At 34.6% G+C, this 130898-nt stretch overlaps 8 protein-coding genes and 4 long non-coding RNA genes across 16 annotated transcripts; 4 read left to right on the top strand and 8 right to left on the bottom strand.

Annotated features, from left to right (window-relative positions):
• The first annotated feature begins 20570 nt into the window (after window positions 1-20570).
• Window positions 20571-26498, top strand: LOC142629350 (uncharacterized). The gene is made up of 5 exons (XM_075803322.1): window positions 20571-20805; window positions 22264-23809; window positions 24894-25004; window positions 25235-25384; window positions 26027-26498. Exons 2-5 carry the CDS (start codon window positions 22274-22276, stop codon window positions 26156-26158), a joined length of 1929 nt encoding a protein of 642 aa, XP_075659437.1. The 5' UTR covers window positions 20571-20805; window positions 22264-22273; the 3' UTR covers window positions 26159-26498.
• A 1633-nt stretch (window positions 26499-28131) lies between these two features.
• Window positions 28132-34708, top strand: LOC142627761 (uncharacterized). The gene is made up of 3 exons (XR_012842935.1): window positions 28132-28389; window positions 32967-33037; window positions 34639-34708. It is a non-coding gene; the product is annotated as an uncharacterized LOC142627761 (long non-coding RNA).
• On the bottom strand, window positions 28640-51923 carry LOC142627759 (cytochrome P450 CYP749A22-like). Of its 3 annotated transcripts, none has more exons than XM_075801636.1 (5): window positions 51548-51923; window positions 51023-51249; window positions 50361-50593; window positions 49885-50263; window positions 28640-29385 (listed from the first exon to the last, which is right to left on the bottom strand). In XM_075801636.1, the coding sequence occupies exons 1-5, from the start codon at window positions 51828-51830 to the stop codon at window positions 28957-28959; spliced, it is 1551 nt and encodes a 516-aa protein (XP_075657751.1). In that variant the 5' UTR covers window positions 51831-51923; the 3' UTR covers window positions 28640-28956. The 3 variants fall into 3 exon arrangements, with proteins under 3 accessions (XP_075657751.1, XP_075657749.1, XP_075657750.1); XM_075801634.1 differs by lacking the exons at window positions 49885-50263; window positions 50361-50593; window positions 51023-51249; window positions 51548-51923 and adding exons at window positions 29487-29865; window positions 29960-30192; window positions 30710-30936; window positions 31136-31437 and having other exon boundaries at window positions 28731-29385; XM_075801635.1 differs by lacking the exon at window positions 28640-29385 and adding an exon at window positions 49134-49783.
• Window positions 51924-62383: 10460 nt separating this feature from the next.
• Window positions 62384-63079, top strand: LOC142629263 (uncharacterized). Its single transcript, XM_075803214.1, has one exon. It carries the CDS (start codon window positions 62384-62386, stop codon window positions 63077-63079), a length of 696 nt encoding a protein of 231 aa, XP_075659329.1.
• Window positions 63080-64829: 1750 nt separating this feature from the next.
• LOC142627760 (cytochrome P450 CYP749A22-like) lies at window positions 64830-67726 on the bottom strand. Its single transcript, XM_075801637.1, has 5 exons — window positions 67336-67726; window positions 66804-67027; window positions 66188-66420; window positions 65712-66090; window positions 64830-65609 (listed from the first exon to the last, which is right to left on the bottom strand). The coding sequence occupies exons 1-5, from the start codon at window positions 67616-67618 to the stop codon at window positions 65181-65183; spliced, it is 1548 nt and encodes a 515-aa protein (XP_075657752.1). The 5' UTR covers window positions 67619-67726; the 3' UTR covers window positions 64830-65180.
• Window positions 67727-80958: 13232 nt separating this feature from the next.
• LOC142628161 (cytochrome P450 CYP749A22-like) lies at window positions 80959-83936 on the bottom strand. The gene is made up of 5 exons (XM_075802186.1): window positions 83539-83936; window positions 83231-83454; window positions 82462-82694; window positions 81866-82244; window positions 80959-81759 (listed from the first exon to the last, which is right to left on the bottom strand). The coding sequence occupies exons 1-5, from the start codon at window positions 83819-83821 to the stop codon at window positions 81331-81333; spliced, it is 1548 nt and encodes a 515-aa protein (XP_075658301.1). The 5' UTR covers window positions 83822-83936; the 3' UTR covers window positions 80959-81330.
• Window positions 83937-87071: 3135 nt separating this feature from the next.
• On the bottom strand, window positions 87072-90384 carry LOC142629918 (uncharacterized). Of its 2 annotated transcripts, XR_012843154.1 has the most exons (8): window positions 89286-90384; window positions 89022-89187; window positions 88654-88895; window positions 88331-88552; window positions 88099-88191; window positions 87896-88007; window positions 87390-87783; window positions 87072-87251 (listed from the first exon to the last, which is right to left on the bottom strand). It is a non-coding gene; the product is annotated as an uncharacterized LOC142629918 (long non-coding RNA). The 2 variants fall into 2 exon arrangements; XR_012843155.1 differs by lacking the exon at window positions 87896-88007.
• Window positions 90385-92089: 1705 nt separating this feature from the next.
• On the bottom strand, window positions 92090-93409 carry LOC142629262 (uncharacterized). The gene is made up of 2 exons (XM_075803213.1): window positions 92425-93409; window positions 92090-92319 (listed from the first exon to the last, which is right to left on the bottom strand). Exons 1-2 carry the CDS (start codon window positions 93407-93409, stop codon window positions 92090-92092), a joined length of 1215 nt encoding a protein of 404 aa, XP_075659328.1.
• A 426-nt stretch (window positions 93410-93835) lies between these two features.
• On the bottom strand, window positions 93836-98666 carry LOC142626855 (uncharacterized). The gene is made up of 3 exons (XR_012842677.1): window positions 97586-98666; window positions 94277-94291; window positions 93836-94154 (listed from the first exon to the last, which is right to left on the bottom strand). It is a non-coding gene; the product is annotated as an uncharacterized LOC142626855 (long non-coding RNA).
• Window positions 98667-107758: 9092 nt separating this feature from the next.
• Window positions 107759-110470, bottom strand: LOC142628160 (cytochrome P450 CYP749A22-like). The gene is made up of 5 exons (XM_075802185.1): window positions 110066-110470; window positions 109768-109991; window positions 109088-109320; window positions 108490-108868; window positions 107759-108383 (listed from the first exon to the last, which is right to left on the bottom strand). Exons 1-5 carry the CDS (start codon window positions 110346-110348, stop codon window positions 107955-107957), a joined length of 1548 nt encoding a protein of 515 aa, XP_075658300.1. The 5' UTR covers window positions 110349-110470; the 3' UTR covers window positions 107759-107954.
• A 6030-nt stretch (window positions 110471-116500) lies between these two features.
• On the top strand, window positions 116501-121167 carry LOC142626774 (uncharacterized). 2 transcript variants are annotated; one of them, XR_012842659.1, is made up of 4 exons: window positions 116501-116880; window positions 118096-118223; window positions 118675-118730; window positions 119129-121167. It is a non-coding gene; the product is annotated as an uncharacterized LOC142626774 (long non-coding RNA). The 2 variants fall into 2 exon arrangements; XR_012842660.1 differs by lacking the exon at window positions 118096-118223.
• Window positions 121168-121877: 710 nt separating this feature from the next.
• LOC142627088 (cytochrome P450 CYP749A22-like) lies at window positions 121878-124635 on the bottom strand. The gene is made up of 5 exons (XM_075800880.1): window positions 124282-124635; window positions 123974-124197; window positions 123228-123460; window positions 122639-123017; window positions 121878-122532 (listed from the first exon to the last, which is right to left on the bottom strand). The coding sequence occupies exons 1-5, from the start codon at window positions 124562-124564 to the stop codon at window positions 122104-122106; spliced, it is 1548 nt and encodes a 515-aa protein (XP_075656995.1). The 5' UTR covers window positions 124565-124635; the 3' UTR covers window positions 121878-122103.
• Between the last annotated feature and the right edge of the window lie 6263 nt (window positions 124636-130898).

The following is a 130898-nucleotide window of genomic DNA, read 5'->3' as shown; positions in this document are numbered from 1 at the left end:
ACTCGCCTGAAAAAAAAAAAATTTCATATCACTATTGTATACATATCGGTATGCTAATGTAGTATTCAAGACTAGGTTGAAGGGTTCAATTTCGCAGAGAACCATATGTCATTTTCATCAACGTCAAGAGATAGAGATTATAAAAGCTCTTAACAAAGGGTTGTTTTTTCTCCCTTTCTATTTCTTTTTGTATAAAATTGTCATGAATTTAGATGCATGACTAACTTGCTGAACTTATATAACTCAATAAACATAAATAATCCCAAAATAAATCAAAACTCCAAAGAAACAATACTCTTAAAAACCTCTTACAAAAAAAAAAAAAAAAAAATCTAAACTCCACAAATTGGAAATAATCTCCACTATATAAAACATGAATTACAAAATAAAGGTAACTAAAATTCTATAAATCTTGAAGAAATACTGAAGTAGCTTACAACTTCCACGCTTTACCTCGCACCTTACAAAGCGATCCAAAGGATCTATATTCCTAACTACACTTTAATCTGAAAATAGTAATTGATGAGGTGAGACACACATCTAATAAGTAATTATACAGAATACACAACGGAATAGAGTCAAGCAAAGCTCGAGTATTTTGATTTTTTTTTTTCACAAACTCATTCAATGAAATCAAAAATAATTATTCCAAAACATATAACGAATCACTTAATACATATGGAATCACATCTTAAAATCATTAAAATCATTAGAAAACACATACATATAATTGATCAGAGCACAGTGTTATATATGCACATCACATATCCTCACATACAATCCTGTGAGTAGATACCAACATCTAACCCCTGCTGGTGAGGGATCAACATATATTCTCAGATACAATTCTGTGAACGGATTTACACATATATCTAATCAATTCTAAAAACACTTAATTTGAGTCATATATCACAAAACAAAATATATACAAAATAGAATAATTTTCTAACTAGCTATTAACAATTATTCCAACAATAAAGGCATATCGAATATCTCAATATTAAATTGATACATAAATCAAAGGATGCTTGACTCCCTTAAGGAACAAATAGGAATTAAGGAATTTATACAAATATAATACAATTCTTGAGTAAATCTGAAATTTCAATTTGCTAAAAGAAACATTTTAAATACCATTTGGAGAATAGGAATATGACTTTGAAATCACTTGGTTTTAACAAATTAAAGAACAAGGACCTTTTTAGAGAACTTACTTTGAAACTCAATTATTTTCGGAAAATGATTTAATTTAAAAATCATCTTTTAAATGAGATTTGGATATTTTAAACGTTATTTAAAATTTGAAGTATCTCTTTAAAATATTATTTAATAGTCGAAATTTCTCTTTTAATGTTACAAAAATACTTTTGACAAACTTAGAAAATATAAGTTTGAAATACAAAACTTTTGAAACTTTTAACTTCTAAGAACCTAAGAGACAAAACTTGTGCATATTATGCATAATTACTTACAACACTTGAATCACTCTGAAAGTCTAGTTGAAACACTCTCCAAATAGTCTCAAAATACTCTTAAATATGACCTATAATCAATAATAGAAATATACTTAATATCTTCTAAAAAATATAAAGCTTATAGAACTATTCAAATTGACTCGCTAGGATTATACTTTGCTGAACTAATAACACTTTCAGCACTAAATTAACGTTTTTCTAATCAATGGTATTCTAATCAATGATACATCCTTGCATTAATCGAAACTTATTTTACCAAGAGGAATGCAATAGCTAACACTTTAGGATTTAATATATAATCCCCAATGCAAATGGTGGGCCAAAACCAATATGATATTGTTCATGGATTTACATTCATTGAACTTACGGATTAATATGAGAATTTTGGTATGAAAATATCACATTTGTCCTTATCCTTTTTAAAGAAATTGTAGCCGTGTCACTTGAACCCTTAAATGGTTTATTGTGTAGGAAATAGTCAACACCTAGGCAATGACTATGGAAGTTATCAATACACCATCAGGGAACCTAGACTTTGACAAAGTTAACTAGTGGCACATGGGTGGGGTCGGTGCAAATTCTCTAGCAAATCATGTGTGGGGTCGGTTACAATTTCTCTGGTAAATCATGATTAACCTTACGGTATAGATCATAGCCCAACAATTCTTATAGCCATACAAAAATGATGCAAGCCTTATTCATGGACTTAATAGTTTCGGCTTTTGTTCTAGGGTCCGAACAATGGCAACTTAAGATTCCAGAATTATTGAAACAGTGTAAATCGTAATCTAAGAAATTACCAATTCCACAATCTACACATCACTAAAGTTTTCCATGATAAAATTCTAACTCCTTAATTCTTTGTTTCTAACGGTGAGAAATCATACATTGAACAATTGGATTGCCTCTTCACTTGTATGTTCTTTAAACTCCAAGGAAAAACCTCTTAGCCTCTTTGATAAAACCTTGACTATCTCTTCCTCTACCTTGTAGTTTGTATTAGAGATGTGGACTTATTGGGGTAGTGGGCTGCAGTTATTAATAAAAATAATACTTATGGCCCAACAATTATATTTAAAAGAAAACTTAATAATAACCTCAAATAAAAGTATATGGGGTATTACAAAAATATTGCATGCAAATGGTTTTCTTGATATGCTTTTTTGTGGTGTACCAACTTTCTCTATGTGGTACCGATTCAATAGGCACATAGAATCATGCTTAATAATTTACTCAAGAATATTAATGTGATAACAAATCTGATTGATGTTACTTTAACAACAAATCATTTCCATCACATTGGAATACATTACATATCATAGATTATGGTTTTACATCACTTTATTATTATAATTATTATTAATTTTTGGAGTTATGTTTACTGATTATGGTTTGGCATTTGGTCCACTTTGGTCCATTTTAGTCCTCTTCGATCCATTTTAGTTAAATTCGATTTGATTTGGTCTATTCGGTCCACTTTGATTCACTTTGGTTCATGTTAGTTTATTCAGTCCACTTTGGTGTATTTACTTATGAATAAACAAATAGACCAAATAGACCAAAATATTTACTTAAGCCCATTCAATATTTTAGTCTATTTGGTCCATTCAATATTAACCCAACAATATCGTCACCCTAGTCCCTAAGTTTAGTCCCTATGTAATTATATATGATAAGTATTGATTATCATGATAATCTCTTTAAGAGAATGAGAAATTTGAAACTTAATAATTTTGTACCAAAAAAAAATTAGAAAAATATAATACAAAATAATAATTGTTAGAAGAATATAGACCCCTTCAAAAAAGAATAATAAAAAAAAACACCAAATATATGTAAGTGCACAATTGCACCTGGACCCAAAGACAATCACAGGTTCAGGCCCAATGAGCCTTAAACAATAAAATTTGTAGAGTGTGGGCTTGAAACCTAGGTTAGAAGTACTAGGAGCTCGATAACAGACTTTTATAAACAAATACAAGTAAATAACGAACAATAATTGCAATGAATCTCCTCGGACTCGAGCCGAGGACCACTTCTTTTGTATTTCTCTTTCTTCCTTAAAGATTACAATTTCTTCACTTCTCTCTTAGCTACCGCCCCTCATTCTTTGGCCTTTACCTCCCTTTTGTACTTCCTTACTTGATACTTTTTGGATAGTGACTAGAAGTTTTCACCTCACTGCTCAGGGGTCACCTCCCCATTAATGCAGTCAGGGAGGTAGGTGCAGAGCCTTTAATGCGGAGGTGGCAGCCTTTACCCTTGATATTTTCTTTAATACTAGTGCATTTAGAAGATTCAGGATGTCCCCTTTTAACCACTAGTCTTTCCAGAGTTGTGCCTTGACCTTTATAATGAAATCTTGAGTTCTCCAGGATCTGTCCAAGGTGAAACTCTCCCTCGGCTGCATCCTCGGACCCTCGACGCATGGGCCAACTCATAGAGTTTAATCCTGAAGCAGGTCGGCCCTCCATGTTACAGCCCAAAGGCCCATATGCCCACTTGGGTCCTTTTACTCCCCACAATAGCCCCTCAAAACTCTATTTTTTTCATCATCCGAGGAGAAAAATAGGGTTTTGATCCAACGAACACTTCCTCCACACTTTCTGCAAATAACCACACGTGTGAAAATCGTTTCGCGTTCCGGAGGGTGACACTTGGCGGTTTTATTTTCAAAAACGCGCGCATTTATTATTTGTAAGTTATACCTTGTCCCCCACGTTCAACGGTGAGATGAGCATCCAACGGTCCTTATCATCCCATGAAAATTTGGGCGGGACAAATATAATTTCGAGGCCGCTTCTCGCACGTCGTGACGCTTCGGGAATCTGCGCCTTCATTTATTTCTCCAGAGACTAATCCCATCAAAACATCAGCAATCACCTTTTGTCTACACAACTCCGTGGAAACTCGCACAACTTCAAGTCTGTAAGTTCTTATTCCTTTTTTTCTCTTAACCCTTTCTCCTCGGACCCTGTCCTCGGCCCTCCTTCTAATCATTCCCCCTTTTAGATTTTAGCCTTTCGTTCATATTTGATGGGAAAGTTCAAGTGTCTAGTTGATACCGCCGCTGGAATGGAAGGCTTCAGAGCCAAGTATCACATTCCCGGCGATGTAGGTTTAAAATATTGCCCGGCAAAAGCCGTGGCTGGCTCTAGAAAGGAGGGAGAGGTTATCATCCCAATGATAGCCTTTGTAGAGGGTGGGATGACCCTCCCAATGAAGCCTGTAACTAGCGAGTACCTTCGCAACCACCGATTATGTCCCGATCAGTGCCTCCCAAACGTTTTTAGAGTTTTCGGTAGCATCGATGCTCTAAACGAGCAAATGGGCCTAAACCTCACCTGGCACGATGTCGTCTTTCTGTACGAGTCCCATAAACTCTCCAACGTAGGCTACTACATTAAATCCCGTTCCAGCGTCGTTAGGCTAATCTCCTGTCTGCCCAAATCCAACAAAGGCATGAAGGATGACTACCTGATCGTCTCTGGGAACTGGCACGACGGCCTCCACTACCCAGTTGAGTGGGGAGATCCAGGTGCGACACCTTAGGATTAACCCCCCCACCGCACAACTTCCTCTAACACTCATAAAAATGCGTATTCACATGTATTCATGTTTATTCTAAGTTTATTATATGTTGTGTGAATCTGACCATGTTCGTTTGCTTTGGTGTCTTTCTTTGCAGATAAGCAACACGTGCGCCCACGCTTAAGCCACTACAACGTTGCAGATCTCAACCGAGTACTGCGCTCTGAAGTGTTTGTCAGCGAGGACCTACAACTTAGGGCTGCTCATCTGATTCTGGGGTACAATCCCATTTCCTCGGACTTCCAGGAGATAGAAAACGCCATAGTCGCGGGTGACCGAAGGCGAAAGAAGATAAACGTAGCCCGGCCCCATTTTTTGGACGACCACGATTTCCCTGAAGCCCCCCACACCGTTTTGTACACACAGCCCATAGCGGCAATTCCCCTCGCCGTGCACTCCCAGGGCATTGCTGTCCCAGAGGAGCAAGTGTCTTCTTCTAACACGCTAGACGAGGAGATAGAACAATTCCAACTTGAAGACACCGAAAGACCTCGAGGGAACCAGTTCGTCGTACTATCTGACAAGGAAGAAGAAGCCACTGAGGCCTCTGGAATTGCAGGGTTAGTCGTTGCCCGACCAGAGGACGAATCCGAGGAGGATATGGACAGGATGAAGGGTCTCCTAACCACGAGAGCTACAAAGGTTGCTGAGAGAAAGACGGGGGGGTCTCAAGCTCTTTCATCTTTGCCACCTCCCCCTCCTCCAGCTGAGCCAAAACTTCTAGCCGAGGATCCCAAAAAGAAGAGAAAGGGGGAGGCCGAGGAGACAAGCGGCAAGGAACCAAAGAAATCGCGACAACAACCGCCACCCGTTCAGCAGCAGAGGCTGGATAAAGGCAAAGGCAAGGCCCGCTCAGTTGAAAGCGGGGAGATCAGGGACGTGGCCGAAGTGCGCCGAGCACTGGCCACCTGGTCCCCTGACTTAAGGCTGGACGGCGCACCTATCTCCTGCCAGTCCAGTATCAGGGCGACCCAGCAAGGTCATGCCCATCACTTGGCAGAAGTGTTGGAACGCCCTTTTCTGCTGCCGAAAGATATGGAGACTTTGGAGAGGATGAGCCAACCTCAATTATTCCTGTCTCTAAAAAGGGATCTAGCCCTGGTAAGTTTAACTTTTTAGGAAGATTACATTTTTAACAGCATTGGATTATTCATCAGTGTCCTATTATACCTAATTTCCTCATACTTTATTGCAGGCCGTTCAGGAAGTCTTTATGGCCGAGAAGTTTATAGAAGATACTAGGAAGAAGGCCAGAACAGAGCTTGAAATTCGGATGGAGACTGAGAAGTCCTTAGGCACGGCCATTGCTGAAAATGAGAAGCTTATCTCTGAGGTGGCTGAGCTGAAAAGAGAGAGGAATGGGGCCGAGGCAAACCTGAAGACCATGAAGACCCAGATAGAAGGGCAGCGCAAGCTCCTTCATGAAAAAGATGATGAGCTCTCCCGAGTCCAAAGGGAACGCTCGGATTTGAAAAAGGAACTTGCGCTGATGAAGGAAGAAGCCGGCGCATTTCAACGTTCTTTAGAAGCTGCCAAACAGGCGAGTTACGAGGAAGGGGTAGCTGCCACCGAGGAGCAGCTGACAGAGGCTTTCACGGCCTTGTGCCGGGAGTACTGTCAGAAAGTTTGGGGGGAGGCTCTAAACAGAGCAGGAGTTCCTCTAGCCTCGGAGCTGAGGAAGTCCGAGAATGTTTGGCTTCCCCTGGAGATATAGGAGATTGAAGAGGCTCCTGCTGCTACTCCTACCCCTGAAACAACTCTTCCTGCTCTTCCTCCCATGGTCCCAAAGCTAATTCCAGATCCTACAGAACCTTTAGGTTCCAATAAAGAAAAGGAAGGAGGCGGGGATGTCGAGAAGGGCCTGAGCCAAACCATAGAATCCAATGTCCCTCCAACGAAGGCAGCAGACAAAGGAAAGCAAGTTCTGTCTCCTTTTGAGTTGGAGCTGAAAGAGACCGAGGCAACCAGCACTTCTCAGCAAGATCCTCCTCCAAAAGCTTAGGACCTAGTTTAGGACTTCTCTTTCTCTGTATTCAGACTTAATATGTAATGTATATCTAAATGAATAATGAAGAACAATTTTGTTTGATTTTCACTCGTGTTGTATCTGTTTTTACTTTATTCTTTTTGTACTTGTCACAAAAGTTCCCCATTAGTACATAGCTAAAAACTTAACAGCAGATGATATGGTTGAGATATTTTAAACAATGCCTTGGTTAAAAAAAAAGAGACCTCATATAACGATTAAACTCTTATAATGTGTGGTATTGTTTTTAGTAGGGCGTAAGATCCAAGGACCATTCCTTACATAAATTTGCTTAACGCTTAAAGATATAGAACTTAAGATCCGAGTTAATGACCAGTAAAGCACTAATTTCCAGACGCAATAAGAAATGTTAATTTCCTATTTGATCAAGTTTGTGATCAAGTTTGTGATCCGAGGACAAGACTTAACCAATCTCCTATTTGATTCTTAAGATCAGTAACTTTAAATGTTAATTTTCTCAAAGTAGGAGGTCCGAGGATCCGGCATAACTAAGGTTCTGTTTAACAAATGACAAGATATGAATTTCCACAAGGTTTGTGGTCCGAGGACTGCACTTAACCAAGTTTCTGTTTGATTCTCAAGATCAGTAACTTCAAATCTTAATTTTCCCAAAGTAGGAGGTCCGAGGACCCGGCATAACTAAGGTTCTGTTTAACAAATGACAAGATATCGATTTCCACAAGGTTTGTGGTCCGAGGACTGCACTTAACCAAGTTTCTGTTTGATTCTCAAGATCAGTAACTTCAAATGTTAATTTTCCCAAAGTAGGAGGTCCGAGGACCCGGCATAACTAAGGTTCTGTTTAACAAATGACAAGATATCAATTTTCACAAGGTTTGTGGTCCGAGGACTGCACTTAACCAAGTTTCTGTTTGATTCTCAAGATCAGTAACTTCAAATGTTAATTTTCCTAAAGTAGGAGGTCCGAGGACCCGGCATAACTAAGGTTCTGTTTAACAAATGACAAGATATCAATTTCCACAAGGTTTGTGGTCCGAGGACTGCACTTAACCAAGTTTCTGTTTGATTCTCAAGATCAGTAACTTCAAATGTTAATTTTCCCAAAGTAGGAGGTCCGAGGACCCGGCATAACTAAGGTTCTGTTTAACAAATGGCAAGATATCAATTTCCACAAGGTTTGTGGTTCAAGGACTGCACTTAACCAAGTTTCTGTTTGATTCTTAAGAATAGTAGCTGCAAGCGTCAGAGGTACTCATAACTTTGAAATATTAACTGACAAAAGCACATTTTATTAATAATAATACCTTCTAAGATTATTTACATTCCATGGGCGTGGTACAATTCTTTCGTCTAGGTCAGCTAGCCGATATGACCCTATGCCTGCTACTGAAACAATGCGATAGGGGCCTTCCCAGTTGGGTCCCAGCTTACCCCAGGCTGGGTTTTTAGAAGTGCCTACAACTTTCCTCAGTACAAGATCACCAGGTGCAAGTGGTCTTAGCTTCGCGTGGGCGTCATATCCCCGTTTTAGCTTCTGTTGATAATAAGCCATTTGGACCATAGCTGCCTCGTGTCGTTCCTCGAGTAAATCAAGACCTTTCTCCAGGAGTCCATTGTTATTCTCCGGGCTAAAAGAACTTGTCTTTAGGGTGGGAAAACCAGATTCCAGAGGTATCACCGCCTCGGCTCCATATGTCATAGAGAATGGCGTTTCTCCCGTGGACCTACGCGGGGTGGTCCGATACGTCCACAGAACATGAGGGAGTTCTTCTACCCATCTGCCTTTCGCATCGTCCAACCTTTTCTTAAGCCCACTGACTATGACCTTGTTAACGGCCTCGGCTTGCCCATTTCCCTAAGGATAAGCTGGGGTGGAGTACCTATTTATGATACTCATGTCACCACAATATTGCCTAAAGGCCTTGCTGTCAAATTAAAATCCATTGTCTGAGACAAGTGTATGTGGTATACCGAATCTAGTGACAATATGTTTCTAGATAAATTTCTTGGAATCAACATTTCTGATATTTGGTAGGGCTCGGCCTCAACCCATTTAGTGAAATAGTCTGTTCCCACAACAAGCCATCTTTTGTTTCCGGCAGCTCTCGGAAATGGCCCCACTATATCCAGTCCCCATTGGGCAAAAGGCCAAGGACTGGAAAGAGGGTTAAGAACCCCACCAGGCTGATGAATATTAGGGGCGAACCTCTGGCATTGATCACATTTTCTGGCATAGTCCTGAGCCTCTCTCTGCATATTGGGCCACCAATAACCCTGAGTCAGAGCTCTGTGGGCTAAGGATCTTCCCCCAGTGTGGCTGCCACAAATCCCTTCATGCAGTTCTTCCAGGAGTGCTTCCGTTGATTCAGGGTGCACACACAACAAGTACGGTCCTGAGAAGGATCGTTTGTACAGTTTCTGGTCCTCGGACAACCAGAAACGTGACGCCTTACGACGTATCTTATCTGCTTCAGATTTGTCCTCAGGAAGGATATCATTCCTAAGAAAAGATATGACCGGGTGGATCCAACTAGGTCCAGGCCTTATTAGATGGATGTGAGCCGCATTCACGGGGGTAAGCGTTGGCTTTAGTAAATCCTCTACAAGAATAATCCGGGGCAAATCCTGAGCCGAAGACGTTGCCAACGTGGCCAAAGAGTCTGCATGGGTGTTTCCACTCCTAGAGATGTGAGCTAAGGCAAAGGAATCAAATTCAGCTTGCTGACGTTTGACCTGGGCCAAATATTCCTGCATTCTGGGGTCTCTAGCCTCCATGGTCCCCATGACTTGGCCGACCACTAACTGAGAGTCCGAGAACACATGGATTTCCCTTCCACCCATCCTACGTACCATCTGCATGCCTACCAAGACTGCTTCATACTCGGCCTCATTGTTAGTAGCCGAGAAGGCCAATCTTAAAGATTTTTCGAAGACAATTCCTTCAGGGGACATTAGAACAAGTTCAACACCAGACCCTCTCTGATTAGCAGCCCCATCCACATACACTTTCCAAGCCGAGGGCATTGCGGCCGTGATCACTCCAACTGATTTTCCATCCATGTGTGCTTCTTTTAGAGTTTCTTCTAGCAATGGTTCAGTAAACTCTGCCACCAAGTCAGCGAGGACCTGACCCTTCACCGAGGTGCGAGGCTTGTATTTAACGTCAAAAGCCCCCAGGATGGTCCCCCACTTTGCTATCTTGCCTGAGTAGTCGGCACTACGTAGCATTGCCTTGAGGGGTAATTGGGTCAGGACAACCACGGTGTGAGACTGGAAATAATGGGGAAGTTTGCGCGTGGCATGGACTACAGCCAGAAGCGCTTTTTCCAAGGGCAAATAGCGTACCTCGGCCTCATTCAAAGACTTACTAACGTAGTAGACCGGTCTTTGAACCCCGCTATCATTCTTTATAAGGACCAGGCTGACCGCGTGGACGGCCACTGCTAGATAAGCATACAAAATCTCATGTGCCTCCGGACGAGACAGAATGGGTGGCCGAGAAAGATATTGCTTGAGCTGTTGAAAAGCTAACTCGCAGTCCTCGGTCCATTGAAACCCTTTCCACTTGTTCAACAACTGGAAGAAAGGACGACATCGGTCAGCTGACCGAGATATAAACCTGTTCAAGGCGGCAATCATTCCGGTTAATTTCTGGATTTCTTTTGGGTTCCGAGGAGGCTGCAAGTCCTGAATGGCCTTGACCTGCGCTGGGTTTACCTCTATGCCTCTATGAGTAATCATATATCCCAAAAACTTTCCGGATCCCACGCCAAAAGAGCACTTTGAGGTGTTAAGGCGCAGTTTGTACTTTCTTAGCACCTGGAAGGTGTCGGCTAGATCTTTCACGTGTGAGGGTATTGTTTTGCTCTTAACCACCATATCATCCACATATACTTCAACGGTCTTCCCCAGTTGCTTTTCGAACATTCTAGTCATCATCCTTTGGTAGGTAGCCCCAGCATTTTTCAACCCAAATGGCATAACTTTATAATGATAGTTCCCGGTTGGAGTAATGAAAGCAGTCTTCTCTTGGTCCTCCAACGCTAAGGGAATCTGATGGTAACCTTGGAAGGCGTCCAGAAAACTCATCCTAGGATGTCCGACGGTAGCATCCACCAGTTGATCAATACGAGGCATCGGGAACGAATCCTTGGGGCAGGCCTTGTTCAGATCAGTAAAGTCCACACATACCCTCCACGTTCCATTCTTCTTTTTAACAACGACTGTATGGGCCAACCATTCGGGGTAGAAAACTTCTTTGATAGCCCCAGCCCTTTTGAGTTTAAGCACCTCTTCCTTCACAGCCTCGGAATGTTCTCTGGAAGAACGCCGATGTGGCTGTCTTCTCGGAACAATAGCTGGGTTGACATTTAAATGATGACAAATGAAGTTCGGATCGACGCCCGGAGCTTCGTAAGGATCCCACGCAAAAACATCAATATTGTCCTTCAGAAATTCTAACAATTCGATCTTCTCTTGGTGTGGCAAAAGTATGCCGACCTGGAAGAACCTCTCTGAGCCGTTGGCTACTGGAAATTTCTCTAACTCCTTACAATGTGTCTCCTCTCCTGTCACCATTCCAGATGAATCAGGAGCTGTTAACTGCTATAAGTCTTTGGTGATTAAAACCGAAGGCTCGGCTTCTGTCTGATGCAGTACTGCAGCCGATATGCACTGCTTGGCTACCGTTTGGCTGCCGAGGATTTCCTCAACACATTTCTCCGAGGGGAATTTAACTTTAACATGTAAGGTAGAGGAGACAGCTCCAAGCGCGTGCAGCCAAGGCCTGGCGAGGATGGCTGTATATGGAGAGTACGCGTCAACCACAATGAAATCCACCTCAACCGTTTCTGAGCCGGATTGAACGGGCAAACGGATCTGTCCCTTCGGCACAACGGCTCTCCCTTCAAAGCTTATAAGCGGTGAATCATAAGGAGTAAGATCTTCCAACTTCAACCTTAACCCCTTAAATAGATCAGGGTACATGATATCCGCACCGCTGCCCTGATCTATCATCACCCTCCTCACATCATAATTCCCTATCCTAAGCGTAACTACAAGGGCATCGTCATGGGACTGGATAGTCCCTACCTTATCCTCGCCGGAGAATCCTAAGATGGGCAAAGTGCCCTTCAACCTCTTCGGCCTGCTACCCGCATCCTCGGCCTGAGAATGGGAAACCGCTATCACCCTAGTGGGACCTGAGCCGGTCCTACCAGGTGCAGCGAAGATAACATTGATTGTTCCCAATGCCGGCCGAGACGAATTGTTCCTCTGATTTGTTTGAGTCGGACTGGCTGCCCTGCCCAGTAGGTTGACACAAGTGCTGCTTCAGTTTTCCTTCACTGACAAGCTGCTCCAAATGGTTCCAAAGGGTCCGACAGTTCTCGGTAGTGTGGCCCACATCCTGATGGTACTGACAAAAGAGGTTCTGATTCCTCTTCGCAGGGTCCCCTGACATCTTACCAGGCCATTTGAAGAAGGGCTCCTTACGAACTTTCTCCAACAACTGATGCACTGGTTCCCGGAACACAGTGCTCACGGCCTGAGGTGCTGCCGAACCGGACTGCCCAACGTAATCTCTCCTCGGCCTGTTATTGTGGTACCTGTCCGACCTGAAATCCCTTCTCTCATGCGGGATAACCTTCTCCTTTCCCTTTCCTTGCTGTTGGTCTTCTTCCACTCTCTTGTACTCGTCAATACGGTCCATGAGGTGACATACACTGCGGACGGGCTTTTTAGTCAAAGACTTCCTCAGGTCGTGATCAGTAGGAAGGCCTACCTTAAAGGTATTAAGCGCCACCTCATCAAAGTCGCCATCTATTTCATTAAACATCTCCCAGTAACGGTCGGAGTATGCTTTCAACGTCTCCCCTTCCCTCATGGTCATGGATAACAGCGAGTCCAATGGCCGAGGTACTCTGTTACACGTAATGAACCGCGAAGCGAACGCTCTAGTAAGCTCCCCAAACGAACCTATAGACCCTGATTTAAGGCCGTTGAACCACCTCATAGCAACAGGTCCCAGGCTAGAGGGGAAAACTTTACACATCAGGGTCGCATTGTGAGAGTGCACCGCCATCCTCTGGTTAAAGTGACTCACGTGCTCCACCGGATCAGTCCGGCCATTGTAGATGGTAAAAGTGGGCTGGGTAAACCTTCTGGGAAGCCTTCCTTTCTCAATCCTCTGTGTAAACGGAGATTTAGAGAGTTGGTGCAACGCCCTACTCATAGTATCGTTGCCTAAGCCCCTAGAACAAAGCTTCTTACGTTTGCGGGTTGGCTGGTCGTCCTCCTCACCGGAGGACGTTGCACTGGTGGGGGAGCGCGACCTTGAGCTGTAGCCACCTCCCCTATCCTCCTCTGAGGAAGAATTAGACGAGGATGGTGAAAACCTACATTTAGCACGGCGTAACTTCCTCTTCAAATGATTGATTTCCCTCTGCATGGACTTAGAACCCTCCTCGTGGGTAGTGCTACCCCCACCATAAGTATGACTAGCCCCTGGGTATTCTGTGTGGACGCTTCCCTCACGATCCCTTCGACGCTCAAGACGCTCGAAAAGATCCTCCGGCTGTGATCCCTGTGACTCTGCATGGTGAGAACCCAAGCCAGCCATAGTATTCCCACTCCTTCTAGACTAGACTCCCCACAGACGGCGCCAATTGTAAGTGCACAATTGCACCTGGACCCAAAGACAATCACGGGTTCAGGCCCAATGAGCCTTAAACAATAAAATTTGTAGAGTGTGGGCTTGAAACCTAGGTTAGAAGTACTGGGAGCTCGATAACAGACTTTTATAAACAAATACAGGTAAATAACGAACAATAATTGCAATGAATCTCCTTGGACTCGAGCCGAGGACCACTTCTTTTGTATTTCTCTTTCTTCCTTAAAGATTACAATTTCTTCACTTCTCTCTTAGCTACCGCCCCCCATTCTTTGGCCTTTACCCCCCTTTTATACTTCCTTCCTTGATACTTTTTGGATAGTGACTAGAAGTTTCCACCTCACTGCTCAGGGGTCACCTCCCCATTAATGCGGCCAGGGAGGTAGGTGCAGAGCCTTTAATGCGGAGGTGGCAGCCTTTACCCTTGATATTTTCTTTAATACTAGTGCATCTAGAAGATTCAGGATGTCCCCTTTTAACCACTAGTCTTTCCAGAGTTGTGCCTTGACCTTTATAATGAAATCTTGAGTTCTCCAGGATCTGTCCGAGGTGAAACTCTCCCTCGGCTGCATCCTCGGACCCTCGACGCATGGGCCAACTCATAGAGTTTAATCCTGAAGCAGGTCGGCCCTCCATGTTACAGCCCAAAGGCCCATATGCCCACTTGGGTCCTTTTACTCCCCACAATATATATTTGTAAAAATAGAGAGATAAAAATTACTTTTTAGAAGTTGTTTAATTTTTAGGGAAAACAAATTACCTGCAACAAAATTTTGAGAATAAACTATACGTTATATATTATTGTTTTTACAACTTTGTTGAGCCACATCATCCACCAATTTTTAACATTCTCTCTCTCTTTTTTTAAACTATTTTTTTTCTTATTAATTTCCCAACTTAATGTTATATTTTCTCCAACTTTTCCCCTTCCTTTTACATTTTCATCTCCCCACTACTATCTATCTCGTTAATTATCTCTTTTCCTCTTTCCCTTTATCTTTCTTTATTTTTGGCTTTTCTTATTCTCCTCCTCTTGCTATAAATTTACAATTCTCTATTTCATTCTATACATAGTTTTTCCACACACATAGGGTTATTTCTCTCTCTTTCTCTCTCTCCAAATTTTTTTCTTCATTTTTGGTGGATTTTTTTAAATTTTTTTTCTTGCATCTCTACTTTAAGTTGATGACTTTTTGTATTATTTGGAACTCTACTTTTGGTTGATGTGATTAAGTTGTGTTTTTAAGTTGTTATCATTTTTTATCTTCTTAGATGTAATCCTATTGCATTAATTTGGTGTTTATTACAATATTTTTTTTATTTTTACTTTTTTCTTCTCATATTATTTTCTATATATTTCTTATTATTCTCTCACATTCTCTCTTGAAAAATGATTATTCTCTTTGTCTTTCTCTTCATTTTTTTATTCTTTCTTGAAACTATACTTTATATCGATGAATCATCGTGATTTTTAAAACTCTATTTCAGGTTCATATGTTTTGATGTTGTATTTTTAGTTCCTCATTACAAGTAGTCTCTCTCTCTCTCTCTCTCTCTCTCTCTCTCTCTCAGTTTTGGTTTATTTTTGTTTGAGTTAATACTTGATTATTTTGGAAGTAAGATTTTGAATTTATATCAAAACACAGTCTTGGCTATGCTAATAATAGATTGGCATTTGGTCCATTTCGGTCCACTTCATCAATTCGGTTCGGTTTAGTCTACTTTAGTCCACTTTGATCAATTTTGGTCCAATTCGGTCTACTTCGGTCCACTTCAGTTCAATTAAGTCCATTAGGTCTATTTTGGTCAATTCGGTCTTGTTCGGTCCATTCTGTCCAGTTTGGTCCAGTTCACTTAGGTTTTTTTGCTCCAATTAGGTCTATTCATTCCAATTTTTTCCATACGGTCCACTTAGGTCTATTTGGTCCAGTTTGGTCTATTTAGTCCACTTAGGTATATTCTGTCCATTTGGTCTATTCGGTTCATTTCAGATTTACTTCGGTCTATTTTGGTGTACGTCTACTTAAGTATGGCAAAATACAAGTTTGGGTTGAGAGTACTATTGATTATTTAAGTAATATTAATTGTAATTATATGATAAGTTTTGGTTATTATAGAAATCTCCTTAAAAGAATGAGAATTTGAATAATAATTTTGAAACTTAAAAATTTTAATTGTACCAAAAGAGATTAGGAAAATATAATGCATAATAACAATAGTTAGAAGAATATAGACAATTTCATAAAAGAATAATATCAATCAAAAACATCAAAAATTATATATTTGTAAAATAGAGTGATGTAAATTACTTTTTGAAATTGTTTAATTTTGAATAAGAAAAAAATATCTAAAATAAAATTTAGAGAATAAATTATACATATTTTGTGTAAGTTTATTATAAATTTTGATTATCATAATAATCTCTTTTAATATAATCAAGAATTTGAATAATTTATTTAAATAAAATTATACGTACACACACGCACACACACATATATGTACATATATTTGGTGGAAGGTATAATCAACCTCATACATTTCATTTAAAAGTAATGATGTTAAAACAAACGAGTAACTGCTCTAAAGATTAGATTTGTATATTCATAGCCTTAAGGCTTAGACAAACTTTCACTTAAATTTAACAAAACTAGAGTGGACTAAAATGTTATGTTAATGTAGGTCAACAAAAGTGTAGTAATAATAAATGCTAAGTTTAAGATTTTAGCTATTATGAGTTTGAGATCTAAATTCTTTAAAAATAAATTTGGATTTAGAATTGGTACTCTCAACCTAAACATGTCTTCTTCTTCTTCTTCTTCTTCTTCTTTTTTTTTTTTTTTTTTTTTTTTTTTTTTTTTTTTTTTTTTTCTATATGTAAATGCACAAAAATGATTGTGTATATATGCCAATTTTTGTCAACGTAAAACCTATCTCCTTGGTGTATTTTCTTTCTAAAAGCCAAATAGAATCCAATGGCAGAATTTTCTCCCTATTAAGACTCATATTTTATTGAATTTAATAGCTCTATTTAGTAAGCTTCTATTTTCTCTCTTTCTTACTCTATTCTCACAATTCAATCTTTTAATATAATCACCAAATCAAAATCAACCAAATCGCTATATTCATTGTTTAATCCCTGTATTAATGGATTCTTAAATTCTGATCACATTTCATTAATAGGGTAATTGATTAGTGTTTGAAATTATTTTATGTAATGGGATGGGATTGTAATTATGGGTCACTCGGATTGAAATAATTCTTTTGGAATTTTTTGCAATGTGTCTCCAAGTCACTTGATATGCGGTTTTCGTGCCTATTAAAAATTAGAGTGTTTGGATATTTTTTAAAAGTAGTAAAATTGAAGTAAATGTGTTCAATAGATTAATACTTTATAAATGTGTAATAGACTAATACTCATTGCTTGATTTATAACAATTTCTATGATTTTGATAGTATATATTTCTCACCTCTGGTTTTCAAAACCAAATATCTAATAAAAATAACACTTTTAAATTGTCTCTACTTATAGGAATTGAAAATTAAAAAGTAAAACCGTGAGAAGCATGGGTCAACAACTATCATATACAAAAGTAAAGACCTCATCCGAAAGAGTATGAGATTTTACTATATGGCGCATTCTATGACATTCTATATTTTTGCCTTGTTAAAATTTAGTATTTATGTCAAAGTATTAATTCATTGACAAATACATTAATTTTCAAATTCACGATATGCAAAAATATGGCATAGTTGTAACTAAAAGCCTTGTTAGTTTCTTTAAAACATTCTCCTCTCTCCTCATGTGTGTGTATTAAAAATATTTAGTATTCTAAAAAAAAAAAATCTCTAACCAAAAAGAGCTAAACTTCCCTTTTTAGATTAAATTCATTGGAGGGGATCAAGTGATAGTGTCTATTTTGCCATTTTGGTGTCCTAGGTCTATAGTTCAAAATGGCAAAATAGATGCTTTTACTATGGGCTATCGCTTGAACCCCTCTATATAGATATATATTAAATTCATTGAAACTTGTTAGGTTTTATACATTTTCAATTTTGTATGAGATAAATTATGGATTTTATACATCGTATTTTTAATTATTAGTATATTTAAATAATTTCATAGTTGAATCTTGAGCATCCTATTTGGAACACTAGTATCAGCGGAGAAATAACCTTTTTCTTTTTAAATATTGAATTCAACAATATATTAATGTTAGGTTGTTTTGTCCAATATTAACGTTTAAGTGTTTAACTTTGAAACACATTGAAAGAAAAACTAAGATATTATTTCTAAGGATTCTCTTGAAAATATGAACTCTATATTTCAATAAGCATAAATTATTCTGTAAAATAAAATTGTATTAATCTCCATTTTTGCATATTTATGTACTAGTTTGGTACTGGTTAACAAAATTTTCTTTTCACAAATTTTATTCTTTTCGAAAATCACTTTATCATTAAATTTTATTAATATCTTTTATTGAACTGGTTGTTGAACCAATAAACCATTATATAATTAGTTCATTGATGGTTCTGTAACTTCGGTTGTAAAACTATGCCATGAACAATTAACCTATATATCAAACAAACGAACCCCACACTTAAAATCCAAAACACCTACCATCGTCATGGTCGGAACACCCCATAGAGTCTAACATGGATTGGCCAAATACCTTATGACTAATTTTAGGGCATTACCAAATTTATTAGATAATTATTATAAATTAATATATCACTTTTTTGGTAGTGAAATTGACATTACCCTTAACATTTAATTTCCACGAACACAGCACAAAAATACACTTAAATTGACTAGTAACTACCACACCCTTTACCACGCACCACCACCAAAAACATATGGTAAAGGTTGAGAATGAGAATTGATGAATCCATGGTTGGTCATAGCATGGGCACAGTTTGATTGGTGGGGTGTGAACCTAGGTTTGGTGATTAGCGTGTGAGATTATTTTTTTTTTGATTAGTGTGTGAGATTGAAGAGGGTGTTTAGCTCGAGTTTAGTCAAAGTTTGAATATTCATGATTTTTTTTTTCCATTAGTAAAACTTCGCTTGATTAATGATTTTGCCAAGTGATGGGGGTGTGAACATAAGTTTAATTGGTGATTAGTGTGTGATATTGAAGAAGGTGCACCGGGTTTAGTCAAAGTTTGAATTTCATGATTTTGCCATTAGTAAAACTAGGTTTGATTAATGATTTTGCTATTACGATTTTTGATTAACAAAGGAATACTATAAAACAATTAAAATCATATTTTTAGGGAGGACTTTTTTATTTTTTTTATTTTTATGGAAGTATGAATAGAAGCAAAGTACTGAACACAAGATTGATACATATTCATTTTAAGACATGTGTTAGTATTACGTCTACTGCAATACTCAAAGTGTATAGGAGAGAAGTCAAACCCTTCTTTAAATTACAATTTCCAGGAAAATTGAAGATACTTACATGTTACTTTCCCAATAACTTCATAGTTGACAAGGTCATATTTAATTTATTGAAAAACTAGGCGAGTATTGTAATTTGTAGGCAATTTAGTGTAAAAATGAAATCAAACTTTTATGTGTATTTGGTCAAAGAAAAATATGATCCTCCTGAATCTTCTCTCCCCAACTCCCAAAGCATCAAGACTAGTCTAGACTAGAGACGTAGCTTATTTTGCATTCTAAACCTAGCTAGGGGACTAGGGTGACAATATTGTTGGGTTAGTAAGCAAATCACAGACCAGTAATTAATAAACAAATCTGAATGTAATGATTATACTAATCTACATCTCATAGCTCGTGGAACTCGTTAGTTAATGCTCAACAACCCTGAACCCACGTATCACACTTTCCTAATCTCAAGCTTATTACTCATACCACTTACCCACCACTCTTCTGCTCTTTCTTCCTTTTACTAATCATTGAAACCGTTATTTACTCCTTTTTTTTTTCAGTTGTAATTATTACAATTTTTTTTTTTGAATTGATATTACAATTCTTTTTTATAATTAATTACTATCTTTATTTTAAAATCAAATAAAATTAGTAAATAATATATTTTTAATTTTAAAAAATAAAATAAAGAGTATATTAGTGAAGTATTAAAAGGATTATGTTTGTTTTTAGCTTAGTGTAAAATAATACTACATTTTGAATGCTTGGAAGTGCTTAAAAATTCCCAATGACAAGAGCAATTGGGATGACCAAAGTATTGATGGACAATATTGGTAGTATTTGTAGTGAGAAGGTGATAAATTATAAAACCAAGGGTTTTTCATGAATCACTTTACAATTTTCCACCATTTTGGTATAATTTTTCATTAATGATGGAAAATGTTAACTAACCAAAATTTTAAATTGCACCAAATATATATATATAAAAGAGAGAAATATTTATGTTAAAAAAAAGTATGAACCATTTATTATAGAGTGAATCTATTTTTTGAGAAAAAAAATTATTAAATTTTTTAGTGTTCATTAAAATATTATACCTTTATTATTATAAAACATTTAAGGTGTGTCTGGATGCTGTTAATTTGTTGAAAATTTATTGCTAAAAACAGTTTAACAAAATATTTTTTATACAACAAAAACACTATTCACAGGTTTTGTGCAACTTGATTAGTCCATAAACAGTACCATGAGACCAGTCAAATGCAAATGTAAACGCTTAAGAAGTCGCACACTTAGTTCCAAAAAAAAAAAAAAAAAAAAAATTTAGTAGTAAAAAAAAAAAAAAGAGTAAAAAAACAAAATTGTGGGTGAGAAAATAGATTCTCTTTCTCTGTCTGTCTAGGTTTCCGGTTTCCCTTTTGGATTTTTGGTACCAAACTGAAAAACTACCGAATTTTTTTTCAATTTTCAAAACCCTCCAATTCCCCATCTCACACTCACAAACACATACACGCCACTTGCCTTGTTACCTCCTCTCTCTTTCTCTTCTCTCTCTAAAAAGGCTATCTCTCTCTCTCTCTCTCTCTCTCTTTGTGTAACCAAATTCGAGGAGCGAGGGTTGGTTTTTTTCTTTCTTCTTTCTCATAATCTAAATTATCTTCAAGAGGTAAGCTTCAATTCACTTCTTACAAATTTGGGATTTTTTTTTGTTGTTGTTGTTGTTGCTTGCTTATTGCTTTTGTATTCAATTTTTGTGCTTTATTCGGAATTGCTGCAAAAAATTATTAGGGTTTCGATTGTCTCTGAGAAATTCGCAAAGCTTTCAATTTTCGTTTGTTTGTTTCAATTGGAATGTCAGTTTTAGGGTTTTAGATTAAGGTATGTACCAAGCTTTGAAGCTGAAAATCAATAGCTTTTGCAGTTTTTTTTTTTTAGAATTCAATTATGGACATAAAGATGCTTTTTTTTTTTTTTTTGGGATTTAATATCAGAGTTAAGGTGTTCATTTCTTTTTCTTTTTTGGGAAAAAAGTATATTTTGTGGAAAGTGTTAAGAATATTCATGTGGGTCTTAGTTGTAATGCTGTTCTTTGTTCTTAGTCTAGTTTTTGTTTGATTATGGCATATATTGTTGAGTCTTTTGTATTGTTCTGCTTGCTTTTTCACCTGATATTGTGGAAATCCACTATGGTTTAGGCAATGAGTTGTCCGCACGAGTTGTAGATGAATATTGTGTGTCTATTTTCGCATCCAGATTTGTTGGGCCTTATGCGTGCGCATGCACACGTGCACTTAGACTAGATTTAAATTATGCATAGTGTAATTGATGTAGCCTTGACACAAAACCAGTAGCTAGCAACAGTAGCTAAGCCAGCAACCCTAGTCCTCTGGTAACTAATTAGTTAGTTAGTTAGATGATTATTTAAGCATTGGCCAATAAGATTTAGACACTTTTCAATCATCTAGAAGGCTGCCAATGCCAAACAATTAATATAAGTTCCAGATTGTAGTTACTTTGCAATCAGTTTTGATATATGACTGAAAATGAGCCTTGAGAGCTTTTCTTTGAGAACTTTGTGTTCTCTGCAGAGGTGTCTAACCGCCTATCAATTTGTTCTAAGCAACTATTATCCCATTGAGTTCTAAATCATATCACAGCCCATCATATTTCCCTGAATCGGTAACTCTTTGTTAATGTTACATCACATCAATAACTATAGATTGGAGTAGTATTTAGGTAATACCATAAATGGATTGTGCATTCTCTTTGGATTTATGATGCACAACATTTCATATTAATTGACACAACATTTCATATTAATTGAATGTCATTTACTATCCAATCTGTATACTTATTTATTTATTTTAAATGTTATGTGAATATGTTATAGATGAGATATTTCTTAATCTCTCATTTGATATTTTGTAAGCATAAATGGTATGGGTAGACAACATAATCCAATGGTGGTTTTGTGAAAGTGATCATCAATGAAAAATTTTAAAATTGACAAACAGATTTCAGGTGCAAACCTAAATTCATATATGTATAGATTATGGACATGATGTTTGTTGGTTGTGGAGTAATGATATCTTTAATACTCATACCCTGCATATATTTTTTCCAGGAAAAAATAAATGAGTGGAAAAGGAGTATTAAGAGGTCATTCTCAAGCCGAAACTTCTTATGGGAAGAAAAGATCTAAAAGTGGCGAGACTAAAGGAAATCTTGATGATGATGATGATGATGTTGTTCTCATTGATGTTGACAGTGACTTATCTAGTAATGTTATTATCATTGATGTTCCCAAGCATGTACGGCAAAGTTTAAAATGTTCCAGTGCAAATAGAAAAGGTGCAAAATTTCCACATCAGGGTGTTATCAGCATTGATGATGATGAAAGTGATGTTATGGACCGTCCTGGGATTGGTGAAAAAGGTTGTGGGGAGTTGGATAGTGATGCCACCTCAAGCAAGAGATCTTTTCCTTCTTCTAATCGTATGCAGAACTCTGTAGATGTAGATGGCGATGAATGTTGCTTTGTCCATGAAAAAAGATCTTCATTCAAGTTGTCAAAGTGCAACCAAGCGTACTCAGGGAAAGCTCCCAGTAGAAATTGTTATGGCTTAGGATCTGAGTCTGAGAGTGCTTCATCTGATAGTGATTGTTCTGAGTGTGAGCTTATGGAAGGTTCTTTCGGAAAGCTTCATGAACAGTGGAAAAAAGCTTCCTTGAAGAGAAAACATGATCGCAACGGTCAATCTGGGTTAGATGATCAGACTAGTTTCTCTGGTTCCCATGCTGGTATCCATACAGATTTTGAAGAAGAAAATAAGACAGAAAAGAAACCAGCGGTCCCTGTTTGTTCAAGTTCGAGCAGCCAAGATCATGAAAAAGAATTTTTATCTGCTTTCTTTGCAAGTGGTGATGGATATGTGGGGGGTACTTCTTTCGATCCTGGGATGGAAAGCCCTTGTATGAAATCTGATCAGAGAGTTCACCAGGCATTTGCAGAAGATCCTCCTTTTAGCTATGAGTGGCAGAGGCCCTATCATTTTAATGGTGGTGGCAGTGGCTTTTGCAATGGAGAACAAAGTCAACAAACACCTCCATCATCAACTGCTCAAGAACAGGATGATACACAATCTAAATATGCAAGGCCCAATCAAAAAGGTGAAATGCGTGCTGATCTTGACAGAGTTGTACCAAGGAGCAAAGTTGATGAGTCTCCTCAGGCACCTTCTAGTTGCAACACTTCTGTTGAAACTCATGTTAATCATGGCAGAACTGTGTCAAACCAGGCTGGTTGCAATGGAGATCAGGTTAATGGTGTTCGCAACGGTCTTTGCAACACCCTTGAAGAATCTTTCTTTTGCAGTTTCCCTTCAGAAGGAAAATCAGAGGTCAGTAACAAAAAAGCATTTTCTGAAGAAAGGGAAAAGGCAGATTCTGAGCAAACATTATTGTCGAACACTCACTGTGATGAAACACAAGTAGTGGAAGGAAATGAGACATATGATTTAAGAAATCCAATAGTTTCTCAAGATGGAGATGTTACTCCTGTGGTTGAAAAAAATATAATTAATGAACGAGAAAAGATGAAGGCAACAGATGAATACAAGCGAGCAATAGAAGAAGAATGGGCATCCAGGCAGCGACAGTTACAAATTCAGGTTTGGCATGTACATTAATATCTGGGGTTGTTGGTTTTCAGTGGTGTCTATTCTCTCCCATGCCATATTTACCTCTTGCAATTGTATTGTCTTATGTACTTGTGTGACTGCAAAATTCTTGTTTTCCCAAGTCAGGCTCACATTTTCTTATTCTGTCAACTGAGTATGCTCTAATGTGTATGAATATATGATTAATTCCAGGAATTCTATACAAAAAGCTCATGCTTAGTAGAAGCACATTGGCAGCTACCTTTTCTTTTCCCCGTATAATACATTTCATACACAGGTCAAATATATTAATTTGCACACTTTATCTGCCTTCACATTATTCTTGACCATCTCACTAACATGTGGCAATGTCAAGTGTATGATTGATGATATCATTTAACGATTTTATAAGATTCGATTATGTAAGTATATTAAGTTGATTAAGAATATGTATAATGGGGCTGTAACTAGTGTGAGAACAAGTGGAGGCATCGTAGAGATGTGTTGCTTAATACTATAGGTTTGCATCAAGGATCAACCTTAAGTGTGTATCTCATTGTAGTAGTGATGGATGAGCTCATTAAATCGATTCAAGAGGAAGCCACATGGTGTATGCCTTTTGGAGGTGACATAGTTTTAGCGTATCAAACTAGACATGTATTTAATGTCAAGTTAGAAATTTGGCTACACACTTTAGAATCTATAGGCTTTTGGTTAAGTAGGATTAAAACAGGCTACATGGAATGTCAGTTTAATAAAAGTAGAAACAAATGTTTGTTAAACAAACATGGTATGTAAGCTTAATAAAAGTAGAAACAAAAATATTCAAAAAATGTCAATTTTTTTTTTATTATCCTCTCCTTTTAAATTTGGTGTGTCAGTATGTCCTTGTTGCATCATATCCATGTTTATGTCCTCTATGCGTCATAGCCTATTGCTATTTTTCCCCATATGCTATGCAGGAATTTGTTGCATATGTTGTATTAATTGTGTAGCAAAGATATAATACACTGAATGTTGACGTGAACGGATGTTGTTAAATGTTCTTAATAAACAATTTTATTATCTGGGTTTAAATATGTTTGGTCTTCTACAGGCAGAAGAGGCACAGAGGTTGCGTAAAAGAAGAAAAGCTGAAAGGCGTTTATTGGACATGCAGAGGAGGCAAAAGCAACGGGTGGAAGAAGTGAGAGAGACTCAAAAGAAGGTTTGAATTCAAAATTAGGATTTGTTATATCGTCATTTTGTGTGGCTATTTTTCCTTAGTCATCTTCGGTTAAGCTCTGCCTCCACTTTTGCATTTTTTTTTTTATTTTGTTTTGCTATATTTTCTGTTTTACATAATTCTCAACTTTAGCAAGACATGACTTACAGTTTCCAAGATTAATCTTAACTAATTATGTTTTTCCCCCATCTGTTAAATGATGTCAAATCCAGGATGAAGAAAATATGAACCTGAAAGAGCAACTTCGAGTTGAAATAAGGAAGGAACTCAATAAATTGGAAATGACTTGTATTGATATGGCCTCATTGCTTCGTGGCTTAGGAATACAAGTTGAAGGTGGTTTGTATCCCATGTCACCAGAGGTTAGTTGCCTACATATACATAATGACATATGCATAAATAGATACATCGAGACATTTATACATATGAAAATACATACAACAGCAATCAAGCCTAAGTCCCAATTTTTTTTTGGGGGTTGTATAGGAATCCTCAACAAACACACATATGAACATGCATAAATATGCCTTAGTTCTCAATTCTTATTAACATGGTGCAAGTGAAGTCTTTCATACAATTTAATGGATTTACACATTTTATGGAGCCTTTTTGTGTGTGTGTGAGGATGGGGGTGGGGGTGGGTAGGTATTAGAAGTGCAATATGTTGCTTCTAGGTGTAGGTGGAGATGAATTGTTGGTAAATTATGACCATATATTGTATGTTGCAAAAGGTAATTGGAGTGTTGGGCTAGATTGATCCTCTTTTAGTACTGTAGGAGTTGTGTGATTTGTTTCTGTTTTTTGTTTTTATAACCATCAGAGGCTAAACCCGCTACATTACTCCAAATAGAGTTCTTTGCATCAGAATTATGTTGGTTTGGTTAAATTCTCATGGTACAAACCCACAGGGAAATTGGCTATGACACACCTCTTATCTATAACCTTTTCCTGTCTAGTTTTTTTATTTTTAATCATTTTCTGATGAAGAGTAATGGTCATTTCAGGTGCATGCAGCTTATAAACGAGCTTTGTTAAGATTTCACCCAGACCGGGCATCAAAAACTGACATTCGCCAGCAGGTTGAAGCTGAAGAAAAATTTAAGCTTATTTCTCGCATGAAGGAAAAATTTTTGTGACTTCATGTTTCTGAATGCTAACGGAAGGGTTTTAAATTCTTTTTTAGAAATTAATCAATGGTAGTTATTGTAGTCTTTTGTGGTGCTTGTGTCTCATAGTTTCTGATTTCATTTATATTGTATCTGATGGCATTTTTTCCCTGAGCCAGCTCTTACCGGGTTATATTTGTAAAGTTCACATTCTCTCTTCTTGGTCAAGGAAATTATTGTTTGAGGGTTGTCTAGCTAAGAACGTTGTTGACACCTCTTGGTGTATATAACTGAAATGTCTAAGATTTAAATCTCTCTTTATATTATTAAAAAAAAAATGTTTGTTTCTCCTTGAGGTTGGAAGTGAAAATGGGTATATTTGGCATATATGTGAACTGTGACATTGTGCAGGTATGGTGACATTTCTGTCTCGCGTGAGTATTTCTCACCCCAAAAAGGAAACGTGGTACTCATGATCCCACTTTGTCTCATCTTGTATCTTGTAAGTGGAATAGACAAATCGGGTGGGTGTGAACTGTTTTCTGGTACTACTAACCTTAATTGTGGTTTGGAAGTAATGGAGTTAGTTTTACTTTTATTTATTTTCATTCTTTGGATTAGAGTTTTGTTAGGGATATAACCAATTTTACCCTATAAACTTTGCAAAATTTATTTATTTTAGATAATTTTGTTATATCAAATGGGGTGGGGGAAGGGGGGGGGGGTGTTGTGGGGATTTGAACTTTGGTTCTTCTCATAAAGGAGCCGTTAATGTTGCTGCGCTGGATGGCTCTTGACTTAGTCCTACAAACTAATGAGTTTTTCATCACAAAAAGGTGATCCAAATATTAGTTTATTATGGTTTTTAAATAGCATGAATTATATTCGTTGTTACATTAATTTGTAAGCTTTTTGAGATTAATTTGTAAGCTTTTTGAGTTAAAATTGGTGGCAGGTTTAGCATTTTCCTTTGAATTGATTTCACTCTTGTTCGTTTGAATTTCTAGGAGGGAGGGAGGAATTTTAATTTACTAATTTTTTGGGATGGTCTGTTGACTCTAACCATAGGTCATTGAGGTGTATTATTTGTTTTTTCTCTAGTTAAATGATAAGAGAATTCCGAAATCCATTAACTCAATCATAATGGGTTGAATCATATACTCTACTAACAAGTAACAAGTTCATGATATGGGTGAAGTATGATAAATAACCACATTGATGCGTAAAATTTTAAGCACAAGACAAGAAAAGTAGCTAAGAAATTTAGTTATATACTATTGAAGTGGTACTATTAACAATAATTGTCATGACAGCATCGAATCGATTTAAAATTTTTCTTTATACTAAAAGGAAAAAAAAAAAAAATCATGTTTAAATTATAATAATATAATGTTTAAATTTCTTATATAAATGGAAAAGTTTTATAACCAGGGAAAAGATAGAAAGGTACAAACAGAAAAACAACAGAAAAGAAGCAACAAAAAAGAAATGAAAGAAATGACAAAAGAGACAGAGGACCACAATCTTTTCCCAAGGCATCCACCAGACAAAAGCAATTTACTTCTAGGCCTGCTGTGTGGATTAATTTAGGCATTGCTGCAACTATTTCTCCTCTTTCATTTCAGATTAATAGAGCCAAAATAGCCGTATGTTTTTTACCCCATTTTAGCATCATCACTAAATTTATATTGCCAAGTTTCACCCCAAGCTTCTTTTTTTCCCCCTCCACCTATATTTGAAAGAGCTATCAAATTCATCTCAAAGGCTTTTGAAACTTTGAGTGGGGAATTCTTGAAATTTGATCAGCCCCTTGCCCCGTGGATATTATTCCTCAATTTCCAAATAAAATCAAACACACTTTATAGCTCTTTGATTTCCTCATACATTGTTAGGACTAACCAGATTAGCAACTGTCAGGCATGGCCTTATGGGCAGAATGGAGTGGAGTGGGAATGGAGCAAAGGTGCTTACCACTGTTGTAACCTTATTTTCTCATATAACCTTATTTTCTCATATAATGGATTATTAGTCACGCGCTCCAGTGGACATAGCCTGCTTAGGCACATTACTGAGCCACGTAAATTCTCTGCATTTATTAATATCTTCTCTCTTCTTTAATCTTTGTGTAAACAGATTATTTCACTACAGGTTTGAAGACTTCTAACCAGACATCATTTTCGCATCCATATACTACACAGAAGCAAGCTCCTTCTCTCGACAGATGCAAGGCACTAAGAATACCTTTCCACACCCAGGACCTGGTACCACATCTTCTTCTCTACTCCCAATAACAATTCACTCCATATTTGCAACATTAGCTGGGGGTCAGTACTCGGTAGAAAAAATGTGTTCACTGTGCTTATTCTTCTTATGTTAGATATTACGTTTTGGTATATCATGATCTTAATTAATGCAAACTTCCGTATGCGTTGGCCTACTTACTCTGATCATCTAATCAAGATCAAGAAAGGATCAAATTAAATTAGAATTAAGCACACATAAGACAACAGATACGACCAAATGGTCCAGTATATATCATATCTTTGAGGTATTTGGAAGCCCTCCATATGCATTTAAGTTACACCAACTAATGATCAACATGTTAATCCTCAAATTGGTCACCCTGGACTTCGATGTTTTCATTAATTTTAGTAGTTCAAAGTTCATTCACTTTTTGTGTAACTCATCAGTTTTAACCTACTCTTCCAAGCAACCAAATTGAAAGCTCAGCAACAGCTAGAATAAAATAAAAACAAGGTACACACATGAATGCATTAATGTATGGATGTACTGTGTACGAGTGCACATATTATTGCCAGTTCTATTCTTCACAGTGAGTGTAGCAGCACTTGAAGTCCATGTTGTGGGCGAACGGTAAGAACCTGCACTGGTGAGTGGACATAGGCTGGGGATAGGGTGAAGGCATAGCGTTGTAGAATCATAGAAAGAGCAATCTTTGTTTCAGTGGTAGCAAAGCTAAAGCCCACGCAGTTTCGGGGTCCCATTCCAAATGGCAAAAAAGCAGCAATGTTGTTGTTAGTAGCTTTGGACACACCTTCTGAGAATCTCTCTGGTTTGAAAAGATGCACATCCTCTCCCCATACTTGAGGGTCATGGTGAACTGCAATATTTGAGATGAGCAACACCAGTTCAGCTGGAAGAGTGAGCTTCCCAAGTCTAGTTTTCCTTTTAACTTTTCTTGCTATTAAAGGTATAGGTGGATATAACCTTAAAGACTCGTTGATGATCATGCCCATCTGCATGGGAAAAAATGTCAAAAATTTAGAATTTGCAATTGAGCTGGATATGTGGTATGTTATTTACGTAAGTAATTAATTTGAGTTTGAGATGGTCTTACAGTCTTGAGCTTTGTGATACCATCTGGATTTGGATTTTGGTGGCCAAATAAATTGAGAACCTCCTTTCTTGCTTCCTCTTGCCAATCAGTGTGGATCGCTAGAAGTAATACAGTCCACGCTAGCAAAGAATTAGTGGTTTCTTGTCCAGCAAAGTAAAATGTCTTGCACTCATCCACTAGATCTTGTATTGACATCTTTGGGCTAGAATTGGCATCATGATAAGCCATTACAAGTAATTGAAGAAAATCATTCCCAAAGCTGCCAACCTCTTCAGTCATTACCTTCTCTTCTTTTTTCTTAATTATCTCTAATATAGAGTTGAATATTTCTTTTTCAAGCCGCTCTGATTCAATTTCATCGCTGGTTTTATAAAATTTACTGTAAAAATAGACAAGAAATCAATTCACTAAGAATATATAATGGGGCCTAGTTCTTTGTTTCTCAATTGTTGGTTTAATGTAAAGGGCTTTACCTGATGCCAGTAAACTTGAGTTTATGAATATTTCTGGACGTTAACAAAGTCAATTTCATCAACATCTGAAAAATGTTCTCCCCTTCTAAGTAACTGCTCCCGAAAGCTGTCCTAGAGATCACTTCTGATGACAATAGCCTAAATTCTTCAAATACCTCAATCTCTTTGCCTTCATGATGTTCCCACCTTTCTAGCATCACCTCTACACTAGTGATCATTGCTGGAATCATATTCTACATACAAAAGTGAACCCCTTGTAACAATTCAGACTAATTTCCAAGATTTTATATATATGTTTTCTTGTATATAATTTATTAATAAGCTTATTATTAAAGTGGACCAAAGAAAGAAAGAACAAGAAAGGTTCTTGGCTTGAATCAATGATATGTGATATGCGTTGATTCAAGCCACTAAGGGGTTCTTAAACATGTGCAAAATGTGAAACATATCTTAACATTGTGTTATGTTCCTCTTAAGATGATCGATTGAACAAGTTTTTCAATGTCAATAATAACTAGTAACACTTTGAGTTCATTTAAAAACAGCTTATTTAGTTGAAATTAAATTTTTTTTTTTGTTGTTTTTTTTACTAAAAGTAATATAGATAAAAGTAAAAGTTAATTGAAGTAATAATGTGAACCATAAATAGTACTAAAGAGCATAAAAAAACTCATAAATAATAGCAAAAATAAGTTAAATAAAAAAATAATAACTTCAAACTCTAATTCCAAACGCAACCTAAGAGCTTACTTTCAGGCTCTCTCCATGGAAGGCAGAATTGGCCAGTTTTCGCATCTTTGCCCATTTTTCACCTTCAGATTTCACAAGCCCATCTCCTAAGAGCTTCTTTACAAAACTTATAGTCGTCTTTGGCTTCGGGAACGCGTTGTCTCTATTATTCAGTATCTCTTTGATAAGCTCTGGTTCTGTTAGGACCATTTGAGCTTCAGGACCGTCCCATTGAAGAAAATTCTTCCCTGGACCAAACCAAGAAAATATAAAATGACCAAATTTAGTAAAATTCAGCTAAAACATAGTTGAAAATATATAGCCTTTATGCTGTGTATTGTGCCTCTGATACTAATAGTAATATGTACTTAAAAAGAGACAGATTTTCATATACTCATAATGAAAATCCTAATTCAACTACTAATTTGCATAAATTTTTTTGGTTACCATATTTGTTGACCCATGAGTGAATATGAGGCTCAATTTTGGAAAGTATGTCATGTGATAAATCCATGGACCTGCTCATGGCTTCTATTTTCATGTTCATAATTTCCTTGGTGCTTCCATTGAAGGACCTGTAGGAAGGACCTTTGATTCCCTGTGAACCCATTAGATACTGCATGCGAATTGGAGTCCAACATAGTTTGAGAAGGACCCTGATGAGAGCTAAGAGAAAGTATAGACACAGAGAACTTGAAACACAGATTACAAGGATTCCAATAGCACCCATTTTTCTTTTTTTCCTCCTCAATGAAACTTTGTGGATATTTATGGCAAATGCTGACAATTACTGTGCAGTTCAAATAGTGTGGGTCCCGCTTAATATACAAATTGAATAAAGGAGAGAAGTAGTGAGACACGGCAGGCAAGAAGAATTGTAGTTCTTTGAACAAAATTGCGTAACACATTTCTCTTTGATTTAAGTTTGTTTGGATTGGTTTCGATTTTGGTATTCAAATTAAGTTTTTCTTTTCGCTTTTCAGTTTGAAATTTTGATCAGGCTTTGATATTTCCTTAATCTAGGTCCTATAAAGAATAAGATGATGAATTCCAAGAGTAGTCATGAGTCAGTTGAATTATATTCTCACGGGTGTTTTCCTATTTGAATTTCTTAAAATTTAACTTTTACCCTCCTGTAGAATTGTCTAGGGTTTTCCCACTATAAAAAAAAAAAAAAAAAGACTCAAACCAAACATTTGAAGGATAGATGGGTTTATTCTCTTTCTTTGGATGTTTTGTATCAAATTATCATCTATGTATTTTGGTTTGGGTAACATTAGGGATTTTCGCTTTTGGGTAACTTTAGGGATTTTCGCTCTTGCTGCTTTTAAATTTGACACTTTACAGTGTAGGATAATGTTTAATTTTTAATTTTTTCTAAGTGGAATTATGGTTTCCTGGATTATTAGCTATGTTTTTGAATTAGGGATTTTTGCTCTTGATTTAAATAGTTAACTTTCACCTTTGCTGCTTTTAAAATCTGAGAGTTTATGGTCTCTGTATTTTGGTTTGGGTAACATTAGGGATTTCCATTCCTGATTTTAATAGTCATCGTTCACCTTTGTTGCCTTTTAAATTTCACAGTTTACAGTGTAAGGATATTTTAAGAGTTTATTTAGAGTGAAATTATGGTTTCCTGGATTATTTGCTGTGTTTTTTAAATAGAAATAAACAAATAATTAACCACGAATACTGTGTTATTGAATATTAAGGGATAATTCCGAAATATGGTTGTATGGTTTACACTTTAATTTGTAGATTCAGATTTTGTTGAATTGTTGAACTACCTTTTGTATGGAAACACGCTTTCACATATTTACAATATCCATACCATTTACAATATTTTCTTTAGCTTCTTCTGTTGTCTCTCTCTCATCTTTCTCTCCTGTATTGTGACAAAGGTTCTAATAGATGGCTTTAGCAAGCTTGGTTTAGAAGGAATGCTTATACTTAATTTTTATAAGGTGAAGTTGTGACTAACTTATATCTGCTGCTTGAGGTACATGGTGCTTTGTATGGAGCTAACTTACTAAAAGCAAGGCATTGAATTTGTGAAGGAGTTTTTAGAGTAAAGTTCAAAACTTAGTTTTTAACTAAGATCCTTGCAAGATTTTTCTTTGAGAGTGCTCTTGAAATTCCAATGTCTCTTTAGTTTCACAAATTTACATAATTTATGGTAATTTTTGATGGATCAAACCTTTCTTTTGTAGTCTCTCTTTCATCTTTCTCTCCTGTAATTTGAAAAAAATTCTGACCCTATCATTTTGTTGAAATATAGGTTTGCTTAGTTCTTTGCCAAGCACAACACTTGGGTAATTTACAAGAAGAGTTGCTGGAACAAATTGATAGGTAAGGACAACCTGATTTTCTCTTTGTCTATCTCATACTTTGTATTAGATTTTGTCCATTAGTGCATTTGTGTTTGAATTGGCTTTGATTTGCATATTTTAGCCAGCTTTCTCTTCAAAAAAATAAATATTTGCATTCAATTGATTCTTATACTGTATTCAACTAACCTGTCAAACTGGTATGTTCTCTTTTAAAAATAATTGTCACCAACCATATTGGGTTTTTTTGATTTGTTCTAACTGCATAAGCTGCTTGCGATTCTCTTTCATTAGTTTATAGCATTAAAAGCTCCACAACAGAAGATTTATCTGTATGGGAACAAAAGAAGAAAAATCAAATGAGTATTCCAAAAATAAAAAAATCAATTCTACTCTTCTTTCTTTTTCTTATTAAAGATACATAATTAGTCATAGCATGAAAGATTTAATATAGTTCCTAGAGCTGTGTATCAGTGTATGCTTCTATGAAAACCTTTCATTTTATACATTGGAATTTGACATTACTGTGTTGTTTTCATTTCGGTGTGATGACAAAGTGAGAGGGAGTGTGAATTTGAGCTACCATGGGTAAAGGGTTTTTTATTTTTTATTTTGTTTCCCCTTTCTTTCTTAAATCTGGGTATGAAATATGATTTGATTTTTTTGTCTCTCTAAATCTGTCTTTCACGATTTAATTTACAATAAGTCTATTAAATTATATTTGCTTTTGTTATGTTTTATAGATTACTACAATTAAAAAAAAACTTGGGATTTCACTATAAAGAAACGGAATGCTTACTAGGTTTCCCATGACTTATTCTCCAACAGGTATAAGTATGTCCCAAATGGGTATTGTTGCGTTTTGCTGTTTGAGTGAAATAATTAATTATTGAATTTGTGTATTTTTTTATACATATTCTGGAGTATTTTCATAAAGAGAAATGATATGTCTACAACATTTTTATAACATTTTTACAACAAATCCTAAGTGGCAGGATGTTACTGGTTGTTATTGTTGGGGCAAAAAAGTAATCTTAGTGTTAGGTTCAAATTTGAACCAATAACAACTAACCACCTATGATTTGTTGTAAAAATGTTGTGGACGTAGCACCTCTTTTTCATAAAACCCAATTTATGGATATGTAAATTTAAATGCTATTTAAGAAGAATAGAAACTAGTTTGTTCCTCTTAATATTCCTCAAGTTTCCTTTTTTCTTTTTTGGTGCTTGATCAGTATTTTTCCCCCTAAAACAGAATTAAATTCTTTCTTTCATAAGAGACACCTAGCGATTTGTTACTGATTTTTGTGGTTGGTTGGAGTACTTGGTAGACCCCATTTGAATTTTTTTTTTTATTAATATGCTTAATTAGTTCTTTTTCCCCCCCTATTTTTTTACACAACTTATTGTATGTCGTCATTTTTGTTAATCCCCCCTATCCTGTATATAATCTGAAAAGAGCAGAAAGTTCTTGATATAACAAGTTCAATGGTCCAGAAACATGGTGCTTACCTATCTTCTTGCCTATTTTTTTTTTTTTTTTTCCTTTACCTCCTTGCTTATTATCATTGAAATCTGGTTCTTTCTTATGCTGATAATCTCTTCTATTTTCCTGTATTGCAGGGACAAGTAAATTAGGAACAATGGGCATTTTGTTCTTTGAAACTTATTTCTCTGCATCTTGCCATCCTATATCTATGGTAAGCTTTTTGTAGCAGGCATTATTCTTTTGATGGACAATTTCTACTTGAGCATAATTTGGTTTTAATGCTCATTTGAGAAATTTTTTAATTTGCAAATTCTATTAAATAGCATACTTGCTGCAAGTATTTTGATCTCTGCTAATTTCTATGTTTTGTGTCATACTATTTTCAATCTTAATGCAATTTTCAATCTTAGGTTGTTTAAGTTAGACTAATAGAACCACAAAAATGCAAGAGTTAGGGAGAGAAAAAAGAAGTAGCTGCTTTGTTTTTGGAAGGGATTGTGTTATTTTTTAGCCTGTTTTGGGTTAAATTTTTGGGCTTTTTAGGTATGAGAGCTACTTATGGGACAATCAATAATGGTATTGGTGTGGTGTTGATGGGTATGATGAGGTCTGAAATGAAGCTGAAGTGCATTGTCCCAGTTGTTATGGCTAGAATGCTTGGCTATGCACATTTTGATTGGTATGCCAATTGATGTAATTGGTGAGGCTGGTGTTAGGAATGTTTATAGATTTTTTTTTTTTTTTTTTGTATTTTTAATTTTATTCAAGTATACTGAATTGTGCATTCAGTTTTTGGGTGGGCTTGCCATTTGGGGTTGGTTTTTAAAGTTAATTGTTGCTAATGCTTCAGTTTCAAACCACCTATTAATTCATTTGCTTAGTTACATCTTGATTCAATTTGCATAAGTAGTTTACATTTGTTCTAGAGTTCACTTTTGGCGTTGACTCCACTAATTCTAAGTTCTGACTCTGTCCATTGCGTTTGGATCTAGCATGCAGTTAACAATTTGAAGTTTTTTTTACTTAGATGAACTTGGCTCATTGGTGTGGTAAGCTTGAGATATTAACATGGGAAACCAACAAAGTAATTGTCATTGGAAATTGAAGAGTGAAAAAACAAATTGTTTTCAATGTGCTGTGAGTTAAGGCTATGTTTTATCTCTATAAACCCAAAACTTATCATTTAAAAAAAAAATCACCCCAACATAAAAGGGCTTTAGGCTGTGGTTAATTTTCTTTGGGTTGGTGCCTGTGTGTTTTCAACGACATATGATGCTCACTATGTGCTTGGTATTTTGTTTCTAGATGGACACCATTGTAACATATGATTTATATTTTTTAAATTCTATAAAAGATAATTGGAGTTGATTTTGAATGGAGTGATATTGCATTTTATAGATAGCATTCCTGAAAGTAGGACAAATGAGGGGCTGTACAACATGCCGTTGACGAATTTTGAATTTTAATGTATTGTTAGATAGCTGGGGTCATTATTAAACTTTGTAAAAAAAAATTTTCTTGACCAATTAATTATTTCTAAGTAACATGGTAATCTAAATGGACTCAAGCATCCATAGTTGATGCCAAAATTTTAGGACTCAAGCTTGGTTGTTGTTGTTAAGTGTATCTAATACCTTAACGTGAGTATGGGATGTGTACTGATTTCAGAAAAGGAATGTCTCTGGTTCAAGATTTTCTTTGACTATATTATGTATGAGTACGTGAATATCTTACTATTATTCGTGCATAAAGATGCATATATATATATGTGCAACCATGACTGTGCCTACAAAAGGTATAGTTGCTTTAAAATTGGCAGAACTAAATCTGTACTCAAAATGTTTGAAGTAAAAAATAGGTAAAGTTTGTTCAACAGTTCAGTTTAACATTAGCTCTGCAGAGTGCATATTTTTCTACAATTACTGTGGAGATTGCATGAACCTGGATCTTCCATGTAAGTGGACTTTACATCATGTGTGTCCCCTGTAATTAATGGTCCATGTCAGGTAGCAAAACTTATTGCAGCTGATAATGTCTCTGTTCTGCAAAATTTAATGGTATGACTCAAGTACTTTGGTGGACTACTGCTTAGACATAACCTGAACTGGACCTAAAACTCAATAACAGAAAAGATTCTCTTTGGTTTTATTTTACAAAATGGTGAGCCTGGCAGATTAACCCATTTTCCAAATATTCAGAGGTTGAGAAAGTAATTATTTTAGTTAAGGGATGTTATTCTCCACGTCTTTCTTATGTCTTTTGAAAAGGTAGTTATATGGAGTGGCTTAGGTGTATCTTTTGTTCTTTTAGGTGGTTGATGAACTGGGATGATGTTCCATTTCATTTCTTATCATTCTAATGATTTTTTCTGTCCTTAATTTTATTAATTTCTTTCTTCTCTTTATTGGCATGGTCCCTGAAGTTAGGATCTTATGTTTTATCAGGTTGAATGCTTCTTCGCAGAACTATCAGATATTGATATATGGAGAACCTGAAGGCAGATGTCTTTCATTTATTAGAAATTGAAATTTTTACATTTATTAGATATATGAGATGTTAAGGATTGGAATTCTATTTTAATTTTAATTTAATTTAATTGATATTTTACATTTACTAATGTAATATTTCCTATGAAGAATAGGAATTCGTAAGATTGAAATCCTATTGTACAATTAAAGAGAAAGAAGCAAAGAATTGTTTAAATCTTCATACGCAAAGATATAGTCTGGAAGGCACAGAGAGACAGGTTGCATACCCATTACCCCATAATCGATAAAGTTATTGTTTTGGTTATTGTCTTCTTTTTCTTTTTCGTTTTCAAATCTGGGGATTGAAATTGAATATGATTTAGGTTTGAATTTTTTGGTTGGATTGGTTTAGATTCAGATTTAGTTATTTGAGTTAGATTTGGTTTTGACTGATTGTTTATGAAATTCATTGCAATTAGTATTTGTTTTTTTTTTGAAAATTGAGATTGCTATGTTTTTTATATTGAAAGCACGGATCAGCTTTGCAATGCCTAAGATAGTAAATATATAGCCAATTTTGTCTTTATTATGTAACGTATATCACACAAATAAAGGTGGGTGTTCTTCTAGGAAAAAAAGGTTAATAGTATTGCATTTCGATTGCCTTTTTTTTGAGACATTGTTTGCCTATTTTAAAAGGCATAAGCTCTTATATTACATTACTATTTGTTGAAACATGTTGCTTATATTGTAGTTGTCTTTCTCTAATTTTTACGTAGGATAGACCAAGGTTATACAATGGTTGATTGCAAAACGGAATTTATTGCTTCATATAATAGAAATTAGGTTATTTATTTGCGCAAAAACAAAGGACGAGCCGTTCCTTCTGGAGCTTATCAGGCATGTGTATATCTGTCAGTTTTTTCTAAGATTGGTGGATGAATGATATTTGCCTAGATGTATTTTTCCAGATTATTTTGATACTTGGCTATTGTGGTTATAGTCCAAATAGTGCAATTGGTAGAGCAAAGACCAGGCATTATTAAAAACTGCTTGGGTTTAAAAAGGGCTGGTGCTTATGGTTATCCCCTAGCATTGAACTTTGTCATAAATTGAGGGAAAAAAATCAATAATCTAGAATGTTAAAGTTAATTTTGAGTTAGATGATTTTGATTATTCCAAAATGTGGTTTATTATGTCACAACAACGCAAGCAATGCCTTTAGACAAGTTGTCGTTTCTCAATGTTGATGAGCTTGAGCTTTTACAATAGTATGTTGATCTTGATATTCATATTAAAGCTAATAAGGACAATGTAATCGTTACTATCATGTAAGCTTCTTGAAGATCAATAACTATATTCTTTCAAACCACAACCTTCAAAAAAACCTTGAACCAAATCTGCACTGGTTATAACTTATAAGATTTCAAATATTATTTTTTCTAAATCATGTGTTGATGCCAAGTTTGTCATTTTCAAAACAAGTGTCTTTTTTTTTTCATGCCCTATGTTTACTCCCATAATCAAAGAAGTGTATAAACGGAATTTTGAGTTCTTTGAATTGTGTGTCCTAATTAAGAGATACTTTAGTTCACAAGTATTTCCTGTTGAGATTATTTATATACACATTGATTTTTAAGTTTATAATGTTTACATACTAGGTTTAATTCTTTAGTGCATGTATGAATTTAGTTAGTTTGAAAGTAATTGACTAATATTAGCTGATTACTGGCAATGCTAAAAATAATTTCAAAGAATTCTAGATTGGGTTCCCCTTTAGAACAATTGTCATTGGTGGCAAATTAGTTGATGATGTCTCTCATCTCCTTAAATTAGATTCAGTACAGACGGAGTGGGGAAGCGAGGGAAAGTCTATTTGTTTTTTATTTATTATTGTTTTAATTTTTTGGTTTCCTCCTTTCTATTTGGTGTGTGTTTTTTTTTATATATTAAAAAAAAAAAGTAGCATTAGAACTGTGTAATTATTGTTGCATGAAAATATGTGATTTTATTTAGGCTGTATTTTTATTTGCAAGTATGTAGAGTTGAATGCAAGAAATTCCAACAAATTGCTTTGTAATATATACGCACCACAAAATTAAGTTTAGTCCCTTGCAAAAAATGGTTTCTTGCAGCTATTATTTTATTTTGTGTATGTTTGCCGAAATTATTATTATTTTTTTAAAATTTAGTTGAGGACATTGTAATATATAACTTTAGATTTTGTGAGAATTGTTCCATATTTTTCATCAAAAATCTTATTACTGGTTTTGTTTATTTATTGATTGATTGGTTCTAACTCTGTCCATTGTAATTAACAATTTGAAGTTGTTTTACTTAAATGAGCTTGGATCACACAAGTATTGGTGTGATAAGCTTCACATATTAGCGTGGAAACCAAAAGAGCAATTGTCACTGGAGAATGAAGAGTAAAAAAAACAGAATGTTTTCAAAGTATGTGCCGTGAATTAAGGTTATGTTTTGTCTCTATAAACCCAAGGCTTATTAAAAGAAAAAAAAAAAACCAACATAAAAAACCTTTAGTTTGTGGTTAGTTTGCTTGATATATATCTATATATATATATATATATATATATATATATATATATCATGTACTTAATATTTTGTTTCTAGATGAAAACTATTGTAACATATGAAGGGAATGATATTTTGTATTGTATTTTATAGATAGAATTATTGCAAGTATAGGACAAATAAGGGGTTGTACAACATGCATTTGACGAATTTTATGTTGTGTTGATTGTTTTCTATTACATAAAATGATTCTGCGCATTGCGTAGGTTAAACGCTAGTATATATAATAGGTGAAACAGAGAGAAACTTTAATTACAATTTTAAATTAGAATCCTAATTTTACACCATATTTCAAGATTCATATAGTTTAATTTGTCAAAATTAAAGTGAATCAATTATAATTCGGATGTTTTTTTTTTCACCTGCATATTTCAAGGTTCAAATGCCACTTTAATAACTATTGACAGTCTGCAGTTCAAATAGTGTGGGGCCCGCATAATATAAAAATGGAATAAATGGGAGAAATGGTGAGACACGGCGGTTAAGAAGAATTTTCTTCTTGGAACGAAATTAAAGAAGACACGGCTGTAGGCTGGCAAGTGGCAAGGGGCATTTTTCTGCTTTAAACAAAATTGACCTCTCAAAGTCTTAACACATTTTTGTCCGTTTGTCCGTTTTACTTTTTATTTATCAAATCTTATTTTATCATCTATTTTAACTCACTCTATTAATATCAAACTTAATTTCTTTCTCGTTACCAATATTAAAGAGAAGAAAAGATGAAAAATTGTCAAAGGAATTATTAAAAAGATAACATTATTGTATTTTTTTTTATTCATAGTTATTTTTAAGAAATAAATTAAAATCAATATGATGTTAATTCTTGTTTTTGATACATGTATATTGTAGCACTAATGGATGAGAATATAGTTACAAGTGAGACTTAATATTTTGCTCCAAAAGATTATTTTGACTTAAATGAACCATTTTAAGAATGTATTATAATTTGTTCTTCAAAAAAAGAAGGTATTATAATTTTATTTTATTAGTGATTTACATTTTATTTATAATAGAATATGGTGTTTATTTTTTAAACTCTTGTTTTAATATAGGACCAAAATTAATATGATGTTAATTTTTATTTCTAATACATGTATATTATAGCACTAATGGATGAGAATGTAGTTACAAGTGAGACTCACTTCTTCATTCTAAAAAATTGTTTTGACTTAAATGAACCACTTCAAGAATGTATTATAATTTTATTTATTTGTAAATTCACATTCCATTTATTATAGAATATGATGTTTATATTTTAAACTCTTGTTTTAATAGAGCACCAATGGATGATAATGTAAACACAAGTGAGATTCATCAATTTGTTCTAGTGAATTTTTTTGACTTAAATAAATTGTCTCAAGGAATTATTATTTTCATTTTATTTGTAATATGTAATTCATATTATATGATGTTGATTTTTTTTATAAAAATTTTTGTTTTAATATAGCACAAGTTGATGATGATTTGATTGCAAGTGAAATTCATGGAAGTGTTTCAAAGAATTGTGTTGAATTTCCAAATGATGGAAAAAATAATAATACTTATGGAGAAGAAATACTTGATTGGAATGAATGTCCAATAGATGAAATGGGTTATTAAACAATATGAAGATATAAGTTCAATAGAAAATGAGTTGGAGCCTTTTGTTGGTCAATGTTTTCCTAGTGAAGAAGAAGCTTTCATTTTCTATAAAAATTATGCAAATTGATAAAATTTTACAATTCGAAAATGTTGTATTGAGAAAAAAAAAAGGAGAAATAGTAAGATGTGATTTCCTTTGTTATTGACAAGGTAAACAACCATTAAAAATAGTGGATCCATCTAAGGAACAATGAAATAGGAAGTCTTTAAAATGTGAATGTTAAGCTCATCTAAGTATCATTTTATGAAAGACATTTGATATTTTTCATCGAGAATGGCACGTCACTAAGTTTGTTATAGATCATAATCAGGATTTTTTCTCCTCTTTGGAAGTGCGATTTCTTCAAGCCAATCAAGTTATCACTATAGATGATGAAAAACACGTTTTCTTATTGAAAGAAGATGGACTCTCAGTTAGAGAGGTAATGAGTGTTATGGAACTTGAGAGGCATTTGAAACATGGACAACTTCCATTTTTTTCAAAGGGATATTCATAATCTTTATGTGAAAATGAGAAGGAAGAATGCAAAGAATGATGCCATGGATCTCCTACAATTTTGCAAAGTTGCTAAAGAAGATAACTCTAGGTTTCAATATGCATTTACAATTGATGAAGAAAATAGGTTGGAGCATAATTTTTTATCACCTACTAATTGTTTTGATTGGTACCAAAAATAGGGAGATGTAATTTTTTTTTTTTATACTATTTATAAGGTGAATGCTTATGATATGCCTTTTGGTATTTTTGTTAGTGTCAATAATCATGGAAAGACAATTATCTTTGGTTGTGCACTTCTTCAAAATGAAATAACAAGTGTCTTTCGATGGTTAATGAATGTACATTCTTTGTCTTATAAATTTTTACAAATATTTTTAAAATTTAATTTGATTAATTAGTAGAATAATAACGTTTATCCTTTGAAATATTTTCATTCTTTAGTAAATTTGTATTTAATTAGCAGACTTTTACATGCTTAATGAAGAATCAACCCAAGGAAATTTTGATGGACCAAAATCCATGGATTACAGAGGCAATATCAAAAGAATTGCCGGCTACAAAACATGTTTTTTGTATATGGCATATTACTGCTAAATTTAGCAGTTGGTTTACATCAATTCTTCCTAATCAATATTCAAATTGGTGCATGGACTTCTATAAGTTAGAGTCATGTGAAGAGTTTGACAATCAATGGCTTCAAGTTATGACAAAATATGACATGCTCTCTAACAAACATGTAATTGGTTTATATCAAATTAAGCACTTTTGGGCACCATGTTACCTTTGTGGGCATTTTTTTGGAGGAATGACAACAACCGAAAGATTGGAAAGTATAAATGCATTTATTAAACGGTTTGTTAGTTCTCACAGAAACTTAATCCAACTCATCAAACAAACCGTTTTGTTTGTTAATATTTGTAGTCTTCATGTGTCATACAAAAGTTTTTAAATTATTTTACTATTTGGAGTTTTTGGTTGATCTTGGCATTGAAGATATTGAGCAAACATAATCACATGATATGATGTTGGAGACATATGAAGGTTCTTCTTTAAGATCAATGTCACCATTAGAAGACTAAGCACATAATGTTTTGACGCCCTATGCTTTCAAGATTTTTCAAGAGGAGTTTGGGAGAGCAACACAATATTTGGTGCTTCAAGAAAACAGTATTGAATTTTTGCTACAATATTATAAAAATGAAACTAGTCAAAGGCACTTATTATGGGATGGTAAGATGACTAATTGTAGTTGCAAGAATTTTGAATTTTGGGGTATATTTTGACGTCACATACTAGTGTATTCTTCCATAAAGATTGCTACCAAATTCCATCATTGTATTTACCACCACGTTGGTGTTGTGAAGCATCATTAAGTAAAAGAAATTGCTAGTATTGGATGATGAAAATTTAGTGGAGAAGGAAAATATGGTTGATGCTAATGTTAATGATATGATTGATGGAAATTACTTCATAAATTGTCCTCTGCTCTCAAAGACAAAAGGTCACCCGAAGCTAAAAAGAATGAAAGGTGGAAGAGAATTAGGAAAGAAAAAGAAGTCTTGTGGCCTTTGCAAGCATGTTAGCCATAACATCCCAACATATCTGGAGAAAGATAATTGTCTTTCCTCAAATGGTGAGAAAAAAAGAAAAAGAAAAATGTACCTTAAGTGAAATGGGATTGAATCCATATTTTGTTTGAAATGTTAGGCATAAACTCTTGAGCTTGTAAAAGAAAAAAGCTATGACAATATTGTGTTTGTTAATTTTGACAATATTATGTCATTGGACTAAAATGCTTCTTCATGACAATATAGTGCCTTTGTTAATTTTGACACTTCTCTTGTCTTGTCTTTTTTTTTTTTTTGTTGGTTTTATATTTCCAATTTAACAATATTATGCCAGTGAATATTCACATTATCATTTTCAATATTATGTCATTGTACTAAAATGCTTCTTCCTACTTTTATTTATTTATTTATGAATTTACCTAAATTTTTATAAGGGATTCAATTTAAGACTTGAGATCCCTCTACTACGCTTGTGAATTTATGTTCTTTTATTCTTCCTTATTTTTTTGGTTACAAATCTTCGTCTTCTTTTTTCATTTTTTAATTTCTTGTTGAATCTTCCTCTCTTTTTCTCATTGGTTTTCAGGATTAGGTGTTCAAAATTTTATTTTAAAGGGTTCAAAAAAATATTTTAAAATTTATATTTAGTTTTTACTTTTTCTTTAGGGCAAGAGGTTCATTTGAACCAAGGTTTTGAATTCTATCCAGGATTAGCTATTGGAACGGGAAATTACTAAATTGGTCTATATTGGTGCATCGTTTTAGAATAATAATAATAATAATAATAATAATAATAATAATAGAAGGTTATTACTTTCTTTTTTGGCTCAAATAAAGTTATTTACTTATTGAACTAAAATTTTAAAATGATTATCTAATGATTTATTTATTTAAAAGAAAAATTCTAATGAGTGGTAGTTTTGTAAATAAGAAAGAATGTGGCATTATTTGTAAAGAAAGCATATTCCTAGAAATTTCCTACGTCATTTCCCATGTAAATATCATCCCTTTTTTTTACTCTCTCTCTCTCTCTCTCTCTCTCTCTCTCTCTCTCTCTCTCTCTCTCTCTCTCTCTCTCTCTCTCTCTCTCTCTCTCTCTCTCTCTCTCTCTCTCTCAGAAACTTATCTAGTACCCTTCTCATCCTTTTTCCAAAGAAAAATAAACAAAGCAGATGAATGCTTTGTTTATTTTGCTTTAAAATTCTTTCAGAATAATATTTTCAACAATTTATCATGTTTGTTTCATTGTAAAATTTGATCAAATTTAAAAATATTTTCCATTGACTGTTATCATTTTTGTAAAATTTTCTATAATGTTTTATGAAAAAAGAAACTTGGTAAAATATTTTACAAAAAAAATATAGTAGCTTTCTGCCCCTTTCCCTCCTCCCCCATATGGCGGCTAGGTTGCCGCTTTAGAGGTTGGAGCAACCAATGGCGCTTGAGAGGCACAAGTTTTGGTGGTTTGTGCTTGAAAAGTTTTATACTATACCAAACACTTAAAAAAATTGAAAATATATTCTAGAAAATTAAACAAAGTGGAATTGTAGGCCCATGGATTTCAATATATACTGGTGACTTGACCCCCCCTCCTTCTAGTCTATTCTAAAACTATTATGATATTTTTACTTAATTAAGCCATTAACGTTCTAATGTCAATTCTGGTTAGCTCAACTAATATAGTCTCTTGTAGTCGAATAAAAAAATTTGGAGTTTAAACCTTGGCTACACCAAAAATCAATGTATTTGATAATAAAGAGAAATCATTTTGGAGTTGACCACATAAGTTAAAATTCTATAATAAGGCCATTAATCAATTTCTTCATATTAACTTGGTACCATGATGGCTCTAGTTGGAGCATGGCTTGAATGACATGTTGGTAAAAGTAGGAGCTAGTTCAATACAATTTGAGATTTATGATGATAGCTTTAATGACATCTCTTTTGTATATAATTAGTAAATTTGCATTATGGAAAATTACAAACTTTATTTATTGTATTTGGGTATTGTTAGAATCTTAGGGCCTTTTTGGTTTTTTTTTCATCACTCTTCACTCTTCACTCAATTTTGGTCACTCATCATTACTCACTCATCACTCATCGTTTAAAATTCCTTAATTTCCTTAACACCACCGTTTGGCACATATTTTCACTTTTCATCACTCAATTTTTTTTTTCTTTTTGTGGGACCCATACTTGAGCAATTGGTTAGAAACTGCTGTTACGCTACCTGCCTCACCCTCATTTCCTACCATTTTCTTCACTACTCATTTCATTTTGACACCACCACAGTCACAGTTTAACACAAAAACTCCATTCACAGTTTAACCAAAGACTCCATACACCACAGTTAACACAAAAACTCCATTCACAGTTTAACCAAAGACTCCATACACCATAGTCACAAAAACTCCATTCACAAAAACTCCATAAACCACCAAATAAAAAAAAAAACCTGTTGCTGTGGATGTTGTTTCCAATCGTTCACAAATCGAATTGTTTCCAATCACAAAAAAAAAAAATCTTGTTCCTAAACTCCATTCATAGATCGAATCGTTTCCAACGGAGATCCACCGTTGCTGTGGATGCCGATTTCGACGCTCCGCTAGATTGAAGAATGAGTACGATAGCAGCGATGAGGAGAACGAGCGCGTGGTGAAGCTTTTTGGAGTGTGATCGAAGATCGATGCCAATGATCTCTCGGCTTTTCTAGTAAATATATTGGTGAGTATGAGCTTTTCGGCGTTGGAACGGTGAAGGACAAAGAGAGATGGGTCGGTGTGGGTCAGCGTGTGAGTGATCGGTGGGAGAAGAACCAAAAAGAAAGAATAGATCATTGGCATGTGAGTGGTCGGTGAGTATGAGCTTTTTGCTCTGAAGAAGAACAGATAAAGAAGAAGAAAGAAAGAAAGAGAAGTGGAGAAGAAAGAAAAAAAGAAAAAGAAAAGAAAGAGAGAATGACCGGTGGGAGAGAGAAGGGAAAGTTGACATGACAAGACTAGTGGGACCTAGTATGTAGTTTTAATTACAGAAATGCCATTGAAAACAGAGTTATGGAAATTAAAAACACCTAAAATGTGTTTTCAGTTTCCATAACTCATCACTAAAAAATCAGAGTAATGAGTGATGGAAATAAAAACTAGAAACAAAATCCATACAGCCTTCTCAGTCATGGGTTTTACCATTTTTGAGTTATGAGTTATAGAAATAGAGTTAGGAGTTATGAAAACAGAAAATCCAAACAGCCCCTTATTTTCCATTTCATAATGTAGCTAATCCAATTCATCTAAGTAGGATTTTATCCAATTTAATTTTGGAAAAAATAAAATCCTTTTACAAAAACAACCATAACAAGTATTGCGAGTAGAATCTTGTGAGCGAAAGATTCTTGAGACAATTATTTTTATTTTTACTTATTTCATTATCTTCAAACTTTTTTTTTACTAGTTGCTAACTCATGCGATGCATGAAAACACTATTCACTTTGGAAAAATAAATCTAACAATGAGTAAATTGACATTCTAAAAAAAAAATTAATTGAAATTAATCCAAACAAATAATTAATGAACAAAAATATAGCTTTTAATAAGAAAACAAAAAATCACATGAACCTAAATAAAAAGCATTTAAGGTGAAGAATTAAAATCAACCTACTGAGATGCAAATACCAAAAACACCAAGACTTAAAATTTCAAAATTTATAGAATCTCCAAATTCTACTTCAGAACCAAACCAAATTCAACAAATTTATATATAACATACCAAATAAAAATTTATCTTTTCCTTAGCTGGAAGACATAGGTTGCATCTTTATCTGCCATGTACAAAATAAAAAAATAATTAGTAGAAATTTCAACTCAAAAACCAAACCCACGATTATCAACGTGAATCTCTTTTTTTCAACGTTAGTTTTTTTTTTTTTGAGTCTTATCATAATTTTTGTTTTTATATAAATTATTAACGTTTGAGTTTAAGTTTAAGTTTAAGTGAAACTTGTTAGAGAGATAGTGTTTCACTCATTGTTAAGTTTTGATTAAACAAAAATAATTTTATTTTAAAAAAATGATAATGATGAGTTTGAGTTTAAGTTGGACTTATTAGAGAGATAGAGTTTCACTCTGGTTAAATTTGAACTAAAAATAATAATTTTATTTAAATAAAATGATAATTTTATTTAAATATTGTGCTAAAGTGGAAAAAAGATAGAGTTTGACTTATTGTTAAGTTTTGATTAAACACAAATAATTTTATTTAAAAAAAAATGATAATGATGAGTTTGAGTTTAAGTTAGACTTATTAGAGAAATAGAGTTTTACTCATGCTTAAATTTGAACTAAAAATAATAATTTTATTTAAATAAAATAATAATTTTATTTAAATATTGTGTTGATGTAGAAAATTGTGAGAACTTCTGAGGTTTCGGTTTTATATATATGTATAGATTTGCTGTGAGATTTCGTCTAAATTTTCTATTATATATTTTTTATATTGCTAATGACAAAATTTTCAAGTGATCAATTGATTCTATCCTATTTGAGATTTAATTAATTTTTATATTATGTGATCAAGCCCAATTAGTGTTGAAGTCCGAACCTTTCTAATCCCAACTTTAACAAAAGAAATATGCTTCATTCTCAGACCTATTCCGATCTATCCTTAATCTTGATTCAGCCCATTCTGTGGCTCCATTTTCTGTCATCCTGTGGAGTTTTTGGCAGCGACCAAACAAAATTCTAGAGAATCAATGCTCATGGAATCTTGGTATTTTAGTGGCAAAAGCTAAGGAACTTTTAACAAGAAAGTTCCCAAGATCGTCCATAACAGAGGTCCTGTAGGTTGGTCTCCGCCTCCATTTCGTAGCTATAAGGCTAACTTTGGTGCAGCAATGTTTTTCTACTACTTTGCAGGCTGGTCTAGGAGTGGTGAGTCGTGATTATGATGGGAATATTGTTGAAGTTTATTCCTTCATGCTCTTGTGGAGTCTGTACTTGTGGTTCTATGGCTGCTCATGCATAATACCAAGAAGAGTGCACTATGAATTTCCTCATGAGTCTGAATCATACTTTTGCTTCAGTTAAGAGTTCAAATTCTGTTAATGGAACCTTTTCCCTCACTGAACACGGTATTTTCTCTTGTTACACAAGAAGAAAGGCAAAGAAGGGTTGGGTCTAACTCTATTGCTACTGAAACTACTGCTGCTCTTTTCTCCAAAGGTTCTAATGTTCCAAGCAAAGACAATTATTCTAACAAGCCTAATGCAAAGAAGGATAGGCCAATTTGTTCACATTGTGGTGTTATTGGACATGTAGTAGACAAGTGCTACAAGATCCACGGCTATCCTCCTGGATATAAGACCAAGGGAAAACGGTTATTCAGCAAACAAAGTTTCATTCACTCCAGCCAATTCTGCGGACTGTATGGAAGAGCTAACCATAGTGGTACTCGCTTCCATCTCAGTGTCAACGATTTATGTCCATGCTTGAATCTCATAACTTGGGATCACAGCAGCCCAACTTGGAGCCAACTCTTGGGACTCATCAAGCAGCCAAGTATGGGGGTCTGTAAATTTTACAGCAAACCAAATATAAACAGCTTTCTTCTATTGGCAAATTGACACACTATTCTGCTTATTCTTCTAATGTTATACATTACGTTTTGGTATATCATGATCTTAATTAATGCAAACTTCCGTATGCATTGGCTACTTAATCTGACCATCTAATCAAGATCAAGAAAGGATCAAATTTAATTAGAATTAAGCACACATAAGACAACAGTTATGACCAAATGGTCCAGTTCATATCATATCTTGAGGTATTCCATATGCATTTAATTTACACCAACTAATGATCAACATGTTAATCCTCAAATTGGCCACTCTGGACTTCGATGGTTTTATTAATTTTAGTAGTTCACTGTTCATTCACTTTTTGTGTAATTCATCAGTTTTCACTTACTCTTCCAGGCATCCAAATTGAAAGCTCAGCAACAGCTAGAATAAAAAAAAGGTACACACACGAATGCATTAATGTATGGATGTTCTGTGCACAAGTGCGCATATTATTGCCAGTTCTAGTCTTCACAGTGAGTGTAGCAGCACTTGAAGTCCATGTTGTGGGCGAAGGGTAAGAACCTGCAATGGTGAGTGGACATAGGCTGGGGATAGGGTGAAGGCATAGCGTTGTAGAATCATAGAAAGAGCAATCTTTGTTTCAGTGGTAGCAAAGCTAAAGCCCACACAGTTTCGGGGTCCCATTCCAAATGGCAAAAAAGCAGCAATGTTGTTGTTAGTAGCTTTGGACACACCTTCTGAGAATCTCTCTGGTTTGAAAAGATGCACATCCTCTCCCCATACTTGAGGGTCATGGTGAACTGCAATATTTGGGATGAGCAACACCAGTTCAGCTGGAAGAGTGAGCTTCCCAAGTCTAGTTTTCCTTTCAACTTTTCTTGCTATTAAAAGTATAGGTGGATATAACCTTAAAGACTCATTGATGATCATGCCCATCTGCATGGGAAAAAATGTCAAAAATTTAGAATTTGCAATTGAGCTGGATATGTGGTATGTTATTTACATAAGTAATTAATTTGAGTTTGAGATGGTCTTACAGTCTTGAGCTTCGTGATACCATCTGGATTTGGATTTTGGTGGCCAAATAAATTGAGAACCTCCTTTCTTGCTTCCTCTTGCCAATCAGTGTGGATCGCTAGAAGTAATACAGTCCACGTTAGCAAAGAATTAGTGGTTTCTTGTCCAGCAAAGTAAAATGTCTTGCACTCATCCACTAGATCTTGTATTGACATCTTTGGGCTAGAATTGGCATCATGATAAGCCATTACAAGTAATTGAAGAAAATCATTCCCAAAGCTGCCAACCTCTTCAGTCATTACCTTCTCTTCTTTTTTCTTAATTATCCCTAATATAGAGTTGAATATTTCTTTTTCAAGCCGCTCTGATTCAATTTCATCGCTGGTTTTATAAAATTTACTGTAAAAATAGACAAGAAATCAATTCACTAAAAATATATAATGGGGACTAGTTCTTTGTTTCTCAATTGTTGGTTTAACGTATAAGGACTTCTTACCTGATGCCAGGAAACTTGAGTTTATGAGTATTTCTGGATGCTAACAAAGTCAATTTCATCAACATCTGAAAAATGTTCTCCCCTTCTAAGTAACTGCTCCCAAAAGCTGTCCTAGAGATCACTTCTGATGACAATAGCCTAAATTCTTCAAATACCTCAATCTCTTTGCCTTCATGATGTTTCCACCTTTGTAGCATCACCTCCACACTAGTGATCATTGCTGGAATCATATTCTACACACAAAAGTGAACCCCTTGTAACAATTCAGACTAATTTCTAAGATTTTATATCTATGTTTTTTGTATATAATTTATTAATAAGCTTATTTTTCATTGAGTATTAAAGTGGACCAAACAAAGAAAGAACAAGAAAGGTTCTTGATTAGGCTTGAATCAATGATAATTGATATGCCTTGATTCAAGCCACTAAGTGGTTCTTAAACATGTGCAAAATGTGAAACATATCTTAACATTGTGTTTAGTTCCTCTTGAGATAATTGATTGAACAAGATTTTCAATGCCAATAATAAATAGTTTATTTAGCTGAAATTGAAAATATTTTGCTAAAATACCGTGAAATCCATAAATAGTACTAAAAAGTACCATGAAACTTATAAATAGTGGCAAAATTACTCTAATCCCAAACGCAACCTAAGAGCTTACTTTCAGGTTCTCTGCATTGAAGGCAGAATTGGCCAGTTTTCGCATCTTTGCCCATTTTTCACCCTCAGATGTCACAACCCCATCTCCTAAGATCTTCTTTATAAAACCTTCAGCCATCTTTGGCTTCGGGAACGCGTTGTCTCTATTATTCAGTATCTCTTTGATAAGCTCTGGTTCTGTTAGGACCAACTGAGCTTGAGGACCGTTCCATTGAAGAAAATTCTTCCCTGGACCAAACCAAAAAAAAGGCAAGAAAATATAAAATGACCAAATTTAGTAAAATTCAGCTAAAACATAGTTGAAAATATATATAGTCTTTATGCTGTGCATTGTGCCTCTGATACTAATAGTAATATGTACTCATAATACTCATAATATGTACTTAAATAAAGGGACAGATTTTCATATGCTCATAATAAAAATAAAAAAAATTTGACAAAGCCATTAGCCATACTTCAAATTGAGTAAGAAAAACAACACAAAATCCTAATTCAACTACTAATTTGCATAAATTCTTTTGGTTACCATATTTGTTGAGCCATGAGTGAATATGAGGCAGAATTTTGGACATTATGTCATGTGATAAATCCATAGGCCTGCTCATGGCTTCTTTTTTCATGTTTAAAATTTCCTTGGTGCTTCCATGGAAGGACTTGTAGGAAGGACCTTTGATTCCCTGTGAACCCATTAGATACTGCATGCGAATTGGAGTCCAACATAGTTTGAGAAGGACCCTGATGAGAGCTAAGAGAAAGTATAGACACACAGAGCTTGAAACACAGATTACTAGGATTCTAATAGCACCCATTTTTCTTTCTATCCTTTTCAACGAAACTTTGTGGATGATATTTAAGCTTCAAATAGTGTGGGTCCCGATTAATATAAAAATTGAATAAACGGCAGAAATAGGGCACGGCAGGCATGCAGAATTTTTCTTTTTGGAACAAAATTCTCTCTTAACACATTACTCTCTATTTTATTTTTTATTTACCACCAAATATTATTTTACCAATATTTTCCTATTCATTTTCTCTCACTTTACCAATATCAAACTCAATTTCTTCTCCTTTACCAATATCAAAGAAAACAAGAGATGAAGAAATGTCAATGAAGGATTGAAGAATTATTAAACAAGGTACCACTATTGTATTTTTTTTATTCATAGTTATTTTTAAAAAACAAATTAAAATTAATATGATGTTAATTTTTATTTTTGATGCATGTATATTGTAGCACCAGTAGATGGGAATATAGTTGCAAGTGAGACTCAATACTTTATTCCAAAAGATTGTTTTGACTTAAATGAACCACTTCAAGAATGCATTATTATTTTATTTTATTTGTGATTTACATTTCATTTATCATAGAATATGATGTTTATTTTTTAAACTTTTTTTTTAATATAGGACCAAAATTAATATGATGTTATTTTTTATTTCTAATACATGTATATTATAGCACCAATGGATGGGACTGTAGTTGCAAGTGAGACTCACTTCTTTATTCTAATTAATTGTTTTGACTTAAATGAACCCTTTCAAGAAGGTATTATAATTTTATTTATTTGTAAATTTACATTCCATTTATCATAGAATATGATGTTTATATTTTAAACTCTTGTTTTAATATAGCACCAATGGATGATAATGTAGATGCAAGTGAGACTCATCAATTTGTTCCAATGAATTGTTTTGACTTAAATAAATTGTCTCAAGAAGGATTTATTATTTTCATTTTATTTGTAATATATAATTCATATTTATGGTGTTGATTGTTTTTTTTTTTTAAATTTTTTTTAATATAGCACAAGTTGATGATGATTTGATTGCAAGTCAGATTCATGGAAGTGTTTCAAAGAATTGTGTTGAATTTCCAAATGATGGAAAAAATAATAATACTTATGGAGAGGAAATAATTGATTGGAATGAATATCCAATAGATGAAATGGGGTTATTAAACAAAATGAAGATATAAATTAAATAGAAAATAAGTTTGAGCCTTTTGTTTTGGTCAATGTTTTCCTAGTGAAGAAGAAGCTTTCATTTTCTATAGAAATTATGCAAATTGATATGGTTTTACAATTTGAAAAGGTTGTATTGAGAAAAGAAATGAGAAATAGTAAGATGTGATTTCTTTTATTATCGACAAGGTAAATAACCACTAAAAATAGTTGATCCATCTAAGGAACAATGAAATAGGAAGTCTTTAAAATGTGGATGTAACGCTCATCGAAGTATCATTTTACAAAAGTCATTTGATATTTTTCCTCGAGAATGACATGTCACTAAGTTTGTTATAGATCACAATCATGATTTATTCTCCTCTTCGGAAGTGCGATTCCTTCAAGCCAATCGAGTTATCACTATAGATGATGAAAAATACATTTTCTTATTGAAAGAAGCAAGCCTTTCAATTAGAGAGGTAATGAGTGTTATGGAACTTGAGAGGCATTTGAAACATGGACAACTTCCATTTTTTCAAAGGGATATTCATAATCTTTATGTGAAAATGAGAAGGAAGAATGCAAAGAATGATGCCATAGTACTCCTACAATTTTGCAAAGTTGCTAAAGAAGATAACTCTAGGTTTCAATATGCATTTACAATTGATGAAGAAAATAGGTTGGAGCATAATTTTTTATCACCTACTCATTGTTTTGATTGGTACCAAAAATATGGAGATGTATTTTTGTTTTATACTATTTATAAGGTGAATGCTTATGATATGCCTTTTGGTATTTTTGTTAGTGTCAATAATCATGGAAAGACAATTCTCTTTGGTTGTGCACTTCTTCAAAATGAAATAACAAGTGTCTTTCGATGGTTAATGAAGGTACATTCTTTGTCTTATAAATTTTTACAATTATTTTTTTAAATTTTATTCGATTAATTAGTAGAATAATAACGTTTATCCTTTGAAATATTTTCATGCTTTAGTAAATTTATATTTAATCAGCAGACTTTTGCATGCTTAATGGAGAATCAACTCAAGGCAATTTTGATGGACCAAAATCCATGGATTACAGAGGCAATATCAAAAGAATTGCCGGCTACAAAACATGTCTTTTGTATATGGCATATTACCGCTAAATTTAGCGGTTGGTTTATATCAATTCTTCCTAATCAATATTCAAATTGGTGCATGGACTTCTATAAGTTATATAAGTTAGAGTCATGTGAAGAGTTTGACAATCAATGGCTTCAAGTTATGACAAAATATGACATGCTTTCTAACAAACATGTAATTGGTTTATATCAAATCAAGCACTTTTAGGTACCATATTACCTTTGTGGGCATTTTTTTAGTGGAATGACAACAATCAGAAGATCAAAAAATAAAAATGCATTTATTAAACGGTTTGTTAGTTCTCACAGAAACTTGATCCAACTCATCAAACAAACTATTTTATTTGTTAATATTTGTAATCTTCATGTGTCATACAAAAGTTTTTAAATTATTTTACTATTTGGAATTTTTTGTTGATCTTGGCATTGAAGATATTGAGCAAACATAATCACATGATATGATGTCGGAGACATATAAAGGTTCTTCTTTAAGATCAATGTCACCATTAGAAGACCAAGCACATAATGTTTTGACACGCAATGCTTTCAAGATTTTTCAAGAGGAGTTTGGGAGAGTAATACAATAGTCGGTGCTTCAAGAAAACATTATTGAATTTGTGCTACAATATTATAAAGATGAAACTAGTCAAAGGCACAAGGTATTATGGGATGGTAAGATGACTAACTGTAGTTGCAAGAATTTTTAATTTTTGGGGTATATTTTGACGTCACATACTAGTGTATTCATATATAAGATTGCTACCAAATTCCATCATTGTATTTACCACCACGTTGGTGTTGTGAAGCATCATTAAGTAAAAAAAAATTGCTAGTATTGGATGATGAAAATTTAGTGGAGAAGGGAAATATGGTTGATGCTAATGTTAATGATATGATTGATGGAAATTACTTCATTAATTGTCCTCTGATCTTAAAGACAAAAGGTCACCTGAAGCAAAAACAAATGAAAGGTGGAAGAGAATTAGGAAAGAAAAAGAAGTCTTATGGCCTTTGCAAGCATGTTGGCCATAACATCTCAACTTGTTCGGAGAAAGATAATTGTATTTCCTCAAATGGTGAGAAAAAAAGAAAGAGAAAAATGTACCTCAAGTGAAATGGGATTGAATCCATATTTTGTTTGGAATGTTAGGCATAAACTCTTGAGCTTGTATAAGAAAAAAGCTATGACAATATTGTGTTTGTTAATTTTGAAAATATTATGTCATTGGACTAAAATGCTTCTTCATGACAATATAGTGCCTTTGTTAATTTTGACACTTCTCTTCTCTTGTCTTTTTTTTTTTGGTTGGTTTTATATTTCCAATTTAACAATATTATGCCAGTGAATATTCACATTATCATTTTCAATATTATGTCATTGTACTAAAATGTTTCTTCCTACTTTTATTTATTTATTTATGAATTTACCTAAATTTTTATAAGGGATTCAATTTAGGACTTGAGATCCCTCTACCATGCTTGTGAATTTATGTTCTCTTATATTCCTTATTTTTTTGGTTACAAATCTTTGTCTTCTTTCTTCATTTTTTAATTTCTTGTTGAATCTTCCTATCTTTTTCTCATTAGTTTTTAGGGTTAGGTGTTCAAAATTTTATTTTAAAGGGTTCAAAAAAATATTTTAAAAATTTATATTTAATTTTTTCTTTTTCTTTAGGGCAAGAGGTTCATTTGAACCAAGGTTTTGAATTCTATTTAGGATTAGCTATTGGAATGGGAAATTACTAAATCGGTCTATATTGGTGCATCGTTTCAGAATTAGTATTGGATAATAATAATAATAATAATAATAATAATAATAATAATAATAATAATAATAATAATAATAATAATAATAGAAGGTTATTCCTTTCTTTTTTGGCTCAAATAAAGTTATTTACTTATTAAACTAAAATTTTAAAATGATTATCTAATGATTTATTTATTTAAAAGATATATTCTAATGAGTGGTAGCTTTGTAAATAAGAAAAAATGTGGCGTTATTTGTAAAGAAAGCACATTCCTAAAAATTTCCTACCTCTTTTCCCATATAAATATCATCCCCTTTTTTACTCTTTTCTCTCTCTCTCTCTCTCTCTCTCTCTCTCTCTCTCTCTCTCTCAAACTTATCTAGTACACTTCTCATCCTTTTTCCAAAGAAAAATAAACAAAATAAACAAAGCAAATGAATGCTTTGTTTATTTTGCTTTAAAATTCTTTCAGAAAAATATTTTCAACAATTTATCATGTTTGTTTCATTGTAAAATTTGATCAAATTCAAAAATATTTTCCATTGACCGTAATTATTTTCTAAAATGTTTTATGAAAAAAGAAACTTGGTAAAATATTTTACAAAAAAAAAAATATAGTAGCTTTCGCCCCCTTTCCTTCCTCCCCCATATGGCCGCTAGGTTGTTGGTTTAGTGGTTGGAGCCGCCAATGGTGCCTGAGAGGCACAAGTTTTGGTGGTTTGTGCTTGAAAAGTTTTATATTATACCAAACACCTGAAAAAACTGAAAATATATTCTAGAAAATTAAACAAAGTGGAATTGTAGGCCCATGGATTTCAATATATACTGGTGACCTTCCTGGCCCCCCCCCCCTAGTCTATTCTAAAACTATTATGATATTTTTATTTACTAAGCCATTAATGTACTAATGTCAATTTTGGTTAGCTCAACTAATATAGTCTCTTGTAGTCGAATAAAAAAATTTGGAGTTTATACCTTGGCTACACCAAAAATCAATGTATTTGATAATAAAGAGAAATCATTTTGGAGTTGACCACATAAGTTAAAATTCTATAATAAGGCCATTAATCAATTTCTTCATATTAACTTGGTACCATGATGGCTCTAGTTGGAGCACGGCTTGAATGACATGTTGGTAAAGTAGAACTAGTTCAATACAATTTGAGATTTATGATGATAACTTTAACGACGTCTCTTTTGTATATAATCAGTAAATTTGCATTATGGAAAATTACAAACTTTTTTCTTTTGTATTTGGGTATTGTTAGAATCTTATTTTCCATTTCATGATGTAGCTAATCCAATTCATCTAAGTAGGATTTTATCCAATTTAATTTTGGAAAAAATAAAATCTTTTTACGAAAACAACTATAACAAGTATTGTCAGTAAAATCTTGTGAGCGATAGATTCTTGAGACAATTATTTTTAATTTTACTTATTTCATTATCTTCAAACTCTTTTTTTATTTGCTTATTTCATTATCTTCAAACTCTTTATTTGTTGTGAGATTTCATCTAAAATTTCTATTACATTTTTTTTTATATTACTATTAACAAAATTTTCAAGTGATCAATTGATTCTATCCTAAAAGGTTTCTCCTCGCTAGCGAAAGGTGGTCTCCATCTTCTCTTAGGTTGTAGAATAGCAATCCCTTCTTTGAAGGTGTTTGTGTCCCCAAAGGCAACAAGTTTACCTTGAGGCTTTGTGGTTTTTTTTTTTTTTTTTTCTTCTAGGGTTTTGGGAAACAGTTTTCTTTTCTTTATTCCTTAGGATGGAGGACCTAACGTGATCATGGAGTTGTTTAACACTATCGGATTGCGAAGGGTCAAACCTTCGGATTTTGGAAGAATAGGCAGCAACAGAGTACATATTAGCTACAAAATTCTTGACAAAGTGTTCTCTCAACATAGATGCTATAGCCAAAACGTTCACACCATTATGGAGATCAGTAAATGGTTTTAAAATAAAAAAAGAGGGAGATCATGTGGTTTTGTTTACTTTTGATAATAAGGAAGAGATGGAGAAAGTTATTGATGTTGAGCCGTGGAGTTTTGATAAACATCTCATGGTATTACAATGCTATGACAGAGATACAGACTTGGGGGATATGGAGTTTAATAAAGCTAGTTTCTAGGTGCAAGTGCATGACCTTTCGGTGAGATTTCGGAGACGAAAAGTGGCCGAACAAATATGTGAGGCTGCAGGGAGGATTAATGTCTCGATTGATGATTTTGAATCGGAATGAGATAATTTTATGAGATTGTGGGTGTCTTTCAAATATGAATGACTCCCCAACCCGTGCTATTGGTGTGGCTGTTTAACACACAATGATCGTGATTGTGCTCTTTGGATTGAGAGCGAAGGAAGCCTGAAAACTAAGTCTCAGCAGTTCGGATCCTGGATCAAGGCAACGTCGTTTGTGTCGAAAAGGAGAAATATGGTTAAAGTCCCTGGCTTTTTTGCTAGCAGGAAATCGGGTGCGTCGACGACAAACAGCAAATCAGCTCAGAAGCCTCTCGTGGTGGTGGTCCGTTCAGGTAAACCTTCATCAGAGGTTATTCGACCTAATAAGGAAAGTGTTAGTAATTTTCCTAGTACAAATATTGCTCTGGATTTTCAGCAGATAAATATGGTGAATATGGTGCCACAAGAGTTAGAGAGTGTTACGAAATTTGAAAGTTCAAAATTGACGGATTCTATGGAGAGGAAAAAGCTAGCAAGTGATTTCGAGGAGGTAATAGAGGATATTGATAAGGAAATTCGAAAGTTTGACTTGGCCGCTTCGAATATTGCTGAGAACAGAGCATGTTTAGGTAAGGAAAATATTATAGAATCACTTTCTATTAAGGATTCTAATGAGATGCTTTCACAAGCACGTGCACAACTTAACCCTTCCTTACCACGTGCCCCTCTAGCTGTGATTTCTAATAATTAGAACAGACCCGTGCATGCTGAAGGCTCGTGGAAAAGAGTTGCTAGAACTGAGATAGGGATAAACACAGTTATGATTGAAGCAGTAGGGGAGAAACGTGTGGCAGGGGAAACAGAAAGCCTACTTGAGTTACCAAAGAAAAGGAAGGTTTCTCAGGCAGGCACAACCAAGAAGAAGATATTGGCGGAGGCTGGGATCCAGCCTTGCCAGAAGCAATGAGTCTATTAGTATGGAACTGTCGTGAGTTTGGGAACTTGCGTATAGATAATGAGCTTGTTACTTTGATACGGGCTAAAGATCCCTCTGTTGTGTTTATAGTCGAAACATGGGCAAATGATGCAAGGCTAGATCGTACTTTTAGTAAAATTAATTTTGATCAGAAGTGGGTGGTGTCGAGGGCTAATAGAGGTGGTGGTTTAGTGTTATTTTGGAATAATATTATGAACCTTCCTGTAGTAGATTCACACAGGAATTATATCGAAACTATTATCAATGGGAACTCTGAGAATGAATGGAGATTTACTAGCTTTTATGGGGAACCTGAGACCTCAAGGAGATTCGAAGCCTGGAACAAGTTGAGGACTTTGAATTCAAGGGTGAACAGACCTAGGTTTTGTGTCGGGGATTTTAATGAAATTATTTGGCATGATGAGAAGTTGGGTGGGCCGAGGAAAGATCACAATCAAATGTAGTTATTTAGAGATGTGATTGATGAGTGTGGCTTCATGGATTTAGGATTTGTAGGTTCTAAATTTACATGGGCAAGACACTTTGATGAAAGTCATTCTGTTAGAATAAGATTAGATCAATGCTTGGCTACTAATTCTTCGTTTCATAAATTTTCGGGAACTAGAATCCATCACCTTCAATCTATGTCATCGGATTACTTTGCCCTTTGGGTAAATTCTTTGGGCTTGGAAAAGCCTAGTAGGAAGAAATGCTTCAGGTTTGAGGAAATGTGGTTGTCAGAGCCCTCTTGTGGTGAAACTATTGAAGCAACTTGGAGTAATACTTGTGAGCCGAACCTAGGTCTAGCTATCTTGAAAAAGGTGGCTCAATGTGAACAAGAATTAACTTGGTGGAGCAAGCATAATTTCGGACATGTGAGAAGGGAATTAGTAGAGAAAAAGAAATTGCTTGTGGTGGCCGAAAATGAAGCAATAGTCAATGGGAACAACTCTCGGGTTAGGGGTCTCAAGGCTGAAATAAATATCCTTCTAGATAGAGAAATTAGAATGTGGTGTCAACGGTCACGGGCCTTGTGGCTTAGTAAAGGAGATAGCAATACAACTTTTTTCTACAGCAAGGCAACAAAGAGGTTCAAGAAGAATTTAATTAGGCGGATCAAAAATGCTAGAGGTGAGTGGTTAACCGAGCATGAGGAAATGGGGTTGGAGTTGACAAATTACTATGAAGAGTTTTTCTCCTCTTCAAACCCGAGCCTTACTGTTGAGGTTCTTAAGAAAATCCCATGTTCAGTGATTGAGGAGATGAATGCAGATTTGGTGAGTGACTTTTCAGAATTGGAAGTGTTGGAAGCTTTAAATCAGATGGCACCTTTAAAGGCTCCAGGTCCCGATGGAATGCCTTCACTCTTCTATCAGCATTTTTGGGAGGTTATGAAGTATGATGTAACCAACGCAGTCCTCTCTTGGTTAAACACAAGTACCTTACCCGACCTTATAAATCATACTCTTATTACTCTTGTGCCAAAAGCTGATAAACCTAAACTAGTGACTAAGTTTCGACCTATTAGTCTGTGTAATGTTCTCTACAAAATATATTCTAAAGTCCTAGCAAATAGACTAAAGAAATTCCTCCCATCCCTAATCACTGAACACCAATCTGCTTTTGCTAAAGATCGCCTCATTTTAGATAATGTTATGGTTGCCTTTGAAACTCTCCATCATATGAAGAACCATAGTTCGGGTAGACATGGATTTATGGCCTTAAAACTAGATATGAGTAAGGCCTATGATAGGGTTGAATGGGTTTATTTGGAGAAACTTATGGAGAGAATGGGTTTTTGCTCGAGGTGGATTGCTCTTGTTATGAGTTGTGTAAAAACGGTGACATACTCCATTATGGTAAATGGAGAACCTATGGGAATGATTCATCCCAAACGAGGTATAAGGCAAGGGGACCCCCTCTCTCCTTTCCTTTTCCTCCTTTGTACTAAAGGTCTACATGCTCTCATTAAACACTTGGCGAGAATTTGTGATATTAAAGGTTTTTCCTTATGTAAGAGAGGCCCAAAATTAACCCACTTGTTTTTTTGCAGACGATAGCTTGCTTTTTTGCAGGGCAACCTATGAGGATTGTAATAATATTTTGAAGTTGCTAGCTGAATATAAGTCTTTGTTGGGGCAAAAGATCAACAAAGACAAAACTGCAATCTTTTTTAGCAAGTCTACATCGGAAGAAGCAAAAGCAAATATCAAGAATCTTCTTCAACTTCAAGAAGTTAAATCCTATGAGAAGTATTTGGGGTTGCCATCTTTTGTGGATAGGGGAAAAAAAGCGAGCTTTGATTATATAAAAGAGAGGGTATGGAGGAAGCTTCAAGGATGGCAGAGCAAGTTGTTATCGCAAGCCAGTAGAGAGGTACTCATTAAATTTGTAATCCAAGTTATTCCTACCTATGCCATGGGTTGCTTTAAACTTCCTATTGGGCTTTGTGATGTTATTGAGGCTATGATAGGAAGATATTGGTGGGGCCAAAAGGGAGATCGAAGAAAAATTCATTGGCTCCAATGGAGTGAATTAACAAAATCTAAGATGGTAGGAGGATTGGGCTTCTGTGATTTGGCTCACTTTAATGATGCCCTTTTAGCAAAGCAAGCGTGGCTTCTTATCCATAAAAAGGACTCTCTCTTTTATAAAGTGTTCAAGGCGAAGTTTTTTCCTTATGGTTCTCTAATAGATGCAAAAGAATCCTCTTCAGGATCGTATGCTTGGAAAAGCATCTTGAGAGGTTGTGATGTTGTCCTAGAGGGAGCTTGTTGGAGGGTAGACAATGGGAAATCTATCAAAATATGGCAACATTATTGGCTGCCATGAAAACACCCAACAAAGGTAGCATCTCTGATGGTGGAATCCATGGAGGAAGCTACAGTGGATTGTTTGATAGATGAAGGGACACGCACATGGAATGCTGACCTGGTAGATGGAATTTTTGCACCGCAAGAAGCAGAAGAAATTAAGAAAATTTCATTGGCCCGAGAAACTACTGAGGACTTGCTGTTTTGGCCATTAGCACAGGATGGGAAGTTTAGTTGCAAGCTGGGGTATCCATTTTTGAAGGAAGCAGAGGATGGCTCTCAAATGGAGGCTCGACCTGATCATGAAAAAGGCTTATGGAAGAAAATTTGGGCATTGGCATGTCCAAATAAAGTGAAGAATTTAGTTTGGAGAGCTTGCCGAAACTCTTTTTCGTCAAAGAGCAATCTTTTGTGAAGAACAATTATCACGGATCAGACCTGCGATTTGTGTAGGTGTGAAGTGGAAGATATGATTCATGCGGTATGGAGTTGTAAAAATTTGGATTGTGTGTGGGATAAGGACATCACATGGAATTTTCGGGATCAGACTTCTTTTTCCAACTTTAGTGAATTGATGGCTTGGGTATTTGAACATCAGCGGAAGCCAGCTCTCTTTGCTTTCACGGTGTGGACCATTTGGACTCAAAGGAACCAGGTGCGCTCCCAACAGCCATGTTGCGCTTTAAACCATCTTTCTCAATTAGCAGCTGAGAGATATTCAGAATTTCAAGCCATCTTACCGCCACCACCACCTAGCCGACCACGCATAAGAACACGTTGGAAGCCACCTCCATTAGATATCTTCAAAATTAATTTTGATGGAGCTGTTTTTGCCGAAGAAAACTGTTCAGGTGTGGGAGTTATTGTTCGAAACAGAGAAGGCTTAGTGATTGCAGCCATGTCAGAAAAAATCCTCCAACTTCTCCAGCCAATAGAAATTGAAGCCATGGCAGCCACAAGGGCTCTTGAGTTTGCTAGGGAGGTGGGCATCTCGGAAGCTGTTCTTGAGGGAGACTCACTGTTGGTGATTAAGGCACTAGCAACCAAGGACGTTGGCCTTGCTCCATTTGGTCTATTGATACAAGATGCCTATAGGTTCACTTTAGCTTTTTCTTTATTGTCTTACTCTCATACAAAGAGAGAGGGCAACCAAGTAGCGCATGATTTGGCGAAGTTAGCTGTTACTATCCCAAATTGTGTAATATGGATGGAAGATGTTCCATCAGATGTTTTTGCTTCATATCAGACTGATTTGGCCGGGATTTCTTAATAAAAGATCGCAGCATTCATTCTCAAAAAAAAAAAAATATATATTGATTCTAGCCTATTTGAGATTTAATTAATTTTTATATTATGTGATCAAGCCCAATTAGTGTTGAAGTCCGAACCTTTCTAATCCCAATTTTATCAAAAGAAATATGCTTCATTCTCAGACCTTTTCCGATCTATCCTTAATCTTGATTCAGCCCATTCCGTGGCTCCATTTTCTGTCATCCTGTGGAGTTTTTGGCAGCGACCAAACCAAATTCTAGAGAATCAATGCTCATGGAATCTTGGTATTTTAGTGGCAAAAGCTAAGGAACTTTTAACAAGAAAGTTCCCAAGATCGTCCAGAACAGAGGTCCTGTAGGTTGGTCTCCGCCTCCATTTCGTAGCTATAAGGCTAACTTTGGTGCAGCAATGTTTTTCTACTACTTTGCAGGCTGGTCTAGGAGTGGTGAGTCGTGATTATGATGGGAATATTGTTGAAGTTTATTCCTTCATGCTCTTGTGGAGTCTGTACTTGTGGTTCTATGGCTGCTCATGCATAATACCAAGAAGAGTGCACTATGAATTTCCTCATGAGTCTGAATCATACTTTTGCTTCAGTTAAGAGTTCAAATTCTGTTAATGGAACCTTTTCCCTCACTGAACAAGGTATTTTCTCTTGTTACACAAGAAGAAAGGCAAAGAAGGGTTGGGTCTAACCCTATTGCTACTGAAACTACTGCCGCTCTTTTCTCCAAAGGTTCTAATGTTCCAAGCAAAGATAATTATTCTAACAAGCCTAATGCAAAGAAGGATAGGCCAATTTGTTCACATTGTGGTGTTATTGGACATGTAGTAGACAAGTGCTACAAGATCCACGGCTATCCTCCTGGATATAAGACCAAGGGAAAACGGTTATTCAGCAAACCAAGTTTCATTCACTCCAGCCAATTCTGCGGACTGTATGGAAGAGCTAACCATAGTGGTACTCACTTCCATCTCAGTGTCAACGACTTATGTCCATGCTTGAATCTCATAACTTGGGATCACAGCAGCCCAACTTGGAGCCAACTCTTGGGACTCATCAAGCAGCCACTCTCATCACTTAGCCTCCTAAAGCATCTCAGCATTCTGGTTCTTTCAACACAGCAGGTTTTGTTTCTGTGATTGAAGACAAAGAATTGGATAAAGTTACTTCTCTTTACTTGCATACCTCAATTAGCTTAGACCATTCAGTTTTCTCATCAAATCTTATTATTCCCACTTATATTTCCCCACAAGATTAGATCACTGATAGTGGTGCTACTGACCACATGGTTCACTCTATTTCCTTACTCACAAAGATAACCTCAGTTGCCCACATATCTGTTAAACTTCCTAATGGTGAATCAGTTTTGGTTACTCACATTGGTCAAGTTCAACTCTCTTCTAATTTAGTACTTGATGATGTTTTGTGTGTGCCTTTATTCTCTTTTAATCTCATCTCTATTGTCACACCATTTGAGGTGTTGCTGATTTTTTTTGTCTCACTTCTGTTTTGTTCAGGACTTGCTGTAATGGAAGATGATTGGATTGGGTAGAAAGCATGGGGGTCTGTACATTTTACAGCAAACCGAGTCTAAACAGCTTTCTTCTTTTGGCAAATTGACACTCCATTCAGCTTATTCTTCTTATGTTATATATTACGTTTTGATATGTCATGATCTTAATTAATGCAAACTTCTGTATGCGTTGGCCTACTTACTCTGACCATCTAATCAAGATCAAGAAAGGATCAAATTTAATTAGAATTAAGCACACATAAGACAACAGTTATGACCAAATGGTCCAGTTCATATCATATCTTGAGGTGTTTGGAAGCCCTCCACATGCATTTAACTTACCCCAACTAATGATCAACATGTTAATCCTCAAATTGGTCACCCTGGACTTCTTCGTTTTTATTAATTTTAGTAGTTTAATGTTCATTCACTTTTTGTGTAACTCATCAGTTTTCACTTACTCTTCCAAGCAACCAAATTGAAAGCTCAGCAACAGCTAGGATTAAAAAAAGGTACACCACGAATGCATTGATGTATGGATGTTTTGTGCACAAGTGCACATATTATTGCCAGTTCTAGTCTTCACAGTGAGTGTAGCAGCACTTGAATTCCATGTTGTGGGCGAAGGGTAAGTACCTGCAATGGTGAGTGGACATAGGCTGGGGATAGGGTGAAGGCATAGCGTTGTAGAATCATAGAAAGAGCAATCTTTGTTTCAGTGATAGCAAAGTTAAAGCCCACACAGGTTCGGGGTCCCATTCCAAATGGCAAAAAAGCAGCTATATTGTTGTTAGTAGCTTTGGACACACCTTCTGAGAATCTCTCTGGTTTGAAAAGATGCACATCCTCTCCCCATACTTGAGGGTCATGCTGAACTGCAATATTTGAGATGAACAACAGAAGTTCAGCTGGAAGAGTGAGCTTCCCAAGTCTAGTTTCCCTTACAACTTCTCTTGTAATTGCGAGTACAGGTGGATATAACCTTAAAGACTCATTTATGATCATGCCCATCTGCATGGGAAAGACTTGTAAAAAATTTAGAATTTACAATTGAGCTGGATATGTTGTATGTTATTTACATAAGTAATTAATTTGAGTTTGAGACGTTCTTACAGTCTTGAGCTTTGTGATACCATCTGGATTTGGATTTTGGTGGCCAAATAAATTAAGAACCTCCTTTCTTGCTTCCTCTTGCCAATCAGTGTGGATCGCTAGAAGCAATACAGTCCACGCTAGCAAAGAATTAGTGGTTTCTTGTCCAGCAAAGTAAAATGTTTTGCACTCATCCACTAAATCTTGTATTGAAATCTTTGGGCTAGAATTGGCATCATGATAAGCCTTTACAAGTAATTGAAGAAAATCATTCCCAAAGCTGCCAACCTCTTCAGTCATTACCTTCTCTTCTTTTTTCTTAATTATCTCTAATATAGAGTTGAATATTTCTTTTTCAAGCTGCTCTGATTCAATTTCATCGCTGGTTTTAAAATATTCACTGTAAAAATAGACAAGAAATCAATTCACCAAGAATATAAAATGGGGAGTAGTTCTTTGTTTCTCAATTGTTGGTTTAACGAATTGGGATTTTTTACCTGATGCCAGGAAACTTGAGTTTATGAGTATTTCTGGACGTTAACAAAGTCAACTTCATCAACATCCGAAAAATGTTCTCCCCTTCTAGGTAACTGCTCCCAAAAGCTGTCCTAGAAATCAGTTCTGATGTCAATAGCCTAAACTCTTCAAATACCTCAATCTCTTTGCCTTCATGATGTTTCCACCTTTCTAGCATCACCTCCACACTAGTGATCATTGCCGGAATCATATTCTACATACAAAAGTGAATCCCTTGTAACAATTCAGACTAATTTCTAAGATTTTATATCTGTTTTTTTGTATATAGTTTATTAATAAGCTTATTTTTCATTGAGTGTTAAAGTGGAACAAACAGAGAAAGAACAAGGAGAAAGGTTCTGAATAAATCTCTGTTTTCTATGATAAAATGTCTGTACAGTATAAGTCTATACACACACACACACACAACATAGTTGACCAATGAGGCCCTTGATTATTAGGCTTGAATCAATGATAATTGACATGCCGTGATTCAAGCCCCAAAGTGGTTCTTAAACGTGCAAAATGTGAAACATATCTTCGCATTGTGTTTAGTTCCTCTTAAGATAATCGATTAAACAAGTTTTTCAATCTTACTTTCAGGCTCTCTGCATGGAAGGCAGAATTGGCCAGTTTTCGCATCTTTGCCCATTTTTCACCTTCAGATGTCACAAGCCCATCTCCTAAGAGCTTTTTTATAAAATCTTCACCCTTTTGTTTCTGGAAAGCGTTGTCTCTATTATTCAGTATCTCTTTGATAAGCTCTGGTTCTGTTAGGACCAATTGAGCTCGAGGACCGCTCCACTGAAGAAAATTCTTCCCTGGACCAAACAAAAACAAGCCAAGAAAATAAAAAATCACCAAATTTAGTAAAATTTAGCTAAAACATAATTAAAATTAATATATAGTAGTCTTTATGCTGTGTATTGTGCCTCTGATACTAATTGATAACAACTTGCCTTCACACTTCCTTCTTAAGAGAGATTATAGTATGTACTTATAGGGACAGATATATTTTCATCTACTCTTAATCAAAAAGATGAAATTGACAAAGCCATACTTCAACTTGATCAGGGAAAGAAAAAACAACAAAAGAAAATCCTAAATTAAACTACTAATTAGTTTTTACCATATTTGTTGACCCATGAGTGAATATGAGGCTGAGCTTTGGAGAGTATGTCATGTGATAAATCCATGGACCTGCTCATGGCTTCTTTTTTCATGTTCATAATTTCCTTGGTGCTTCCATGGAAGGACCTGTAGGAAAGACCTTTGATTCCCTGTGAACCCATTAGATACTGCATGCGAATTGGAGTCCAACATAGTTTGAGAAGGACCCTGATGAGAGCTAAGAGAAAGTATAGACACAGAGAGCTTGAAACACAGATTACAAGGATTCTAAAAACACCCATTTTTAAAAAATTTTCAATAAAACTTTGTGGATGTTGAATTATACGGTTTCCGTGATCTGATTATTTAATATTTAATAAAACCTTTACCGCGTTGTCTAGAATCTAGACAGACTGCTATAGATGGGAGTTTGTCTTTTTCTATTCTTTAATCTGATAAAAAAAAAAAACAAAATTTCGGTGGCTTTGATGGGACTCGTATAGAATGAGTTCAAACATGATACAACAAATCACCGATGATATTCACTGTTCAGCAAAAAAAAATCAACGTTGAAAAAGTTTATATTGGTTAAATATGGTACAAAACAAAATAACAACGTTTTAAATAATTTTCTATATGAACATGATTTTTAAAATTTGAACAATTAAAAGAACTGGAAAGAAGAGAAACTCAAGGTTTTAAAATTTGATGGAGGTTCAATGGCAGGTCGAACTGTAACAATTATTTTAACAATAATTAATTAACATAAAAATAAATAAAATAAATGAGAATATTGACTTAAATTTTTTTTAAAGAGGTTGAAGTATCTCTCATTTGACGATTAGGTATTCTCTTGAAATACTTTAATAAATTTATACAATAGAATAATAGAGTAATATAATTGAAGAGAAAATGTTTCTAAAGTTTAAAGCTTAAACAATCCGTGCAAGAAATTATATTTAACTAGTCGCAAACTTGCGCGTTGCTCTTAATAATTTTTTAAGTAAAATACTATTTTAATTCCTAGACTTTATAAAGAATTCTTTAAAAAAAAATAGTTTTATATATTTTTCATAATCTTGTCTATAACGTTTTTTTTTACCATTATCATATATTTATTGGTTGATGATTTGCATAACATAGACATTGAATAAGGGTAGAACTATTCATTAGATTTTTTTAAGTCATGGTGTATGAAGATTATGATTATGATTATATATATATATATATATATATATAAAGCTTAAATGAGATGTCAAAAAATGAGATTATAAAAATTTTCAACTTTATTTCTAATATAATTTCTAAATTACTATAGAACGTCTCATTTTTAGTTATGATAGGAAATATAATTTCCCTAGTTAGAGTTTGATTAGTTTTAAGTTTAAATTTTGTATTATTATATTTAATTGTTGATTTTTGATTTAATTAAGTAAATGTAATGGTTGATTTTATTGCACTATAAAATTTTTAATGTCTACTGAATAACCATCTCTATTTTATTTCTTACTCCTCTTGACTACCTTTTTATTTTTCAGATAACGGTTATTAATTGATGTTTGATTTGATTTCTTTTTTTCTTCCTTCATTTATTCATTATTATTTTGTATGTTCCCTTGCTAGTTGTAAATTTTATTGTTATCAATAAGAAATAGATTTCATGGATGGCTTAAATAGGCATAAATATGGTTACGCTAGTGGTATGTCAAAGGGGTTTTTTCTTTTTCTTTTTTCAAGGAAATATGAAAGGCATTTTTCTAGTTTGGTCTTTATCAATTAAGATATCCATAATATATTAGCGGAAGTAATAATGAGCCTTAATTTTTTTTTTTTTAATGTATGAAGTGGTTAGGTTAGTGGTATGTCAAAGTTTTTATAAAAAAAAATTTAAAAATAATTCCAAGGAAATATAAAAGGCCTTTTTTTGAAAAAAAGAAACTGTGACTTCTTGAATTGTAGAAATGTAATTGTTTTAATTACCTTATTTATAGATTTCATTATTAAGTTATAAACATCTAAATTAAAGTAGATCAATATATAAATGCAAAATTATATGGAAAGTTACAACTGCACAAAATAAATAAGTATAGATAATTTTTTTTTTTGATTATTCATGAATATTTATTTCATTGTTTACTTATAAATATCTAAACTAAAGTTTTTCTGAAAAAAAATATAAATTAAAATAGATGGATATGTAAAGGTAAAATTATATGAAAAGTTAAAATTACCCAAAATGAACGTTTAACCACTAGTGGATGTGTGTTTTTTGAAGACTAAAAGTATTCTCGATTGCTTTAGCAAGAACTATATAACTATGCAAATATTGTTGTGAGTGGTTCCATCATTTGCAAATTATCAAGTTTGGTGGCCTTACAAAACAGATATTTCATTTTGCAAAAAACTTTATATGAACTCCTCTTTTGTGACAACTTTTTTTTTTGCCAAAACAACTTAAGAATATTAAGACTTAAGTTAACACATATGGTAGTTGTAGAACACGTCAATGATATGAAAAATAGAAAGGTTTAAATATTTTAAAAAAAATTTTAGTAGATTGTAATATAAAACATTTTTTCTCAATATTTTATGTAACTTTTCCTTTAAGATCAATATTGTTGACATCCTTTAGAGATGATACATAATATTTTTGAGAAGAAGAAGAAGAAGTAGAGATGATGCTAACACATAATATAAAATTATTAAGTTTGTGTGATTTAAATTTGAGGCAAAAAAAAAAAAAAAACTAATGTATCTATGATAAAAGTTTTTATCTAGATAATATATAGTAGTTCATATTTTTTTAGTCTTGATCCAAAAAGTTCATTCTCAACAGCCTTTTAAATCTACAAATTGCTCAACCTATAGGCCTAGACACACTCAATCTATGTAATATAATAACATTATATTATTATATTCTATATGTATAATGCAATAGGATAGTATTTAATCAAAGAGAATATAAAAGATAACAACTTAAAACACAAAATTATATTGCATCAACCCAAAGTAGAATTCTAATTAACACAAAAGTTCATCAACCTAAAGAATTGATGCAATAAAAAAATTTAAAAAAAATTGAAAAACAAATTGAGAGAGAGAGAGAGAGAGAGAGAGAGAGAGAGAGAGAGAGAGAGAGAGAGAGAGAGAAGTAACTTTTTTTTTTTTGGTTAGAAAACTATGCATAGAATGAAAAAGAAAAATATCAAAATTTATAGTAAGATGTTGAGAATAAAAAGAGTCAAAATAAAGAAAGATAAAAAGGTAGAGAAAGAATAATATTAAAGTAGAAAGTAGTGGAAAGATGATGAGGTAAAACGGAGGGAGAGTTTTGGAAAATTAATAATAAATATAATGGTTAAAAGATATTTTAATTTTTAAATAATGAAGTTGTTAAGTCACCTTAAATGAGAAAATATTTAAAAAAAATATATATATATATATATAAGAAAAATTTGAAACAAAAAATGATGATGTGGTTGTTGATGTAGCTTAACGTGGAGGTAGCAACATTAAATGCTACTCTTCAACGTTTAGTAATATATAGAATATAGATATAGATATAGATTAGAAAAAGTCAAATATCTCATGAGTGATGAGATGAGATCGAGACATTTAGTTTAAAATAAGGGAAAATTTAATAAGGAAACAAACGCAATTAATTTTCTTGACATTTTTTTTTATATATTTTCAATGAAAGTGGTGTCATACTTTTTTTTTTTTAATGATTTATTAAAAATTGACCTAAGAGCACTTGTTAACAAATTTTCAATATGACTCTAAAATGAACACATAAATTAAACATCATTCCAGTTTTAGTAATTTGAGTAATCACTCTTCACAAGAAACGTGAGAAAGCCCCACTCCTTCATTTCAATCTTTGTTTAAGCTACTTCCTTTGTCCCATTTTGTAAGGTTTGTATAGAAAATCGAACTTTTTAAGTGAACATCATTTAACGCATTTTTTTATATGAAAATATACAAGTGTCCAAAACTATCATTATTGGTTTAAACTTTAGTGCAAGAAGGGTATTGAGTTTTTAAATAAAGTAAGGGGTATGTTATAAAATTTATTTGTTGGTTTTCCAAAAAGGACTTCATTTTGGGACATCCCAAAATCGAATAGAAGTCCAATAATTTGGGATGGAGGGAGTATTGATTATTTTATTCATAGAACAATAACTTTTGTACCTCAATTTTTGTCACAACTCTGATGTGACAGATTGTGAGTGTCTGCTTTTCATTTTCACATGAATCTGCAATTTTTTTCAACTACTAATAGTCTATCTATTGCACTAAATTTGTGGCAAAAACCATGGTTTTAAAAACCGGAATGGACAAAGAACTGAAAAAAGGACTAGTTATCGATTTCGTGGTTCGACCGGGATTGGACTGATGGTCCGATTGGTAACATCATAAATAATTTAATTAAAGTATAATAATAAATAATTAGTCTTTTTATATAACTAATTAGCTAATAATAGTAAATATGTTTAGTTAAAAATATGTATGTTCGTTTAGACCTCTTAAAGCTGATTGTTTAACCTAATTTATTAACCAAATAATTACTTAGATTAATTTTCAGATCTAGGTTAAACACACATATATCATATAATGCAAAGATGCGGAAAAGTAAATAACACCACGATATGATGATCCAAGAAAAATAATGAAACTAACCGTTTCAAGGTAAAAGCCTAGGAAAGATTTGACCTAGCTATCCTCAAGGTAAACCAAATCCATTATAAGAGAATTGAAGTTTTCACAAAAGATTTAACCCTAAATCTAATGCTACCTCCAGTATTAACTTACTGACACGACCACGTGCAACTTCTGAATATACGGACTCCTTCTCGTCTTGGACTTTCAGCAACACAAGCCGGCTTGCTTGTGGCTTTGAGATCCCACTCAAAGGTTTCAGATCACCTTCACTTGTTAATCTTGATACAGTAACTAGTTCTACCAATCCTTGATTGTAATTTAGGCTCTAGTAGATTCTTGTGTAGTTAAAAGATACAAAACCTCTCAAATCTCACAAAGAGTAACACATAAGTCTTCTTCAACACCTTCAAAATGTGTCTAGAGTTTTACTTTTATATGTAGAGAAGTTTAAGTGAAACCCTAAACATTTTTGCGAACTTTGGGCTTGTTTAAAATTTTTGCAGAAACTGTGCTTGGGATTTTCGATCGGTCGAACCTAATTCTCAATTAGACGAGAAAGGCCGAACTTCACTTTTTTTTTCCTGCAATCAGCTGGACTTGGAAACTTGAAATACCCTTATTTAAGCATTGCCTAAACACCTAAACTATACATGTTTTGTTTTTGGTTTGCCAGCACAATACAACAATGATTCTGAATATTTAACTCTAAATCTTTAGAACCTAACAATCTCCTCCTTTGGCAATCCATGACAAAACACACATACAACATGTAATGCTTAAATCAACTACTAGCTTCAAATACAAGTTATTGCCCTAATACAAATCTTACACAACTCCTAACAATTAGTTGCTAGAATAAACAACACCTGTAGAAAGAATTAACCTGTAAATTTCTGAAACACTGAAAACAAACTATAAACGCATGTGTGGAAAATACAGTATAACATTCTAAATCAAAATTTAAACTTTGAATTCACAAAACACATAAATAGATAGTGAACACATCAATATGAATAACCTCATAATCATCAACTACCATAATCCATAACCACATTACATCAATGTTTGTGAATGAAAGATAAAATAGACAAATAAACACAAAGAAAATATCCAAATACATCAAAACTGATATGTAAATACATCAAAACTCCCCCTAAACACAATAAGTCTACTCCCCCTATGTACAAAAAGTCCTAAATCTACTCCCCCTTTTTGTTATGTATTGCCAAAGGCAAAATCAGTCCTCAAAGGGTGGAGGAGGTGGAAAGGATCTGCTGTAGTCCGTAAAATCAACTTTTAATGAGGCAACCTCCGTCAACAACTCATCAAGAAGTTGTCCATGAGCAGCCTGAGTAGTCATGATAGACTGCATCATAGTACAGAGTGAAAGCGGAGGAGCAACTGTAGGATCAACATCCTCAGCATCACCAATAGGATCCACAGCTGTAGTCGGATTCACAAATGTCTCCTCAGTAGTAGGCATAACACCAGAGGTAGTAGTAGCATCTCCTTGTGGTCTCTTAAAAGTCCCAGTACTTTGCTCAGCACTCTTCATCTATGCCTGTCTCTGTCTAAGGTAGGTGGATCCTATAAGGGCAGTAATATGCACTAACTTTAGGGGAGGAAAGTCCGACAAACCTAAGAACCTCAAAATCCTAAGAATAAGCATAGGAAAGAATAACTTTTGACTCTTACTCTTACTCCTATAGATATCAACAATGGTTTGTATAAACATGGAAAGAAAACACATAGAACCATCAGTAATAAAAGCATAAAGGAAAGCACATCACTCAATGGGAACAGTATGAACATGGGAAATGGGATAGATGTTATGACATGTGATCCTTAAGTATAAAGAGTTAAGCTCAGCAAACTCAAAAGAATTGATTCTTGGTTTAGAACCCCAAGAAACAGGACGACCACACAGAAAGGACATCATATCATTAACAACAGGAAACTCAGTGCATGAGTATGTGGGTTTACGAACTAAAGGCACTCTTAAAGCCTCAAAAACAGTTTCTTTAGTGATGGTAAACTCCGGACCACAGATCCAGGAAGTCAAATAATGACCACCAATAACCTCAGAATAGGTAGAGAGATTAGAGTAAAACTCTCTAACCAAGGCTGTAGGAGGAGGATCAGACACCTTACACAAGGAAACCCAATTCCTAGACATCAATTTTCTACGTATAGAAGGATCTAGTTCACTCAACACTATCTTCTTCTCACCCCAAATAGACCTATACTTAGTCAAGGTCTCATATGTTTCCTCACACTTAGCTGACAAAAATTGATCTTTATTTCCTCGGGCTAAACCTAAAGAAGTAGACCTAGGGTTCCTATTGGCTCTAGTTTTGAATTTCCGACCAACCTTAGGAGCCATGACTAAGAATCAAAAAGAGTAAAACAATTTTGAAAAAAAATCAATTCTCAAAAATCCTTATATTGACAAATTGAACACCATAAGAAGTAAGATACAAATTATAATCACTCAATTCATCAACATCAGAAGCTAATTTCACCCAATTTGCTCAATTTCACAAAATCTCCAATTTCTCAAGAACTAAGAATCCTAATTTCGAAAATTTCAAATAAACTCAAAATTTTTGAAATTAAAGCATGTGAAACGTTAAAATGATGCATGAACAAAAACCCATGGTTCAAAATTGATCAAAAACCCTATTTTCATCAAAAACCCCAAATTTGAAATGTGTAAAATCCCTAAAAATTTCATGAAAAATGTATGTAATCATGTAAAAAGATGAAAAAGGAAGGTTAAAAGTGTCTTACCTTAAGTGTGTGAAGAAAACCTTTGAATCTTTGACCACAAAAATGACCAAAAAAAAAATTTTTGGACAAGAGGGAACGAGAGAGGAATAGAAGAGATAGACAAAAGTTCTTTTGAAAAAGTCAGATCTAATTCCCTTTTGTTTTTAAAATTTGAAATCTGACTGATCGAGAGGAATCAAGCAGGAATCGAAATACACATGAAAACAGGCTCGATTGATTGAAAGGAATCGGGCAAGAATCAAAGGGACCTAAGACTTTCAAAAGAAAAGGCCATTTTTCTCCTTCACATTTCAATCAGTTGAAAAAAAGACTCGATTGGTCAAATTTCATAGAAATAGAAATTTTGAAAAATTCTGGAAAAATTTTCTGCAGAATCATTTGAAAAACTGTTTTTATAATATGACATGAATGTTTATTACTTCAAATGATCTTCAAAACCAAATTTTTCAAAGAGAAATTCAAATTTATCAAATTTCCTCACTCTTTACTTTTCTCACACCCAAAAAATGCATTAAACACTTTAAGAAATTTAATTTTGGTAGGCCGTAAAACATAACACACAATCACATGTACCATACTTAACAAAGTTTTGCTTGTGGTGTGTGCAACTAGCAAGTTCATGAGATACTCATAAGGTGACATGTCAACAGAGAATAAACACACTTTCTACATCATTTATCACATAAGTTTGAAAGTGACTATCACCTAAAGAGTTACATCATATAACTCCCACATCTCCTATAAAACATGCTTGCAACCATGTAATTTTTTTTCTTTTCTTTTGAAGCATTTTTTTTTTTTTTTTGATTTTGCTTCTTTTCACTAATGTACAATAACACCTTAAGTATTTTGCTGTGCAAGTGCTACACCATACTAAGCACGGCTTTTATGATTTGCATATAAATGTTCATGTTTGGCGAGTAACAGTGGTGAGATGATTATTTATGTCTTTCTCCTAGGATTTTTTAGTCCTTACAATTAAAAGAATGTGACTTCAAAATCAAGAGCATGTGTTTAAAAACCATAAACAACTCACACAATATAAGCACTACATAGCACAAATTAGCAAAGTGCAGAAAAATAAAGCTCATCAAAGTTAAACAAGGTACACAATCATGAAATGTAAATTTCATAGGCCAACCTTAATTACACATCTTGAAGATGCGTAATACAAATAAATAAAATCTTTTTGTCTTTTTGAAAATTTTCAATGTTTTTGGATTTTTTTTAACAAAACAATCTAAGAAAATAAAACAACCAAAAACTGAAAGAAAACACGTCCACAAACAATTGAAAGGATTACATGAAGGACAAGTAAACAACACTCACCTTGGCAAGTCTTTTCTCACCCATACAGCACGCGTCTTTGGCTTTGTAGGTGAAAAACCATGAGAAGTAGAATGTATTTGAGGGATTACACTATTCTTCTAAGAAAGACTGAAATCCTGCAATTTTCTTTCACAGGCCAACAAACTTAAATTTTTCAAAAGCATATGAAACAATTTATTTGGACTTATGGTAGAGAAATATCATCATATATCTTTAGACTGAAACACAGAATGCTTAAATTTCAATTTATGACAGTTAGGATAAATGTGACTAGAGACACCGCAAAAGTAACAAACATAAATAAATTTAGGAACATCGATATTCCTAACAGCAAATCTAGTCTCAGATTTTGGTTTTTGCCTCAACAAAGAACAATTTGGTCTAATATGACTAACAACACCACAAAAATGACAAGTAGGTACAAAAACAGATTTCTTATGCACTCTAACAGAAGGTTTAGACATAGGTTTAGAAATTTCAGCGTCTACATCAAAACTTTTACCTTTATCTAACTTAGCAAAATAAGTCGTTTTTTTATGATTCCTCTTGAAAGGAGGAACACAAACTTTGTTATTAGACTTAATAGGAATAGAAACAGAAACAGAAACAGATCTGTTATCAATAGCAAGTTTGGAATTAGAAAAATTTTCAAGTTTAGCTTCAGACTTAGCTAACTTTTGTTCCAAACTTTTCATCTTGAGAGGAAAATTGATTTCTCAAAAATTCATTCTTTTTATTAGATTCATCTAATCTCACAATCAATTCCTCTTTTTTTCATGATTAGCCAATTTTTACTCTTCCTTTAATTTCTTAGCAATTTTCATAGATTTAGTTAATTCCTTACGAAGAGTTTTACAGACATTAACAAGATTAATAGAAACAATAGTGTCCTTTTTATTCAAATCATTACAAATATGAGCAGACAGACACTTAAAATTATCCATGATAGAAGGGATCAAGGATCGACTCTAGGTATAAAAACCTAAAAACAAGAGCTAACCTGTTTTGATACCAATTGTATGTTCATTTAGACCCCTTAAAGCAGATTATTTAACCTAATTTATTAACCAAGTGATTACTTAAATTAGTTTCAGATCTAGGTTAAACACAAATATATCATATCATGCAAAGATGCAGAAAAACAAATAATAATACCACGATATGATGACTCAAAAAAACTAATGAAACTAACCATTTTAAGGTAAAAACCTGGGAAGGATTTGACCTAACTATCTTCAAGGTAAACCAAATTCGCTATAAGAGAATTGAAATTTTTACAAAAGATTTAACCTTAAATCTAATGCTACCTCTAGTAGTAACTTACTGACACGGCCACATGCAAGCTCTGAATCCACAGACTCCTTCTCTTTTTAGATTTTCAGCAACATAAGCCACCTTGCTTGTGACTTTGAGATCCCACTCAAAGGTTTCAGATCACCTTCACTTGTTGATCTTGATGCAGCAACTAGTTCTACCGATTCTTGATTGTAGTTTTGGCTCTAGTAGATTCTTGTGTAGTTAGAAGATAAAAAACCTCTCAAATCTCATAAAGAGTAACACACAAGTCTTCTTTAGCACCTTCAAAACGTGCTAGGGTTTTTCTTTTATATGTAGAGAAGTTTAAGTGAAACCCTAATCGTTTTCGTGGGCTTTGGGCCTGTTTAAAAATTCTTCAGAAACTGTGCCTAAGATTTTTGATCGGTCGAACCTAATTCTCGATCGGTCGAGAAATGTAGAACTTCACTTTTCTTTTCTGCAATTAGCTGGACTTGAAAACTTGAAACACTCTTATTTAAGCATTGCCTAAACACTTAGTCTAGACATGTTTTGTTCTCGGTTTGCCAACACAATACAACAATGATTCTAAATATTTAATTCTAAATTTTTAGAACCTAACAAAATATATAAAATTTTTAAAAATGATTTAAGTAAGCTTTTAGATCTTATATTTAAAAAATAAAAATACTTAGATATAACCAAAGACTTATTTAGCATATGAATTAATTAATTATATATAATATATTAATATTTAGTTAATATATAATTATTTGGTTATTTAATTCATAACTATATATAAATTTATGCTCATTTTCGTGTTTTTATATTAATGAAATGAGATGATACTGTTTTCTTTTTTTACGAAAAAGAAATGTCATGATCACGAATGACTTCATGAGTCATGACTAATGGAAAAAAAATTTGACTCCCTTGCATGCCAACAACGTGGCACCACATGGAACACACATATTGAATGGATTTTTTTTTGTTTTTTTCGAAAAGCCTATAACCGATAGAAAACTGAAACGTGGCACACCATTAAATATCTCAACCTACACCACCTTCTAGATGAATAATTAATATTTTATAAAAGTACGACAATAGCGGACTTCTTCCTCGTACAAAATAATGAGTTCTACTGTGTAAATTAATAGTAAAATTCACTGTTAATGTGAGGAGACATCCCACTAATATATTTTTCCATTTTAGAAGTGAAGCACCTTGTAACTTATTTCGCACCTCTTATTTATTTTATTTTTTTCAATAGAAGTATCTATGGTTTAAATTTTATTTCTTCCAACTAATAATAATAATAACTAGTCTCAAAGCACACACGTAAAGCTTTTTTATTTTTTTGAGTAAATATTAATAATTTGCATATATTATAATTTTAAAAAAAATATTTTTTATTTTTTAAACAAATAAAAATAATTATTATAAGGAAAAGACTTGGCTGTAAGAAATTGTTATTAACGGAAGAAATGAGTTTATTTGACCATCGAAGAAGTCCATTGTGAATTCCAATTGAGAAGACAAAAATCAAACCCACAAAAGTTACAAGAGAATTAATTGGATTTTATAGATCTAATGGAGAAGTTGTTTAGTGTTTGTCCCTGAAAAGCAAGTAAGAGGCGAAATTTAGGTGAACGGTGAACTTCACTCATGAAAAAAAAATGAGGACATATAAATAAGGAAGAATCTCATTAGATGAAGAGAATAAATATTGCATATAGGGGTGTTTGCGATGCGGTGCAGTGCGGTTTTGGGCCATTTTTAGCACTGTACTTTACGGTGCAGTTTAGCTAAAACCATAACTGTACCGCAACTTATTTTTGTGATCACATATGCAGTGCAGTATGGTGCAGTTTAAAGTTTAGCCAAAACCATAACTGCACCGCACCTTGTTTTTGTGGTCACATATGCAGTGAGTGTATAAGATGCGGTTTGAATGATTTGAAGTTGGTATATTTTTCAAATTTTAGGATTTTTTTGCCTAGCTCAAAACTAATTTTTCCCTTTGTTTTGGTCCAAATTTTAAACTATTGAGCTAGTTTTTCTTTATTTTGAGTTGACTTTCCTAATCAACACTTGCTAGGGTTATTAAACTATTTTTTTGTGTGTGAAAAACTATGGTTATTAAACTATTAATAATATATTTAATATTAAAAATAATTAGGTGTATTAATATATAGAGAGGGTGAGGTGCGGTGCGATTTGTGCGGTTTTCTTATTATAAAACTGCAAACTGCACTGCACAATGCGGTGTGGTGCACTATTACTTGTGGTGTGGTATGGTTATGCCATTTTTCGGGCGGTTTTGGTGCGATTTTTGTGGTTTGTGTGGTTTATACAGTTTGGTGAACACCCCTAATTGCATACCTTCTTTTAGAGAATAAATCTAGTTGTATGAATAGTTTTTTTTTTTTTTGGAGTAATTATGAATAGTTTTTTTGAACACGCTCCAAAACTAATTTTTTTTACGATGCTGGAGGAAAGTTAAGTGAGGGTAGAAGCAGTTTTCCTCAATCTAATAGGTGGGAGAGAAACGTAAGTTGGAAATAACTGTATTTGGGAAGGAGTAGGGGGTGTTAGTTTTATTTGTGTTCGTGGGATGAAAAGATTTTTTGTTTTTTAGAAATGGGAGAGAAGTTTGAATCTATTTAGGACTCTAGTGGGAAGTTTTATAGAGAATTATCTGGTAGTTTTTTTAGTTTTTTAATTTGAATTTGTCTATTGTTAATGAGTTTACATTGGAAGGAATTTTTTTTAAAATACTATAAAATTTGGGATTTGAAATGGAGTAAACTGCTGGTTTAGTGTATACTACTTTTTAGGAAAAAAAAAAATATCAAACGTGCATGAGATATATTTAAATAAGAGAGGTGCTATGTCCACAACATTTTCACAATAAGAGAGAGTGTGCTAGTTTTTAGGAAAAAAGTTTTTCTGATAGTTTTTTTTTTTTTGAATTTTGTTGAATTACAATTTTAACCTCATTTTTTATTTTTGAAGAATAAGGGCTATCTAATTAGATTAGGGGTAATTTTTACAGTAAAAAAAGCAAGAACTAACTTTTTGAATCCTCTTAATAATAATAATAATAATAATAATAAAATTTCTTACCTAAATTCATGTTGAAATTCACTATTCATGTATAAGAGAGAGAGGTCTTACCAAAGTGTTTTTCGGTTCTACTAGCCCAGAACCTTGTAACGTAACTAATACCTAACGTTATTTTCAGAGAAGATATCCAATATTCAAATTTCTCCTCTCCAGTAGGAAAAAATAAAAATAAAAATCCCCCTTCTTTTAACTTGAGACCTTACTTCACAGCAAGCCTTTTTTTTGCTAAATCCCAGCAAACCTTCTTTATTAAACATACTTTACAAAGAAACTATATGCTTTTTTGTGGGTGTGTGTATGCGCGAATTTGTAATGAAGCAACTTTTACACACATGTTGGCATATGTATCTGCCATCATAGTCTATATGAGGTTGTTAAGCTAAGTATTCAGCCAATCAGTGCCGCTAATGTCTTCATTCTGCATAATATTAGATGATCACTAACCATGTAATCAAGATAAAAAAAGGGTCATAGTAAATTAAAATTAAGCACACGCATATAAAACAACAGTCATGATTTTAATTAAGACACGCGACAAACAGTCCAGATCGTATTAGATCTTGAGATACCTGAAAAGTCTCCAAATGCCATTACGTTACACTAACTAATGATCAACATAATCTTCATATTGGTCACCTGTCTTCAATGTCTCTACAGATTCTATTAATTCAATGTTCATTCACTTTTTGTGTAACACGTTGATTTTCACTTACTCTTCAAGCTACCAAATCCCAATTAAGCTCAAAAACAACTGAAATAAAAGGCTATAGTATACATCCCAAGGCATTGATGTCTGGATATTCTGTGCACATTTTACTGCCAGTTCTGGTCTTTACAATGAGTGTAGCATCACTTGAACTCCATGTTGTGGGCGAATGGAAAGAAGCTGAAATGGTGAGTGGACATAGGCTGGGGAAAGGGTGAAGGCATAGCGTTGTAGAATCATGGAAAGAGCAATCTTTGCTTCAGTTGTCGCAAAGTTCAACCCCACACAATTTCTAGGCCCTATTCCAAAGGGAAAAAAAGCAGCTATGTTGTTGTTAGTAGCCTTGGCAATACCTTCTGAGAATCTCTCTGGTTTGAAAAGATGCACGTCTTCTCCCCATATTTTAGGGTCATGGTGAGGTGCAAGAGCTGGGATGTACAATAATAAATTAGCCGGAAGAGTGAGCTTCCCCAGTCTAACTTCCCTTTCAACTTTTCTTGCTATTCCAGTTACGGGTGGATATAATCTTAGAGACTCATTGATGATCATACCCATCTACATGGGAAATAATGTCAGAAAACTTAAGAATTTAAGAAATGCAATTGAGTTAAATGGTCTGTCATTTACACTAGTAATTGATTTGAGTTTGAGACATTCTTACAGTCTTGAGTTTTGTGATTCCATCCGAGTTAGGATTTTGTTGGCCAAATAAATTGAGCACCTCCTTTCTTGCTTTTTCTTGCCAATCTGTGTGGATTGCTAGAAGAAATATAGTCCACACAAGCAAAGTACTAGTGGATTCTTGACCAGCAATGTAAAATGTTTTGCACTCGTCCACCAAATCTTCTATTGAAATCTTTAGGCTAGCATTGGCATCATGATGAGCCTCTACAAGTAATTGGAGAAAATCACCCCCAAAACTGCTACCCTCTCCAGTCATTACCTTCTCTTCTCTCTTCTTTATTATCTCTAATATAGCGTTGTGTATTCCTTTTACAAGCTCCTCCGATTTAATTTCATCATTAGTTTTATAAATTTTACTGTAAAAATGGACAAATGATATTAGGACAACATCGACCAATGATATATTAACAACAACAAGCATTAGTTTCAAAATTTTGAGGTTAGTTATGATCCTCAACATACTAGTTAGAGTGGGCCACATTTTGGAATGCTATTAGGATATGAGGACGCTAAGTATTTAATGGAGAGTAGTACTATGTTCCCCAATTGTTGGTTTAACTAAAATGACTTTACCTGACGCCAGGAAACCTGAGTTTAAAAGCATTTCTGGATGATATCAAGGCCAATTTCGTCAACATCTGAAAAATGTTCTTCCCTTCTAAGTAACTGCTCCCAAAAGCTGTCCTTGAAATCACTTCTGATGTCAATAGCCTAAATTCTTCAAATACCTCAATCTCTTTACCTTCATGATGTTTCCATCTCTCTAGCATCACCTCAACGCTACTGATCATTGATGGAATCATATTCTGCAAAAGTGAATTTCTTCTAACAATTTAGAATAATTTCCAAGAATTTTTTCCCTAGATACACAAATAATTTGTTGGGGTAGGAATTTGAACCATTAATATCTCCGTTAGAAATATTAAAAAGAACTGATTGAATTACAACTACACAAGGCTCTTGAAAATTTCCAAGATTGTATATCTATGCTTTTTGGATAGAATTTTGTCAATATTATAATATGCTAATTTGTTATTGGGTTTAGTTCATTTAAAATAGATAGATATTACAAATTTTACTATTAGCTTTACAAATAGGAGATGTGTCAATTTTAAATCACACAAAAAGTAATAAGAAATTTATTTGTTACACGTATATTGTTGATGTGACATGAATTATGTTCATAGACTCTCTAGTTTGTAAATTTTTTATAATAAAATTGATAGAAGGTTTAGTTTTTTATTTTATAAAATAAAAATCAATTAAACATATTTTTCTAGGTTAATAATTGCAATATTAATGGTGCTAATTCTAAATGGTAAGACTAAGAGTAAGAGATTACTTTGAGGCTCTCTGCATGAAAGGCAGAATTAGCAAGTTTCCGCATCTTTGCCCATTTTTCACCTTCAGAAGTCGCAAGCCCATCTCCTAAGAGCTTCTTCGTATAGGGTGCGGTCTCTGGCTTTGGATAAGCGTTGTCTCTATTGTTCATTATCTCTTTGATTAGCTCTGGTTCAGTAACAACCAGTTGAGCTTTAGGGCCAATCCATTGAAGATAATTATTACCTGTACCAAAGAATAAAAGGCAACAAAATTAAAAATGGCTAAATTTACTAAAATTGACTAAATCACTTTGAAAGATTTATTTACCATATTTGTCAAGCCACGAGTGAACATGAGGCAGAACTGTGGAAAATATGTCATGTGATAAATTCATTGGCCTGCTCATGGCTTCTTGTTTCATGTTGATAATTTTTTTGGTGCTTCCATGGAAGAATCTGTAGGAAGGACCTTTGATTCCCTGTGAACTCAATTGATTCTTCATGTGAATTGGAGTCCACCATAGTTTGTGAAGGCCCCGGATGAGAGTTACGAGAAAGTACAGGCACAGGGAGCTTGTAAGACTGATTACAAGGATTTCAACAGCACCCATTTTCTCTTTCTGAAGGAAACTTTTGGGAAGTTTAGAATAAGATGGTTGTCCTCGATGTTTCAACTTTTAATTAGTGATGAATGTGGATTTATTGAATTGAGTTTTGTGGGCTTCAAGTACACCAAGTCCAATATGAATGAAAGTACTGAATTATTGCTAGAATGGTGGGATCACACCATGATGATATTATAAACAATTTAGTAATTAATTAACATATTAAGGATGAGGATAATATATATGACTTTGTTGCTAATTGGGGACTTTCTCTTCACAAGTAATAGATTATGTCTAAACCCAGGGGCGGAGGCAAATTATGCATGCGCCCCCCCCCCCCCCAAAGGAAAAAATAGGTCTCAATTTCTCATTTAAGAGCTGGCCCCCCCTATGAGAAAAACTTGGCCCCTCTTCTAATACGTAGCCATAAAAATGCCCCACCCCAATTTCCTACTTTTCATCATTTTGACTTTTCCTTTCTTTCTCAAAGACATGTGAGGCATATTTCACATTTTTTTTGAGTGAGGACATATCCCATAACTATTCAAAGACCTATGTTGTACTGGTGTGGGAATTATCATTAGAGAGTAGAGAGACTGAGAGGGTACACTATTAGACTATTAGTAGGAATAAAATTGATTTTAAATTTAGTTGGGATGAATGAAATTGATTTTGAATTTATTTTTAATCATAGTACTATAATTTGGTTGAATTTACAAGTAATAGATTATGTCTAAACCCAGGGGCGGAGGCAAATTATGCATGCCCCCCTCCCCCCCCCAAAAAGGAAAAAATAGGTCTCACTTTCTCATTTAAGAGCCGGCTCCCCTATGAGAAAAACTTGGCCCCTCTTCCAATACGTAGCCATAAAAATGCCCCACCCCAATTTCCTACTTTTCATCATTTTGACTTTTCCTTTCTTTCTTAAAGACATGTGAGGCATTCAGCCAAAAAAAAAAGACATGTGAGGCATATTTCACATTTTTTTTGAGTGAGGACATATCCCATAGCTATTCAAAGACCTATGTTGTACTGGTGTGGGAATTATCATTAGAGAGTAGAGAGACTGAGAGGGTACATTATTAGACTATTAGTAGGAATAAAATTGATTTTAAATTTAGTTGGGATGAATGAAATTGATTTTGAATTTATTTTTAATCATAGTACTATAATTTGGTTGAGATTATGTCTAAACCCAGGGGCGGAGGCAATTTATGCATGCCCCCCCCCCCCCCAAGGAAAAAATAGGCCTCACTTTCTCATTTAAGAGTTGGCCCCCCTATGAGAAAAATTTGGTCCCTCTTCCAATACGTAGCCATAAAAATGCCCCACCCCAATTTCCTACTTTTCATCATATTGACTTTTCCTCTCTTCCTCAAAGACATGGGAGGCATATTTCACATTTTTTTTTTTTGAGTGAGGACATATCCCATAGCTATTCAAAGACCTATGTTGTACTGGTGTTGGAATTATCATTGGAGAGTAAAGAGACTAAGAGGGTACACTATTAGACTATTAGTAGGAATAAAATTGATTTTAAATTTAGTTGGGATGAATGAAATTGATTTTGAATTTATTTTTAATCATAGTACTATAACTTGGTTGAATTTAACTGCTATTTTTGTTATGGTTGCTTATAGTGACTTTGTTATATTTAATTTATATAAATATTATTTCTTGTATATGTAGTCTAATTTTGGTCATATTTAATACTTTTTTCTAAAACTAATGCAGGAAGACATGTATATATGTATATATGTCATACTTTGTATTTTTCTTCAATTGCAAATCAATATGATAATATTACCTCGGAAAAAGGGATATAAAAGGAAGGGAACCCCCCAGAAAAAGGGATGAACATTTTAAGAACCATTAGAATAGGAAACAGAACTGTGAACAACCTTGTGTAAAACTTGAACTGAATTTATATACAAGTAGTTGATCCTCAGACTTGGTCGAGGAGGACTTTATCCTCAATTGTTGATTAAATCACCTTAATCTGTTAATCTGGGCTCTTCAGCCTTAAGCTTAGGCTTAGTGTAGTATTGCACATGGACTTGTTTCTCACTCTTTCAACAAATTCTATTGCTTGGACTTGATTTGAAGGACAATGTACCACTGATCTAAGTGGGCTTGGACCTGTAAATTTTGAGCACTTACAATTGGTGCCGTTTGTGGGAAACCTCTACAATTCACTTCTACCAAGTTATGGCTAACTCTAGACAGAGTAGAGAGGAATCTGTTGCCTCGTAGTATGTGGACCACTTAATCTCATATCTCTAGAAGAGCCAAATTCATTTCAAAAGGTGCTTTGAGATTAGCGCAATAATGCATGCATAAACATAAACTCTTTTGAGCATGGTCATATAATCGTGTACACTCACATGGCAATGTGCATTGAACAAGACAGCTTCATAAAAATAACAATCAGATGGTTTAGAACCCCTCCTTTGAGTACCATACCTTGAACCAAGCTACATAAAATATATATATTATTTAGACATTCTAAATGATAAGCATATTAAATTATAGCTCAAAACATTCACCATAACTTTAGAATTAAATCCTCAAAGTTAGGCATGTCCCTTACTGTTCACTGTTTTATTCCAGCAGCATATACTTCCACTACAACAAAATGTATTTTCAGTGACGAAAAAATTCGTCACTAAAATTCCAATATTTCATCACAAAAAACTTTTAGTGACGAAATTGGACTTTTAGTGACGAAATTCATTTCGTCGCTGAAACCCCGTCATTAAAAGTCCTGGTGACGAAAAATTTCGTCACTAAAAGTCCGATTTGATTTTTTTTTTTTTTTAAACTTTTAGAGACGAAAACGTTTTGTCACTAAATGTTTTCCTCACTAAAAACACTATTCAGTGACGAAAATATTTCGTCACTAAAAACACTTTAGTTTATTAAATCATATTTAGTGACGAATAATGTCGTCACTAAAACTATTTATCGGGTACATATAGTGACGAAAAAGTTCGTCACTAAAACTATTTTAAAGAAAATCCATGCACATATAGTGATGAAAATTTTCGTCACTAAAACCATTTCTTACAAAATTTTGTTACATTTAGTGACGAAATATTTCGTCACTAAAACTTATTTTCTGTTTTCATTTTTTTCATGGTTTTGATATTAACCTGTAACCTGTTTTTACATTACTAAAACCTCACATTTTAATAATACATTTATTTCAACAACGCATTTATAAAAAAAAATCCATACATTCCACAAGTAAAAAATAAAACAAGTATCTAATTCAAACTCCTTTCATACAATAATTGTTTTCAACATATACAATAACTCAAGATGTTTTATAACAATACAAAAAGTGTAGCATAATATAATTAGAACTAACGGAAGATGTCCTCATGTCTTCAAGTAATGCCAAAAGTAAATCTTCCTAAAACCACCAATAAGAAATCTGCACAAATATAAAACCAATACTACATTAAAATCATAAAGTAAAAACATTAATTATGTTAGAAGAAACATTTCTAACAATACATTAAGAGTAGTCACACCATGTAATATGGGTCAATTGCTAAAAGAAAGTACTAACCAAAACATGTTTTAACTTGAAGTTGAACCACTCCCATAGGTAAGAGCGTCATCATAACCATTCCTCCTTAAAAAATTAAGAATATTCTTTTGGACCTCTTCTTGCTTAGCTCGTGCCTCTTGGTCCCTAGCTCGTGCCTCTTGGTCCCTAACTCGCTCCTCTTGGTCCTTCGCTCTTGCCTCTTTGAGCTCAATGATCTCATTTTCTAACCATTGAATATACTCCACCGAGGAATTAGATGAGGCGGTGGTTACTAGAGAAGAAGAAGGTCTCATGCCAAGTCCTTTTACAACACCGGACTTCTTCTTAAAAACCAAGTTTGAGATCTCCTCTTGTGTAAGGGAATTGCATTAGGATCTTGACAATGATCCTCTTGCACTTTGAGAATATTTTCCTATCATTTGAAAAGGAGAAAAAAAGAAACAAACAATCACAACATTAATAATACATATGTTATAGCTTTACAAACATGATAGAGATGGAATGATAAGGATGGAATGATATACATATATATGTAGCTTCATCCTCATGGTATATCCACATATTTGTATTTAGATTGAAATGAACATCTTTGAAGATTTTTGCCAATTCAGGAACTTGACCATCATTACTATTTGTCTGATTAATTAACATTCAAGTGTTAGATAGTTATACTTATTAATCACAACATGTAATATACTAAAGTTTAAGAAAAATGAAAAAATAGCACCTCCTCATCAACCCTAACAGCAAGTGCCTTTGTCCTGCATCTATGTTTGCCTGAAGTTTTCTTCCTATTTTCAGAGTTCTTTATTGATTTTTCCTAATAAACAACATTCAAGATATCTATTAGATTATGAATAAAACAGTATGCATTTACTTTATCTAAGTATTAATCTAATTAGTTTACAACATAATATAGTAAACATTGGATAATAATAATATATGCATAAATAATTTACCAGCCAATCCTTATTGGTCCATCTCTCATCAATAAGTTCAGTCCACAGCTCAAGTTTGGCATTCTTTGGCGGGTGGCTTCTTGCATAGTCAGCACCATGAGATTGTACGAGCTTTTTATAAGCTTGATGCAACTTGTAGGAGTTAGAACTCAATAATCTTCCACATTTTGTATTTAATGTTTTCGTTACCAAGTTGGAATCCCCTTGTAGCTCAAACTGATCCTGTAAAATGAAGTTTATATATATTATTAAAATACTATTATATGAATTTAATATGCTTAGTGACAACAATGACGAGTTAGATGTTATCAATGTAAATTTACCGCGATATTTTGAAGCACCACATCTCTAGTAGCAGCATCAACATTTTTCCAATTTTTCACGTTGTAACTGGACAAATTACTTCGCACTTATAGGCCAATTTGATTGACAAGCTTGCACGCATTCTTCCCAACAGGAGCATCATATTCTGCAGCTATACGTACTGGTAACTTACCATTTTTTTCAACAAGTGCCCGTACTACTATACCACGTGTTGTTCCACGGGTATTTCTGCTAGCAGATCCTATTTAAACATTATTAATGTTAAGAAATTATACATTCCATGTATATTATAACTAAATTAAGTGAAGTATAATCTCAATAGTAAAAACAGGGTGCAGTTATAATTAAGTATGTTCTATGTAATTACCAGTCATGCTAGTTAATGCGCTAGTAGTCTGCGCCTCCGCACTAGAAGAACTTTGAATTGGAGGATTTACTTCAGGAGGTGTTTCCGTAGATTGGACCGTAAATTGAACAACCGGGATAGATGCCTCACCTCATGAGCGTGTAAGTCGTCCTGGTGCCATCTGTAACTAACAAACATACATATAATGGAACAACAAAGTTATTACAAGTAATTGAACAATAAAATTATTATCATCTATTGTATCCTATGGAACATCTATTGTACCTTATGGATTACAGAATTAGATGACTCATCATCATTGTCATCGTCACCAATAGGTGGTACATAATCATCATCTACCACAACACTAGCTCTACTTCTTTTCCCTTTTGCACAATTGGACTGAGCAGTATCCTTTAGAGAAGTTGAGATGTGCTTTAATCCCAAAGCATTAATTCTCTCTTGGTTTTGCCTCATTTTATCCAATCTTGCCATCTCATACCTCGGTATGTTATGAGTGTATTTGGCCTTTTTGGGCATTTTTTGAAACTATGTATTGATGTCATTAAGTTCAAAATAAGTACAAAACATCTCAATAACAATTACTACTAACTTTACATATCATAGTCTACGCCATTATCCATATCAAGCAATTCACAAGTGCAAATTTAAACACAATTACTACTAACTCAACACAACAAATGGCCACATCACTATCCATATCAAGTTCAAGATAAGTACAAAACAATTGCTACTTAGACAAGCATAAAACTTTAAGATAAGCACACAACATTTAAGACAATTTTTATGAACTCTACATATCATAATCCATATCAAGATCAACATCAGGTATGTCATGCTCTTCATTTTGATTAGCATCTCTTGAAGTTCCACCTTCAAGAACAACCTCAGTTTCAACATCACCCATACAATAGTCAATAATATTGTCCTCAACATTGATAGAGACAACATCAACAATCGCTTCTTGTTGAAATGCGTCACTATCTTCTGTATTATCATTGGATTCTCCACCCCCGACTTCCGGGACATCAAACACTCCCCTTATGTTGGATGGATTGCACAATTTTCCAAGGTTCACCCAATTTGGTATCTTGAAGGTAAAAAACTTGTCTCGCTTGACTAGGAAGTATAAAAGGGTCATTTTCATACCACCGACTTGTAACATCAATGCTTGTGCAGTGTGCATCAGTTCTTATTGTTCTCCTTCGACCATTGGTACTAGTATTGTACCATTCACACTGGAATAAAACAACTTTATGGCGAAACACATACTTCAATTCCCAAATTTTGCACATATGACCATCGAAGTCGTGCATTTCTCCCCCATGGTCCCCTTCCGTACATACACCACTGTTTTGGGTTACACAACGACTGTCTAAGTCCCTTGTATGGAACTTTACACCATTGACCATACAAACTGTGTACTCCTTCACATGCGGCTTAGGACCATTTGCTAATGACCATAATTCTTTAGTAGCTTCTGGTGACTCATTAACTTTCAATCTATTCATCTATAATGACATACAACAAGTGATATTAATTAGTAATAAGTAATGACGAAACTATTTAAATGTTTAATTTTTATTAGTGTGTGATTAAATTTCAAATGTCTTACACGTTCTCTGAACCACTTGGAAAACTCTTGTCGTTGGATTTGAGTTATGGCTTCTCCAGTAGGATTATGCAATGTATTTTTGTGTTCACTGTTAAAAATAAGGTGATTTATTTTCAGCTAAGCATTGCAGATAATATTCAAAACTTGATCAAACAATACATGCATATGAAATCACATACTTTAAATAAGGCTCTAGTTCAGGACTATTGTACAATAAGTACCAATGAGCAGTATCAAGTAATGCATGAGACAAGTTGCCATCATTCTGCCTACCACTTGTAGGTCGGGCAGTCTATGAAAAAACTATCAATCCTTCACTAGAATCACCAAAATCTTCATTTCTTTCTCTTCGATTATGCACAGTTTCAATTCCATCAATATACAAAGACCAGTTGTTAATACATTCTTTGAGAATGTAAGCCTCTGCAATCGAACCTTCTAGTCGAGCTCGATTCGATACGTATCTTTTCAATTTTCCAAGGTACCTACGAGGAAAAAATATACACATTATGTGATTTTATACCACGTGGGAAAGATACAATTGATGGATACATTAAAGGGTCTAATTACCTTTCAATTGGGTACATCCATCGATATTGTACCGGGTCTCCTAAAATTGCTTCTCGAGGTAAGTGAACAGCAATGTGGACCATAACATCAAAGAATGCTGGAGGAAAGAACCTCTCAAGCTTGCATAGTATAAGAACTATACGTTCTTCTAGTTTCTCCAATTCACTCCGCTTTAGGGTCCTTGAGCATAAGTCTTGAAAAAAGCTGCCCAACTCAAACAATACAATACTAATATCTTTATGTACAAACCCTCGCAACCCAATTGGAAGAATTCATTGTAGTAGCACATGACAGTCGTGGCTTTTCAAACCAGATAATCTACCATTTTTTGCATTCACTGACCTTGATATGTTAGCTGCATAGCCATCCGGATACTTGACTGATTTCAAAAAGTCATAGAAAGCATCCCTTTCATTTGGGCTTAATGAAAAAAAAGCCCGAGGCTTGTCATATGATCCATCAGGACGTTGTTTCAAATGCAACGTGTGCCTAAAGTTCATATTTTGCAAGTCTATCCGTGCCTTGTCAGTATCCTTGTTTCTCCCCTCAATGCCCAACAAAGTACCGTAAGTACTCTCACTAATGTTCTTCTCCACATGCATGACATCAATGTTGTGCTTAAGCTTCTTATTCTTCCAGTATGGAAGCTTATACAAAATACTTACCTTTGACCAATTTGGCTCCCCAATGAGTTGTCTTTTCTTATTACTTGGATGCTTTCCTAAAATTATATTTGGCATTCTATCTAACTACTCTTGTATCTTCCCACTTGTAACTCTAAAGATCTCTTCTGTTTCTCCGATAAACCATTATGCAACCGACTATGTCTCCAACGATGTTCCATAGGCAAAAAAGCTCGATGGTTAATAAATCCAATTTTACTTTACAAAGCTTCTGAATATGGTTCATCGTTGCAAGTGTAACAAGAATGATAACCCTTTGTCCTCCACCCAGACACGTTACCAAATCCAGGATAGTCATGTATTGTCCACAACAAAGTTGCACGCATCTGAAAATGCTCTTTACTATAAGCATCATAAGTTTCTACACCTTCTTCCCACAACTCCTTCAACTCGTCAACCAATGGTTTCAAGTAAGTATCAATCTCATTTCCTGGTTGATGGGGACTAGGAATAAGCAAAGACAACATAAAATATGGCTCCTTCATAACCAGTCAAGACGGTAGGTTATAGGGGATAAGTATGACAGGCCACATACTATAGTTGTTGTTCATATTTCCAAAAGGGTTAAATCCATCAGTAGCCAATCCCAACCTTACATTGCGAGGTTCGAGGGCAAAATCAGGATGTTGTAAATCAAACTCCTTCCACTCCTCACTATCAGCCGGATGCCTCATTATCCCATCATCCACTCGTTTGTCTATATACCATATCATGTCCTTAGCTCTTTGGCCTAACATGTACAATCTCCTTAATCTCGGTGTCAACGGGAAGTAACGCAATACCTTATGAGGAATTTTTTTACCTTGGGCACGTGTATCCTTGTACCTAGGCGTCTCACACACCGGACATTTATCAAGATTTTCATTTTCCTTCCAAAATAGTGCACAATCATTTTTGCATGCATCTATATGCTTATATGACATGCCCAAGCCACGTAATATCTTCTTTGCTTCATAAGTTGACCTTGGAACCAAGTTATCTTTTGATAAAACCTTTGTTAGCAATTCTAGCATCATATCAAGTCCCTTATTACTCAAGTTAGTCATTACCTTTACATTCAACATCTCAATAACAAACTTCAAGATACTATAATCAGTGCAACCCGGATACAACTCACGCTTTGCATCTTCCTCAAGTTTGTCAAAATGACGCTCCTCCTCATCTTCGGTTGCATTTCTTGGTTCCCCTCTAATTCGGTCACCTACCAAGGCATCGATACCATCCATATGATCACCATCCGACATTTCATTATCATGAATGTTCTCGTTCAATACACGAGGTTCTCCATGATTATACCAATTAACGTAAGATTGCATAATCCCACGATGAAGCAAATGGATACGCACAATTTGAAGAGATTGTCGATAGCAATTCACACAGTGAATACACGGGTATAGAATATTACCACTCAAGTCCACAACTGATCTTGCAAAATTAATAAATGTATTGACCCCTTCAATATATTGACGACTTAATCTACCATCAGGTGTCTTAGCCATTGGCATCCAACTTTTATCCATGTTTGACTACAATAAGGTAAATGCTACTTTAGTAAAATAAGAATAACTCATGCATAATGTATTCTAACATCTAAGTCTATAAGCTACTTAGATAAAGTTCTATCTCATTCATGAATGCACAAGTTTTGAAATCAAATAAAATCATGCAAGAAATGAAAAACACTCCAATATTAGTTTAACCCACCTTATAACATCATGCAAGCCACCCGCTTGCTCCAACACAACATACCACCACAAAACCAATCACAAATATCACAAGTATAGAGTTTTACAAGTATTTAAATCAAATAAAATACTATTCATCACATCTAATCAACAATACTCATTAACATTTGCAAGAAATGAAAAACACTCCCAATATTAGTTTAACCCACCTTATAATACCATGCAAGCCACCCGTTTGCTCCAACACAACATACCACCACAAAACCAATCACAAATATCACAAGTATAGAGTTTTACAAGTATTTAAATCAAATAGAATACTATTCATCACATCTAATCAACAATACTCATTAACATTTGCAAGAAATGAAAAACACTCCCAATATTAGTTTAACCCACCTTATAACACCATGCAAGCCACCCGCTTGCTCCAACACAACATACCACCACAAATCCAATTTCCAACATCACACGTATAGAGTTTTATAAGGTTTTCTACTAAAATTTACTTACTTTGCTCAAGCTAAGCTTACAACTTTCAGAAAAAATCCAAAATTATTGCAAAAAATGTGTATTTAACCTACAAAAGAAAAGTTAAATTTATAAATACTTCAATCTTGAAAATGATCCTCATAATAAAAAGAAGCAAAGGCACTAGGCCAGGAGTGATCAATCACTAGTTTTTGCCAAAGGTACACTTACTGTCGAAATGCTTTCCTGCAGAAAGAGAAAAAAAATTGAAAATTGAGGAACACAAAAAATAATCTAAAATATCTAACTAAACCATAAAACAATAATCTAACTTTATCAAAGTGAAGACCCAAAACTGAGACCCAAAAACATTTCACAACAATTTCAGCCAACCCAAAAAGGGTACCATCAAAGTCACCAAAATGTTAAAACAATCACCAGTCCACAACCACAACCACCATTCCGGTTCACAAACAACAACAACGCAGCCCTCATCCAAAAAAATCTATACAAAATGAGAACGGTCTCTATTCAAACTTAGACAAACCCACTTGAAGCCTAGATGGCAAAGGATCTTCTTTGTCAAAACAATGAAAAGAAATAAGATGTAGTGATATATATATTTACAATTTAAACTTTGGGAGAGATCCTTTATTATGCAGCCTGTATACTAAGGTTACTCCCTATGAGTTCTTGTATACTTCCTTTGCTTTTAATTTTATAAAGTCATCTTTAACACTAGGATAACCAAGCAATGTTACATGCATTGGATAAAATGAAGTTATTTTTTACTGAAATCAAGTTCCTGGTTTGGTGAACATCGAGGACAAGCCACATTGTGAAATGAGCCTTACAGATTATTATAAAATTAGACATCTTATTTCAAAGACAAAAAAATGTAGACAATAACCATTTCCAATCAAGAGCAAAAACCCCTGCAGTTTGAATAAGTTTTGTGAGTGACTGTAATATTTGTTTGGATGTGACTTTCACAACGATCTAAATTTTGCTACCGAATTACACTCGAAGTCAATGTTGGAGGATCTGTACACTATGCATGCAAAAGAACCACAAAGGCTTGCAAAAGCAAAAGCAACCAAATCAAAATAGCATGAACACGACAATACCACATGTAATAAAAGTAGGACCTTTTGGCCACATACAACAACAAATACAAGTGAGGGACAAACAAGATTATGCAAAAAAGCATACTTTGACAACAACACAATCTTCAGTCAAAAAAAGAAAAAAAAGAAAAAAAAAAAGGAAACAACACAATCCATTAAAGCAATTCTCCACATTTTTAAGTCTAAACATAAACTTTGACGCAGTACATCAACATTACCAAACATAACCCATATCTCTCTTCCCTCACAAAACTTATCACACAATAAGTTGCTTAAAAATTATATCCAATTACAATAAGCAGAATTCATTAACAAAACCAGCCAAGATCATGATTCAAATTCAAACATAACCCATATCTCTCTTCCCTCACAAACCTTGTAGCAGTACAGTAGGCCCAAGAATGAGCTTGGGGCTGATACTTCTCAATGTCAAGGTGGAAGATGAGAGACCAACTTTAGTCTTGGGTGAGCATAGAATCTGAAAAGTCCATCAAAATCAAGTGTTGCCAAATAGAACTTAAAGAATCAAGCAAAAAAAAAAAACTGTAAAAAACAACAAAAAAGAAAAGAGTACAGAGAAGAGAAAGAAACTTACGAGTCGGCGTTGGGAGTTGAATCAGCGAAGGGAGGTGAACGGTCGGCGAAGGGAGGTGAAGAGTCAGTTGGGGTTGAATTGGCGACGACGAGTTAAATCGTCGTGATTGGGAGAGAAGTGTCGCCGGAGAATCGTCGCGATTGGGAGAGAAGCTTCGCCGGAGAGTTAAATCGTCGCGATTGGGGTTGAATCGGCGACGGCGAGCTGAAGAGTCGCGATTGGGAGGAAGCGTCGCGGAGAATCGTCGCGATTGGAGAGAAGCGTCGCTGGAGATCGTCGCGATTGGAGAGAAGCGTCGCCGGAGATCGTCGCGATTGGAAGCGTCGCTGTCGCCAAATGGAAGCGTCGCCGTAGCCGACAGGAAGCGTCGCCAATTGTGTGTTGATCTGAAGGTTTGTGTATTTGGTCTGAAGGTTTGTGAGGGAGACTTTTGGGAGCTAAAATAAAAGAGAGAAATGACAATGAAGAAAGGGTTAAGGGACCTTATATACTTAGGTCTTTAGCGACGAACCTTTTCTGTCGCTAATGCCTACTTTGTCGTCGCTAAAGATATCAGGTTTTTATGTTTTTAGTGGCGAATGTCAATTTCGTCACTATAGAACCAAGGCTTTGTTAAGGTTTTTAGAGACAAAATTCATATTTCGTCACTAAAGCATACTTTTAGTGACGAATTGTGATTTCGTCACTAAAAACATGTAAGGGCAAAACCTATAGTGACGAAATATTTCGTCACTAAAAATTTCAACTTTTAGTGACGAAATATTTCGTCACTATAGATTAATTAAATTCGCGCCAAAGTTTCCCTCCCCTGGCGCCCATTTTTCAGATCACAATAGTGACGAAATTTATTTTTCGTCACTAAATGTTATAATTTTTTTCACCATTAGTGACGAAATGAATATTTCGTCACTAAAGCTGTATTTTTAGCAACGAAAAATATTTCCTCACTAATTTTCGTCACTAAAAATACATTTTGTTGTAGTGTTCATTTGTAAAATACAATTGGGCTATCAAAACACATCCAATCCTAATACAATTTATAGAGAAAATCCTCTGGATGTCTAGTAAAGACCATATCAATTTCAGAGTCAAAGCATAAAACCATAATTTACTAAAAATCATACAATACAGCATACTCAAAACTGTCCTGGCAGAATTTCATGCAACTTAGAAATTAAACCATTATTTTTATGTAGATCCAAATGCTGTGAGACCACTTCCATTACAATCATATGTGTCTTAGGTTTCATATAAAAATATCCCTAGCATCCAAATTCACTGTATACAATTTAATACATAATTTACCATGCGTAAACACAATATCTGTCACAGTGACAACTTTGCAACATTTTCTTGTAAATTCACAAACAATAATCAAACGATGGTATTTTCCTATGAAATTTAATACACACATACTATACATATTATATAATAAACTCCAATAAACCTTTGACCCATAGCTGTCCTAGAAAAATACAGAATTTATAATAACCAAGCAGGTTAACTAGTGAGTGCAATTCTTAACAAGTTCATGAACTATCTCTCAACAAGCTTCAATTACTGAATCAACTACACTTTCAGCACCTCAAATAGCACTTCCATAAAGTTTATCTAGCTATTTTACTCATTTTAACACTTACCCATAACAGATTTATCATAGTCCATCATCTAGGAGCACATGCAAGCATAACAATGATTCAATTCATATTCATGAACTCAACAATCTCTAAAATCCAACACACCCATATACAAAATCATATAACCATCACTCAAGTTTAAAATGGACAATAGACTAAAAGAATTAGATTTTCCCCTTACCCTAAGCATGGTTCTTGGAGTGATAGAGCTAGAGTCCCTCTAGCTTTAAATTGAGAACAAAAGCTTGTGAAGAATTGAAAGTAATCTTTTTCCTTGCTGTTGGACCCATAGGTGTGAGAGGGAGAGAAGAGTTGAGAGTTTTTTTTTTCTTTCTTTCTTTTGGTGTTGGACCCGTGGGTATGAGAGGGAGAGTGTTCTTGAGTCTACTAGTTGCTTGAGAAAGTTAATGAAGAGATAAGGTGCAGCCAATAAGAACAAAGAAAGAAAAGAACAAAATAGCAAAGAAAGAAGACCAAGGAAGTTTCTCGTGGCAGCCAAGAAAAGATAAGGGAGAAGATTTTTGGGGGGCACGTGTATGCATAAAGGAAAATGGGATGATGACTCGCACTTGTAACTTTTGAAAATTACTTACCACCCCACCCCCTTATAAGCTTATATTCTATAAAGACCCAAAGTATAAAATAATTTTGCATGTAAACCCATACCTTTATACTTAATTAAACACAACAACTATATATCTAATAACTCAACCATTTAATATAATTTTGTACATACTTATACTTAGTATATATTTATAATACAAATAGCCATTTCAATTATTTATAATTTTTACAATTCTTATCCAAAAGCATTATAAAGTAATATATTTATTAAATACTCTTCTATTAATTATAAAAAGAAAGTGGCTTAAAATAATAATTAACCATTCAAACACATAGTTTAATTATAAAGTTGGGTTGGGGTGTTACAGTTAGGCTTGAAGCATTACCGACTTTGGGCTTCTCTGAGGAAGATACAGTTGGGACTCTCCAACCCCATGACGATGCCCTAGTTGTGACCCTACGGATTGGGGGAAATGATGTGAAGAGAGTGCTGATAGATTAGGGAAGTGGAGATGAGATAATGTACCCAAAATTGTATAAGGGATTGAACCTCAAGCCCTAGGATCTGAACAGGTATGACTCCCCTTTGGTCAGATTTGATGGGAGAACTGTGATTCCCTAAGGAATGATTAAGCTACCTATGTTGGCAGGGAATGAAGTTGTGCAAGTAAAATCTATTGTGGTTGAAGATCATTTTCCTTATATTGCTATTTTGGCAAGGCCCTATTTACATTTTATAGGAGCAGTGTCGACTACCTTGCAACTAAAAGTCAAATACCGTACTGAGGACCGAGTTAGGGAGCTTGTTGGAAGTTAGACAATGGCCAGACAATGCCTAGTGGCCACTATTAGACAACAATCATTGGATAAGTCTTCTTCTGCATCAAAAGTGGCCCCGTAGCAATTAACGGACCTCGTGGGAGACTTCAGGATTGAGCAGTAGGGTTTGCTTTGTGAGGAGTTAGACAAAGTGATGATCGGATCGGATGGAGATAGGTATTTTTGGGTGGGATGTTTTTGCCTGAAGTGCTTATGAGGCATTAGGAGTCAACCTGGACTTTATATGATATCATTTGAATGTGAATCTTGAAGCTGTACCAAAAAGGCAACCAGCTGGAGCTCTTCAAAGGCGGCACACCTAGGAAGTTAAGCAAAAGGTGATCAAACTCAAGCAAGCAGGGACAATTAAGGACGCTTTTTACCCTGAACGGCTAGCTAATACTGTGATGGTTAAAAAAGAAGAACAGGAAGTGGCGAGTGTGTGTTAATTTCACGGATCTGAATAAAGCATGTCCAAAGGATCCTTTCTCCGTACCTCGGATTGATCAACTAGTGGATGCGCCTGTTGGGCATCCTCGGATGAGTTTTCTAAATGCCTTCTAGGGGTATCACCAAATACCTTTAGCCCTCCCCGACCAAGAGAAGATAGCTTTTCGAACCCCTACTAGGAATTACCATAACTGTGTAAAAAAAATGTTGGATCCATGTATTAGAGGATGGGGACCAGAATGTTTGAGTTTCAGATCAGGAAGAGTGTGGAGGCTTATACTGATGACATGGTTGTAAAAAGTAAGCAAACTTCGGAGAATTTGAATGACTTAGGAAATGTGTTTTCGGTGCTTAGGGAGCACAAGTTGCGTTTTAATGCTTCTAAATGCTCTTTTAGTGTGAATTCGGGCAAGTTTTTGGGTTATATAAGGCTAATTCCAATCAAATAAAAGCCATAAATAACCTATATCCACCTCAGAATCCCAAAGAAGTACAAAAGCTAACAGGAATGACGGCTGCCTTGAATAGGTTCATCTCCCGGTTAGCAGAGTGTTGTCGGCCATTCTTTCAACTCCTCCACAAGTGGAAGAATTTTAAGTGGAAAAAGGAATGTATTGATGCTTTTGAGGAATTAAAGTGGTACTTATCACATCTTCATGTTCTCTCCCGACTCGAGAAGGAGTAGGTTTTATATGCTTATATAGTAGTTACTAATCACACAGTAAGTCTAGTCTTGGTTAGAACAAATGATGGGGTGCAAAGGCCTGTTTACTACGTTAGAAAATCCTTACAAGAAACAGAAACTCGCTACTTACCCTTAGAGAAGGCAGTTTTGGCCATTATACATGCAAAGAGGAAACTCCCTCATTATTTCCAAGCGTATACCATGGTGGTTCTTACCCAACTCCCTCTATAGGCACTGCTTCAGAAATCTGATTACACGGGGAGGATTGCCAAGTGGGGAACAATGCTCGGTGCTTTTGATGTCAAATATATGCCTCGGACGGATGTAAAGGGACAAGTTCTAACAGACCTAGTTGCTGAGTTTACTGAGGATTTTGTGGGAGGCAAGATGTCAGGTTCTGAGATCCTGGTAGTCTTCATTCCCTATCTTTCATATTGGAAAGTTTATACTAATGGTGCAGCTAATTAGAAAGGATCTGGTGTGGGAATTGTCTTAATATCCCCTGAGAAGATAACTGTGGAAAAATCCTTGAGATTTGGATTTCCAGCCACAAACAATGAAGCAAAATATAAAGTTTTATTGGTTGGAATGGCAATGGTTAGCAACCATGGAGGAAAAGTTGTAGAAGTTTTTTGGGATTTAAGACTAGTAGTTAGGCAAGTCAATGGAGAATTTGGGGCCATGGACCAACGAATGCAAGGATATCTCATCAAAGTTAGGCAGGCTCAATCCAGCTTTGAAGCTTTCTCCATAAGGTAGATCCCGAGAGGCTAGAACTCTTATGCTGATTCATAGGCTATGTTGGCCACCTCTTTGGGATCAGGCCTCCCTCAAGTTATAATCGTTGAGGATATGGTGGTCCCCAACCATAGTGATCAAACACCGAACATAATACATAGCATATAGGTTGGTCCAAGTTGGATGGACACATTAGTTTTGTTCTTAAGAAATGGGTCACTACCCAAAGACAAAGGTGAGGCTGAGAAGATTCGAAGAAAAGCTCCACAATATTGGCTTTTCGAGTAGCAGAAGTTGTACAAACACTCCTACTCAGGACCATATTTACTATGTGTCCATCTTAAAGCTGTAGAACCCTTGTTAAAGGAGTTGCATAAAGGGATTTGTGGCAGTCATACTAGGGGAAGATGCTTATCCCATAGAGCTCTTACCCAAGGGTATTGGTGGCCTAGTATGCTGAAGGCTGCTCAAGATTACGTAAAGAAGTGTGACTAATGTTAGAGATACGCTCCAAATATCCACCAACCTGGTGGAGTCTTGAATCCGCTCTCTAGTCTCTGGCCTTTTGCTTGGTGGGGCTTAGATATAGTGGAACCATTCCCAAGGGAAATACGGAACCGAAGACGGTTTCTCGTGGGGACTAACTACTTTACAAAATGGTTTGAGGCCGAGCCACTATCTAATATTAGGGATGTTGATGCTAAAAAGTTTGTTTGAAAGAATAGTGTAACTAGGTTCGGGATTCCCCATACATTGATCTTGGACAATGAGCTCCAATTTGACAGTAAGGTTTCAAAAGATGTTGTGGAAAGTTGGGTATTGGAAACAAATATTCAACTCCTGCCTGCCCACAGGGAAATAGGCAAGCAGAAGCAGTCAATAAAGTCATAGTCAGTGGGCTAAAGAAGAGGCTGGATGAAGCAAAGAGGAAATGGGTGGACGAGTTATCTCATGTATTGTGGACATATCACACCACATCTAGAAGATCAACTAGGGACACTCCGTTCTTAATGACCTATGGATCTGAGGCGATCATACCTCTTGAGACAGGATTCCCAACGTTAAGGATTAGCCAGTTTAGTGTGGAACAAAACAACCATTTGCTCTCAACAAGTTTGGATTTACTTTACGAAAGAAGAGAGGTGGCTATGGTCAAAATGACACATTATTAGCAGAAGCTCAAGCAAGGGTATGACAAAGGAGTCAAGGTAAGGCCATTGGCTCTTGTGGACCTGGTCTTAAGGAAAGTAGTAAGAACTGTGAAGAATCCATCGTGGGGAAAGTTAGGGCCTAACTAGGAAGGTCCCTATTGTATCACATCAGTAGCTAGTATTGGGGCCTATTACTTAGAAGATTTGGACAAGAATGTTGTTCCACATCCATGGAATGTAAACAATTTGCGTAGATATTATTATTAATAATATTTTGGATTCCGTTGAAACTCTTATTAATAATATTTCGCATCAAACAATTATTATTATTGATAATAGTTTGATGCTTGGTTTTCTAAAGTTAATCATTGTGATTAACTCTTGTGTGAATTTGGCTAGGTGTTAAATAGAACCTCGGCCTTATTCGACTCCTCGGGTCACAAGCCTTGGGTATGTTAACTCTTGTGTGAATTTGGCTAAGTGTTAATTAGAACCTCGGCATTGTTTGACTACTCGGGTCATAAGCATTGGGTAAATTAATTCTTGTATAAATTTGGCTAAGAGTTAAATAGAACTTCGGCCTTATTTGACTCTTCGGGTCACAAGCCTTAGGTAAATTAACCCTTAAGTGAATATAGTTAAATCCAACATAACCATAATTCTTTCTGGATTCTTGAATCATATTGTTAGGCTTAAATCAAGTTGATGATGACTTCATATACTTGAAACTATACACTTTAATAGGCAGAAATCACATTTTCATCCCTACATTTTCAGGCGATTCCGACTTGGTCCCTAGATTTTATTTTTACCGCTTTTAGTCCCTATTCTGAAAAACGCTTCCCGTTTTGGTCCCTGCCGGTACATCAGAGACGAAAAATGTACATGTGGCAAACGGTAGAATTAAAAAATAATTAAATAATGTCCACATGTCACTGCAAGCTCCACGTGGCTTTCTCGCCCTTAGTTAGTCACGTGGCCCTCACGTGACATTCTTTCTAAACCCCAAATCAGCAAGCACAATCCCTAACCTCTTACCCAGATACTGTTTGATCTCTCCTATATAGATATTGGAAAAGGAAATTCCAATTATGGACCCCAAATCCAATCCACAAAAATACAGTTCCAAAGTAAAGAAATCCTTTTGCCAAATTCCACACCACTAGAAACCCAATTCATATATAAAGAGAGAGAGAGAGAGAGAGAGAGAGAGAGAGAGAGAGAGAGAGAGAGAGAGAGCATACCCAGCATTAAAAAATGAACGGAGAAAGCAAATAGAGGAAGAAGAAGTCTTCATATAATACTAGTAAGCGTGAACCTTGGAATTTACCCACACTCCAAAGCATAACCCCCTATATCCAACCACACGCATATTCAACCAATAAGTACATGACCCCATATTTGAACAATGCATATAGTTTCGTTAGCCCACTGGTTCTGTAACTTGTGTTGCAGGAGGTGTCCAATAATGAAGCAAAAGCATAGAGATAAGTGTGCAAAGAAAACAATGAGTGAAAATGAGAATGATAGTGATAATGATAGGGATTGTGCTTGCTAATTTGGGGGTTTTTTTTTTTGGTTTAGAGAGAATGTCACGTGAGGGCCATGTGACTAACTAAGGGCGGGAAAGCCATGTGGAGCTTGTAGTGACACATGGACATTATTTTAATATTTTTTAATTTTGCCGTTTGCCATGTGTGTATTTTCCGTCTCTGATGTAATGGCAGAGACCAAAATGGGAAGCGTTTTTCAGGATAGGGACTAAAAGCAGTAAAAATAAAATCTAGAGACCAAAGTGGGAATCGCCTGAAAAATGTAGGGACGAAAATGTGATTTCTTGTGACATTCTTCTCTTTCTCCTTTTTCTTTTTCTTCAATTTCTCAACTTCTTCAAATTCTAGTTCCACCACTAGGGCAGGAGTCTGTTTTTCTTCCTTAGTAGAAGGCTTAGAAGTTGGGGTTACTAAAGATTTGGGCGCCGTGAAGTTAAAGCTTGGATCTGGCTGAGGAAGGGTAGAGTTGGTAACAACACGAAGGGCTAGGGGATAGTAAACTTTGTTGGGCCCCCCAAGATCAGTGTCAACACCAACTCCATCAGTATTACTGGCTTCACCCCAAACTTTGAGATAGAAGGCCCAAGCAACATCTCTGAGTTGGGCGGTTAAGCTTTGGGCGGTCTTGGTCATACCAGCATCATAAGCGGCTTGTTCAGCCTTTGCCTTTTCAGCATCCTTTCCCTCAAGTTCCTTTTGCTGGAGCTTGATTTACTCTTTGGTAGAAGCTAGTTGCGTTTCTATCTTCTTCAATGAAACTCGCAACTCTTTGGCTTGCTTTTCAAACCCTCACAAAGCAGCTTTGGCATTCTTACACCCCCTTTCGACCTCGGCTAGGTGGAAGAGTGAATCCTTGTACGTCTTCTTTGCCTCAGCCAGAGCCTTATCTAAATGGGCCAGTTTATTTTCCACTTCTCAAGACTTTGAGAGAGCGTGGTTGACCCATTCCTCGGCCACAAAGGACACTTGCATGGCTTGTTTTTAAGAAAAAATGTATAAACATGTTCCAGTTCTTAACATAAAAGATATGAGTAAGTTGTATAGAAACTAAGGTATAAAATCCAATCTTCACAAGGTCCTTCTTTAGTGAGAGGAACACTTCACATTTCCTCAGCTCCTTTAGTTCTTACATGTTATCAGGAAGAAGTAGGGCCTTCTCAAGGCACTCAGACACTAGCTTGGACCAGCCCTTCTGGGCATCCTTAAGGGTTGCCTTAGATGTGACGGGGCCTCTTGTGCTGAGCACAAAGGCTGGGTTCCATATAGTGGCCTTGAAGCACTGCTTCCCTTCAATGCTTTTACTTACCTCAGCAGAAGTGCCCTTCTTTTATTGCACCCTTGTAATTCTGGGCCCCTTAGAGGGCTGCTATTGAGTGGATTGGGGTGTCTCCCCTTCTTCAAAGCTCTCATTCTCAGTCTGTTTTCCCATCTTTCTCTTCTTCTTGACGGCATTAGCAGCAGAGGAATAAGGTAGAGTAGGAGTAGGGGGTCAGGGTACAATGGGAACTACAGGAGCATTCCCCCCTGGTGTAAGCAGTGAGTAGGGCTAGCAAGTCAGACATTTTTTTTCCTCGAGCACCATTGCTTCAGGAATGTTAGCTGCTTCTTGACTAGTACTGACTTGAGCAGAAACAAGGTGACGATGACTAGCTTTTGGGGGATCTTCGGAGTCAGCGCGATAAAAAACCTCAAAATATTTCTCTGTCTTCTTGGGTAGGTTCGAATGCTGTCTCTTCCTACTCTTCGTTAAAGGGAAGAGGTTGCTTGTGGGAGTAGAGGAGCTTGGCTGCAAGTGGAGCGGATAACCCAGCATTTGGGGACAACAACGTTGATCAGCGCGAGGCTCGAGTCTTTGGCTTTAATCACGTGCTTGGGAGATTGGAAATGCTTGGATATAGGCTTGAATCCAAGGATTACGTGTACCACCCGAAGTTGGCCATCTCAATGAAGGAGAATCTCTGATTGCAGAATCAGGTTAAGGTCTACAAAGTTCACTAGGTTTTTATTCGGGGCAGTATGAAAATTGTTTGCAGAGGAAACAAGAGAAGGTGTTAATTAAAGAAAAAGTTGAAAAAAAAAGAGGCAAAATAAGAAGGGAAGGCAATCTAAGTTATTCTAAGTTTTCGGGCACCCCACTTGGTTCCCCTTCTTGGGTAGGGCAATACAAACCATCGTGCTATTCACTCGAGACGATGAAGAAATCTTCGTCCATACCCTTATTGGACCTAGGAATACAAGAAATCAACCTAACAAAGGGAACTCTACACCTAAAATAGTAGCCCGTTTATTTACCCTTTTGACAATTATAAACCCAGTTTATGTCGTGACAAGTAAGGTTGTTCCCCATTTTCAAATTTAGCATGTCTATGCTACCGAGGACCTTAAATAGGTTGGGTGAGCACTGGGTGGGGTAAAGCCTAAAGTTAATGAGGAAGTCCCTAGTAACTCTACCCATGGGAATTTGCATTCCGCCTTCAATAAAGGCAATCATGGGAATGACAACTGCCTTGGGTGGTTTACTAACTGACCACTCTCCTAACTCGTAGTGCTTAACTTCTACACCGTCCAGGATTTTGTACTTTTCCCTAAAAGTGGCCATGCCCTCGAGGGTATCAACTAGTTTGGCGAACCTAGCCATACGTCTTTATCAAGTAAGAGGACGTTTGGATAGCACGTCCACGTCCACGTCTAGCCCCGTTTTTTTTTTTTTTTTCCAAGCGCATCTGTCACTGTTCATTGGCCATGAACAGTGATTTTAAGCCAATGAACAGTACTTTTTGGTATGAACAGTACTTTTTACACATTAAAAAATTATTTTGGTACTGTGTTTTCAGTTTTCAGTTTTCAGTTTTCAGTTTTCAGCAATAAGTTCTATCCAAACAGACCCTAAAAGTAAGAAGAAAAAGAAAAAGAAAGAGAGTTTCCTTTAGGGCAATGGATGAAAGGCCAAAGGCACTTACGAGCAATGAAAGTTGATCCTTAGACTGCTGCTTCAGAGAAAATATGTAGAGAGCATGTAAATTTGAAAATTACTCTCATTCTCCCTTTATATAGAGGTGGGAAATGAACGGTAAATTTCCCGCTCATTTACCCTAAGAAATTTGGACTGTTGGATCATCATTGCATCGTAGAAGGTGGGGGGACAAGCAGCCACCTGATGCAATAATTGTAGCAATGTGGATATCGAAGCATCAAGAGTGTTCATAAGACAAGTGAAATGACGTCCCCACGTGGGAACGCGATTGGCACGTGCTAGCCTTCCCATTGCTACTAAAACCTCAATCTTAGAGTAGCTCCTGGTAGAAAGGTTTTAGAGGGCTATTATGTGGAGTCCTAGGACTGAAGAGTTCTAAGCCGGGGATTAACTAGCCTAATCCAAGACCCAGAAGGGTAAGCGAGCCTCGAGGCCACCCACCTGAGGAAAGCAAGTGAATCAGGACAATCAATATCCAGTGAAGACCCGAGGGGAGGAGAAAAGATAACAACAAGGGCAGGGATGGTGGGAGGAAGTTTCTTGATGGACATACCTCCCACCTTTGCATTCAATACCTTACAACAACCATATCAACTGCATTAATGTGGAAATGACCCTTGAATAGTAACTTCACAACTAGTTGCCCTTTCTACCACTTTCAGCAGAGTCTTGAAGGGACAACTATCTTGTGAAGTGCCCTGAGACATACAAGTGGAGGGCTGAGATGCATGGAAAATGGATATAAAAAGAAAGGAACCCCCCCAGAAAAAAAAGGGATGAACATTTTAAGAACCATTAGAATAGGAAACAGAACAACGATGGTGAAATTCACTAAAGTGTTTTCCCATTCTACCATCGGCCTTGTAATGTAACTAATACCTCATGTTGTTTTCAGCAGAGATAACCAGGGTTCAAATTTCTCCTCTCCAATTGAAAAAAAAAAAAAAAAAAAAAGTCCCTCTTCTTTTAACTTAAGACCTTACTTCCAACAAGCCTTTTTTTGGCTGAATCCCAGCAAACCTTATTTATTAAACATACTTTACAAAGAAACTATATGCATTTGTGTGTGTGTGTGTGCATGCGCAAATTCGGAATGAAGCAACTTTTACACACCTGTTGGCATATATCAGCCATCATAGTCTATACGAGGTTGTTAAGCTAAGTATTCAACCAATTAGTGCCGCTAATTATTGTCTTCATTCTGCGAAATATTAGATGATCACTAACCATGTAATCAAGATCAAAAAAGGATCATAGTAAATTAAAATTAAGCACAAGCATATAAGACAACAGTCACGACTTTAATTAAGACGCGACCAACAGTCCAGATCGTATTAGATCTAGAGATACCTGAAAAGTCTCCAAATGCCATTACGTTACGCTAACTAATGATCAACATAATCTTCATATTGGTCACCCCTGTCTTCAATGTCTCTATTGATTCTATTAATTCAATGTTCATTCACTTTTTGTATAACATGTTGATTTTCACTTACTCTCCAAGCTACCAAATCCCAATTAAGCTCAGAAACAACTAAAATAAAAAGGCTACAGTATACATCCCCAGGAATTGGTGTCTGGATATTCTGTGCACATTTTACTGCCAGTTCTAGTCTTTACAATGAGTGTAGCATCACTTGAACTCCATGTTGTGGGCGAATGGTAAGAAGCTGAAATGGTGAGTGGATATAGGCTGGGGAAAGGGTGAAGGCATAGCGTTGTAGAATCATGGAAAGAGCAATCTTTGCTTCAATTGTCGCAAAGTTCAACCCCACACAAGTTCTAGGCCCTATTCCAAAGGGAAAAAAAGCAGCTATGTTGTTGTTAGTAGCCTTGGCAATACCTTCTGAGAATCTTTCTGGTTTGAAAAGATGCACGTCTTCTCCCCATATTTTGGGGTCATGGTGAGGCACAAGAGTTGGGATGTACAATAATAAATTAGCCAGAAGAGTGAGCTTCCCCAATCTAACTTCCCTTTCAACTTTTCTTGTTATTGCAACTGCGGGTGGATATAACCTTAGAGACTCATTGATGATCATACCCATCTGCATGGGAAACAATGTCAGAAAAATTAAGAATTTAAGAATAGCAATTGACTTAAATGGTCTATCATTTACGCTAGTAATTGATTTGAGTATGAGACATTCTTACAGTCTTAAGTTTTGTGATTCCATTCGGGTTTGGATTTTGTTGGCCAAATAAATTGAGCACCTCATTTCTTGCTTTTTCTTGCCAATCTGTGTGGATTGCTAGAAGAAATATAGTCCACGCAAGCAAAGTACTAGTGGTTTCTTGACCAGCAAGGTAAAATGTTTTGCACTCGTCCACCAAATCTTCTATTGAAATCTTTAGGCTAGCATTGGTATCTTGATGAGCCTCTACAAGCAGTTGAAGAAAATCACCCCCAACGCTGTTACGCTCTCCAGTCATTACCTTCTCTTCTCTCTTCTTTATTATCTCTAATATAGCGTTGTGTATTCCTTTTACAAGCTCCTCCGATTCAATTTCATCATTAGTTTTATAAATTTTACTGTAAAAATGGACAAATGATATTAGGACAACATCGACCAATCGTAGAATAACAACAATAAGCAATAGTTTCGAAATTTCGAGGTTACTTATAATCGTCAACATACTAGTTTGAGTTGGTCACATTTTGGAATGCTATTATGACATGAGGATGCTAAGAATATTAAATGGAGAGTAGTCCTATGTTCCCCAATTGTTGGTTTAACTAAAAGGACTTTACCTGATGCCAGGAAACCTGAGTTTAAAACCATTTCTGGATGATATCAAGGTCAATTTCATCAGCATCTGAAAAATGTTCTTCCCTTCTAAGTAACTGCTCCCAAAAGCTGTCCTTGAAATCACTTCTGATGTCAATATCCTAAATTCTTCAAATACCTCAATCTCTTTACCTTCATGATGTTTCCATCTTTCTAGCATCACCTCAACACTACTGATCATTGATGGAATCATATTCTGCAAAAGTGAATTCCTTCTAACAATATAAACTAATTTCCAGGAATTGTTTTCCTTGATACACAGATAATTTGCTGGGGCAAAAATTTGAATCATTGATATCTCCGTTAAAAATATTAAAAAGTACAAATTGAACTCTAACAACACAAGGCTCTTGACAAATTCCAAGATTGTATATCTATGCCTTTTGGATAGAGTTTTATTTATAATTTAATATATTCATTTAAAATAGAATAGTGATATTAAAGATATTACAAATTTTACTATTAGCTTTACAAATAGATATGCCAATTTTAAGCGCATCACACAAAAAGTAATAAGAAATTTATTTGCTACACATATTGTTGACGTGACATGAATTATGTTAATAGACTCTCTGGTTTGTAAAATTTTGATGATAAAATTGATAGTATATTCTAAATGGTAAGACTAAGAGTAAGAGATTACTTTAAGGCTCTCTGCATGAAAGGCATTATTAGCAAGTTTCCGCATCTTTGCCCATTTTTCACCTACAGAAGTCACAAGCCCATCTCCAAAGAGTTTCTTCCCATATTTTTCGGTCTCAGGCTTTGAATAAGCGGTGTCTCTGTTGTTCATTATCTCTTTGATTAGCTCTGGTTCAGTAACGACCAGTTGAGCTTTAGGGCCAAACCATTGAAGATAATTATTACCTGTACCAAAGAATAAAAGGCAACAAAATTAAAAATGGCTAAATTTACTAAATCACTTTGAAAGATTTATTTACCATATTTGTCAACCCACGAGTGAACATGAGGCAGAACTGTGGAAAATATGTCATGTGATAAATTCATTGGCCTGCTCATGGCTTCTCTTTTCATGTTGAAAATTTCTTTGGTGTTTCCATGGAAGAATCTGTAGGAAGGACCTTTGATTCCCTGTGAACTCAATTGATTCCTCATGTGAATTGGAGTCCACCATAGTTTGTGAAGGCCCCGGATAAGAGTCAAGAGAAAGTACAGGCACAGGGAGCTTGTAAGACTGATTACAAGGATTTCGACAGCACCCATTTTCTCTTTCTGAAGGCAACTTTTGGGAAGTTTAGAATTAGATGGTTATCCTCAATGTGATGAATGTGGACTTGTTGAATTGAGTTTTGTGGGCTTCAAGTACACCAAGTCCAATATGAATAAAAGTACTGAATTATTGCTAGAATGTCTCGATAGAGTAAGAGTAGCATGTCATTGTCAGATTATGTCTAAACCAATGTATAGTTTTCAGATATGTGGCTAGTGTATGGGAGAGAGCAGGGCGGCTCATCAACTTTGGGTATTAGTCAAAAAGGTTAATAAAATAATTTATATATATATATATTGATTTTTTTTTTCAGTGAGGCCTTTTTATTGTGTTTTTTTAATATTAATAAAAAAAGTATTCATAGATCTTTTTGAGATTCAATTTGTTTTTCAATTTTTCTCTCTTTTTGAAGTTTTTCATATCTGAATAAGTATTTTTTAGTAAACATTTATAATGAGAAAATATTTATAAACAAATAAAACTCAATTTATAATTAAAAATAATAATTTAACTAAAAGTAAAATTTAAAGTATAGAACAATAACAAAGACCAAGTCAAATTAATTAGAGACTAGACTAGTATAGTACCCTTCTTATCTTGTTTGTTCATCCATTGAAAGTTCGAAGCAAAAAAGAAGAAGACAAAACCATTTATCACGTTTGAAAGAACAGGCAAAAAAAGATATGCTTTGGAAAAGAAAAGGCCAGAAACAATGTCAAAAGTACAGCCATCAAGTTTGAACCTTCAGCCATCAAGTATAATTACAAATGGGTTGTTGAAAGGGATTGAGACGTGGTGAAATACTTACGGTATTGCAGTGGTTGGGATTGATAGATGTAAAAAATAATTTTTAATTTTAATTATTGATTAAAAAAATTAAAAAAATAAGTGTGGGTGAAAAAATGTATAAAAATATATAAAATATTGTTTAAAAACTGAAAATAATTTTTTGAAAATACCAACCAAATTCCTAATTCGAAGGAAAGAGTGAGATTGCCAAATTGCTGGCGTTGTTTTATTGTGTTTTTTTCTTCTTCTTTTTTTCTGTAAAAGTAAGCAAAAGAGACTATAACTTCTATTGCTTCTAGAAAAGTAGTAGAAATGAAATCGCCGGACAGAGACGGGTTATATTCTTTACTAAATTCTATGGTCCCGTTATCTATTGATTTTTAAAAAAAATTTATGAAAAATTGAAAAAATTATCAAAATAGTAAATTATTTTTTCGTTTTTTCATAAAATTTTTTAAAAATAGTTTACTAATGTGTGTCTTAAGAACACACGTTAATAAATTATTAATTAATAAAAAATAAGAAAAAAATAAAAAATAAAAAAATTTGTAAAAGAAATAAGTGAATTCACCAGGTGCAATAACCCGGATTCCAAGAAATTGCCAAATTGCTGGCGTTGTATTATTGAATATGAAATTTCTTCACCTACTTTCATTTATTTTTTCAAGTAATGTTCTCTAGCTAATTAAAGAGACCTTTATTGTTGTTGTTGTTGTTTTTTATTTATTTATTTTCTGTAAAAGTAAGCAAAAGAGACTATTACTTCTATTGCTTCTAGAAAAGTAGTAGAAATGAAATCACCAGACAGAGACGGGTGATAATCTCTACTAAATTCTAAGGCTCCAGTTAACTATTGAGAAAGTTTTTATGAAAAATTGAAAAAATTATTAAAATAGTAGATTATTTTTTTGTTTTTTATAAAAGGTTTTTAAAAATAATTTACTGATGAGTATCATAAGAGCACAAATTAATAAATTTCAAATTCTATAAAAAACAAAAATTATTATTATATTACTTGCCCATCACATTTCACGTCGGTGTATATCAAATTTCGGGTATATACACTTAACTTTCTCTCAACACATGGAATATAATTATAGACCCGAAACATAATGTCTTCTGGAGTCTTTTGGCTAAATATTGCAAAAAATGAAGTTTTTTGTTGTTATAGGCACTGTTCAAAGTTATTTGGTAAAATGAGGAAAGAGAATGAATTTCGGCAACAGCGTTGCCGATATTGCATAAAAAAGTATGAGAGAGAAATAAATTTGCAGGTGATGGCAAGATTTGAATTTCGGTAATCCCATTACCGAAATTCCTGCTGCCCAAACCATTACCCAAGTGAGTGCCCAAATAAAAACAATTGTGGCAATGCCATTGATGAAAATGGAAAAAAAAAAAAAAAAAAAAAAAAGTCAATTGTGGCAATGGCATTGCCGAAAATGGGGAAAAAAAGTAAAAAAAAAAAAAAAATCTATTGTGGCAATGGCATTGCCGAAAATGGGTGAGAAAAAAAAATTGTGGCAACCAAGTCGCCGAAAATGGAGGGAAAAAAAATGCTTCATCCACATCATTTTTCACAACAAATTACAAGTGGTTAGTTGTTATTGGTTTAAATTTAAACTTAATACTAAGATAACTTTTGTGCCCCAATAATAACAATCAGTAACAACCTGCCAGTTAGGATTTGTTGTAAAAATGTTGTGGATGTATCATTTCTAAAAAAAATCGTAGTGTCAAAATAGAAAAAAAAAAAAAAAAGTGGCAAATTGTTTTGTGGCAATTGCATTGCCGAAATAGAGGGAAAAAAAAAAAAACAATTTGCCACTTTTTTTTTCCTTCTATTTCGGCACCACGATTTTTTTTGAGAAATGATACGTCTACAATATTTTCACAATATTTTTACAACAAATCCTAACTGGCAGGTTGTTACTGATTGTTATTATTGGGGCACAAAAGTTATCTTAGTATTAAGTTTAAATTTAAACCAATAACAACTAACCACTTGTAATTTGTTGTGAAAAATGATGTGGATGAAGCATTTTTTTTCCCTCCATTTTCGGCGACTTGGTTGCCACAATTTTTTTTTCTCACCCATTTTCGGCAATGCCATTGCCACAATAGTTTTTTTTTTTTTTAATATTTTCCCCCATTTTCGACAATACCATTGCCACAATTGACTTTTTTTTTTTTCTCCCATTTTCGGCAATGGCACTTCAATTTTTTTTTTCTTTTCTCTCATTTTCGGCAATGGCACCTCAATTGGTTTTTTTTTTTTTTTTTTTTTTCCATTTTCGTCAATGGCATTGCCACAATTGTTTTTATTTGGGCATTCGCTCGGGTAATGGTTTGGGCAGCAGGAATTTCGGTAATGGGATTACCGAAATTCAAATCCTGCCATCACCTGCAAATTTATTTCTCTCTCATACTTTTTTATGCAATTTCGGCAACGCTGTTGCCGAAATTCATTCTCTTTCCTCATTTTACCAAATAACTTTGAACAGTGCCTATAACAACAAAAAACTTTATTTTTTGCAATATTTAGCCAAAAGACTCATGTCTTCTGCGTGTATCTCTTAAAAGAATTTTTTTTTTATAAAAAAAACCTCTTAATTTGTGCCGACTGTGTTAAATCACGCCCCATTTTGTCAAGGGTCAGACATCAGTGCAGGACCGATATCTATGGTGTAGTGTGAGAAATGAAAAGACCCAATGCAAATTTATTATTTATCTGGTCATGTATTTTTTTTTGACTAAGAAGATAGAATCGATATATTTAAATAAAGAAAGGTATAGTGTGAGAAATGCAAAGACCCCAATGCAAATTTGTTATTTATCTGGTCATGTATTTCTTTTTTTTTTACTAAAAAGAAATAATCGGTATATTTAATTGGTTAACAATTTATTTTAAAAAAATTTTAACATTATTTTTATGAAAAAATTAAAAAATTGTTAAAATATTAATTATTTTTTTTCTTTTTTCATAATTTTTTTAAATAAATTATTAAACAATACCGGACATTTATTAATATTTTCCTACTTTAAATAGAGAAAAGGTGCCAGAGATATAATTATGTGTCTGCAGCCACAAAAGGCTACACACTAGCCTCGCAGCAGGACAAGCAGACAAAGAATAATAAAAAACACTAAAAAAACACTGCCTCTGAATTACCTTACAGCAAAACAGCCGAAAAAGATGAAAAAAAATAATAAAAAACAAAACAATTTAAGGCAGGAAAATATTTTAAACACATATTTTTAATTTTTAAATAATATTATATAAATTTTTATATATTATTTTTTCAACACATATTTCAAAAAACTACCACCTTACTCAAACCTCTCACCAAACAGCCCTAACTATCCCAGCAAGCCCATCCATCCGTGGCCTAATGTGTTTGGTAGCTACTAGAGCCTGTTACTCATGCAGAAGAGATGTGGCGCCATGAAGAATAATATCTGGGCGAGTGTGGGTGTTTTCAGTCCGTTGGAAAAGTGACGTACAATCTATTTCCCTCCCAAAATGCAAGTACATTATTGTCCTACAAATATGGCAATGTTACAAATAATTACTATCTGCTTAAAATTCAATTCAATTATCTAATTTTACTTTTATTTAATTCAGCCTTCTAACGTTGTTCAATTCATTCCTCTTATTAGTTTATGCCAATATTGAGCCGTCAACCCCTAAAAATGATGTAGTTTTATATTGAGCAAAGTTGAGTTAACTGTGTAATTCTAACGGAGACTAAAAGGAAGTCTAAATTGAACAAAATTGAAAGTTAGAAAATTGAATTAAACGAAAATGAAGTTAAATGACTGGATTGAATTTTATGAAAAGTTAGAAGAAGCAATTTGTAATTTATTTAGCTTTTAAATAATGAGTAATGCTACGTCTACAATAATTTTACAATAAATTTCAAATAGTAAGCTCTTACTTGTAGTTGTAGGTAAAATAGTGATGAGTCTAGATTAGAACTAATTGCAAAGAAGGCTGAATTAGAGTGATACAACATAATTGCCTATTGATAATTGGGTCGGCTGGGTTGTTTGATCTCAATTTTCAATTGACCCGTTCAAGTTGCACAGCCAGAAGAAGAAAATAACAAAAAGAGAAAAGAAAAAAAATCATACAATTGATAGTAGTCAAGCTTCATGGCTAATAAAGGCCAAGTGATTTCATTATTTATTTATTTTTCTGAATTAGGTTCATATAGCCATCTGGCTTCCCCGTCAAATGCGCTAGCTTAACAATAATATATAAATTTTTTTTTTTTTTACAATAATATATACTAAATTGTTTAGGTACGAGCTTTTTGCATAAAAAAGCAAATAAATTATGTTGAATTATAGTCAAAGGCAATTAGAGTATGAAGATCACTGTATTTTGTAGGATTTAAAATATATATTCTTTCTCTTTCTCAAAAAAAGAAACTTTTGTTGATCAAAAGAACAACCATAAAAACAGTTGGTAGTTGGTACAAGATTAAGATAAAACATTGAAGACAATATTTATTCGAAAATTATAATATGAGAAAAAAATTACTTAATTTATAATAATTGATTAACATAAAAATATAATGTAAATATGGAAGTTATAATTTGTTCTTTTAATTTTGTGCCTGGTTTTAATTTATTTATTTCAATCCCAGTATTATAGTTAGTATAATAATTTTTTCCAACAATTAGTATAATATATGTTATGTTTAAGCTACTTCGTAATTTAAACTGATTATAACAGCCTGTACTCCTATAATCCTACGGCTAAGTTTTTTTTTTTTTAAACCATCCTATGGCTAAGTTTTAAAGCATAAAACGTGTCCTATCAAACGTGTCCCATGATGGGACTCGCATCAAACCATTATGCAGTAAAATAAACTAAAAATATATATAATATAAGTTAAATAAATAGAAGACTTCACTCTTCATTTTAGGAAAGACAGAGAGCCTCTCTGAAGTCTGAAGATTACCTTTGGTAGACTGGTTTCAATTTTGAATTTGTTGTGAATCGAAGGGAATCAACAAAGAAAAATTTCACTAATTGACTGAGTTTATAGAAAAAGATCAAGAATCGAGATGAAGATGAAGAAAAGAGAGGTAAGAATATAGACGGAGAGGCAGAAATACAGGAAGATACGATATTTTTCTATTGTTTTTAAAATTTAAAATTTTTATTTTAGCATATTTTAAGACAATTATGTTATATTATTAATAAATTTATTTTTTATTAATTTTAATTTTAACATATTTAAAAAAAATTAATAAATTTATCTGCTAAAATTTAAAATTTTATTTTATTAGCTTAAGTTTGACCGTTTTTGTTTTTTCCTTTTTAAACCCACAGATCATCCTCTCTCTCTCTCAAACTCACAGATCAGCCACCATGGCTGACTCAAGACCGCTCCTAAGACCAAGCCAACTCTCTTCTCTAACTTCTCTCCAGCGATTTCTTTCTCTCTGAATTTTCTCCCTCTAGCCAAATTGTTGCCTCCATAGCCAAAAACTCTCAAGCTCTAGCCTCTTAGAAGTCAGAAATAATCCCAAATCTAATCTCCACATCTTAAACTCTCTCCCCCTCTCTTAAGATTAATCCATAGATTTCTCCAAACTGGGTTTCTCTCTCAAGCTCGCGTACTCTCTTTCCTCTTACCCATGGCTGGCAATAATAGCTGCAGATTTATAGACGACGATAGGTGGTGGCAGAAAATATGAACGGTGGTAGAAGCATGAACTCAGGTGATGCACTCTCTGTACTGTATCAGAACGTGGTGGACTTTTTTTTTTCTTTGATTTAAATGAAACGCATGTGTGTTGTGTTCTGTTAGTTTAGTTAATAGACAGACTAATAGATGGCTTTATTTGGTAGTAGCAAATTAGTCAAATTAAAAGTTTAGGGTGTTCTGGCCACTACTTTTAGGAAATCTTTTGAAATTTTTTCCAATTTGTTTAAAGGTAAATGTGAAACCATATGCAAAATGCTAACAAGCTTGCTCAATTTATTATAGCATGGTTTCTTGAATATTGTTGCCCTTTGAATTGCTCAATTTATTTTTTCAAGGAGACATCACGGTTTACATCTCCCTTCTCCCAATTAATTTATATCTATATTTATATATTACTAAAAATTGAAGCGTAACATTTAATATTATTACACTCACGTTGAGCTACTTTGACAACCATATCATTTCTATTCTCTTTTCTTTTTTTTTTTTTGTATTTTTCCTACAACTTAAAAAAGTTTTTAAACCTTTTAAAATACTAATAATCTTCACCATAAATTTAAAATAATTTTGATACATTTTAAAATACTAATAACCTCTACCATAAAGCCCCATTTCTACTATAAAAGCCCACTTTATACATTTAATTCCACCAAAAAGCCCCTTTCAAAAAAAAAAAACCCCACCATGAAGCCCAATCCCAAAGACTTTTCAACTTACCCTTTGTGAAACCTTTCTAAAACACGATTACTAAAATTTTTATTTAAAACCCTTTCCTTCCCCTTCCCCACGTTTTCTTTCTCCATGTTTTTTTTTCCTCCCTACGTTTTCATTCTAAGGTTCCACATTTACTGCACGGTTTCAGATTCCTTCCCCTTCCCCTTTCCCTTCCCCACATTTCTGTTAAACCACTTCTTTCTTTTCTCTGTACGTTAATTCTCCCTCTCTCCTCTGCTTTCTTCACTCTATTTCCTATGACAACTTTGATACAATTTTTCCATACAAGTTATTTGCAAGCAAAGCCCCAAAAGCTAGAATGTTGTCAAAGCTAGCACCCACCTTCAATGGCATCCCACCACCGTAACACCGCCGGCACCGCGTCGATAAAGTTATTTTCTTAAATACACAAATTTTGGCAATTATTATGATTTAGGTTTGATTGTTATGGACTACTTAGTTTTGATTTACGTAGCAGGCTTAGATTTGGTTTTGATTAAGGTTTTAAATTTAGAATTGGTTTGAGAGAGTTAGAAGAGATGAGAAAGAGAAGGGCACCATTGGAGGGCTCTGAAACACCAAAGAATGAAACGTAAACAGTTTTTATTGGTCTCCCTCAGCCCATGCCAAAAAACCCACACGGTTAGCCCCTCTCTTATTTCAATCAATTTCCTTTCCTCATCCTTTAATTTTACAATTATGTCCCTGTCACTTTTTAAATTTTGTTTTCATATGCTAGAAATTTACATATTTCTTTAATATATTTTTTGAATAACTTTTCGCTAGTCAAATTTAATCTTCTCCAATTTATTAGAGTCTTTTTATTTGGATGAGTTCAGACACTAAAAAGAATCTCTCTTTTGGCGAGTTAGGATGCAGCCTCTGTCTCTCCATAGCAATCTCTCTCCATCAATTTTGGGGTTTCTTATTAAAGTGTGTTTCATCTATGTAATTTGTTATGGTTGATGAGATTTGAAAATATTCTTTTTGTTTATCTATTAAAGAATACAACTTAGTGTTTATTAAAATTATAAACTGTTGCTACTTATTGGGTTGTGTTCAATGCATTTTGTGATTTGCCATTTTATCGTAGGCCAAAGGTGAACTCATCATCATCTCTCACCAAAGCCACTGCAAAGCTGAATAGAGGTAATCTAAGATAAACAAGTTTCTTCCTTTCTTCTTTTTTTGGAAATTAAATTTTTTTTTTATTAAGATGAAGGCACAGATATATATATATATATATATATATATATATATATATATATATATATATATATTAAAGTTACAATTTGGCAAAGACATCCAAAAAATTTACAAAATAATTTATTAGATGTAGGCAGCCAATTGCTTGCAAGTGAGAGAGGCTACAATTTCAATGAATTTGTTCTAAAATGTCAATCTCCTCCTATTCCTATGACACGTATCTTGGCAGTAAACTTGGGATTGTTTGGCTTGACAATTAGAACCTTAACAAATATGCTCTTTGTTCTTACGACATATATACATGTTGATTGTGATATTTATGTAGACATGTACTTATGCAGGTCTATGTGCTTTTGCTTTTGGAAAATTGTACATTTTTGAGGTTCTTGAATAAAGGATCTATTGGTTTTTTGTTTTTGTTTTTGTTTTTTTTTGGTTATGTGTATATGTGTGTTTTGATGTGTTAAGCATTCTAATTTTCGGTTCTATTCAATTTTGAGAGGTAGATGTTAAATTGTGTTTATGTTTTAGAAATCTAACATTGATCATCTGGAATGTCATTTTATTTTATATAAAAATTGAATTACCATAAAGCGATAAATGTATTAGACAAAAAATAAAATATAAAGGCCATCTATCTATTCATTGCATGTACTTGCTTTATTTATTTTTTCATTTTTGTGGTTGTACATGATGAAGATAGGGTTACATACTATTTTTGCTTTATTGATTTATTTATTTATTGGTAATAAGCTTAATTTAATTGCTGTATTTGAATTTTTTTTCTCCTTTTTTTTTATTAATTTTTATTTTATATGTTGTTTTTAATTAGCACCAAAAGAATGTACTACTGTGTATGTACTTTACCAAAAGGTATGATTTGGTTTAATGAAAGAATTTTGATATATTGTGAGCAAGTTATTGGGGGCTTAATGCATAAATTTTGAAGTTAAAATAGTGTGTTGAATTTGGGAAATTTACGGTAATGGAATAGTGTGAAAATTTTAGAAACTTCTCTGTGCAGGAAGCCAACTTAAGTCCAGCAATAAGGCCATGAACATCTAGGTAGTCTCTTTGCATGTTTTTGTTTCAGTTCTTTTCCTTCATCTAATATAGTTTTGTTGTTTAATTTGTCAGTTGAAATTGAAAAAAAAATAATTCCTTATTCTAGATGAAATTGTTTATGAGTTTGTATTTTGTGACCATGTTTAGTCTTTCTATGTGGGGACAATTTTGGGTTTTTTAATTTGAATGATGTAGGGCCCTAAGTTGCCAATGGTTTCTACAATTTTGATGAGCATCTTTTGGGAATCTAGGCTTTTACTTTGGTTAATTGTTTTTTTTTTTTTTCATTTTTTATTTGAATCTAGGCTTTTGTGCATACATGTTCTCCTGTTTGAAAATGTAAAACACCTATCTTCATCTTGCGTTTTTCAGTTCATAGCCTATCATTAATATTGGGCTAGAATTTGTTGGTTTAGGCTTGGTTACATTTACATTTGTTAATATTTTTCTCATGAGATGATAGGATACAAAAATGGGGTTATGTGCCTCTTGCAATATTTAAGCATGCGTTGGAGGTTGTGTTTTATATAATTGCATGTTTTTAGTACGTGATTTTTGTTTATATTCATTGTAGCATAATAGTCTCCTACTTTTTCCCCTCTCCAATCTATAGTTCCTTGAGTTATTGTTCTTTTTGGTGAATAATTATCTTTGATATTGGTAGATCCTTCGCATGTGGTCTTCTAGGGTAAATATGAAGGTGAATTTTAATGATTCAAACAAATTTAATGACTTAACTATTCAATTATATAAGTTAGATTTTATTTCTTTTTGCTGTCTTATGCTTCTTCTCCTCTCTTAATTTTTTTTTTTTAAGAAAGTAAATACATGTGTAGGGTGGTATACCATTGTTTAACAATTTTTCTTTGGAGTAGCTTTTTGAATTCTAAAGGAGGAAGGTCGTGGATACTTTGCTAATGCTTGCTATACATAGGGCTGAACTTGGACATTGATGCTGAAATATATCCGAGGAACTTCATCTTTGAGACTTATCAAGTTTTTATGTCCCTCCTCTTTTGCATAATGATTCAAAGTGATTGTTTATTCAAGAAACTACAAGTAATTGTGATTTTAATGCAGAGTCCACTTGACACTTTTCTTAGTGTCCTTTGATTCAATGTTTCTGTGCTGCTCATAATTTGGATGTTATGGAATCAATGATTCCCTTATTTTGGGTTGGTACTATTTTTAGTTTAGAAAGAAAAGAAAAAGGTTTATGGGTTTTTATTTGTACAATTAGTATTTTATTTTATATTTTATTTGTAGTTTTCAATGCAACTAATATCAATTCAGTATAAATACATGAAGGTGGAAATGACAGTGCTTGATGATCTTTTTTTTATTTTAATTTTTTCGTGCATCGCACGGGTTAGCGACTAGTAATAATAATAATAATTCCATATCTAAATTCATGGTAAAATTCACTATTCGTGCATAGGAGAGAGAGAGGTCTCACCAAAGTGTTCTTCCATTCTACTAGCCAAGAGCCTTGTAGAGTAATTAATACCTCATGTTATTTTCAACGGAGATATCCAGGATTCAAATTTAGTCCTCCCCCGTTGAAAAAAAAAAAAAAAGTCCCTCTTCTTTTAACTTGAGACCTTACTTCCTAGCAAGCCTTTTTTTTTTTTTTTTTTTTGTGTGGCTAAATCCCAGCAAACCTTCTTCATTAAACATACTATAAAAAGAAACTACTATATTCTTGTGTGTGTGTGTGTATGCGCAAATTCGTAATGAAGCAACTTTTACATACCTATTGGCATGTATCAGCCATCATAGTCTATGAGGTTGTTAAGCTAAGTATTCAACCAATCAGTGCCGCTAATGTCTTCATTCCGCGTAATATTAGATGATCACTAATGATGTAATCAAGATCAAAACAAGGTCATAGTAAACTAAAATTAAGCACAAGCATATAAGACAATAGTCATGACTTTAATTAAGACAGGCGACCAACAGTCCAGATCGTATTATGTCTTGAGATACCTGAAAAGTCTCCAAATGCCATTACGTTACACTAACTAATGATCAACATAATCTTCATATTGGTCACCCCTGTCTTCAATGTCTCTACTGATTCTATTAATTCAATGTTCATTAACTTTTTGTGTAGCACATTGATTTATACTTATCTCCAAGCTACCAAATCCCAATTAAGCTCAGAAACAACTGAAATAAAAAGGCTACAGTATACATCCCAAGGCATTGGTGTCTGGATATTCTGTGCACATTTTACTGCCAGTTCTAGTCTTTACAATGAGTGTAGCATCACTTGAACTCCATGTTGTGGGCGAATGGTAAGAAGCTGAAATGGTGAGTGGACATAGGCTGGGGAAAGGGTGAAGGCATAGCGTTGTAGAATCATGGAAAGAGTAATCTTTGCTTCAGTTATCGCAAAGTTCAACCCCACACAAGTTCGAGGCCCTATTCCAAAGGGAAAAAAAGCAGCTATGTTATTGTTAGTAGCCTTGGCAATACCTTCTGAGAATCTCTGTGGTTTAAAAAGATGCACATCTTCTCCCCATATTTTGGGGTTATGGTGAGGCGCAAGAGTTGGGATGTACAATAATAAATTAGCCGGAAGAGTGAGCTTCCCTAGTCTAACTTCCCTTTCAACTTTTCTTGTTATTGCAATTGCGGGTGGATATAACCTTAGAGACTCATTGATGATCATACCCATCTGCATGGGAAACAATGTCAGAAAAATTAAGAATTTAAGAATTGCAATTGAGTTAAATGGTCTGTCATTTACACTAGTAATTGATTTGAGTTTGAGACATTCTTACAGTCTTGAGTTTTGTGATTCCATCCGGGTTTGGATTTTGTTGGCCAAATAAATTGAGCACCTCCTTTCTTGCTTTTTCTTGCCAATCTATGTGGATTGCTAGAAGAAATATAGTCCACGCAAGCAAAGTACTAGTGGTTTCTTGACCAGCAACGTAAAATGTTTTGCACTCGTCCACCAAATCTTCTATTGAAATCTTTAGGCTAGCATTGGCATCATGATGAGCCTCTACAAGTAGTTGAAGAAAATCACCCCCAATGCTGTTACCCTCTCCAGTCATTACCTTCTCTTCTCTCTTCTTTATTATCTCTAATATAGCGTTGTGTATTCCTTTTACGAGCTCCTCCGATTCAATATCATCATTAGTTTTATAAATTTTACTGTAAAAATGGACAAATGATATTAGGACAACATCGACCAATGGTACAATAACAACAATAAGCATTAATTTCAAAATTTTGAGGTTAGCTATGATCGTCAACATACTAGTTAGAGTCGGTCACATTTTGGAATGCTATTAGGACATGAGGATATTAAATGGAGAGTAGTTCTATGTTCCCCAATTGTTGGTTTAACTAAAAGGACTTTACCTGATGCCAGGAAACCTAAGTTTAAAAGCATTTCTGGCTGCTATCAAGGCCAATTTCATCAACATCTGAAAAATGTTCTTCCCTTCTAAGTAATTGCTCCCAAAAGCTGTCCTTGAAATCACTTCTGATGTCAATAGCCTAAATTCTTCATATACCTCAATCTCTTTACCTTCATGATGTTTCCATCTTTCTAGCATCACCTCAATGCTACTGATCATTGATGGAATCATATTCTGCAAAAGTGAATTCCTTCTAACAATTTAGAATAATTGCTGGGCAGGAATTTGAACCATTGGTTGATATCTCGGTTAGAAATATTAAAAAGTATTGATTGAACTACAACTACACAAGGCTCTTGACAATTTCCAAGATTGTATATCTATGCTTTTTGGATAGACTTTTGTCAATAATATAATATGCTAATTTGTTATTGGGTTTAGTTCATTTAAAATAGGGTAGTGATAATAAAGATATTATAAATTTTACTGTTAGCTTTACAAATAGATGTGTCAATTTTAAGTCACACAAAAAGTAATAAGAAATTTATTTGTTACATGTATATTGTTGATGTGACATGAATTATGTTAATAGACTCTCTAGTTTGTAAAATTTTTATAATAAAATTGATAGAAGATTTAGTTTTTTATTTCATAAAATAAAAATCAATTAAACATATTTTTCTAGGTTAATAATTGCAATATTAATGGTGCTAATTCTAAATGGTAAGACTAAGAGTAAGAGATTACTTTGAGGCTCTCTGCATGAAAGGCAGAATTAGCAAGTTTCCGCATCTTTGCCCATTTTCCACCTTCAGAAGTCGCAAGCCCATCTCCTAAGAGCTTCTTCGTATAGTGTGGGATCTCTGACTTTGGATAAGCGTTGTCTCTATTGTTCATTATCTCTTTGATTAGCTCTGGTTCAGTAACAACTAGTTGAGCTTTATGGCCAAACCATTGAAGATAATTATTACCTGTACCAAAGAATAAAAGGCAACAAAATTAAAAATGGCTAAATTTACTAAAATTGACTAAATCACTTTGAAAGATTTATTTACCGTATTTGTCAACCCATGAGTGAACATGAGGCAGAATTGTGGAAAATATGTCATGTGATAAATTCATTGGCCTGCTCATGGCTTCTTTTTTCATGTTGATAATTTCTTTGGTGCTTCCATGGAAGAATCTGTAGGAAGGACCTTTGATTCCCTGTGAACTCAATTGATTCTTCACGTGAATTGGAGTCCACCATAGTTTGTGAAGGCCCCGGATGAGAGTTAAGAGAAAGTACAGGCACAGGGAGCTTGTAAGACTGATTACAAGGATTTCAACAGCACCCATTTTCTCTTTCTGAAGGAAACTTTTGGGAAGTTTAGAATTAGATGGTTGTCCTCAATGTTTCAACTTTTAATTAGTGATGAATGTGGATTTGTTGAATTGAGTTTTGTGGGCTTCAAGTACACCAAGTCCAATATGAATGAAAGTACTGAATTATTGCTAGAATGGTGGGATCAAATCACGATGATATTATAAACAATTTAGTAATTAATTAACATATTAAGGATGAGGATAATATATATGACTTTGTTACTAATTGGGGACTTTCTCTTTACAAGTAGGGGTGTGCATAAAACTCACGAACCGAAAAAACTGGCCGAAACTAACTTAGGGTGAGTTTGGTTGGGCTTTTTGAAAAAGTGAATAATGAAAAAGTGGAGTTTTCAAAAAGTGCATAATGAAAAAGTGGTTTTTTAAAAAGTTGAATGTTTGGTAAAAGTTGTTAAAAAGTGTTTTTTGAAAAAACTGAGTGTTTGGCTAGCACTTATAAAAGTTGCAGTTTGAGGGGTAAATTACTAAAAAGAACAATGTCTATATAAAGAGAATTCTTTGTTTTAATTACTTCTTTTAATGCAAGTTATGGACACAATATTTTCACAAAAATTTCACAATAAAGTCTATATAACAAGTTGTTAATGGTAGGAAAAAAAATGCCACTAGTAGGTCTAGATGAGAACTAATAACAACTTACTATTTAAAGTTTATTATGAAATTGTTATAAAAATATTCTGTCAATAGTACTATATTTTTTTAGAAAAAAAAATAGTACTAACTTAAAAAGTTTAGAAATATAATAAAATGTCACAATATTTTTACACTACTAATTTAAAATTAATCTTTGTAAAATAAAATTTTATTAACACTTATCTTTTAAATGAATTGTTCTAGTACTCACAATTTTTGCTCTACCGCATACTCTATAACATCACAGTTATTAAATATTACACACCTATTAAATATTACACACCTATCTTTTATTAAATGTCACAAATAGTACCCACTTATCTTTTAGTACATCCATATGTTTTTTTTTTTCTCTTGGTTTTTACTCCACCACACACCTACCCCACTCCCACCTACCCCGCTCCCATGTCTATCTATTACTCTTCTTTTTCTTTTTCTAGTGCATTCCGGATGCACTTTCCCTTTCTCCAACTCTCTCTTTCTTTCTCTTGCTCTCTCTTTCTTTTACTTTTTCTATTTCTACTTGAAGACTCTAGCAATGATAAGAAATAGAGAAATTAAGAACAAGCAATTGCATGCTCCACCGTTGATCGAAGGACACAGGCAGGCGTTGTCTCTTTTTTGCTCCACCGTGGGTTGCTTGATTGCTCCACTGTGGGTCAGATCGCTACTGTCTCTTTTTTTTTTTTTTTGCTTTTATTGTTATGATTTGATTAATTTTAAGATTTTGTTTTTGAGTTCGTATTTTGATTATGCTTGAGTTTAGAGATGTTTAAGAGAAATGATTGTTGTGAATGTAGTTGTTGTGAATGTTTGATTGAGACTGAGTTTAGAGATGTTTGAGAGAAAAGATCAAGAATCTGTTGTTACCGTTGTGATTTTTGAGTACAAAGAACCTATGGGCAATTTAGGAAAAAAAGAAACCCAAGAAAACGTGATTGTGCGCGTTTTGCAACTGGAGCTCTGAGCTCCATTTTGCAGATGCGCGTTTCTTTACAAATATAAAACGCAACTTTTTCCAAAAAATTGCGTTTTGTGCTGAACCAAACGCACATAAAGGGCTGGCTTTTTTCAAAACGTGCTTTTTGGGCTCAAAACGTTGAAACAAACGGGCACTTAACTGTTGCAAAAATTTCGGTTCGGTTTTGGTTTTTAATTTTTAAAAACCGAAAATTTCAATTTGATTTTGGTTTTCGGTTTTAATACAACAAACCGATCGAAACCGGACTGAACATATTATAATATATATTACATAAAATATATAATATATAATATTTGGGCATCAAGCCTCCTATACATATTTGGGCTTGCCATACATGTTTGGCCTTTTCATTAAAAAAAAAAAAAAAAAAAACCTTTTGGGCCTTTTTTTTTTCTTTTATATGATCTGGCCCTTTTTTTTTTCATAGAATCTGGCCCTTTCTTGTTTGATAGGAATCAATGAATTATAGGAATAGATCTGGCCCTTTCCCCTTTTCCATGTATTCATTTTATTTTTAGAATAAGTATAATTAAGCTAATTACTAATTAGATATCTACTTAATCTAATTTAACTATAAAAAAAAAAGTTAACAACCCTACCCATAGCCCACTTTCATTCTCAGTTCTCACAGCCTCCACTCTTCAAAGTTCACTGTTCAGCCCTCCTCTTCTCTCATTGCTCCACATGCCGCCTCCACATGACGGCCTTCCTACGCCAGCCTCCACATGCCGATCTGTTTATATCAAAGAAACTTTGGTTTCAATTTGGTTTTTTTTTTTTTTTTTTTGGTTTCTATATTGAATTTCTAATTGTTAAAAAAGATCAAAGCTTTATTGTTTTTTGATATTGAATTGGTATGTGGAATCGGATTATGTTTCTGGGTTTTGTTTGTTTTTTGAAAAGATTGGATCTCAGATCAGATCTTTGCGTATATGCTTGTTTTCTGGGGGCATTTGGAACGGTTTAGATGATTGTAGAAGTTAAAATAATAGTGGGTTTTGAATTTGTGATTGTCCCATGTGCTTGGTTTTTTATATTCTGGGTTTGTTTATTTTTTCAATTTCCTCTCTCTCTTTTTTATATTCTGGGTTTGTTTATTATTTTTCTTTGTTTGCTTTCTAAGAAAATAAATGATAAGGAAATCGAAAGAACCCACCTGAACCGACCGAAACCGAAATCCAACCGAAACCAATTGATTTCCAATTACTTCGATCAGTTTTGGTTGAGAATTTCACACACCAAAAATTTCAGTTTTGGTTGGCCAACACTTAGAAAACAGACCGAAATCGAACCGATTGCACCCCTATTTACAAGTAATATGTCATTTTCAGATTATGTCTAAACCATTGTATAGTTTTCGGATATGTTGACTAGTGTATGGGAGAGAGTCAATGGAAAGAACTCCTTCCATCCTCTCCATTTGGCAATACTTGCGTTTGGCCTCCACCAGGTAAAATTGAAAACTCTTTTTTGTAATATTAAAAAAATTGACATTGTTGTGATTTATGGTTCCTTTGTGTGCCTGTCGGTTAAAGATGTGAGATTGCATAGTCAATCTTGTTAAAGATTTCTAATACAATTTTTTTAAAGGTAAATGTGTAATCATATGTAGAATGTTGACAAGCTTGCTAAACTTATTATAGCATGGTTTTTTGAATATTGTTGCTATGTGGAGTCCAAGGACTGAAGAGTTCTAGGCCGGGGATTAACAAGCCTAATCCAAGACCCAGATGGGTAAGTAAGCCCCGAGGACACCCACCCGAGGAGAGCAAGAGAATCAGGACAATCAATATCTTGTGAAGACCTGAAGGGAGGAGAAAAGATAACAACAAGGGCAGGGATGGTGGGAGGAATTTTCTTGAAGGACATATCTCCCACCTCCATATTCAATGCCTTACAACAACCTTATCAATTGTATTAATGTGGAAATGACCCTGAACAGTAACTTCACAGCTAGTAGCCCTTTCTACCAACTTCAGCAGAGTCTTGATGGGACAAGTATCCTATGAAGTGCCCTAAGACATACATGTGGAGGGCTGGAATGCATGGAAAAGGGATGAAAATTTTAAGAATCATTAGAATAGGAAATAGAACTGTGAATAGCCTTGTGTAAAACTTGAACTGAATTTATATACAAGGAGTTGATCCTCAGACTTGCCCGATGAGGACTTTATCCTCAATTGTTGATTAAATCACCTCAATTTGGGCTCTTCAGCCTTAAGCTTAGGCTTAGTGTAGTATTGTACTTGGACTTGTTTTTCACTCTCTCAACAAATTCTATTGTTTAGGCTTGATTGAAAGGACAAGGTACCACTGACTAAGTGGGCTTGGACCTGTATTTTTTGAGCATTAACAATTGGTGCTGTCTGTGGGAAACATCTACAATTCACTTCTCCCAAGTTATGGCTAACTCCAGACAAAGTATAGAGGAATATGTTGGCCCATAGCGTGTGGACCACTTTATCAGTCTAGAACAAAGGAGAGATCAAGAGCATGATCGAACTCCAACTGTTAGGGTGAAAACGTAACACATATGACATACTAGTAGGAGCCACTCAAGGAATGGAACTCATGTTTCCCATAAACAAGACACACAAAATCTCAGGTTGGAGATTGATAATCTATGCAAAAAATTGCGTCATAGGGCGCACAATAGGGGAAATTGGACACCCCCATCAAGTTCAGGATTTGAAGATAGTAGTTATAGACCGAGGTCCAAGACTCCCCCTAGTGAATCTTTCTCTGCATCTTCACGCTTGGATAGGGTGGAGAGACATAGTAAAAGGCACGAAGATAGCTCATTCCCTAAGAGCATGGGAAATGATGCAATGAGCAAAGTTGTATGCCAAATTGCTAAGTCACCCTTCATGCGAAGAATTGAAAGGGCCAAGCTCCCTCATCGTTTCACCCAGCCCACTTTTATTATTTACAATGGGAGGACTGATCTCGTGGAGCATGTGAGTCATTTTAATCAATGGATGGCCATTCATTCAAGGAATAAGGCTCTCATGTGTAAGGTCTTTCCTTTAACCTTAGACCTGTTGCCATGAGATTGTTTAATGGGCTAGGAGAGGGTTCTATAGGTTCCTATGAAGAGTTGACAAGGGCCTTCGGAGCTAGGTTTATGACGTATAGCAAGGTCCCCAAGCCTTTAGACTCTTTGTTGTCCATAATGATGAGAGATGGGGAGAAACTCAAAACCTACTCTGACAGATACTAGGAAACAATTTACGAAATTGATGGGGATTTTGAGGATGTAGCCATCAAGGCCTTTAAGGTTGGGCTCACAACAAAACAAGACTTGAGAAAAACCTTGACTATGAAACCGCCTAAATATGTGTCAGCTCATGGATTGTATAGATGAGCATAAGCTGGTTGAGGAGGATTAAACCCAAGGAAAGGGAAAAACCAAAGTCTTCCTCCCTCCCCCCCCCTCTAAAAGAAGAGATACTCAGCCAGAGAGGTACAATCATAGCTAATCCAGGAGAGAGTTTGATAATCAATCCTTAAGGGCTAATGCACAAGTAGTAAATTCGGTGTTTAAGGAGTAAGTATATCAGATCCTTGAGAAGATCAAGAATGAGCCTTATTTCAAATGGCCTAATAAGATGGGAGGAGATCCATCCAAGCATAATCAAAGTCTTTACTGCTAGTATCATTAGGATAGAGGACACACAATTGAGGATTGCAGAACTTTGCGTGATCATTTGGATCAATTGGTGAAAGTCGAGAAGCTGAAGCAATTCATGCACCAACCTTTAGGGCAAGCAAGTAAGACCGAAGCAGGGTATCAAAGGGAAGTTGTATAAGGGACTAAACCTTTAGGCCACCTCTCGGAACAATCAATGTGATTTTTACCACTCCTAGCTGTGTTGTGGGTTCACTTTCAGGCGTCATGTTAGTGGCATCGAAGCCAAAGCTCGAGGAGCAAATTTGAGAATCTAAGAAGGTTAGGCTTGAAGCATTACCAACATTGGGCTTTTTTGAGGAAGATATGGTTAGGACTCTAAAACCTCATGACGATGCCCTAGCTGTGACCCTGCGAATTGGGGGATATGATGTGAAGAGAGTCCTAATAGATTAGGGAGGTGGAGCTGAGATAATGTATCCAGAATTGTATAAGGGACTAAACCTCAAGCCCGAGGATCTGAATGGGTATGACTCCCCTTTGGTCGGATTTGATGGGAGAACTGTGATTCCTTGAGCAATGATTAAGCTACCTGTGCAGGCAGGGAATGAAGTTGTGCAAGTAAACTTTATTGTAGTTGAAGCTTATTCCCCTTATACAGCTATTTTGGCAAGGCCCTAGTTACATTTACTGGGAGTGATATCATCTACCTTGAACCTAAAGGTCAAATACCCACTGAGGGCCGAGTTAGGGAGCTTGTTGGAAGTCAAACAATTGCCAAACAATGCCTAGTGGCTGCTATCAGACAACAATCATTGGATAAGGCTTCTTCTGCATCAAAAAAGGCCCCATAGAAATTAATGAACCCCGAGGGAGACCTCGGGATTGAGTAGCAGGGTTTGCTTTGTGAGGAGTTAGACAAAGTGATGATTGGATCAGATGGAGATAGGTATTTTCAGGTGGGGGCTCAACTACCCCCGCTGAAAAAGAGAAGTTGATAGGCTTTTGAATGATAACATGGATGTTTTTGCCTGAAGTGCTTA

Source organism: Castanea sativa, chromosome 3 (assembly GCF_040712315.1).
Source record: "Castanea sativa cultivar Marrone di Chiusa Pesio chromosome 3, ASM4071231v1".
In the NCBI taxonomy this organism is placed as follows: Eukaryota; Viridiplantae; Streptophyta; class Magnoliopsida; order Fagales; family Fagaceae; genus Castanea; species Castanea sativa.
The sequence above is the reverse complement of the archived record's forward strand: the minus strand, read 5'-3'. Positions and strand labels throughout refer to the sequence as shown.

What these genes read in the sequence shown, in the direction of transcription:
- LOC142629350 (XM_075803322.1), top strand. Translation starts at nt 22,274, where the DNA reads ATGAGTGGAAAAGGAGTATTAAGAGGTCATTCTCAAGCCGAAACTTCT. An exon ending in TGAGAGAGACTCAAAAGAAG is followed by an intron (nt 25,005 to 25,234) that starts GTTTGAATTCAA and finishes TGTCAAATCCAG; the next exon opens with GATGAAGAAAATATGAACCT. An exon ending in TGTATCCCATGTCACCAGAG is followed by an intron (nt 25,385 to 26,026) that starts GTTAGTTGCCTA and finishes TGGTCATTTCAG; the next exon opens with GTGCATGCAGCTTATAAACG.
- LOC142627759 (XM_075801636.1), bottom strand. Translation starts at nt 51,830, where the DNA reads ATGGGTGCTATTAGAATCCTAGTAATCTGTGTTTCAAGCTCTGTGTGT. An exon ending in CTCAAGTTTCCTGGCATCAG is followed by an intron (nt 50,264 to 50,360) that starts GTAAGAAGTCCT and finishes CTATTTTTACAG; the next exon opens with TAAATTTTATAAAACCAGCG. An exon ending in GTATCACGAAGCTCAAGACT is followed by an intron (nt 29,386 to 49,884) that starts GTAAGACCATCT and finishes TTTCCCATGCAG; the next exon opens with ATGGGCATGATCATCAACGA.
- LOC142629263 (XM_075803214.1), top strand. Translation starts at nt 62,384, where the DNA reads ATGGCTTGGGTATTTGAACATCAGCGGAAGCCAGCTCTCTTTGCTTTC.
- LOC142627760 (XM_075801637.1), bottom strand. Translation starts at nt 67,618, where the DNA reads ATGGGTGTTTTTAGAATCCTTGTAATCTGTGTTTCAAGCTCTCTGTGT. An exon ending in CTCAAGTTTCCTGGCATCAG is followed by an intron (nt 66,091 to 66,187) that starts GTAAAAAATCCC and finishes CTATTTTTACAG; the next exon opens with TGAATATTTTAAAACCAGCG. An exon ending in GTATCACAAAGCTCAAGACT is followed by an intron (nt 65,610 to 65,711) that starts GTAAGAACGTCT and finishes TTTCCCATGCAG; the next exon opens with ATGGGCATGATCATAAATGA.
- LOC142628161 (XM_075802186.1), bottom strand. Translation starts at nt 83,821, where the DNA reads ATGGGTGCTGTTGAAATCCTTGTAATCAGTCTTACAAGCTCCCTGTGC. An exon ending in CTCGTGGCTTGACAAATATG is followed by an intron (nt 83,455 to 83,538) that starts GTAAATAAATCT and finishes TCTTTGGTACAG; the next exon opens with GTAATAATTATCTTCAATGG. An exon ending in GAATCACAAAACTCAAGACT is followed by an intron (nt 81,760 to 81,865) that starts GTAAGAATGTCT and finishes TTTCCCATGTAG; the next exon opens with ATGGGTATGATCATCAATGA.
- LOC142629262 (XM_075803213.1), bottom strand. Translation starts at nt 93,409, where the DNA reads ATGGATAAAAGTTGGATGCCAATGGCTAAGACACCTGATGGTAGATTA. An exon ending in AAATATGAACAACAACTATA is followed by an intron (nt 92,320 to 92,424) that starts GTATGTGGCCTG and finishes CCCATCAACCAG; the next exon opens with GAAATGAGATTGATACTTAC.
- LOC142628160 (XM_075802185.1), bottom strand. Translation starts at nt 110,348, where the DNA reads ATGGGTGCTGTCGAAATCCTTGTAATCAGTCTTACAAGCTCCCTGTGC. An exon ending in TTCATGCAGAGAGCCTTAAA is followed by an intron (nt 109,321 to 109,767) that starts GTAATCTCTTAC and finishes TCACTTTTGCAG; the next exon opens with AATATGATTCCATCAATGAT. An exon ending in GAATCACAAAACTTAAGACT is followed by an intron (nt 108,384 to 108,489) that starts GTAAGAATGTCT and finishes TTTCCCATGCAG; the next exon opens with ATGGGTATGATCATCAATGA.
- LOC142627088 (XM_075800880.1), bottom strand. Translation starts at nt 124,564, where the DNA reads ATGGGTGCTGTTGAAATCCTTGTAATCAGTCTTACAAGCTCCCTGTGC. An exon ending in CTCATGGGTTGACAAATACG is followed by an intron (nt 124,198 to 124,281) that starts GTAAATAAATCT and finishes TCTTTGGTACAG; the next exon opens with GTAATAATTATCTTCAATGG. An exon ending in CTTAGGTTTCCTGGCATCAG is followed by an intron (nt 123,018 to 123,227) that starts GTAAAGTCCTTT and finishes CCATTTTTACAG; the next exon opens with TAAAATTTATAAAACTAATG.